This window comes from Pongo pygmaeus, chromosome 9 (genome assembly GCF_028885625.2).
Source record: "Pongo pygmaeus isolate AG05252 chromosome 9, NHGRI_mPonPyg2-v2.0_pri, whole genome shotgun sequence".
NCBI classification, from domain to species: Eukaryota; Metazoa; Chordata; class Mammalia; order Primates; family Hominidae; genus Pongo; species Pongo pygmaeus.
This window is the reverse complement of record NC_072382.2, coordinates 111,876,954-112,012,574: the sequence shown is the minus strand read 5'-3', so window position 1 is coordinate 112,012,574 and position 135,621 is coordinate 111,876,954. Positions and strand designations below refer to the sequence as shown.

General features: G+C 39.3%; 1 protein-coding gene and 1 pseudogene across 3 annotated transcripts; one reads left to right on the top strand and one right to left on the bottom strand.

Annotated features, from left to right (window-relative positions):
- Positions 1-38,668: 38,668 nt before the first annotated feature.
- Positions 38,669-40,319, bottom strand: LOC129008738 (uncharacterized; annotated as a pseudogene).
- An 8,913-nt stretch (positions 40,320-49,232) lies between these two features.
- RDX (radixin) lies at positions 49,233-133,016 on the top strand. 3 transcript variants are annotated; one of them, XM_054437440.2, is made up of 15 exons: positions 49,233-49,304; positions 62,231-62,314; positions 69,945-70,040; positions 70,587-70,861; positions 76,656-76,739; positions 76,932-77,078; positions 79,465-79,561; positions 80,761-80,924; positions 87,053-87,183; positions 96,952-97,112; positions 98,352-98,444; positions 101,075-101,317; positions 102,514-102,674; positions 128,894-128,991; positions 132,409-133,016. In XM_054437440.2, the coding sequence occupies exons 1-14, from the start codon at positions 49,293-49,295 to the stop codon at positions 128,958-128,960; spliced, it is 1,815 nt and encodes a 604-aa protein (XP_054293415.1). In that variant the 5' UTR covers positions 49,233-49,292; the 3' UTR covers positions 128,961-128,991; positions 132,409-133,016. The 3 variants fall into 3 exon arrangements, with proteins under 3 accessions (XP_054293415.1, XP_054293416.2, XP_054293417.1); XM_054437441.2 differs by lacking the exons at positions 128,894-128,991; positions 132,409-133,016 and having other exon boundaries at positions 102,514-105,117; XM_054437442.2 differs by lacking the exons at positions 49,233-49,304; positions 69,945-70,040; positions 70,587-70,861; positions 128,894-128,991; positions 132,409-133,016 and having other exon boundaries at positions 62,256-62,314; positions 102,514-105,117.
- The last annotated feature ends 2,605 nt before the right edge of the window (positions 133,017-135,621 follow it).

The following is a 135,621-nucleotide window of genomic DNA, read 5'->3' as shown; positions in this document are numbered from 1 at the left end:
CTTTTTTTTTTTTTTTTTTTTGAGACGGAGTCTCGCTCTGTTGCCCAGGCTGGAGTGCAGTGGTGCAATCTCAGCTCACTGCAAGCTCCGCCTCCCAGGTTCACACCATTCTCCTGCCTCAGCCTCCCGAGTAGCTGGAACTACAGGCGCCCACCACCACGCCCGGCTAATTTTTTGTATTTTTAGTAGAGACGGGGTTTCACCCTGTTAGCCAGATGGTCTCAATCTCCTGACCTCATGATAGGCCCGCCTTTGCCTCCCAAAGTGCTGGGATTACAGGCGTGAGCCACCGCGCCCAGCCGGGGTAATTTATTTTTATTTTTATTTTTATTTTTAATCATGGTAAATATATATAGATATTTAAAATACAAATTTTTTCATCTTAACCATTTTAAGTGTACCATCCCGTAGTGTTAAGTATATTCACATTGTTGTGAAACCAATTTGCAGAACTTTTTCATCTTGCCAAACTGAAACTGTATGCCTATTAAACAATAACTTCTCATTTCCCCTCTCCCCAGCCCCTGGCAACCACTACTCTCCTTTCTGTCTCCATGAATTTGACTACTCTGAATATCTCATATAAGTGGAATCATACAATATTGGTCATTTTGTTTCTGGCTTATTTCACTTATCATAATGCCCTCAAGTTTCATCTATATTGTAGCATATAATGGGATTTTCTTTTCTAAAGGTGAATAATATTCCATTGTATGTATATATCACATTTCATTTATCCATTCATTCACTGGTGGACATGGGTTTCTTCCACTTTTTGGCTAATATGAATAATGCTGCTATGAATTTTGGTGTACAAATACCTCTTTAAAACTCTGTTTTCAATTCTTCTGAGTATTTATCTAGGAATGAAATTGCTGGATTATGTAGTAATTCTACTTTTAATTTTGAAAAATCACCAGCTGTTACTTTACATTCCCACCAACAGTGCACAAGAGTTCTAATTCCTGGGCTGGGTGTGGTGGCTCACTTTGGGAGGCCAAGGTGAGTGGATCACAAGGTCAGGAGTTTGAGACCAGCCTGGGTAACATAATGAAACCTCATCTCTACTGAAAATACAAAAAATTAGCTGGATGTTGTATGCCTGTAATTTCAGCTACTCGGGAGGTTAGGCAGGAGAATCTCTTGAACCCGGGAGGTGGAGGTCGCAGTGAGCTGAGATCGTGCCATTGCACTCTAACCTGGGTGACAGTGTGAGACTCCGTCTCGAAAAAAAGAACCAAAAAAAATGAGTTCCAATTCCTCCACATCTTTGTCAACACTTTTTTTTTTATAGTAGCTATCCTATTGGGTGTGTGGTAAAGTGTCATTTTTTTGGATTGTGTTAATGTGTAGTTTATTTTATTATTATTTTTATTTTCTTTTATTATTAGTATTTTTTTGAGACGAAGTCTCACTCTCACTTAGGCTGGAGTGTAGTGGCGTGATCTCAGCTCACTGCAACATCTGCCTCCTGGGTTCAAGCGATTCTCCTGCCTCAGCCTCACGAGTAACTGGGATTACAGGCACCCACCACCACACCCAGCTAATTTTTATATATTTTTTAGTAGAGATGGGTTTTCACCATGTCGGCCAGGCTGGTCTCGAACTCCTGACCTCAGGTGATTCACCTGCCTTGACCTCCCAAAGTGCTGGGATTACAGGCATGAGCCGCTGCACCCGGCCAGTTAGGTGTAGTTTAAACATTTATTTATGTAGTGATAGCAAAGTCATTCTGTTCTAAATTCTAAATAAAAGAATCTACTTTTCAGTTTCATGAATATCCAGGCAAAATACCTTTGTTTGTGTGTGATTAAAAAAGTGTTTATTAAAAATAGACACTTTTATTTCATATCTATTTTCATTTCTTATGTGTGATTGTTCTCAAATACGAGATTTCATTTTCTATTTGGTATTTGCTCAATGAGGAGCTGGTCAGTGACACAGAGAAAACAGTATCAAAGCATCAGAGAACATGGAGGTTACCAGCCTCTTCTGAGCTGATTGGCTCTGTCACAGAGTCCTCACTCCCGATCAACAGTCTCTCTCCTTATCTCTATATGCCCACCCCCAAGTGGACAGCAATCCTAGTTACACCCATGGGAATTCAAGATGGGAACTGCCTTCTTGAATAACCAAGAAAGGGAACCCAAAGGCTGGAGCTCTGATGTTTTAATGACATATGGATCTGTGGTTCTTGTTTCTAGCAACCAGTTACTGGTTTCTATTTTCTAGCTTTCCTGGGCCATGAAAGGGGCTGCTCACCTATTAACACCTTGAATTAACGAGCCTCTTTCTCTCGAAGTGTGTGTAGAGCTCAGTCCGCAATTCAGAATGACGATGAATGGCTAATTCTATAGATTGCAGTGGTTTTTCTTTCTACTTGCCACTATGGTCCCCTTGGGATGTGAAGGACGATCTCATTGATTATTGCAGAAAACTCATTTACCTCCCACCTCCAGTTATCCATGGCCACATCAACTTTGTCATCTCCTCCTCACCAGCAGCTGCTGCCTCCCCATCAATAATAAGGCCTGTTGTCCTTGGGCTGCAGCCACTTCACCTGCTGTCACCATTGGATTTGAAATGGGACAGGAGAAGGGCAGGTCCTCGGCTAGGGCTCCACCCCCGGGCCTGTGCCCACGGACCTAGGTGAGGACAGGCATTTCTGTTTTCAGTGCTCAAATGTTGGATTTGGGCCACATCCCCATCCTGTGCCTATAAAAACCCCGAGACCCTAGTGGGCAGAGACACAAGCGGCTGGATGTCAAGAGGAACACACCTGCGGAAGAGCACACCAACAAGTACCTGCAGACGCTGACAGGCCATTGAGTGGCAGAACGATGTGGAGTTTGGCCAGGGTGTTGGGAGGAGAGCCCAGACTCTGGGTGGCCGACTCCAGGGGAAAAGTACCTTCCCACTCTATCCCACTTGTGGCCTCCCCGACCACCTCACTGAGAGCTACCACCACTCAATACAAAACTTTGCACCCATCCTCCAAGCCCACGTGTCATCCGATTTTTCCGGTACACTAAGGCAAGAATCCTGGGATACAGAAAGCCCTCTGTCCTTGCGATAAGACAGGGGTCTAATTGAGCTGAGTAACACAAGCCACCTGCGGATGGCTAAACTGGAAGAACGCACTGTAACACACGCCCACTGGGGCTTCAGGAGCTGTAAATACTCAACCCTAGACGCTGCTGCCTTGAGATGTAAGCCCCACGACCTGCCTGTCTGCATGCTTCCCCTAGAAGTTTGAGGAGTGGGGCACGGAAGAAGTGAGCCACACCCCCATAGCTCGCTCTTCGAGGGAAATGAGGGAAATTTTCCCGTTTCAGATTCACCACAGAGGAGGCACCATGTTAGACCACCCATCATACAGGTTGTCTCTGCTACCTCTGCTTCAGCAGCCATTGGGTCTATTGTGATCACATCTGCCGTCATCTCCTTAGTCATTGTCTGGAGTGCCATCTTCTCAACCTCCGTCTCCTTAGCAGCAGCCACAGACCCCACCAGTGCTGGCCCACCATCATCCTCCACTGTCATCTCCGCAGCCTTCATTTTCTATTGTCTGTTTTTTCCCTGAATAATAGAAGCGCAGGATAACTTCTGTTTCTTTCTTCCAAGAAGATGAGGCTGCTCAAGTTTGAGGATACTTTTTTGCACCAGTTGATTATATTTCTGCATGAGGAATGGATTACTTATTTTAAAAACTAAACTGTATCTTGAAAATTCTTAGATTACAAGTGAGACACCTTGGAGTTGATAAGAAGAGCATGATCTATAATGCGAAGTCAAATTAACTATTAGATTCTTCTGAAGCATTGGCTCTTTTCAGCTAACAAAATCTGTATCAGCCTGTGCAAAGGTGGAGGTGCGGATCTGCCAACATTGGGCTGACCATAGACCCAGTCTTAATAAATGATGTTTCTTCACTAACCCTTTCAATGGATGAGAAAGGCAGAGCAATGCCCCAGAGCCCAGGCTTTAAGTCATCACTAAAATAAATAATATTTTGCAAGAAATTGTTAAGACTTGCTGAAGAATAATTCCTAAAGGAAAGAAATAGCTGATGGAAAGTCCTATGTGCAGAGGGGGTTTTGAATGAAGGGGCCTCACAACAAATTACTTGAGCAGAGATGCAGCTGTTTCTTTGGGCAACCTCCTCTATGTATCAGCATATAAAGGGCCTTTGTTTTGGGCTCATCAGTTTCACAAGCGAGAAATCCTCCAAACTTTGGAGGTCTATAATACAAGCCTGCCTGTAAGACCTCTGGGAGATCCCACTGTTTATTATTAAGACTTTAAGGCCAGGCACAGTGGCTCATGCCTGTAATCCCAGCACTTTGGGAGGCCGAGGCAGGCGGATCGCCTGAAGTTGGGAGTTTGAGACCAGCCTGACCAACATGGAGAAACCCCATCTCTACTAAAAATATGAAAAATTAGCCAGGTGTGGTGGCACATGCCTATAATCCCAGCTACTCAGGAGGCTGAAGCAGAAGAATCGCTTGAACCTGGGAGGCAGAGGTTGCGGTGAGCCGAGATCGTGCCATTGCACTCCAGCCTGGGCAACAAGAGTGAAACTCCATCTCAAAAAAAAAAAAAAAAAAAAAAAGAGTTTAATTTGACACTCCCACTTTTCAGTATGGTGATGGCTATCCCCCAATGTGTCTAGTCTTCCAGAGTTCAAAGCCTCTCTGGTTCAACTTCCCCAGAGAGTAAACTTTGCTCCAGTTTTCTACAGAAGTAAGGGACAGGTCATAGGACGGAAGAGGAGGTCTGACTGGACTAACTGCTCCTTCCAACCAACCCTTCTATTTTCAGCCCAATCTTATGCCCTTATTTTCAAAGGTTACTGGGGACTGACTACATGCCTAAATCTTTCTGGAACTCACAGGTGAAAATAATTTTATTTTCTTGTTTTACCTTCTCCTTGGAGGTGCTTAGGTTCGTTTTTAAGATAGGATTTAAGAAGAAAAGAGAAAATGTACATGTTCAGTTCATCTTAATTACTTCAAATCTCTCTTTTTTTGTACTTTGTAAAATTTCGTTTTTTATGTATCAAATATTTATTTTGGTGTTTGAGGGGAGATGAGGATATAAGCTGAATCTCACTTTCTACCAGAGCTAGCTAAAGCACACACGGAAAATTCTTTTTTTTTTTTGAGACAGAGTCTCGCTCTGTCACCCAGGCTGGAGTGCAGTGGTACGATCTCAGCTCACTGCAAGCTCTGCCTCCCGGGTTCACGCCATTCTCCTGCCTCAGCCTCCCGAGCAGCTGGGACTACAGGCGCCTGCCGCCATGCCCGGCCAATTTTTTGTATTTTTAGTAGAGACGGGGTCTCACCGTGTTAACCAGGATGGTCTCGATCTCCTGACCTCGTGATCTGCCCGCCTCGGCCTCCCAAAGTGCTGGGATTACAGGCGTGAGCCACCGCGCCTGGCGGAACATTCTTTATAGTAGAGATCATATACTAGTATATACAGCAAGTCCTGATAAATTGAAAATGATGGAAATCATTCACCCTATGTTCTCTAACCACAATGAAATCAAATTATAAATCAATAATAGATAGAAGTTTAGGGGATTAAGCAACACACTTCTAAATAATCTTGTCAAAGGATAAATCACAAGGAAAAAATTAAAATATATTAAACTGAGTAAAAATGAATACACAACATGTCAAAATTTATGGGCTGTAGCTAAGGTAGGCTTAGAGGAAAATTTATAGCTTTGTATGCTTCTATTAAAAAGGAAGAAAAATCCAAAATCAACAATGTAAGTTTTCATCTTAAGAAGCTAGAAAAAGAAAAGAAAAGCAAACCCATAGTATATAGAAGGAAGGAAATAATATAGATCAGAGCAGAAACATATGAAATAGAAAACAGGGAAACAACAAAAAAATTAATAAAATGAAGAGTAATTTCTTTGAAAAGATCAATAAAATTGATAAATCTTCAGCTAGACTGACCAAGAATAAAAGAGAAGACACAAATTACCTAAGTCAGGAATGAGAAAGAGGACACACTGTAGACCCAGCAGAAATTAAAATGATGGTCAGGCACAGTGGCTCATGCCTGTAATCCCAGCAGAGTGGGAGGCTAAGGTGGGAGTATCACCTGAGACCAGGAGTTTGAGACCAGCCTGGGCAACACAGCAAGACCTTATCTCTACAAAAATTTTGTTTCGTAAGTCTATGGGATTATTTCAATAGAAAAAACAATCAAGTAAATTCAACACCCTTTCATGATAGAAACTCCCAACAAACTAGGACTAGAAGGGAACTTAAATTGATGAATGGCATTTTATAAAATACGTACAGCTAACATGAGACTTAATGGCAAAAGGTTGAATATTTTCACCCTAAAATCCATGTTAGATAGAATCTAGATACATAGTGAGCTTGGAGAGTTGGACAAGAAAATCAAGAAACAAGAAGAGTTAGTCATAAAAACAAATGACTTTGGTGGATACTTTCCAGAAAGGGTGAACACTGGCACAAATACAAAAGGTTGCAGACCCCTTACATGTTTCCTGAACCCTGCAACAGAAACAATGTTGTTTAACATTTCGATGAACTGTTTCATAGTCCATCTTGTTCATTGTTTTAACTCAACTATTATTGTAGGGAACATTGCAGTTACCCTTAACTAATCTCTAAATTTTAGTTTCAATCCTACTGCTAACACCACTACACCAACCATTACTTTTTAAAATCTAACTGTCCAAGAGACCTGTACCGTGGTAATGACGGTGGCTGACATTTACAGAGTACTTAACAATGTACCAGGCCCTGTTCTATGTTCTTTACATGTATTAATTAAATTGCTACAATAGCCATAAAAGTAGTCACTATAATTTCCCTCCATATTCCAGATGGGAAAACTAAGGCAAGGACTTAATAAGTAATTTGCCAATAGTCAATCAGCTAATAAGCAGCAAAGCTAGGATTCAAATCCAATGATCTACCCCCGGAACCTATGTACTTGACCTCTATGTAATCCTGCCCCTTGAAGCTCAGCTGTTTAATGTAAAATCTATAGCCAGGGCCCCATAATTCTTTTTTTTTTTTGAGACTGACTCTCCCTCTGACGCCCAGGCTGGAATGCAGTGGCACAATATCTGTTCACTGCAAGCTCCGCCTCCTGGGTTCACGCCATTCTCCTGCCTCAGCCTCACGAGTAACTGGGACCACAGACTCCCACCACCACGCCTGGCTAATTTTTTGTATTTTTAGTAGAGATGGGGTTTCACCGCATTAGCCAGGATGGTCTTAATCTCCTGACCTCGTGATCTGCCTGCCTCGGCCTCCCAAAGTGCTGGCATTACAAGCGTGAGCCACCGCGCCCAGCCAGGGCCCCATAATTCTTTGGTCAGGGGTTTTACACCTTTGTAGAAAAGAAGCTTGGGGCTGGGAAATCTAAGAATTGTGGTAAAAACATCCCTCCTGTTTCCTTGGCGGCAAGCAGGGCTGTATATATGTGTGTTTGTTTTTGTGTTTTTAAATTGTGTAATGAAAGTGGTCAGCTCCAGTGAGCCCACTCCCATGAAGGGGGACATCTCCGAGTGATGAGTTGTCTCAGAGAATCTGATACTCAAGAGGATCCATTAGGGCCAGGTGTAGTGACTCATGCCTGTAATCCCAACACTTTGGGAGGCCGAGGCAGGAGGACTGCTTGAGGCCAGGAATTTGAGACTGGCCTGGGCAACATGGCGATACCCTGTCTGTATAAAATACGAAAAAATCAGCTGGGCACAGTGGCTTGTGCCTGTAATCCCAGCAATTTGGGAGGCCGAGGCAGGCAGATCACCTGGAGTCAGGAATTCGAGACCAGCCTGGCCAACATGGCGAAACCCTGTCTCTACTAAAAATACAAAAGTTAGCCAGGTGTGGTGGCAGGCGCTACTCGGGATCCCAGCTACTCAGGAGGCTGAGGCAGGAGAATCGCTTGAACCCCGGGGGGCAGAGGTTGCAGTGAGCGGAGATCACACCATTGCACTCCAGCCTGGGTGACAGAATGAGACCCCATCTCAAAAAAAAAAAAAAAATTCCCACAAAAAGATTATCTGGGAATGGCAGTGCATGCCTGTAGTCCCAGCTACTCAGGAGGCTGAGGTGGGAGGATCAGCTCAGGAGGCGGAGGCTGCAGTAAGCCATGATAGTACCATTGCACTGCAGCCTGGGTGACAGAGTGAGATCCTACCTCAAAAAAAGAAAAGAAAAGGAAAAAAAAAAAAAAAAAGAGTATCCATCAGACTAACTAACCAAATTAGTAAACACAGGATTAGAGCAAGAGCAGTATTTCCAGGGACCGAGGCCACAAAGACTAACTGGACTGCCAGTGCTGAAAATGAAGGCCTTGGGATTGAGGGCAGATTCCTTGCAGAGCAGAGAGGGATTTTTTTTTTTTTTTTTTTTTTTTTTTTTAATTTAGAAAGAAGAAGAAAGCTGGGCCCAGGGAGTCAGGGGTCTATTCGAAGGAAAATCAGTTGAGTCCCAACCTGGGGATGACAGATAATCTAAAGGCTAATCCCAGAGAATAGACACAGAACCGAGTTCCAAAAAGACCCAAACATTTTTCCTGAGATTCCACCAGAGATGATTTGTTTAAAGTAACATTGGACCAGAAATCCAAGGAGCTCAGTCTAGCCTCCATCCTGTCAGCCCAGACAGTGTGGAGGCCAGAAATAATTGGAGCTGTGCACTTTACAAACTGCCAATCCAACCAGGCTATCACTAGACCTCGGGGAGATTAGGATAAAAGAAAAAAAATCTGAGTTTTGTAAACCTATCCATTTCTGTGCTCTGATATTTTCTCTCTTTTCCTTCAGTTTATTTATTTTGGGGTTTGTTTTTCTCTTTCAATTCCAACCAAGTCCCAGATGAACCAAAAGGAAAACTGATTTCCTACACCTACATCGGGATAAATAATGGAAATGCTCCAGAAGCAGATAAGGTGGGTGACAGCCAGAGAATCTGAGGCTGGGAGAAGAGTGAGGAAGTAGGATGGGGCAGAGTTCTGAACATTAGAGCACACTAATACCTTCCTTCCTAGAGATTCTTACCTTATCTTTATGCTTTTCCTTGAAGTTTGCACTTGCACAGTGGCCTTGGGCATAAGGTGAAAGAGGTTTTGTGATTTCCCATTGTCCGGGCAAGAGAAACAAATAAAGGATTGCCTCTATGGAATTGTGGAATGTTTGTTATCCTAAAGAAAAGCATTTGTCTTCTCTCACAGGGGAAATCCTGTCATCTTATCTTAGCACTGCTCCTGAAATAAGTAGTCTCCACTGCCTTTAATATAAGGGGAAACCAGGAGTGCAGGCCCTAACCAAGGTACCTATCCAGGGGCAGTGACTTAAGTTCAAAATCAACCCCTACAACTGCTCAGACCATTAAAATGACCTTAAAATCAAACCCTCTACCTGATCCCTACCTAGCTTCTTGCCTTGTCCTTTCCTCCTTCCTTCACCCTTTCCACAGAACAGAATGGCTACAACCTTGAGTAGAGCAACAGAGGTCAACACAGAGATGAGAAATGAACTCATGGGCTGATTGTGCAGGGAACCCCTAGTACATCTAAGAGCTTTGAGGAAGTTAGAAAAGGCCTGTGCAAGCAATCAGCCTTGTTCTCTAGCTCACTCTATCTTTCTGACAGAAAGTGCCCGGATACCCTTATGGGACACCCAGCTGCTTTCAGAACTCTGAAGGGGCCTAGATTGAGGGATTTTTAAAAATCTATCCCCCCCCAAAAAAACTTTCTATTTTTTTAAATACACTTCCTCCTTTAAGATTTATACACTGTCTTTCCTTAATCTCTTCTACAGAATCTTTGCAAATAAAGTGTAAAATTAACAAACTCTTTTATTATTTTGTGTCCATTAAGTATTTTACAATCCTCCTTCCTATCTTTCCCTTCTTTCTTTTCTGTTTCTGATGCTTACTTTCCAACATAGCTTTCCAAAGTGAATTTAGGAAGTAAATGCATTATTTATGTCTTTGTCTCCCTATTTTCACTGGTCTCCTTTGCAGTCTTGTCTATATGACACTCACACACCTACCAAAAGAGAGCACATTCATAAGTTTGTGAGATAATGTCTGAGTTGATATTAACTTTGTTTCATTAACCTACATTTGGAGAGTTGTAAAAAATGCAGTTTAAAAGGTTTAGAGTCCAAATGACAAAATAGTTCCCAGTGCTACAAAAGATAGAACTGAATGACTATGTAATTAACATGCAAGAAGGATTTTCGGCAAACAAATTTTTTAGCTTCTGTAGCATAGAAGTTAAATAGTGGGGCTGGGTGCAGTGGCTCACGCCTGTAATCCTAGCACTTTGGGAGGCTGAGGCGGGCGGATCAACTGAGGTCAGGAGTTTAAGATCAGCCTGGCCAAGATGATGAAACCCTGTCTCTACTAAAATACAAAAATTAGCCAGTCATAATGGCAGGTGCCTGTAATCCCAGCTATTCGGGAGGCTGAGATGGGAGAATTGCTTGAACCCAGGAGACAGTGGTTGCAGTGAGCCAAGATCACACCAGTGCACTCCAGCCTAGGCAGCTGAGTGAGAATCTGTCTCAAAAAAAAAAAAAAAAAAAAAAAAAAAAAGAAGTTAAATAGTGTGAAGAAGACTGAAAGACACAGCGAAATCTCCAGAGGAACAAAGCTGAAATCTTTATCTCCAGAGGAACAAAGCCAGCACAAGAATTTTTTGAGAATGTATTCTTAGATAAAATCAGGTCTTTAAGGTTGTATAATTTTATAACACTATTACTAACACAGTCTGCTGGAGTTAGCTTATATTTTATCAAATACGACTCCCTTTAAATTACAGAAAATTCTTATCTAGAAGGATTCATTGTTAAACTAGAGAAGATGGCCATCCCAAAGATAACTGTAGCTGATTGCATAATTTTTTCTAAGGCAATAAGGTTTTACACATTTCCTCAATTTACAAATAGTGGAAGTTTACTTTATCACATGGGAACCTTGGAAATTTCATCAAATTCATGTTTAATAAACAAATGAGTTGTTGTTTCAGACAAGCAGAGAGAGACTTTTAAGCTTCAGACTTTTGATAAATGACAGAAGCCCACTAACTGCTGAGGACCAGTCTGACAGGAATTGGCAACGATAACACACAGAACAATGAAGGGCCATTATCTTAGAGTTCACAGAAGAACGGCTTGGCACCTAGCCAGATGAATAATCAGTCTATTTTAGTGTTTATCACACAAACCAATGGATTTTTCCAAGTCATAGTAAATTAGGTGTGGGTCTTTTCTTTCTTTTTTTAAAAAAGGATTTCCTGACAATCTGTGTAGAAGTTATAATAATATCTTTGTATATTTTCATAAAATGGTACATTATGCACCTATGATAAACAATGGGTCTTTGGTATCAGCTTTTTGATTTGGGGATGTTTGGGGAATTTTATTTTTGGTGGTTCTCTTTTGACTTTGTTAGCCTGTGTCAAAGCTGACTTTACCTTAGTCCAAATCTCCTAAAATACATGCTTGTGAGGCTGCACTATATTAAATAAGGAGAGACACATTGCCCATACAGCAGCCTGGCCTCCATTCATTCAAAGAAGAGAGAGGAGCAAAGGTAATCTGATACTCAAACATCATCTACAATGTATAACTCAAGGCTTATACATATATATCTTTGTAACCAAATATCTGTATTCATTAGCACATGTTAGCAATTGCTGCTTCATTAACACACCTCCAATTTTAACTGCCTTGTCATATTATAACTAAAATCTAAATTGTTGGTTGTGAAGAGAAAATAGTCCTCAAACTCAAATCATTAAAGGTTTTATTAGTAAACTGTCATAAAGAAGTCAAACATTTGTGTTTTAAATATTAATAGGGACATTCTTAATTTTTAGTAACTGGAGACATTATATATCCATTAATGCATTTCCAAGCAAAATTAAAACATGACTTGCTCTTGTCTGTATTTGGTGCAAATTTAAAAATTATATCAAAGTAACTGCTGAAATTTCAAATTATGATTAAAATGTTCAAAAATCCAATATCTATTAACAAAAACTCTCAGCAAAATATGAATAGTAGGGAAATCCCTCAATCTGATAAAAGGCACTACTAGGGTTTGAATGTTTTTGTCTCAACCAAAATTCATGTTAAAACTCAATCCCAACACACCAGTATTTGAAGGCGTGGCTTTTGGGAGGTGATTGAGCTATGAGGACTCCACCCTCATCAATGGGATTGGTTGCCCTTACAAAAGGGCTTATCTGAGTTTACCCCTTTTTGCCCTTCCATCTTCTGTCATGTGAGGACACGGCATTCCTCCTGACTAGAGCATGCCAAGTTCACAGTGCCGCCTTAGAAGAAGACAGGAGCCCTCACCAGGTGCCAGAACCTTGATCTTGTACTTCCCAGCCTCTATGACTGTAAGAAAATACATTTCTGGGCTGGGCACAGTGGCTCATGCCTGTAATCCCAGCACTCTGGGAGGCTGAGGTGGATGGATCACCTGAGGTCAGGAGTTCAAGATCAGCCTGGCCAATATGGCAAAACCTGTCTCTACTAAAAATACAAAAACTAGCCTGGCATGGTGGCCCATGCTTGTAATCCCAGCTACTCAGGAGGCTGAGGCAGGACAATTGCTTGAACCTGGGAGGTAGAAGTTGCAGTGAGCCGACATCACACCACTGCACTCCAGCCTGGGTGACAGAGCAAGACTTCATGTCAAAAAAGAAAAAGAAAATACATTTCTGTTTTCTACATATTACCCAGTCTCAGGTATTTTGTTATAGTAGCACAAAATGGACTAAGGCACCTGTGAAAAACCTACAGCTAACTTCACATTTAATGGTAAAGACCTAATGCTTTTCCCTTGGCATTGGGAGTGACCAAAGGATATCCATTCTTACAACCTCTATTGAGATTGTGCTGGATATCTTAGGCTGTACAGAAAAGTGAGAAAAACAAATAAAAGACATACAGATTGGAAAGAAAAAGTAAAACTGTCTTTATTTGCAGATAATATGATCACCTATAGAATATCCTATGGAATTGCCGAAAAAGCTGCTAGGACTAAAAATTGAGTTTAGCAATGTTGTGGAATACAAGGCCAATATACAAAAATAAATTATATTCCTAAAAACTAGTGATGAACAAACCAAACTTGATAATTTTAAAAGCAATACCATTTACAATAGAATAAAAATAGAAAATATTTAAGGATAAACTTTGAAAAGTACAACATTGCTAAGAAAAATTAAAGAAGACATAGTAATGGAGACATGCAGCATGTTGATGAATTAGCGGACTCAATAGTGTTAAAATGTCAGTTCTTCCCAAATTGACCTTTACATTCAATAAAATTCCAATAGAAATTGTAGCATTCTTTTTTTCTGTAGTAATTAAAAAGCTGATTCCAAAATTCATATAAAAATGAAAAGTACCTGGAATAGTCAAAACACATTTGAAAGAACAGTTGATAGACATATACTACCTGGTTTCAAAATTATTATATTCAAAATTATTATAAATCTACAGTATTAAAGGTGTGGGGAATTGGCATAAATGAGACATTTCGAGCAACAGAATGGAAGACAGAGTCCAGAAAGACACTCAACTGGTTTTCCACAAATGTACCAGGTCAATTCAAAGGGGGAAAAATCTTTTCAATAAATGGTCCCAGAAAAATTAGTCATTATCCATACCCCATGATTCTCAACACTTGATTCACATGATATGCAAAATATTAAGGTGAAATGCATTACCGGCCGGGCACGGTGGCTCACGGCTGTAATCCCAACACTTTGGGAGGCAGAGGTGGGTGGATCACGAGGTCAGGAGTTCTAGACCGGCTTGGCCAACATGCTGAAACCCCATCTCTACTAAAAATACAAAAATTAGCCAGGCATGGTGGCATGTGCCTGTAATCCCAGCTACTCAGGAGGCTGAGACAGGAGAGTCACTTGAACGTGGGAGGTAGAGGTTGCAGTGAGCCGAGATCGCACCATTGCACTCCAGTCTGGGTGACAGAGCGAGACTCTGTCCAAAAAAAAAAAAAAAGAAAAGAAATGCATTACAGACCTCACTGTAGAAGTCAAAACTATTAGATCTAGAAGAAATACATAGAAGAAAAAAGATTTATTTATTTTTTTTTTTGTACAAGCTCTCACTCTGTTGTGCAGGCTGGAGTGCAGTGGTGAGATCTGGGCTCACTGAAACCGCCACCTCCTGGACTGAAGTGATTCTCCCACATCAGCCTCCTGAGTAGCTGGGACTACAGGCAAGTGCCACTACTCTGAGCTAATTTTTGTATTTTTTGTAGAGACGAGATTTCTCCATGTTGCCCAGGCTGGTCTCGAACTCCTGGGCTCAAGTCATCTGCCTGCCTTGGCTTTCCAAAATGCTGAGACTACAGGCATGAGCCACCATTGCCTGGTCTTAGAAGAAAATTTTATAGATGTTTAGTTTGTTAAAGAGTTCACAAAAAATCATGAAATAAAAGAGAAAAATAAATTTCACTTCATCAAAATTAAAAATATTTGCTTTTTAAAAGACATTGCTATGAAAATGAAACAGCAAACCATAACTAGGAGAAAATCTTGACAAAACTTTTATCAGACAACGACTTTATCTAGAAAATAAAAATATCTCTTCTAAATTAATAAGAAAACAACTTTTTAATGGACACTTAAACACAGTAATTTGTTGAAATTGGGATTATATTGCATGTAATATTTTGTATCTTTATTTGATTTATTTTTATTTTTTATTATATATATATTTTTTGAGACGGAGTGTCACTCTGTCACCCAGGCTGGAGTGCAGTGGTATGATCTCGGCTCACTGCAACCTCTGCCTCCCAGGTTCAAGCGATTCTCCCACCTCAGCCTCTTTTTTTTGAGTTGGAGTTTCACTCTTGTTGCCCAGGCTGTAGTGCAATGGCACGATCTCGGCTCACCGCAACCTCCACCTCCAGGGTTCAAGTGATTCTCCTGCCTCAGCCTCCCAAGTAGCTGGGATTACAGGCATGCGCCACCACGCCAAGCTAATTTTATATTTTTAGTAGAAATGGGGTTTCTCCATGTTGGTCAGCCTGGTCTCAAACTCCCAACCTCAGGTGACCCACCCATCTTGGTCTCCCAAAATGCTAGGATTACAGGGGTGAGCCACTGCACCTGGCCCACCTCAGCCTCTTGAGTAGCTGGGACTAAGGCACATGCCACCACACCTGGCTAATTTTTGTATGTTTAGTACAGACAGGGTTTCACTATGTTGGCCAGGCTATTCTTGAATTCCTGACCTCAAGTGGTCCAGCCGCCTTGGCCTCCCAAAGTGCTGAGATTACAGGTGTCAGCCACTGCACCTGGCTTGTATTTTGATTTTAATTTAACATTACATTATAAGCATTTTTACCTGTAATGACATACTTTTTAATGCAATTTTTCTTTTGAATAAGAAACATTACATTGTTTATTATATACATTATTATATTATGTTATACATTATATAATAAAATTTATTTAACTTTTTTTGGGGGAGCACTTAGTATGTTCTCAAGTTTTCACTATTTTATATAATGCTGTGTTGAACATCTTTGTATGTTTGTGTTAAGCCATGTTCTTATTTTTTAGCTCAGATTATTAGAAATTGATAAATGACCAAAGAATATAAATATATTTAAGACTTCTGATACATAATGTCAAATTGATTTTTAGGAATTTTGCACCAATTTACACTCCTATTGAAAGTATATAAAAGTATATAAGATAGCCTGTCTTACCATATTCTTCAAAGCATTGAATGGCATGGGGCTCTTACATTTTAACACCATTTTTCCTCTCCGTTTAAAGAAACAAGGAAATTCTTTGAAGGAAATTGTTATTTTGACATATATTTAAAATATATGACTCAGCTTTATGGAAAAGTAAAAACCAGAGCATTACTTTTATGAGATGAGCAGTGTCATATTTATTAACATTGCATTAAACTGCAAGTCACACATTTCTTACTCTAAAAAGCATGTTAATAATTTTATTTTTCTTTTGCTAATATACAAAATCTCTGCCATAAATAGTCTCTGATTCTAATATACAAGCAAGTAAACATTTTGTAAGACTTAAGGCATAGCTTGTGAAATGATGAGTTCACTTTTCTTTTTAGCTTAATGTTTTATTATAGGTTTTTGGTAGAAATTGTCACCTGGTGAAAAACGGTGATTACTTAGCAATCTGGTTTGCTAATGCCATCTTGAATTGTAGTTTCCATAATCCCCACATGTTGTGGAAGAGACTCCATGGGAAATAACTGAATCATGAGGATGGTTACCCCCATACTGCTGTTCTCATGATAATGAGTGAGTCCTCACAAGATCTGATGGTTTTTATAAGGGACTTCCCCCCCTTTTGCTCGGCACTTCTCCTTTCTGCCATCATCTGAAGAAAGATGTTTGTGCTTCCCCTTCTGCCATGATTGTAAGTTTCCTGAGGCCTCCCCAGCCATGTGGAGCTGTAAGTCGATTAAACCTCTTTTCTTTATAAATTACCCAGTCTCAGGTATTTCTTCATAGCAATGTGAGAACCAACTAATACACTTACCTACAAATATCAGGTATAATTTTATAGACTATGAATAATTAAAACTATAAGGAATCACTCTAGGGCCTACAGTCTAAGTAGATTTTCTGGTTTCTAGTTGTTGTGTTATGCCCTGGAAAAAAAATCAAGACACAGATCAAGTGGATTTTCATTTTTGTGCATTCTACAATACGAAATGCTGAGTCATCTGGGTCTTTTGTGTGTGTGTGTGATGATTCTGACCTTTACCCAAGTGATTCAGATGCCCCTCCTGGGCTAGCACAAATGAATTATTTTGTCTCAGACAGTCCATGATGCTGGAGGGCCCTTGGCCCTCAAGAGAATTCAGGCAGGGCCAAGGTCCATAGGCCCAATGTTAGATCAGCTTTCAGTGGGATATTCGGAAAGAAAAATGATTAAAAAGCAGACAAGTTATATTATTTGAAGCCAAAGAGTGAGTAAGTATACTTTGGATTAGGTCTACAAGAACTTGCGCAGAAAGAAGTTATCTAAAATGTGATTTAGAAGTAAAGCATGTGCATATGCATTAACAATTGCAGTATGTTATACAAATGTACTGAAATGATGGACAGTATATTGAAATAATATGTGCAAGTACCTTAACCCTGGTGCTTTCATGGTGCTGGTTCCTTTGCAGGTCTTAACAAAAGTTTGCTAGGTGAACAAATGGTTGATAACATTTGTTTACATAGCAAACTTCTGTTATCCACCAAAGATAACAAATGGTTGTTATCTTGAAATCCAGAAAAAAAGTAGAGAATAAAAGAACTCTAACAAAGGAGAGACACCTTGGATATGGATGCTACAGAATAACCTTAGATGACTATTTGTGTGAAGAATGAAGACATGAATGTGAAGATCAGTAGTTTGAGTTACCTTTCAAATTTAAATAAATCACACTTGAGCCTCTGTCAGCTATTGGGGTCCAGAAAACGATACCCCAAAATATGGTGCTTTGGCATGCTGAACACTTTGAAATAACATAATTTGGAAGGCTTCAGAAGCAGCTTTAGAAGGAAAGTCTCTCTCCGACCTTCCCTTGCCTTCCTGTCTCCCATGCTCTTCTTCCAGTGAGATAAGCCATAGAAATTAAATTCCCTTTTCCTGAGTCTGGTGAGAGAAACTAGAATCCCTCTCTACCAAAGCCAGTCATAAAACCTGGAAAAAGTCCTCTAACCTCCCCACGACTTTCTGTATAAGAGCTGGCCATAAAGACATTATCTGACCTACCTTGTCTGTCCTGTATCCAGGAAGAAGGGTTGCTCCACAGGAATGCCAAGAAGGATCTGAACAGAGAGGCCTTGCTGGTTGCAGAGTATATTGGTCAGCTATATCTAGGCCAGCCTCAGAACTGAACCACCCTTCAAATTCATTTCCATAGTGGGGGAAAAACACCTTTTGAGTTCCAAGGTAGTTTATACCGTATCTTTTTTGTTGTTTTGTTTTGTTTTTGACATGGAGTTTTGCTCTTGTCACCCAGGCAATGCACGATCTCAGCTCACTGCAACTTCTGCCTCCCAGGTTCAAGCCATTCTCCTGCCCCAGCCTCCCAAGTAGCTGGGATTACAGGCACCCACCGCCACGCCCAGTTAACTTTGTATTTTAGTAGAGATGGGGTTTCACCATATTAGCCAGGCTGGTCTTGAACTCCTGGCCTCAGGTGATCCACATACCTTGGCCTCTCAAAGTGCTGGGATTACAGGTGTGAGCCACTGTGCCTGGCTTATACCATATCTTTGGACCAAAAGGCCCTTTACTAGTTGAGAATGTCACTCTTCTGTTTCCCCTGAATAACTTACTATAACACCTGCATGTGTGTCCTGGAAGCCATCAGGTCTACAGTACAACTGTCAGTAAGCCACCAAAGGGGTGCAGAGCATTGGGTGGCTACTATCTCAATGCTTCAGTGCCATCTTGTTCACTCTTTTGGAATGAGATCATTACAAAGACCAGAGAAAGCTTCTTGAGACAGGGAACAGAGGCGTAGCCCAGTGGCTTGAAAAGGACTCCAGAGACTAACAGTTGGACTAGGTCAAGGACCCAAGTAGATTTACAAAAAGCCTAGGCTTGCCACCCTTTTCACCATAGCTCCTAAATACTTACCAGTAACAGCCAACTGTGACTCAGACAGTCCCTCCAAATTTAACTGTAATCATTACATTTACATATTAACTTATTATATTAAAAGGCATTCATATATTTACTGATTTTTTTGTTTTGTTTTTTTGAGTTTTTTTTGTTGTTGTTGTTGTTATAGACAGGTCTTGCTATATTCAGGCTGGACTCAAACTCGTAAGCTCACATGATCCTCGCACCTCAGCCTCCTGAGTAGCAGGGACTACAAGTGCACACCACCTCACCCAGCTCATTCAATTTAGTAATTGAATCTCAACTTGTATGAAGCAATTTATTTTGCAAGAGTAGGCTGATCTTGAATTGTTTTAAGTAATGGTGATATTTTAGGAAATAAGTGGCAAAATCACAAAGTAAACAGGTGATTTTACTGTACTGTACAGTACAACCTTGTCATTTCAATACAGTAACCTTATCTAGATACTGTATTCCACTAGTATTGCCAAATACAATATTTGAGGAATATCAGTGATTTCTTTGCACTTGATAAATGCATTATGTTGATACTCAGAGTACATCAAATTGAGAACAGCAGGTGGGTTGTAAGTAACATTAAATGTGGAGTCAGAAAACCTAGATTTTAGTCCCTCATTAACTTCTTGGATGATTTCATGCATTTATTCATTCATCCAGCCACTTAACAAATAGTTATCAGACATTTTATAATGCCCTGGGCACTGTGCTAAGTGCTAAAGCACACAAATAAAATGTACATTGTCCTTGCATTTAAAGACTTGTATTCTATTAGAGAGGACAGATATCAATTTTTGAAAATCCAACCATTAACAATGTAACTGCAATTTAGTGCTACAAAGAAAAGTTAACCTGGAGATTGTAGCAGGGAAGTTAGTATAGACTTGAACTGTGATTTAGATCTGCAGGATAATTAGGGGTCAACTAGGTGAATGGGGCTGCGGGAACTGCAAATGCAAAGTCCTAGTGGCTTGGATGCAGAATCATCGTATTCTAGGAATTATAGAAGGCCAGAATGACTTGAGCTCAGGACAAGGGCAAACCAATGACCAGTGATTGGAAGTCAAAAAATGAGTCTGGAGAGTGAGGGAGATTGGAGAAGAGGTGGGATCACTGTAATTGTATTTCAACACATTAACTCTGTATGCAGTCTTGAGAACTAATTGTAGGGGCACAAATCGACATGAGACCAGTTAGGAGGTTATTGCTGGAGTCCAGAAAAGATAACAGTGTGTGGCTTGGTGGATTAAAAAACAAAACAAACAAACAAAAAAAGAGGTAGGCAGAGGCAAAAGGATTAATAGCATTAAGCAATTAATAATAGCATCAAGTAATAAGTTGGTTACAGGATTCATGAAAGAGGCAGTGGGTGTTAAGGATGAGACCTGTATCTCTAGCTGAGATGATAGAGAACAATGATAGATGACCAGATTCGAGCAAGATAAACTCTGGAGGTCTTAATTTCTGTTTCTGCAAAATATGAGTAAAACTTTATTTTGAAGTTCTGTCTAGTCCTATAATTGTATGCTTGTATTATATAATTCCATCATTTTTCAAAAATCGAGTGGCCTATCTTGAGTAGGAGTTGCTTATCGGTAAATGTATTGTTTATTTATTGCTACATTTCAAAAATACCCCCAAACGTTAGTGACTTAAAACAACAATCATTCATTATCTCACAATTTCTGTGGGTCAGGAATTTAGGAGCAGCTTGGCTGAGTGGTTCCGGTTCAGTTTCCTAGGGGGAGCATTCAGGATGTTGTCAGGGGCTGCAGGCATTTGAAAGCTTGACTGAGGCCACATCTAGCCGCTTCCACAATGGCTCACTCACAGGCTGTTTGCAGAAGGCCTCAGATCCTTATGGGTGGCAGGAGGTTTCCATTTCTTACCACATGGGCATCTCCACAGGCTCCTTGAATGTCCTCACGACAATGGCATCTGGCTTGCCCCAAAGCAAGTGATCTCAGAAAGAGGTAACAAGGAGGACGTGGCAGTGCCTTTGATGATCTGGTGTCAGAAGTCACAAGTCACATATCTTAGACTGGGTGATTTATAAATAATAGAAATTTACTTCTCACAGTTCTGGAGGCTGGGGATTCCAAGATCCAGGTGCTGGCAGATTTCGTGTCTGGTGAGGGCTGGCTCTCTCTGCTTCAGATATAACACCTTGTTGCTATGTGTCCTTACATGGTAGACCGGTGGAAGAGGGAAAAGGGGGAAATGCAGGGTGAAGGCTGTTTTATAAGGGCATTAATCCCATTCCTGAGTGACTTCATCACCTCCTAAAGCCCCCACTTCTTAATGCTATCACATTGGTGATTAAGTTTTCATATTTGAATTTTGGGGGCACACATTCAGACTATAGCACATACTGTCAATTCCATTTTATTCTATTTGTTAGAAGCAAGTCACTAAATCCAGCCCACACCAAGGAGAGGGGAATCAGGCTCTATCATTTGACAGGAGGAGTATCAAACGATTTGTGGACATATTTTGAAACCACCACGGAGACTGGGTACAGTGCCTCATACCTGTAATCCCAGCACTTTGGGAGGCCGAGGCAGGTGGATCACCTGAGGTCAGGAGTCCGAGACCAGCCTGGCCAACATGGTGAAACCCTGTCTTTACTAAAAATACAAAAATTTAGCTGGGCATGGTGGCGGGCACCTGTAATCCCAGCTACTTGGGAGGCTGAGGCAGGAGAATTGCTTGAACCCAGGAGGTGAAGATTGCAGTGAGCCGAGATTGCACCATTGCACTCCAGCCTGGACAACAAGAGTGAAACTCCATCTCAAAAAAAAAATAAATCTCATACGCTTGACACTGCAGAAAGTGCTGGGCAACTTTTCTTGATAGTAAATAACACTGTTAAATAAAACTAAAGTGTTATGAACTTCTAGAAAACAGCTGCCTAGAATACTTAGTGCCAACATTCTGGATGAATATTTATTCATTTATATATTTACATTTAGATTTCTCTCTATCTCTGTAATGAGATAAGGGCAGTCTACGAATGCACAAAGCTATTGAGTCATAAACTAGTGGATTTTTTTTGTTTTTTTTTTGAGACAAGGTCTTGCTCTGTCACCCACGCTGGAGTGCAGTGGCGTGATCTCATCTCACTGCAACCTCTGCCTCCTGAGTTTAAGGGATTCTCCTGCTTCAGCCTCCTGAGTAGCTGGGACTATAGACATGCATCACCATACCTGCCTAATTTTTGTATTTTTAGTGGAGACAGGGTTTCACCATGTTGTCCAGGCTGGTCTCGAACTCCTGACCTCAAGTGATCCACCTGCCTTGGCCTCCCAAAGTGCTGGGATTACAGGCATGAGCCATCACACCCGGCCGCTAGTGGATGTTTGTATCTAAGATTACAAAATACTATAATAAGTTATTATCTGTGCATATGCTTCCTGCCTATGTTGTAAAATACATAATGAATTCTGTAAATTACATATTGTTTTGTATGAGAATCAAATATTTTTTATGCGAATCAGAGTCAGAACTGAAGAATTTTACAGCTTGAAGAAAGCTTACAGATGGTCAAGTCAACTTTCTCATTTAATAGATGAAAAAACGGCCGGGTGCGGTGGCTCACGCCTGTAATCCCAGCACTCTGGGAGGTTGAGGCAGGTGGATCACCTGAGGTCAGGAGGTTGAGACCAGCCTGGCCAACATGGTGAAACCCCGTCTCTACTAAAAATACAAAAAAATTAGCCAGGCAAGGTGGTGGACGCCTGTAATTCCAGCTACTCAGGAGGCTGAGGCAGGAGAATCTCTTGAACCTGGGAGGCGGAGGTTGCAGTGAGCCAAGATGGCACCATTGCACTCCAGTCTGGGCAACAAGAACGAAGCTCCATCTCAAAAAAAGAAAAAAAAAAAGATGAAAAAACTTGAGTCTGTAATAAACAAACAATTTCCCCCCCTCTAGAGTTCTCATTCAGTTTGTGGCAGAAAACCACAGAGGGTCTTTTGGTAATAATGTTAGAGACGGGATTCAGTGGTCTTTTGAGATCTTTGTTTTTTCCAGTCCTGAAAATCTATGTTGTCTTAAAACAACTTTCAGGAAAGGCATAAAAGGCATAACATTCTCCCTATTTTAACATTGTTTGCAAGTAAGTTACAGAACAGTCCATTGGATCTTTCAAGGTCAGTTAGTAACTTGTTTGTAGGAATTGGGAATGAAGCCAAGGTTACAGATTCCTTTGTTTAGATTCTTTCCACTCATTTATTACTTACCTCTGAAATGTTATTGCCATTTATCACAAACTAAATTGGCTTTATTACATATGCAGAGAGGATTAGGTAATAGCTTTACCTTGTCTTTGTGGAAGACCAATATACTTATATCTGTGAACACATGATGAATTATGTACTTATGTAATTTGATCTTAGATAGGGAGAGAAAAAAGGCAGGAATAGACCTGTGGTTTCCTGACTGTTAGTTTAGGTACATTAGCCATCAAACTTCTATCTACTGCACTGAAATTTTATAGCTTTTATCAGCAATTAAATTTGTATGACTTAACTAGGCACACACAGTAAATGATAAGATAGTTTTATTTACTTTGTCTATTTTTTAACCGAGAGCCATTATATTGGTGAACACATTGAGAATATGTACTTCATTAAATGTGCAAGATAATGTGGATAGTATGAAATATCTTGGTTTATAATTGAAAATTCTCTTGCATTTCTTTCTGTGTAGAGGTTTGTTTGTTTGTTTAAGTGTCAGGGTATCCCTTTATTGCCCAGGCTGAAGTATAGTGGCACAATCATAGCTTACTGTAACCCTGGGCTCAAGCAATCCTCCCACCTCAGCCTCCCAAAGTGCTGGGATTACAGATGTGAGCACTACACCTAGCCTGTATGTATAGGTTTAAAAAAGCAGTTGTAATTTTGCATAATTATAGCTTTTTAAAAATAGTGCTGGATGTGATGGCTCATGCCTGTGATGCCAGCACATTTGGAGGCAGAGGTAGGAGGATCGCTTGAACCCAGGAAGTTGAGGCTGCAGGTGAACTATGTGCCACTGCACTCCAGCCTGGGTTGCAGAGTGAGGCCTTGTCTCAAAATAAAAGAAAAGAGAAAAAAAAAAGTGAATAAAATTTTTGATGGAAAAGCATTTTAGTATATTTTGATGCTTTCAGTTAATTTAATATCTAATACTGTTGTAAAATTCTTGGCTTATACAAAACTGTATTTTCCAAAGAAATAGTTGGAAATGAAAGGTCTGTTTTAGCGTGCTATGTTATTTCACAAGTATTTATTGCATGTCTCATTTGCCATAGTTTTTAATATTAATAGTTCATATATTTCCAGTTACTGAATACACATGTGTTTCTAGATTGTCCGTAGATGTTTCAAATTCAGTATGTTCCCAACCTGCCTAATTATGTTGATCTCTTAGTTCTACTTCTTTTATATTCCTCATTTATCTTAATGGTACTTCTGGAAACCTTGAAGTCATTTTCATATCTCATTTTCTCTTACCCCTCAAAGTCTATTTCCAAATCTTTGAACAGATTCTATTTTCTCTTCTTCATCCTCACAAACTCCCAAGTTCAGACCCTTATCCTGTCTTGCTTGGGCCTTTATAGCAAAAGTCTATCTAAGGTAGACAGTTTTGATTTCACCATCTATTCTCACTGCCACTGAGCCAGGCAATCCATGTGGCTGCCAAGTTACCTTACTAAAATATAAATCAGATCACATTATTCCTCTTCTTAATACCTCTCATGGGTGTATTCCTATTTCCTCAAGGGTGAAGGACAAACTCTGCAGTACCTGAATGGATCTCAACTTACCTTTCTGAAGCCTCCGGTTATACACATCTTCATATCTAAACATCAACCCCATCTTCCTACTCAGTCTCCAAAGCTGGTTGTCTTTCCTCTGCTTCTCCTCTTAGAGCAGCAGTCCCTAAACTTGTCGGCACCAGGGACTGGTTTCGTGGAAGACAATTTTTTCCACAGACTGGCGGGGTGGGGGTGGGTGCAGCAGGAGATGGTTTGGGGATGATTAAAATTATTCAAGCACATATCTTGCACACTTTATTTCTATTATTATTACATTGTAATACATAATTAAATAATTATTCAACTCACCATAATGTAGAATCAGTGGGAGCCCTGAGCTTGTTTTCCTGCAACTAGATGGTCCCATCTAGGGGTGATGGGAGACAGTGGCAGATCATCAGGCATTAGATTCTCATAAGGAGCATGCAACCTTGATCCCTCACATGCACAGCTCACAGTAGGGTTCGCGCTTCTCTTAGAATCTAATGCCACACTGATCTGACAGGAGGAAGAGCTCCGGCAGTAATGCAAGCGACGGGGAGTGGCTGTAAATACAGATGAAGCCTCACTCCCTTGCCCACCTCTCACCTCCTGCTGAGATGAGGCTACAGACAGGATCATAGTCCAGGGGTTGGCAACTCCTGTCTTAGATAACTTCTACTGTCCCTTCCTCCACATGGTGTTCTCTTCTCTAAGCAGAGTGAATTGCCCTCCTCTCTGTCTCCGTTGACACTATGTGTCTATCTTTATTATAGCTCCTATTGCACAGCATTGTTTGCTTTTCCCATTACTAAACCAAAGGGCAGGAACCAGGTTTTATTCAAACTAGCAAGGGGCCTGCAAGTCCATGTTTGTTCTAGGTTTAAAAAAAACCTGTTATATATAACCATTCTCGTAAAAATGATTTTTTTCCACTTTCAAGAAGTACTTTCATATGTGCTAGTGAGACAGATGCTTTGTTAACTATCATCAGAATTCCAGAACTCAGAATTAGACAATATATTGTGATGAAGTAGATTAGGACTGTAGCATAGAACTGTTAGTAACGGATTGGTTTGAGTGGGGTATTTTAATTTTAATTTTTTTTTTTTTTTTAGGCTTAGTCTGGCTCTTGTCCCCCAGGCTGGAGCACGATGGTGCGATCTCAGCTCACTGCAACCTCCGCCTCCCAGGTTCAAGCGATTCTCCTGCCTTGGCCCCCGAGTAGCTGGGATTATAGGCGCCTGCCACCATGCCCAGCTAATTTTTATATTTTTAGTAGAGATGGGGTTTTACCACATTGGCCAGGCTGGTCTAGAACTCCTGACCTCAGGTGATCCACCCACTTTGGCCTCCCAAAGTGCTGGATTATAGGCGTTAGCCACTGCGCCCAGTCTTTTTTTTTTTTTTTTTGAGACAGGGTCTTGCTCTGTCACCCAGTCTTGAGTGCAGTAGCCCCATTATGGCTCACTGCAGCTTCAACCTCCTGGTCTCAAGCAATCCTCCCACATCACCCTCCCAAGTAGCTGGGACTATAGGTGCATGCCCCTGCCCTGCCTGACTTACTTATTTATTTTTGTAGAGACAGGGTTTTGCCATGTTGTCCAGGCTGGTCTCGAACTTCTGACCTTGTGATCCGCCCACCTCAGCCTTTCAAAGTGCTGGGATTACAGGCATGAGAGCCACTGTGCCCAGCCCAGCATTTCTTAAGCATATTATATGTAAGACTAGAAAATTTCTTGTAACTACTGATTAGTATTATTTTTTCTTAAAAAAAGTAGTTTTAGCAAGTGTGCATGGTTTTAACCCTTGAAATCTGAGGTGTTGGGATTAAAAATAAGAAAGAACATTGTTAATTAAATCTCTAACATTTCATTTAAAAGTTCATGTATCTGATGTAAGAAACGAAACATTTCTGCATGTGTGTAGGTACTACACTCAATAGTAAACTTGACCCCTGACCATAAAATTCTGTCAGCTCAGCTTACCACAATTATTCTTAGGAAAGAGTGGCTTTACTGCTTTTGTATAATTGGCAATCCATAGTGGAGTAAAACTCAACTTAGAAGGTTTTGGGCTGGGTGCGCTGGCTCACGCCTGTAATCCCAGCACTTTGGGAGGCCAAGGTGGGCGGATCACAAGGTCAGGAGTTCGAGACCAGCCTGGCCAATACGGTGAAACCCCATCTCTGCTAAAAACAAAAAAAATTAGCCTAGGCATGGTGGCACACGACTGTAATCCCAGCTACTCAGGAGGCTGAGGCTGGAGAATTGCTTGAACCCGGGAGGCGGAGGTTGCAGTGAGCTGAGATCGCACCACTGCACTACAGCCTAGGCAACAGCGAGACTCCGTCTCAAAAAAAAAAAAGGTTTTGTTTCGTTTTGTTTTTGGTCTTTTTGGAGACACGGGTCTTGCTCTGTTGCCCAGGCTGGAGTGCAGTGGCTTGATCATGGCTCACTGCAGCCTTGATTTCTTGGGATTAAATGATCCTCCCACTTCAGCCTCTCAAGTAGCTGGGACAACAGGTGTACGCCACCATGCCCAGACAATTTTTTTTTTTTTTGATAGAGACGGGGTCTCACTATGTTACCCAGGCTGGTCTTGAACTCCTGGGTTTCAGCAATCATCCCACCTCCCTAAGAGCTAGGATTATAGGTGTGAGCCACCACACCCATGGTGTTTTCATGTTTTCAATTTTTGCATTTTATAAATAATATTGTGCATTTATGAATAAAGCTTTGGCTGTATTTCAGATTATTTCCTTCAGAAAGAATCCCAGATATGTGATTATGGGTTCCAAGAGTTATGAACATTCTTTTGTTTGAGACAGGGTCTCACTTTGTTGCCCAGGCTGGAGTGCAGTGGTGCCGTCATGTTGAGAGGTGACAGCCTGCTGCCAGTCCTCACAGCCCTCACTCGCTCTTGGCGCCTCCTCTGCCTGGGCTACCACTTTGGTGGCACTTGAGGAGCCCTTCAGCCCGCGGCTGCACTGTGGGAGCCCCTTTCTGGGCTGGCCAAGGCCAGAGCCGGCTCCTTCAGCTTGCCGGGAGGTGTGGATGGAGAGGCGCGGGAGGGAACCGCGCTGGTGCTTGTGGGCCAGCGCGAGTTCCGGGTAGGCGTAGGCTGAGCTGGCCTGGCATTCGGAGCCGCCGGCCGGCATGCTGGCCCGGGCAGTGAGGGGCTTAGCACCTGGGCCAGCAGCTGCTGTGCTCAATTTCTCGCAGGGCCTTAGCTGCCTTCCCCCGGGGCAGGCCTGGGGACCTGCAGCCCGCCATGCCTGAGCCTCCCCGCCTTCTCCGTGGGCTCCTGCACGCCCAAGCCTCCCTGATGAGCGCTGCCCCCTGCTTCACGCCACTCAGTCCCATCGACCACCCAAGGGCTGAGGAGTGTGGGCGCATGGCCCGGGACTGGTAGGCAGCTCTACCTGCGCCCCGGTGCAGGATCCACTGGGTGAAGCCAGCTGGGCTCCTGAATCTGGTCGGGACTTGGAGAACTTTTATGTCTAGCTAAGGGATTGTAAATACACCAGTCGGCACTCTGTATCTAGCTCAAGGTTTGTAAACACACCAGTCAGCACCCTGTGTCTAGCCCAGGGTTTGTGAATGCACCAATCGACACTCTGTATCTAGCTACTCTGGTGGGGACTTGGGGAACCTTTGTATCCACACTCTGTATCTAGCTAATCTAGTGGGGACCTGGAGAACCTTTGTGTCTAGCTCAGGGATTGGAAACGCACCAATCAGCGCCCTATCAAAACAGACCACTGGGCTCTCTGTAAAATGGACCAATCAGCAGGATGTGGGTGGGGCCAGATAAGAGAATAAAAGCAGGCTGCCCCAGCCAGCAGTGGCAACCCGCTTGGGTTCCCTTCCACACTGTGGAAGCTTTGTTCTTTTGCTCTTTGCAATAAATATTTCTGCTGCTCACTCTTTGGGTCTATACTGCCTTTATGAGCTGTAACACTCACCCCGAAGATCTGCAGCTTCACTCCTGAAGCCAGCGAGACCACGAACCCACCGGGAAGAACGAACTACTCCAGACGCACTGCCTTAAGAGCTGTAACACTCACCGAGAGGGTCTGCAGCTTCACTCCTGAGCCAGTGAGACCATGAACCCACCAGAAGGAAGAAACTCCGAACACATCCGAACATCAGAAGGAACAAACTCCAGACGCGCCACCTTAAAAGCTGTAACACTCACTGCGAGGGTCCGCGGCTTCATTCTTGAAGTCAGTGAGACCAAGAACCCACCAATTCTGGACACAATGTTATTGGAAAAGAGTCCCCATCCAGACCCCAAGAGGGGGTTCTTGGATCTTGTGCAAGAAAGAATTCAAGGTGAATCCATAAAGTGACAGCAAGTTTATTAGAAAAGTAAAGGAACTGGCCAGGCACCATGGCTCACACCTGTAATCCTAGCACTTTGGGAGGCCAAGGTGTGCGGATGACCTGAGGTCGGGAGTTTGAGACCAGCCTGGCCGACAGGTTGAAACCCCGTCTCTATGAAAAGTAAAAAAAAATTAGGTGAGCGTGGTCTCAGCCGCCTATAATCCCAGCTACTTGGGAGGCTGAGGCAGGATAATCCCTTGAGCCCAGGAGGCAGAGGTTGCAGTGAGCCAAGATCGGGCCACTGTACCCCAACCTGGGCAACAGAGTGAGACCCTTGTCTCAAAAAACAAACAAAAAAAGTAAAGGAATAAAAGAATGGCTACTCCATAGGCAGAGCAGCAGCTTGGGCTGCTGGACTAAAACTACCTATAGTTATTTATTGATCATATGCTAAACAAGGGTTGGGTTATTCATGAATTTTCTGGGAAAGGGGTGAGCAATTCCCAGAACTGAGTGTTCCTCCCCCTTTTAAACCATATAGGGTAACTTCCTGATGTTGCCACGGCATCTGTAAACTGTCATGGTGCTGTTGAGAGTGTCTTTTAGCATGCTGCTGTATTATAATTAGCATAAAATGAGCAGTGAGGATGACCAGAGATCACTATCATTGCCATCTTGGTTTTGGTGGATTTTGGTTGGCTTCTTTACTGCAACTTGTTTTATCAGCAAGGTCTTTATGACCTGTATCTTGTGCTGACCTCCTATCTCATCCTGTGACTTACAATGTCAAACCTCCTGGGAATGCAGCCCAGCAGGTCTAAGCCTTATTTTACCCAGCCCCTATTCAAGATAGAGTCGCTCTGTGGTCAACGCCTTTGACAATCATAGCTCACTGCAGCCTCAAATTCCTGGGCTCAAGGGATTCTTCTGACTCTTCAGCCTCCTGAGTAGCTAGGATTATAGATACATGCCACCACGCCTGGCTAATTTTTATAATTTTTTTTGTAGAGATGGGGTTTCACTATTTTGATCAGGCTGGTCTCGAAAATCCTGGGCTCAAGCGACCTTCCAGCCCCAGCCTCCCAAAGTGTTGGGATTACTGGTGTGAGCTTCAGCACTGGCCAGCTATGAACATTCTTTTTGTTTTTTTGCTTTGTTTTTTTTTGAGAGGGAGTCTCGCTCTGACGCCAGGCTGAAGTGCAGTGGCATGATCTTGGCTCACTGCAATCTCTGCCTCCCGGGTTCAAGTCATTCTCCTGCCTCAGCCTCCCAAACTGTTGGGATTACTGGTGTGAGCTTCAGCACTGGCCAGTTATGAACATTCTTTTTGTTTTTTTGCTTTGTTTTTTTTTAGAGGGAGTCTCACTCTGTCGCCAGGCTGAAGTGCAGTGGCATGATCTCGGCTCACTGCAATCTCTGCCTCCCGGGTTCAAGTCATTCTCCTGCCTCAGCCTCCCAAGTAGCTGGGATTACAGGCACGTGCCACCACACCCAGCTGAGTTTTGTATTTTCAGTAGAGACGGGGTTTCACCATGTTGGCCAGGATAGTCTCGATCTCCTGACCTCATGCTCTGCCCGCTTCAGCCTCCCAGGAAGTGCGGGGATTACAGGCATGAGCCACCGTGCCCTGCCATGAAAATTCTTAAGGGTTGAATCACAGTGCCTTTGGCTTTATAAAGAGATTATTTCAGTTTACACTCCCACTCACAATATCTGAGAGTACCCTTTTTATCTCACCAGCCTTGACTGTTATCTTTCACTTAAATATTTACTAATATGATACCCAACTAAAATGTTGCAATTTTTGGTCTGTTTGCTGTTGCAGAACATAGGATAAAATCAAGGCTTTTGGAGTCAAATATATATTTGGGTTTGGTCGCTGCTCTGACACTTCCTAGTTTTGTTACATTGGGGAAATTACTTACCTCTTTTTAAGCTGTCTTTATTCATCGATTGTTTTTTAAAAGAGTCAATAATATTATTTATCCCAGAGAGTTTTTGTAACCATTAAAAGAGACAGTCATGTAAAAGAATTTCACACCAGTGTCTGGCACCTGACCAACAACAGTGAATCCTTCACTTTCAGTTGCAAAAACGTGTTATATAATTTCATTTGATTAGTGTACTAAGTAGGAATTTACATAATACTTTATTTTCTTACCTACTTCATGGGAAGTATTACATAATACTTTGACTATGCCTGCAACCTGATGTGGTAGGCTGAACAATAACCAGGATTCTTGCACCCTAGGGAGAAGGTAAGGAGTGATCTTTTGGTGGTCCCTAAGAACCACAAGAACCTATTTGGTTGCAAAGCACACACCTGGTTCCCATCCTTGAGGAATTTTCTATCTAAAGGCCCTTGAGTTTAATTAACCCTTGAGTCTCTTGGGGGCTTTTAATTGTTCAGAGAGGTCTCAAAGGGCAATAGTGGAAACTCACTGAAGAGGCAGGCTAGTGAAAGTGATTTGCAGGTATTTTCTGGAAAAGCTACTGTCTCACCTAAGGTAAACGCTAAGGCAGGAAGTATAGGAGTTATTTGTCCTATAAAAGTAAGTATACTCAGGAGTTTTGTTATTTGAATCTAAAGTTTGTTCACAAAAGATAAGCTAAAAAAAGTATTGCAAACAGGGCAAGCCAGGCGAATCTGATTTTGTGCGCTTGCTGTTTGTATACTCATAGCAAGTTTTGCTCCCTGAATCATCCCAGCAGACAATACTGAGGGGACTCAGCATGGATTAGATGACAGAAGACTGATCCAGAAGTCAGGAGCTTCCTGTCTCATCCCAGCCACTAACTAAAGTGAGTGGGCTAGACTTAGTCTTAGGATCGAATGCCTAAGTTTCTCTAAATCTAGAATTATGTAGGTTTGGCGGCTCTTTGGGGCCCTACTTCCAACTTTTTCTTGCTAACCCACTCCTTCCAACTGCCAAAGCATGTCGTTGGTAATAAAAAATTATCACACATCCTTGCTTGGATTAAAATTTGCACTCCTGATTTGGGGTCTTATCCATTGAAGTTTTGGTGAAGTTTAAAAATTGTCGCTGAAAAATTAAGTTTTTCTAGTTGGCTAAAACCTGCCAAAATAATGTAAACGTTCTTTGTTGCAAATCTAAATTCCGCTCAGGTAGGCCCTTTTCTCCCTCCCAGTCCAGGATCTTCAAACCTAACAGCCAAGTCTCACGCTTCATTTGGTCCCCGGCTCCCTCTGGGAAGAATTCCTCCTCTGGGGGCGACGGCAACGCCCTCAGTGAGTTTGCTGGCACCAGCGGGAGTTTCAAGTTTCCACTCGTTGGGGAGGCGGCGGGCACACTCCGAGCTTTGGGCTGGGCGGCTCCGCTTCCCTCCACCGCAGGTTTAGCTCGAGCCCAGCGCTCTCTGGAAGGGCTCGACCCTCCGGCGCGTTCGCCCTATTCCCTGGGCGCTCCCGAGCCCGCAGCCTCCCCACTCGCGTTGGCCGGCCCCAGACCGCGACCCCCGGCCAAGCCCGGAGCCAGGCCTGCGGCTACGAGCCTGCGGGAGGGGCGGGGCGCGGGCTGCCCCCGGCGGCGGCGTTGGCGCTCAGGCCGGGGCGCGAAGACGGACGGTCGGCCGGCAGGGGGAGGCGGGGGGCGCCGGGCAGCCCCGCCTTTTCCCCGCGGAGGCGCCGAGCGGCCATATTGCGGAGCTGTCTGCGGTGGCGGCGGCGCCTTTCGTCTCTCGCGGCCCAGCGCTCGCACCACCGCCTCTCCCTCCCTGCCTCAGCCGCGCCGCCGCGCAGCGCCCCAGCCACACGCCCGCGGGCAGAAGCCGCCCGCTCTCCGGGTAAGCCGCGGCGCCCTCCCTTCCCCCACTCCCCGCTCCCGGTTTCTCCGGAGACGCTGAGGTGGCGGCGAGAAGTTGCGGGGCCCGCGCTGCCCGGCCGTGGCGCCGCCGCCAGGGCCTGGCGCGCCTCCGCTCGCGCCCCGCTGGCCGAGGCGCCACTGTGGTAACGGCCCGGCCGGCCAGGCTCCTCCCGGGGCTGGCAGGGGCCGCGAGGCCCAGCCCGAGTCGTGGCTGAGCCGCGGCCCGAACGTGCCTGGCCGGGCCAAAGTCGACCTTCGCCGCCGCGGGATTCTCCTCTCCTCGGGGCGCGGGGTCTGCCTTCAGCGCCGGCCTCGGACTCCCAGCGCCCTGGGGACGGTGGGCTCCCGCTGCCTGGACTGGGCCCCGGGCCCGGGCTGGCATGGTCCCAAGGGTTGTTTGAAAATCCAGATATTCAGCGTAGGTAGAATTCGATTTTGCATTTATTAGAACTTGTTCCCCGGCCTCCAGTTTGAAAGGAGGGGTGTTGAATTACTAGAGAGCGTGCGTTCCGCCCCAGTGGCAAAGGGGATGTTGCATGACAGGCTTTGGGGCGCCAGCCGCTCCCGCCGCTCGCACCCGCCAGGCCAGGGCCGCGGTTCCCGGCCGCAGCTCTACCTGCTGCTGTTGCAGCTCTCGGAGCCCTGTAACTTTCTCGGGCCCTTGAGGCCGCTCAGTTTTAGTGTCTCAGACCCCACCAGACAAGTTCAGTACATGATATCCCTCTTTTCCTTTAAAGGATTCTAAACTCCATTCCCGGACTAACTTTGAAAGGGGGCAGTACATTTTTTTTTTTTTTTTTCAGTTTAAACAGACTACATCACTTCCTAGACAGATGTCATGTTTCTTCAGACATTCCCAATATTTGGTGTTTTTTTTTCCTTAAAGAGTAATTGTTAGGTTGGAAATGTGTTAAAAGTCAACTTCATAAAAATATATTTTAAAATACAGTTGAGATTTTGGTGGAAGACACGTTGTTGAGGAGCTCGATGGCATTCTTGTGGCACTAAGACTGGCAGTATGTAAATATAAAAGCCTAAGATAATAAGGGTTTATTTATTTGATAAACGAGCACTTTGACATAGACATTGTAATCTATTGTTTAAGGAGCATACTTCTTTTTTTTTTTTTTTGTTTAGAACACTAAATACTCTTTTATATGACTGATGGAGCTAAGAAGGAACAATTACCCCGTTCATGTTGCTGGATAAATAATGGCTTGATCCATTTGCCAAAACAGCATCACTGGATTTGAGAAAGGAGACTAATATTCAGGATTGCAGTTTTTTATTTTCAGAATTTCTTTGCTTTCCCCAGTGTGCTTTATCTTGCAGAGACTAATACTTTCCTTCAAATACAGCAACATGTAAAACACTCCTTTTGAAGTTAATCGTATGCTATAAAGGCGATTGCAGTGACTTTCTTTGCTTAATCGCTTTTTTATATATGATGGAATTTAATAAACGGTATATTATTAGCAAGGAATGAATAGACATTGGCATTCTTTACAGTTTTATTTAAATGAGACAGAATTTAATTATGGCATTGAAAAAAGGTTGAGTTCTTGACCTTAGGAATCACATACAATGTTTTGTTCACTCCTGTATCCCCACACATGGAAGAGTATGTAGGAGAGACTCAGAAGTAGCTATAGAATAGATGTAATTAATTTGGGTGTAGGGAAAATACGTTGAGTCTGTCTTTTTGTTTTTTTTTTTTTTGGAAATTGTGATTAATAAACTGACAGTCAAATTGATTACTTTCCTTTTGATGGTAAGAAATGGCAGACTTTGCTGTTCTTTCCCTCCCTTGCTGAGTCTCATTAGTCTCTTGGATGGAGAACGCGTTGTTTTTTGTTTATTGGTTCACTGTTCCCAAGAGCAGAATTGGATTTTTTTTTTAAGTCGATAAATTTTTACTCAAGGATTTTCATGTTGTGATTTCTTCCACTGTCCATCAAGGTCACTTTAGATCCTCTAAAGAGCTAGAGTCAAAAGATTTATCTTCAAGTTAGTCCTTTTTAATGAAACTGATGCTTATTTTAATCCAGTTAGCCTATCTCGCTCTGTCGCCCAGGGTGATATGCAGTGGCATGATCTCGGCTCACTGCACCTCCGCCTCCCGGGTTCAAGTGATTCTTGTACCTCAGCCACCCGAGTAGCTGGGACTACAGGCGTGCACCACCATGCCCGGCTAATTTTTGCATTTTTAGTAGAGACGGGGTTTTGCTATGTTGGCCAGGCTGGTCTGGAACTCCTGGACCTCTGGTGTTCTGCCCGCCTCAGCCTCCCAAAGTGCTGGGATTACAGGCATGAGCCACTGCGCCCGGCCAGAATTGGATTTTATTATTCATTTTTTTATCTTTGGCAGGCTGTTGAAGTGAAAGTATTTATATATTTTTATTTTGCTTTCAGTTCTCAATCTTTTAACCTACTATGTGTGATCTGATATAATAGTCTGAAATGGTGAATGATGGTGAGAGTCTTGTTTTTTCATCCATTTTTAATTTAATGCATTTTAATTTATGCTACTAATGTTTAAAAACGGGGTCAAATTTTAACCAATATTTCCTGTAGGCCAAAGTCTAAAAAAATATGTTTTATTAAGGTTGTGAAGACTGAGCTATATGCTGCTGGAGTTTATCTGTAAGGTGTAGTTAAATATAATTTCATGTTACTTCTGTGCATCAGGGAAGTCAAGCAAGTCACTCTTGGGTGGCAGGAAACTTCCTGCAGACCACGAGCTGGCAGGTGGTACTTAACTGATACTACCCCTGGGGTACGAGATTCAGTGGAGCTGGATTGGGTTGCTATGGACTCTACCCTTAAAAGATTATTTTAAGTCTCATGGCATTACTGATGCAGCTAAAGGCTGTTCTCGTAACTTTCTTGACTGCTGCAGCCAGGGTGTGCGTACCGCTTTGGTGATAGAGGTGTCCAATCTGGCCCCAGAGAGTTCCTCAATTTCTAGCCTATTTTAGAGAAATCCTGCTTTCCTACTTTAAGTTCCTGGTATATATCTTTATATTGAATGTATAGTTTAAGCCATTTAAAAAAAACTGTAAAAGTGATATATTTTATGGCAAAGTTTAAAAACTCAGAAAAATGTCAAGGAAAAGGTCAAAGTCCTCCTTACTGCCTAGAACACCCCAGCCCCTTTCCCAGTCCTGTTTTCCGTAGGTAGCTGCTGTTGGCAATTCCTTGTTTATAGAAAATGCCAGTAGGTATGCAGGGATAAACATATACTTTATATCCCTTATTTGTGATTTTAAAGTCTTGTTAAAATAGGGTTATATTGTAACAGACATTGAAAGGATGCTTATTAACTTGTGTTAAACATTGAGTAAATCATATTTCTCATGTTTTCATCATTTGAATAAAAGCACACAGTAGAATTCCCTACGCTAATGCACAAGTGTGTGTATGTGCAAATTTTTTTGTGTACAGATTTTCTTGATTAATGATTGAAGATAAAGTTTACTTTTTGTTTTCTAGCATATGGCATATAGTTGACAATGAGAAATGGTGTCTTTTAAAAAAGGAGGTTTTTAATTTGGTGTGGGAAATATCCACATCTTGCTCTTTATGAAAAAAGTTTGCCAACTCCTTAGAAAAAACATCCTGTTGAAAGGATATTTTAGATACAGTATTGAAGAAACAGGTACTGCATGGTTTATTTTCTCTAAGATTATGGAATTTATAAAGCTATTAGTAATTGAGATAATGGACTGTTTTCTTCTGAGTTGTAGATAATCTCTATGGCTTTCAGGACCTTAAAGGTTTTTTTTTTTTTTTTTTAATTTATTTGTGAAAAGTTTAAGTCAACTAGGACTGACTGCAGGTAAATTTGTGAAGTGAGCACTCTTCAGTTTTGAGCCCTTAGATCATTTAAGATGCATTGGCATCAAATAACAGAAAATTCTCCAACTGGTTTAAACAATGAGGAAATTTAATGTCATTTTTTTCTTAATTTTTTTTTGAAAAGAGAGTGTTCCTCTGTCACCCAAGCTGGAGTGCAGTGGCACTATTACAGCTCACTGCAGCCTTGACCTCCTGGGCTCGAGTGATCCTTTAAGTTCCTCCCACATCAGGCTCCCTAGTAGCTGCCACCACAGGCGTGTGCCACCATGCCCAGCTAATTTTTTTTTTTTCCGAGACAGGGTCTCGCTCTGTTGCCCAGGCTGGAATGCAGTGGCATGATCTCAGCTCACTACAGCCTCTGCCTCCAGGATTCAAGCGATTCTCCTGCCTCAGCTTCCCTAGTACCTGGGATTTAAGGCACATGCCACCAGGCCCAGCTAATTTTTGTATTTTTAGTAGAGACAGGGTGTTACCATGTTGGCCAGGCTGGTCTCAAACTCCTGACCTCAAGTGATCTGCCTGCCTTGGCCTCCCAATGTGCTGGGATTACAGGTGTGAACCACTGTGCCTGGCCAACAACTAATTTTTTAAAAAGCCTTTTTGTAGATATGGGGTATCCATATGTTGCCCAGGCTGGTCTCAAATGATCATCCTGCCTCAGACTTCCTGCCTCGGACTTTCTGCCTCGGCCTCCTGAAGTACTGGGATTACAGGTGTGAGCCACCATGCCTGGCCAAAATTTAATGTCTTACATACTAGAAGTCCAGAGGCTCAAGAATGATTCAATAATGACATCAAGGACTCCTTCTCTTTCCAACTCTCTTCCCTGTGATTTTCCCCATTAACTTCATACTAAGACAGCCCTTCCCCGTCTCAATTTGGCTGCTGCAAAGGAGCCAGGAGCGGTGGTGTGGACCTGTAGTCCCAGCTACTCAGAATGCTGAGGTTGGGGGATCACCTGAGCCTGGGAGGTCAAGCCTACAGTGAGCCCCTTGTCCCAGTTTGGCTGCTGCATCCCATCCAGACAGGGCAATATCCAAAGGAATAAGAGGAACTGTTTCCAGAAACCCCCAAGCAGATGTCTTTCGAGCCTCATTGGCCAGGATTGGGGCACATTCTATACCTAACCGGTCAACTGGCAAGGGTAATGGAATTGCCCTTTCTTCCAACTCTGTTCCGAATAGATTCTTTACTTCTTTTTCCTTCCTCCCTCTGTCCCTCCCTCTTTCCCTGTCTCCCTCCTTCTCTCCCTCACTGTCACCTCTCTGCTGCTGGAGTGCAATGGCATGATCATAGCTCCATGCCACGAACTCCAGGGCTTTGAACTCCAGGGCTCAGCCTTGAACTCCGGGGCTCAGGCAGTCCTCCCACCTCAGCCTCTGGAGTACCTAAAACTACATGTGCACACCACCATGCTTGGCTGATTTTAATTTTTTTAGAGATACAGTTTCACTATGTTGCCCAGGCTAGTCTCAAACTTCTGGCTTCAAGTGATCCTCCTGCCTCAGCCACCTAAAGTGCAAGCAACTGCACCCAGCCCTGTTATTTTCGTTATTCATCTATATTACATATCTTCGGTTCTTTTTTACCCCCACCCAAAGTCATATCCGAAATTGATCCATTACAGATAGTCATATGTAGTGAGCTCATATCTTTGTAGGTGCCAACTTCAGTTAAATTATGAAAGGAAAAGTGTTGATTCCTGTTAAAATACTTGGCAAATTGTGGTCCATGGGCTAAACCCAGCCTACTGCCTGTTTTTTGTAAATAAAGTTTTATTTGAACACATTGTAGCTTACTTGTTTACATATTATCTATGGCTGCTTTCCTGCTACAACAGTAGGGTGGTTTCAACAGAGACTGTGTGGCTTACAAAGCCTATAATGTTTACTTACCTGGCCCTTTACAGAAAAAGTTTGCCGACCACTGCTTTAAGGTGTCAGTCGTACATTCAGACAGTTATTATATGCCACATACTCTTTGCATTTGAGAATGGAAAGACGAGTAAAATACTGAGGAGTTCTCACTCTAATGGGCAGATAGATGTGCCATATTGTATTCATAAAGTGTGTTAAGTGCTTTTTTTTTTCTTTTTGAGACAGTGTCTCTGTTGCCCAGGCCAGAGTGCGGTGGCTTGATTATAGCTCACTGTGACCTTGACCTCCCAGGCTGAAGTGATCCTTCCACCTCAGTCTCCCAAGTAGCTGGAACTATAGGAGTTTGCCACTGCTCCCGGCTTTTTTATTTTTTGTAGACACGGGGTCTCACCATGTTGCCCAGGCTGTCCTGGGTTCAAGTGATCCTCCCGCCTCAGCCTCCCAAAGTGCTGGGATTACAGGCGTGAGCCATCACACCTGGCCTGTTAAGCATTGTCACAGTAGTGTGTATAAGTTAATTAGTACTCATTGCAGCAGCCTTTTAAGCACAGTCTTCTGTGCTGTGAATTCTGGATGTTTCTTGCTTCCTTTGTTTTTTTTTTTGTTTGTTAAATCTTCCTGTTGTTTTTGTAAATTGACTGATAATCTTTTAATAAGTTAACCAGAGTGGGTATGTTTATAACAAAAAATCCTGGCGAGTACATGGAATAATGTGGATACATTAATGCAGTATAAGGACTCTTGTTTTTTTTTTGAGACAGAGTCTCACTTTGTCACCCAGGCTGGAGTGCAGTGGCATTATCTCAGCTCATTGCAGCCTCTGCCTCCTGGGTTCATGCGATTCAACTGCCTCAGCGTCCCGAGTAGTTGGGACTACAGATGCGCACCACCAAACGGGTCACCACGTCTGACTAATTTTTATATTTTTGGTAGAGACGGGACTATGTTTTATATTTTTAGTAGAGACGGAGTTTCGCCACGTTGGTTAGGCTGGTCTTGAACTCCTGACCTCAAGTGATTCACCCTCCTTGGCTTCCCAAAGTGCTGAGATTTCTAGTGTCAGCCACCGCCCCCAGCCAACATAAGGACTCTGAGTGAAAGGGAGAATGGGAACATAGAAAATCTCAGCTGTGGTTAATTGACTTTAGATCCCTTTGGCTTGGATTAAATTTTCTTAGCCATTGTGAGGACTCCTGATACTTAAGCTGTTTAGAGGTTCTAGACTTAGAAAAACTATAGAAACTTAGTTTGGCTATTTAGCAAAGTTAGTATATATCACCAGAAAGCTTACTACTTATATCTAATCAACAAGCAGCATGGTAATTACAGTTATCATTAAGTGTATCAGATTATCTGGCCTTTAATTTGATTGTCAACTTAATTGAAATTATTAAAACAGTTTTGGATAGAGATGGTTAAGGCTTGAATTTGGGAGGCCTAGTTGTAAAAAGTTTTTTTTTTTTTTTTTTTTTTGAGATAGAGTTTTGCTCATGTTGCCCAGGCTGGAGTGCAATGGCACGATCTTGGCTCACCGCAACCTCAGCCTCCCAGGTTCAAGTGATTCTCCTGCCTCTACTTCTCAAATAGCTGGGATTACAGGCATGCGCCACCACGCTCGGCTAATTTTTTATTTTTAGTAGAGATGGGGTTTCTCCATGTTGGTCAGGCTGGTCTCGAACTCCCAACCTCAGGTGATCTGCTCGCCTCAGCCTCCCAAAGTTCTGGGATTGCAGGCGTGAGCCACCGTGCCTAGCTGTAAAGAGCTTTTTTTGTTTCCCATGTTCATGTTGGTTCTCTCTTCTTAGTGATGCTTATTAGTTTGGTCATTTTACAACATAAAAAAAAGAGGAAACTATTGCCCTTGACACTAATCAACAGAAAAATTAAAATTAGTATTATGTGTAAGATTAATTCACCAACAAAATCAACAGACATTTTGAGGCCCAACTGTGGACCAGGCATGGTATCAGTTTTTCAAAAAAGGGAGTTAATATCTAGAAAATTAGAAGCTTAATTTTTTTTATAGTAATAGAACTGCCATATAGCCTCATTGACTGTGTTAGAGAATATTGTCTAATTATAAAGACATTTAAGAAACATATTGACTTTGTTCTGTTTTGAAAATAAGCTGTAATATCTGATGTTTCAAAGCACATCAAGGGTAGAATTAGTTGTGAGAATATTTTGTGTTTGCTTCTTTCCTGTTATATAAGTGACTTGCATGAACCTATCTTTGTTTTCCCATTTCTAAAGATTTTTATGTGAATGTTTAATGTTTTCTTAAGAGTGAAATGAGGAAGTTGAACTGGATTTAGCTTTCTTACCTTTTAGTATTTAATAATTGCAAATGATAGTGTATTATTTTGTTTTCTGCTCACCTTAGGAACAATACAGATATAATTTTCCTTTTTAAATTTACAAAACTCTTAGAAGAGATCCTAAACTCAGTGTAGAACTTTGGTGTTAATATTGCAGTTCAGCTTTATAAATTTTAGAAATTTGCTTTGCGTTTTCAGTAACATGTATATTACTCAAATGTTGAATATTTCATTTCCTTGAAAATGTCATTAAACCAGAAATCATTTCTGCACGAGCAAGACTTAATATCTTATTTAAAACTGCCTCTCATCCTTGCAGGAAATCCACTTACAGAGATGATCATACCAGTTATTAATGTGCACTTAAAACATCTTTAGAGGTAGTCTCTTGACCTGCTAACAATAGAGGAGAGAGCTTTAATAGCCTACTTCTTGAAAAGCCCTAGTAATTGTTTGGAATGAACTTGTCTAGAATGGTATCTGCGAAAAGTAGAATAAGATAATCAAAAGAGCCCAAGACTAGGATTTAAAAGGACTTCTGTCTTTGTTAAGTAGCCCCCTGACATTGAGCAAGTCATTTATCCGAACCTTAATTTCTTTTTTAGAAGAGTGAGAGATTGTAACACCTGTCTTGGGCAGGAAGGGGGAGGGCAGTTATTGTGAAGATTAGGAAATGTAGGAAGAGTGGAGAGTGAGCATTCTGCAGATGCTCCCTGTATTCACTACCCTTCTTGCTTTTGACCTTATTTCTTTACTTGCAAAATGGAGCTAAAAATTCTTGTCCTCTTTGCTTCACTTCGGAATGACAGGATGACATGGCATTATATAGGTAAAAGTGCATTATTATTGCCATTAAGTTTATTAACACTGAGCTAACAGCATAATATGCATAGTTCTTTGTATATTAAAAGTTTTAAACCTGGGGACCTATGACCTTGAGTGGGGAAAAAGTTACATCTTTATTTTTACATTTTCTTGTTATGAATATAGACAACATTAGCATTAGCAGTACAGTACCAGGGACTGTGTCATCTATTTTTTAATTTAATTTTTATTTTTTATAGAGATGGGATCTCACTCTGTTGCCCAGGCTGGAGTGCAGTGGCACCATCACTCCTGGGTTCAAGTGACCCTTTGGAATAGCTGGGACTACAGGTGCACATCACCACACACAGCTAATTTTTTTATTTTTTGTGGATTGCCCAGACTGGTTTTGAACTCCCGGCCCCAAGCCATCCTCCTGCCTTGGTCTCCCAAAGTGTTGAGATTACAGGCATGAGCCACCATAACCAGCCCAGAGACTGTTTCTAATAGGAACGGCAGATACTTTTGTAATACATTAAAGCTGTCTCGAAATAACTTACTGTTACTTAAAGTATTAAAAAAGAAGCATATATATTACTCAAAGTTTGTGTTTTTTATGTTTTGATAATTATATTCCAGTGTAATTGGTTTCTTTTGTAATTTTCTGTATTTTGTGCATGTATTTTATGCATTTAAAAATACTTTTCTTCGAAAGAGTTCATAGGCTTCACCAGCAGGGCCCATGCAGGAAAAATAAAATGATTAAGAACTTCTTTAGTAGATTCCATTATTGTGTTGATTGGACTGCCAGAGTTGCCTTACTCAGTTTATACTGTTCTTTGTTGTGCTGCTTTCTCCTAGTAAATTGGCAGAGGAGTTCTCTTGGAATATTTTGGTTTCTGGAGAGACCACAATTATGTTCAGAGGTCATTTCTAAGTCCGAAAAGGCAGAAAAAAATTAAAATAATTAAAATTAGGCTTAGGGAAAAGAGTATCTCAAAAGTAAAATCAGGCAATCTGCTATGAATTATTGATGCTTCAGTGCAGGCACTGCATGGACTAGACTTTATAACACCTGTTTTACCACCTGACAGGTGGGAGTCTTGTGCCACTGACTTAACAGAGCTCAATGTGTTGAGCGTGAGGCTATTTTTCCATTGTATTAGACTGAGGGTTACCCTCAGAGTTAAAAGACAAAGGAGAGAATGTTTATTATGGCTGTTTTGTCTCTAATGTGTGGCACTGTGTTTGAGTACATGTTCATATGAGTGGTTTTCTCGAGATGGGAGATGTTTGCTGGCTGGCAGCATCTCTCCAGATGACTTGCTGGGTATGTTGCTGCCATGACTGCTCTTTTATTGCTTTTGGAGGAGTAGGTATGGAAAAGAGGCAGGGCAAGACCACTTTTAAGACATTTAAGAGTGGGAGAAAATTAAGAATTTAGTTGGTTTAATTAAGTTTAAACCAATAAACTTGCAGATTAAAATTAAGAGAATTAAGAGTGGGGAGGAGGGAGTAAATATTTTTATGAGGGAAGAGGGGAAATATACAAATATTTGATATATAAATATGTGTCTTTGATATATAATGGTTTAGGCAACTTATTTTTTATTATTATTTTTATACTTTTTTTAATAGAGGAAAGGAAAGACTTGAAAGACCAGGTTTTGTTTCAAGTTAGAGATGGAACCCCAGGATATGCATCTAGGTTTCTTTGTTTTCCATGTGACATTTTATGAAATTATCTATTCTGCTACTAATAGATGCCAGTTTCAATTAAAAACATACTAATATATTCATAGACTAGCAATGCCTCTCTTTTTTTTTTTTTTGAGACAAAGTCTCACTGTGTCGCCCAGGCTGGAGTGTAGTGGTGTGATCTCAGCTCATTGCAGCCTCTGCCTCCCAGATTCAAGTGATTCTCCTGCCTCAGCCTCCTGAGTTGGAGGGACTAGGCATGTTTGGCTAATTTTTTATTTTTACTGGAGACAGGGTTTCACCATGTTGCCCAGGCTGGTCTCGAACTCCTGACCTCAAGTGATCCACCTGCCTCAGCCTCCCAAAGTGCTGGGATTACAGGCGTGAGCCACCATGCCTAGCCAGAAATGTCTCATTGAGGTTAAATAGTATTCTCTTTTATTTTCTTTTGAGATGAGGTCTCACACTGTCGCCCTGGCTGGAGTGCAGTGGCGTGATCTTGGCTCACTGCAGCCCCCGCCTCCCAGGTTCATGCAATTCTGCTATCTCAGCCTCCCCAGTAGCTGAGATTACAGGCACACACCACACCCAGCTAATTTTTTGTATTTTTAGTAGAGAACGGGTTTCACTATGTTGGCCAGACTGGTCTCCAACTCCTGACCTCGTGATCCGCCCGCCTTGGCCTCCCGAAGTGCTGTGATTACAGGCATGAGCCACCGTGCCTGGCAGCAATATTCTCTTGATGTAAATATTTTCCATTAATCACTAAATTGGTGTAAAAACGTAGGTTTTTATAGCATTTATACATAGCTTTGTCCTGAAAAATTTAAGGTAGAATTTTTATATCTGTGTGTTATAGAAGCTACTGAAAGATATGTATAAGCAATTTCATGAAATATGTTTTTAAAATTCTTATCTCTGATTTTTAAAATTAGAAACTTAACAAAACTCTGTTAAGTACTAAGTTACTGTGTATTCAGACATCCTTTTTAATAATACCTGTGTTGGCCGGGCGCTGTGGCTCATGCCTGTAATCCCAGAACTTTGGGAGGCCGAGGCGGGTGGATCACGAGGTCAGGAGATTGAGACCATCCTGGCTAACACGGTGAAACCCCGTCTCTACTGAAAATACCAAAAAAAAAAAAATTAGCCGGGCGTGGTGGCGGGTGCCTGTAGCCCCAGCTGCTCGGGAGGCTGAGGCAGGAGAATGGTGTAAACCCGGGAGGCAGAGCTTGCAGTGAGCCGAGATCGCGCCACTGCACTCCAGCCTGGGCAACAGAGCGAGACTCCATCTCAAAAATAATAATAATACCTGTGTTTTTCTGTGTTGATGGATGGGTAGTTACATATTCTGCCTTTCCACTTAACTTTACCTGAATGTTGACACAGTTTTAATAATACCAAAAAACAAATAAAAACCCCCCCACAAACCTGGAGTAGTCCATGTTATCACATAGTATCAACACTACTTTGGTGATTGTAATCATTGGCTATTGTAAAGAATGCTGCTGTGAATATCTTGATACAGATTACTTTCTTTTATGTTTAGTCTGGGGGGAGAAATATCTTCTGGGGGATTTATTACAAAAGCAGAATTTCACATTCAAAAAAGCTGTGTAGCTTTTGTTATGTATTCTCTACTTTCTGGAAATGTGGAGCCAATATCTGGTGATACCTACAATACTTACCTACTTGTTTACCAACATTGTTTGTCAACCTTAGCATGCATAATTAATATTTATTTTGCTAGTTTAATGAGTATATCATTGGTAAAACATTTGTAGTTTTAATCAGTAGAACATTTGTGTGCTTTTTTAATGTAATGTTTGTTGGCGAAGTTTCTTACTGAAGTGTTTACTGAGTGGAATCTGAGCAATATCTTTATATATTTAACCATTTGATTACTTTGCATAACAGCTTTATTATACTATTGCAAATTTTTCTACTTTTTTAATTTTACCTATGTAGAGATTTAAAATAAAATATATTTATCTGTTTTTATTATAAACTACATATCTTTCTTAGTCATGTTATTCTTCCAAAACTTTAATTTTTTTCAAGTCTCTCTTTTTTTTTTTTTTTTTTAATTATTAAAAAAAAAAACAGAGAGACGGGGCCTTGCTATGTTTTCCAGGCTGGTCTTGAACTCCTGGGCTCAAGCAGCCCACTGTCTCGGGCTCTCAAAGTGCTGGGTTTACAAGTATGAGCCACTGTTCCTTTGTTTTTGAAAAAAAATTAACTTACTTACATTTTATTAAATGGTATTGTGAAGTTATGAGTCCAACTTTAGTTTACTTATTTAGAATAATTCTGTTTTTTCATTGTAAGAAATTAGTTTTTTAGGTCAGGCGTGGTGGCTCACATCTGTGAGCACTTTGGGAGGCCGAGGCAGGCAGATTACCTGATGTCAAGAGTTCGAGACCAGCCTGGGCAACACAGTGAAACCCCGTCTGTACTAAAAATACAAAAATTAGTCAGACATGGTGGCGCACGCCTGTAATCCCAGCTACTTGGGAGGCTGAGGCAGTAGAATCGCTTGAACCTGGGAGGCAGAGGTTGCAGTGAGCCAAGATCCTGCCACTGCACTCCAGCCTGGGTGACAGAGCGAGACTCCATCTCCTAAAAACAAAACAAAACAAAACAAAAAGAAATTAGTTTATTACAAAACCTCTAAATTTTCATTTTACAAGTTTACAGATTTCATTGTAATTATTCGAGCCTCTTAATATTTTAAAATATAATCATTCTGGTCTTTTCATTCATTCCTTTTTTTTTTTTTTTTGAAGTGATATTCTATGGATTTTTTTTTTAATGTTTTATTTTTTACATTTTAGACAGTCTTGCCCTGTTGCCCAGGCTGGATTGTAGTGGTGTGATCATAACTCACTGCAGCCTCAAACTTCTGGGCTCAAGTGGTCTTCCTGCCTTAGCCTCTTGAGTAGCTAGGACAACATGTGCACTCTACTATACTCTACTATACCTGGTTTATTTTTATTTTTTGTAGAGACATGGTCTCTCTGTGTTGCCCAGGCTGGTCTTGAACTCCTGCCCTCAAGTGATCCTCCTGCCTTGGCCTCCCAAAGTGCTGGAATTACAAGTGTGAGCCACCATGTCTGGCTACTATGGATGGTTTTAATACCTGCCTTTGTACTTAGTGGTTTGTGAATATCTTCCTATGTCATTTAGTATTTTTCTATAACATTTTGATGGGCTGCATTGTGATCTAGTGGATCCTTAGATATACCATGATTGACCTAGCTAAACTCTCAGTTTTACATATACTTTTATAAATTGTACTATAATTAGAGTCTTTGTAGTTGTATCATTATACATATTTGTTAATATTTTCTGCACGTATATTTCCACAAATGAAATTAGTTAGCAGTCTTTTCATATCAAAAAAAAGGAAGACAGGCTGATATGTTGTAGAACTCTGGATGCTGGGTGTCAAAAGACTTGTAGTTTGGCCATTTATTGCCCACATAACTTAGGACAAGCCATTTTGGCTTAGGATAAAACCTTTAGTGATTGTATTACTGATTCAAAAAAATGCTTATGTAATCTAAACAACTATTATGATTCAAAAAATGGCCAAAGTTTTGATGCAGACACACGTCTTGTATATGTGTGAAGAATTTGAATAAAATTGTTCTATGAAATGTGAGATGAAGCAGTTTTCCTGAACCAATAGGTTATAGGTCATTTTTTTTTGTTTGTTTTTTGAGATGGGGTCTTGCTCTGTCACCCAGGCTGGAGGACATTGGTGATCTCAGCTCGCTTCAACCTGCACTTCCCAGGCTCAAGCATTCCTTCCATCACCATGCCTGGCTAGATTTTTGTTTGTTTGTTTTTTTTTGTTTTTTTGATAGAGATGGGGTTTTGCCGTGTTGCCTAGGCTGGTCTCAAACTCCTGGGCTCAAGTGATCCTCCCACTTCTCGAATTGCTGGAATTACACACGTGAGCTATCGCGCCTGGCCTGGAGGCTGTTTTAATCAAGACCTGAGATGATAAGGCCTGAACTAAGGCAGTAATAGTAGTTGGGATGAAAAGAGGGTATAGAATTTAAAAATTGGACTGAAATACATTTAGGTTCATGAAGGTAGGTGAGTGTAGATGGAAATAAGCTAGGAAGTGATAAGAATTAAGAAATGAAGGGTTTATACCTCCAACAGGATTTCATTGCCTAGTGGTTCATGCCTGTAATCCCAGCACTTTCGGAGGCCAAGGCTGGTGGATCACTTGAGCTCAGGAGTTTGAGACCAGCCTGGCCAACATGATGAAACCGTTTCTCTACTAAAAATACAAATATTAGCTGGGTGTGGTGGTGGACGCTTGTAATTCCAGCTACGGAGGCTGAAGCAGGAGAATCGCTGGAACCCAGGAGGTGGAGGTTGCAGTGAGCTAAGATTGCACCACTGCGACCACTGCACTCCAGCCTGGGCAACAGAGTGAGACTCCATCTCAAAAAAAAAAAAAAAAAATCTCAGGAGGAAATTTCCTCTGAAGAGGTTTATTGGTAATCAATTACTTGTCATTGACTAGAATTTAGGGAAATGGCCTTACCTAAATTTCATTTTTATTACAACTTAGAGAATTTCTCTTTTATTAGTTACGGCATCTTTTCTTTTTTTGTTTTTTAGAAACACAGTCTTGCTCTGTCGCCCAGGCTGGAGTGCAGTTGGGACGATGTCGGCTTGCTGCAACCTCTGCTTTCTGGGTTCAAGTGATTCTCCTGCCTCAGCCTCCTGAGTAGCTGGGATTACAGGCACTTGCCACCATGCCCAGCTAATTTTTGTATTTCTGGTATAGATGGGGTTTCACCGTGTTGGCCAGGCTGGTCTCAAACTCCTGACCTCAAATGATCCTCCTGCCCCGGCCTCCCAAAGTGCTGGGATTACAGGCATGAGCCACCATGCCCAGCCTTAGTTATGGCATCTTAAACAGCAATCAACAACATTTTTTTGTTTGTTTGTTTTTGAGACAGGGTCCTGCTCTGTTGCCCAGGCTGGAGTGCAGTGGTATGATCACTGCTCACTGCAGCTTCAGCCACCTGGGCTTAAGCAGTCCTCTCACCTTGGCCTCCCAAAGAGCTGGGATTACAGGTCCTAAAGTGTTGGAATTACAGATGTGAGCCTCTGTGCTAGCTGAATGCAGGTTGTTAGTGTGCAGAGCTTTGCCTGTTTCATACACATTGGGTGAATAAGCTATTCATGTTTTTCTCTATTCATATTTTCAAACTTACAAGAAGAAAAAATAAGCCAGGTGCAGTGGCGCATGCCTGTAATCCTAGCACTTTGGGAGGCACAGTTGGGAGGATTCTTGAGGCCAGGAGTTTGAGACAGCCTGAGCAACATAGGGCAACCCTGCCTCTACAAAAAAATAAAATTAAAAAACTAGCTGGGCATGGTGGCATGTGCTCATGATCCTAGCTACTTGGGAGCCCAAGGCAGGAGGATCACTTGAACCTGGGAGGTTTAGGCTGCAGTGAGCTGTGATGTTACCACTGTACTCCAGCCTGAATGTCAGAATGAGACCCTTTCTTTAAAAAAATAAAAAAATAAAAATTAGTTTCTTCCATTTTTTTGTAGATTACATTAATCAGAATTTCCTTTTGTTTTTGGCAGTACAGAAAAAAAACATTGAAAAAGGATTCTTAAGCTCTTCAGAATCTGAATCCGTCTGTCCTCGCTTTTATTGTTCCTTTCTCTAACATCCTGGATACAGAGATGAACCTGACTCAGAGAACGAGCTTTTGGACTCTAAGCAGTGATGTTTCCTTGTTCTTTGTTGTCTGTAATTAAATTAAAACTTCTGGTAGATCAGTGTGTTTATACCATGTTATTTGAGATGTGTGGTATTTTTAATCTCAGATTTCAATCTTTTTAGGGAATGTGCAATGCTAGTAGAAGATACTGAAAATTAGAATGAAATCACTCCTTGTTACTTTAAATCCACCTTTTCAAATATTTTAATTTATATCTTATACAAATTATAGTTAAAATAGAAACCTTATATAAAAAGATAATAGATTATGCTTTTTTTTTTTTTTAACAGAAAGTGACAATAGAATTCATTGAAGCGAAGAATTTTTAAAGAAGGTAACAAAAAGAGAAAATGCCGAAACCAGTAAGTGTATTTGATTACATTTGACGGTGTCTCAATAATAAGGTATCATTAAATTCGTTTTGGAACAAGGCAAAGAATGTTGGTAGAGTTGTTAGAAGAAAAAGGCACTGATATTACTGTTATTTGTTTTTAGATTAATGTGGCCAGAGCATAGTATTATGTGGTCATGAGTTCTAAGGTCAAACTGTCTTAGTTCTTACCTTGGTTCTGCCACCAATCTGGGTGACCTTTGTTAATTTAGCTCAATCTATCCAATTTTTAATTTTCTCGCATATAAAATGGGATATAATTAGTTACCCAAGGGAGTATGGTAAGGGTTAGAAGAATCTGATATATATTTAGTGCCCAGTAAATGGTAACGTTAAATGGGAGGAAATAATGAGAGGTCAGGAATATCTATGCATTTTAGTTTTCTCATAATTCTAGTTTAGATGCAAGTGTTACCCATACTGATATTATATAGTCTTAGGTTTTTTTATTTAAGGGTACACGTGTGATTATTTTACTTAGTTTTATAGTTATTTGGTTCTTCTTGACTAAGGTTTATTCCTTTATTCTTAAGGTGTAAATGTTCTTTTCTTAATCTAATAAAGTGAGTTGTTTTTTTTTTTTGAATTCTTCTTTTGGCCAGTTATAATTTTAAAGAAAGTCGTTAGTTATCATTTTTGGGATTTTCTAGCCTGGATAACACTTCGGAATGACTTAAAGACTCAGCAGGCCGCAAAGTATGCATTGTTAGAGGGAGAGAAGAATTAAAAAAAGGCGTAAAGATCAAAAAGAAAATTTCCTATTTGCAGATGACATGATTGTTTCTGTAGAAAATCCTCATAAATCTACAAAACAATTACTAGAACCAATAACTGAATTTAGCAAGATTGCCAGATACAAGATTGTATTAAAAAAAATCAATGGCCTTTTTTATATAAAACTAGTTTGGTTATTTAAGTTATTAAAAAGTATGACATAGTAATAAATGTACAAATGCTGTACAAGATCTCTACACTGAAAACTATCTATAAGAAATTAAAGATTTAAATACATAGAGAACTATAAAATATGTGTAGAGATCTTTATAAGATGTCAGTTCTCCATAAAAGTGTTCGTAAATGAAATTCAGTTCCAGTCAGTTGAATCCAGGCAGTCTTCTTTGATTAAAATTGACTAGCTGATTCTAAAATGTATTAATATATGGATATGCCAAAATGTGTACAGAGTAGCTAAAGCAATTAAAAAAAAAAGAAAACTTACACTCCTGGATTTCAAGATTTATTCTTAAGCCGCTAAAATAAGACATTGAGGTATTGGTGAAAGAATAAATAAATTAATAGGATCGGTGAAACGAAAATACACCAACACACATATACACATATGTATTCATTAGATTTTTGACAAGGGTGTCACACAGTTTAATGGAGAACTATAATTATTTTCAACAAATGGTATTGGCACAAAGGGTTATCCATACAGAAAAACATGAATGTTGACTGTTGTCTCACAGTTTACAAACGTAAACTCAATGGATTATAGACCTACATGGAAAAGCTCAAACTATAAAACATCTAGAAGAAAACAGGAAAAAATTTTTGTGACCTTGGAGTAGGCGAAAATTTCTTATATAATACACAGAAAATTTGAACCATTAAGAAAAAGTTGGACTTAATCAAAATTAAAAACTTTTGCTCTTGAAAGACAGCAATAAGAACATGGAGGCAAGACAATGGGAGAAAATAATTGCCATATAAAGTTCTTTTACAGTTCAATAATAACACAAATCAGATTTTTTTTTTTTTAGTGGACAAAATATTTGAGCAGATATTTCACAAAAGAAGCTATATTAAAGACTGGTAGGCCGGGCATGGTAGATCATGCCTGTAATCCCAGCACTTTGGGAGGCTGAGGCGGGAGTATCACTTGAAGTCAGGAGTTCAAGACCAGCCTGGCCAACTGGTGAAACCCCATCTCTACTGAAAGTACAAAAATTAGCCAGGCATTGTGGCACATTCCTGTAATCCCAGCTACTTGGGAGGCTGAGGCAGGAGAATCGCTTGAATCCAGGAGGCGAAGGTTGCAGTGAGCCAAGATCACACCACTGCACTTCAACCTGGGTGACAGAGTGAGACTCTCAAAAAAACAAAACAAAAAACAACAAAAAAAAGACTGGTAATAATCCAGTGTAGATATGGATGTAGAGCAGCTGCGACTTTATTGTATTTTTGTTAGGAATGTGAATGTTTGCAGCTACTTTGGAAAACTTTGCCAGTATAGTTGAGTGGAGAGTGTTTATTTTTCCTTAAAGAGTCAAAATTATACACAGTTGGATATCGATTGTGTGTTGTTGATTCATTAAAGATTCTGGAAGTATAGAACTTGCCTTGTGAAGAAAACAACTGTTGAAGCTAGATAAGTTTCAGAAGGTGGAAGTTTTTGGATTTTAGAAAGGTGAATATACAATATATTATGTGCATATGTCATTATATCATGAAACTCCCATCAAGGTCTATGGAATCACCTCTAAAACGTTAGTATTTCTATAGTTTAATGAGTGAATAGTCACGTGAAGTGGAATAAATTAATTCACTACAAGTGATAGTCTTGTATCACTTCATGTCAGATTTTTCCTCAAAATTAACTCATCTTCAGATTTCCGTGCTTTTAGGATGTCAAAATTATGGAATAGGAGCTGTGGATCCATATTTACAATACCCACAAAGCCATAATGATCTAGGAGAAAATATCTAACAAATGAGTAAAGTGATTTATATGGAGCAAATTATAAGCAAAGTGATTTATAGGAGCAAATTATAAGCACTTCTTTCAAAAGATTTTGAAAGTCATTAAAGGAGATCTAAGTCAGTGTACAGTGAGAAAACCATAGTCATGTATAGAGTCTATATTAATAAAAATGTTAATTCTTACCCAAAGATACCAAAGAATTTCGTGTTGTTCCAATACTAAATCATAAATGGTGTATTTTGTAAAGTTCACAGTTTTATATGGAGCCAGGAGCAAAGATAATGATCCAAGACTAGTCAAAATAGTTCTGAAGAATAATGGAGACTTGCCCTACCAGATATCAAGACTTATTTAAAGAAATACTAATTAAGACAATATGATATTAAGAGTAATTTAATTGACCAGTGGAACAAAATTAGATCCACACTTATGCAGATACTTGATTTGTGACAGCACAGACTTTGGAGAATAAATGAACTAATTAATAAATTATGTCGGGATTAAAAAAAAAAAAAACCGTGTATTATTTTCATTCATATGGAGATTAAAAAATGAAATTGGACCTCTAACATCATAAGCAAAAATCATTGAAAATTGTGAAAAGCAAAATGAGAAATATATGAATATCCTTATGACTCCAGAGTATGGAAGGATTTCTTAAGGATGGCAAAAAATTGGCTGGGTGCAGTGGCTGATGCCTGTAATCTCAGCACTTTGGGAGGCTGAGGCAGGTGGGTCACTTCAGGTCAGGAGTTCGAGACCAGCCTGGCCAACATTTATACTGGCCTGTTTATACTAAAAATACAAAAAATAGTCAGGCGTGGTGGTACATGCCTGTAATCCCAGCTACTTGGGAGGCTGTGGCAGGAGAATCACTTGAACCTGGAAGGCGGAGGTTGCATGAGCTGAGATTGCGTCACTGCACACTAGCCTGGGTGACAGAATGAGATGCTTTCTCAAAAAAAAAAAAAAGGGATGGTAAAAAATTGGTATCTGTGTATAAAATATTTATAAATTCAACATTAAAATTAAGAATGTCAGTTTATCATAAAGGACACTATGGAGAAAGTAAAATGACGAACCACAATATGGGAGGTTCTCTTGTAAGAAGTAACTGAAAATGTTAAGGGCAGCCAGAGAGAAAGGTCGGGTTACCATCAAAGGGAAGCCCATCAGACTAACAGCGGATCTCTCGGCAGAAACCCTACAAGCCAGAAGAGAGTGGGGGCCAATATTCAACATTCTTAAAGAAAAGAATTTTCAACCCAGAATTTCATATCCTGCCAAACTAAGCTTCATAAGTGAAGGAGAAATAAAATACTTTACAGACAAGCAAATGCTGAGAGATTTTGTCACCACCAGGCCTGCCCTAAAAGAGCTCCTGAAGGAAGCGCTAAACATGGAAAGGCACAACCGGTACCAGCCACTGCAAAATCATACCGAAATGTAAAGACCATCGAGACTGGGAAGAGACTGCATCAACTAACGAGCAAAATAACCAGCTAACATCATAATGACAGGATCAGATTCACACATAACAATATTAACTTTAAATGTAAATGGACTAAATGCTCCAATTAAAAGACACAGACTGGCAAACTGGATAAAGACTCAAGACCCATCAGTGTGCTGTATTCAGGAAACCCATCTCACGTGCAGAGACACACATAGGCTCAGAATAAAAGGATGGAGGAAGATCTACCAAGCAAATGGAAAACAAAAAAAGGCAGGGGTTGCAATCCTAGTCTCTGATAAAACAGACTTTAAACCAACAAAGATCAAAAGAGACAAAGAAGGCCACTACATAATGGTAAAGGGATTAATTCAACAAGAAGAGCTAACTATCCTAAATATATATGCACCCAATACAGGAGCACCCAGATTCATAAAGCAAGTCCTGAGTGACCTACAAAGAGACTTAGACTCCCACACATTAATAATGGGAGACTTTAACACCCCACTATCAACATTAGACAGATCAACGAGACAGAAAGTCAACAAGGATACCCAGGAATTGAACTCAGCTCTGCACCAAGCGGACCTAATAGACATCTACAGAACTCTCCACCCCAAATCAACAGAATATACATTTTTTTCAGCACCACACCACACCTATTCCAAAATTGACCATATACTTGGAAGTAAAGCTCTCCTCAATAAATGTAAAAGAACAGAAATTGTAACAAACTGTCTCTCAGATCACAGTGCAATCAAGCTAGAACTCAGGATTAAGAATCTCACTCAAAACCGCTCAACTACGTGGAAACTGAACAACCTGCTCCTGAATGACTACTGGGTACATAACAAAATGAAGGCAGAAATAAAGATGTTCTTTGAAACCAACGAGAACCAAGACACAACATACCAGAATCTCTGGGATGCATTCAAAGCAGTGTGTAGAGGGAAATTTATAGCACTAAATGCCCACAAGAGAAAGCAGGAAAAATCCAAAATTGACACCCTAACATCACAATTAAAAGAACTAGAAAAGCAAGAGCAAACACATTCAAAAGCTAGCAGAAGGCAAGAAATAACTAAAATCAGAGCAGAACTGAAGGAAATAGAGACACAAAAAACCCTTCAAAAAATAAATGAATCCAGGAGCTGGTTTTTTGAAAGGATCAACAAAATTGATAGACCACTAGCAAGATTAATAAAGGAAAAAAGAGAGAAGAATCAAATAGATGCAATAAAAAATGATAAAGGGGATATCACCACCGATCCCACAGAAATACAAACTACCATCAGAGAATATTACAAACACCTCCATGCAAATAAACTAGAAAATCTAGAAGAAATGGATAAATTCCTCAACACATACACCCTCCCAAGACTAAACCAGGAAGAAGTTGAATTTCTGAATAGACCAATAACAGGAGCTGAAATTGTGGCAATAATCAATAGCTTACCAACCAAAAAAAGTCCAGGACCAGATGGGTTCACAGCTGAATTCTACCAGAGGTACAAGGAGGAGCTGGTACCATTCCTTCTGAAACTATTCCAATCAATAGTTTGGATTATTATAGTTTTGGAGGATCCCCAAAAGAGGGAATCCTCCCTAACTCATTTTATGAGGCCAGCATCATCCTGATACCAAAGCCTGGCAGAGACACAACAAAAAAAGAGAATTTTAGACCAATATCCTTGATGAACATTGATGCAAAAATCCTCAATAAAATACTGGCAAACAGAATCCAGCAGCACATCAAAAAGCTTATCCACCATGATCAAGTGGGCTTCATCCCTGGGATGCAAGGCTGGTTCAATATACGCAAATCAATAAATGTAATCCAGCATATAAACAGAACGAAAGACAAAAACCACATGATTATCTCAATAGATGCAGAAAAGGCCTTTGACAAAATTCAACAACCCTTCATGCTAAAAACTCTCAATAAATTAGGAATTGATGGGACGTATCTCAAAATAATAAGAGCTATTTATGACAAACCCACAGCCAATATCATACTGAATGGGCAAAAACTGGAAGCATTCCCTTTGAAAACTGGCACAAGACAGGGATGCCCTCTCTCACCACTTCTATTCAACATAGTGTTGGAAGTTCTGGCCAGAGCAATTAGGCAGGAGAAGGAAATCAAGGGTATTCAATTAGGAAAAGAGGAAGTCAAATTGTCCCTGTTTGCAGATGACATGATAGTATATCTAGAAAACCCCATTGTCTCAGCCCAAAATCTCCTTAAGCTGATAAGCAACTTCAGCAAAGTCTCAGGATACAAAATCAATGTGCAAAAATCACAAGCATTCTTATACATCAATAACAGACAAACAGAGAGCCAAATCATGAGTGAACTCCCATTCACAATTGCTTCAAAGAGAATAAAATACCTAGGAATCCAACTTACAAGGGATGTGAAAGACCTCTTCAAGGAGAACTACAAACCACTGCTCAAGGAAATAAAAGAGGATACAAACAAATGGAAGAACATTCCATGCTCATGGGTAGGAAGAATCAATATCATGAAAATGGCCATCCTTCCCAAGGTAATTTACAGATTCAATGCCATCCCCATCAAGCTACCAATGACTTTCTTCACAGAATTGGAAAAAACTACTTTAAAGTTCATATGGAACCAAAAAAGAGCCCGCATCGCCAAGTCAATCCTAAGCCAAAAGAACAAAGCTGGAGGCATCACACTACCTGACTTCAAACTATATTACAAGGCTACAGTAACCAAAACAGCATGGTACTGGTACCAAAACAGAGATACAGATCAATGGAACAGAACAGAGCCGTCAGAAATAATGCCACATATCTACAAGTATCTGATCTTTGACAAACCTGAGAACAACAAGAAATGGGGAAAGGATTCCCTATTTAATAAATGGTGCTGGGAAAACTGGCTAGCCATATGTAGAAAGCTGAAACTGGATCCCTTCCTTACACCTTATACAAAAATCAATTCAAGATGGATTAAAGACTTAAATGTTAGACCTAAAACCATAAAAACCCTAGAAGAAAACCTAGGCATTACCATTCAGGACATAGGCATGGGCAAGGACTTCTTGTCTAAAACACCAAAAGCAATGGCAACAAAAGCCAAAATTGACAAATGGGATCTAATTAAACTCAAGAGCTTCTGCACAGCAAAAGAAACTACCATCAGAGTGAACAGGCAACCTACAAAATGGGAGAAAATTTTCGCAACCTACTCATCTGACAAAGGGCTAATATCCAGAATCTACAATGAACTCCAACAAATTTACAAGAAAAAAACAAACAACCCCATCAAAAAGTGGGCGAAGGACATGAACAGACACTTCTCAAAAGAAGACATTTATGCAGCCAAAAAACACATGAAAAAATGCTCACCATCACTGGCCATCAGAGAAATGCAAATCAAAACCACAATGAGATACCATCTCACACCAGTTAGAATGGCAATCATTAAAAAGTCAGGAAACAACAGGTGCTGGAGAGGATGTGGAGAAATAGGAACACTTTTACACTGTTGGTGGGACTGTAAACTAGTTCAACCCTTGTGGAAGTCAGTGTGGCGATTCCTCAGGGATCTAGAACTAGAAATTCCATTCGACCCAGCCATCCCATTACTGGGTATATACCCAAAGGACTATAAATCATGCTGCTATAAAGACACATGCACACGTATGTTTATTGCCGCATTATTCACAATAGCAAAGACTTGGAACCAACCCAAATGTCCAACAATGATAGACTGGATTAAGAAAATGTGGCACATATACACCATGGAATACTATGCAGCCATAAAAAATGATGAGTTCACGTCCTTTGTAGGGACATGGATGAAATTGGAAATCATCATTCTCAGTAAACTATCGCAAGAACAAAAAACCAAACACCGCATATTCTCACTCATAGGTGGGAATTGAACAATGAGAACACATGGACACAGGAAGGGGAACATCACACTCTGGGGACTGTTGTGGGGTGGGGGGAGGGGGGAGGGATAGCATTGGGAGATATACCTAATGCTAGATGATGAGTTGGTGGGTGCAGCGCACCAGCATGGCACATGTATACATATGTAACTTACCTGCACATTGCGCACATGTACCATAAAACCTAAAGTATAATAATAATAATAATGATAATAATAATAATAAAAGAAAAAAAAAGACATTAAAGAAGATCTAAATAAAAAAAAAAAAAGAATATATAAAGACTTCCTACATTAAAGTAAGAAAAAAACAACCCATTTTGTAGGTTGCCTGTTCACTCTGATGGTAGTTTCTTTTGCTGTGCAGAAGCTCTTTAGTTTAATTAGATCCCATTTGTCAATTTTGGCTTTTGTTGCCATTGCTTTTGGTGTTTTAGACATGAAGTCCTTGCCCATGCCTATGTCCTGAATGGTAATGCCTAGGTTTTCTTCTAGGGTTTTTATGGTTTTAGGTCTAACGTTTAAGTCTTTAATTCATCTTGAATTAATGTTTGTATAAGGCGTAAGGAAGGGATCCAGTTTCAGCTTTCTACATATGGCTAGCCAGTTTTCCCAGCACCATTTATTAAATAGGGAATCCTTTCCCCATTGCTTGTTTTTCTCAGGTTTGTCAAAGATCAGATAGTTGTAGATATGTGGCGTTATTTCTGAGGGCTCTGTTCTGTTCCATTGATCTATATCTGTTTTGGTACCAGTACCATGCTGTTTTGGTTACTGTAGCCTTGTAGCATAGTTTGAAGTCAGGTAGCGTGATGCCTCCAGCTTTGTTCTTTTGGCTTAGGATTGACTTGGCGATGCGTGCTCTTTTTTGGTTCCATATGAACTTTAAAGTAGTTTTTTCCAATGGGAGAAAATTTTCGCAACCTACTCATCTGACAAAGGGCTAATATCCAGAATCTACAATGAACTCAAAACAAATTTACAAGAAAAAAACAAACAACCCCATCAAAAAGTGGGCAAAGGATATGAACAGACACTTCTCAAAAGAAGACATTTGTGCAGCCAAAAGACACATGAAAAAATGCTCATCATCACTGGCCATCAGAGAAATGCAAATCAAAACCACAACGAGGTACCATCTCACACCAGTTAGAATGGCAGTCATTAAAAAGTCAGGAAACAACAGGTGCTGGAGAGGATGTGGAGAAATAGGAACACTTTTACACTGTTGATGGGACTGTAAACTAGTTCAACCATTGTGGAAGACAGTGTGGCGATTCCTCAGGGATCTAGAACTAGAAATACCATTTGACCCAGCCATCCCATTACTGGGTATATACCCAAAGGACTATAAATCATGCTGCTATAAAGACACATGCACACGTATGTTTATTGCAGCACTATTCACAATAGCAAAGACTTGGAACCAACCCAAATGTCCAACAATGATAGACTGGATTAAGAAAATGTGGCACATATACAGCATGGAATACTATGCAGCCATAAAAAATGATGAGTTCATGTCCTTTGTAGGGACATGGATGAAATTGGAAATCATCATTCTCAGTAAACTATCGCAAGAACAAAAAACCAAACACCGCATGTTCTCACTCATAGATGGGATTGAACAATGAGAACACATGGACACAGGAAGGGGAACATCACACTCTGGGGACTGTTGTGGGGTGAGGGGATGGGGGAGGGATAGCATTTGGAGATATACCTAATGCTAAATGGCGAGTTAATGGGTGCAGCACACCAGCATGGCACATGTATACATATGTAACTAACCTGCACATTGTGCACATGTACCCTAAAACTTAAAGTATAATAATAAAAACAAAAACAAAAAAAACCAATAGAAAAATAAGCCATATGTGTGAACATTCGCAGATGAGAATGAGTGGTCAGTTAAACATATTGTATTAGTTTTCCATTGGTCTATGACAAATTACCACAAATTTAGTGTTATAAAACAGCACCCATGTATTATCCCACAGTTTTATAGGTTAGAAATCTGGGATGATGTGACTGAGTTCCCTGCTTCAAGGTCTTATAAGGCTGAAATCAAGGTGTAACTTATTCTGCAACCAGCCAGATAAATTGATTAGCTTAGGCCCTCCTAGATAATCTTCCTGTTCTAAAGTCAGCTGATGAGTAATCTTAAGTACTTCTGCAAAATCCCTTTAATCATGTAATGCAACATAATCATGAGCATGACACCAGGGGCCATCTTAAAATTCTGTATGCACATGCCATGTACAGAAATGTGGACATCATCAGCAATCGAGGATCCCACTTTAATACCATATTGAGATACCATTTTCTGCTAACTGAATTGTCAGATATTAATAAATCTGATAATGCCCACTGTTCCTGGAAATATAGAACAGCAAGAATTCTTATACAGTGCTGATGGGAGTATACGTTGACACAGTTACATTGTGCAATTCAGCATTATGTGGTAAAAGTAGAAGGTGTGCACACTTCATTACTCAAGAATTCTGAGTATATTCTGGAGAAATTCTGACACTCGGAGACATGTACAAGAATGTTCATAGCAGTATTGTTCTTAATAGCCAAAAAATTGGAAACAGTGTTCATTGACAGGAAAATGGGTGAGTAAATTTTTGTTTGGCCACATGCAGAATGTTGCATAGCAGTGAAAATTCTAATTACAAAAACATCAATGAATCTTAGAAACATATTGGAAAAATTAAACTAGTATAGTGCAATTTTAAAGAATTTATTGAAGTAGAATATACATACCAAACAGAATATATGAGAAGTGTGTAGTACAGTAGTCCCAGCCACTCAAGAGGCTGAGGCGGTAGGATCGCTTGAGCCCGGGAGGTTGAGGCTGCAGTGAGCTGGGATTGTGCCACTGTGCTCCAACCTAGGCAACAGGGAAAAAAAAGTGTGTAGTTGATGAATTTTCATAAAGTGAATATACCCATGTAAGCATTGCCCACATCAAGAAAGAAAACTTGATCAACAAAATTGTGCAGTTATAATACAGCTAAAAATCAAGAAAAATGAAGCTGTTTTACATACAGATACATATATTTATGTTAGAACCATTTTTTTTAAAAGCAAGAGAATAACAAAATTTACGTTAGTGATTACCTGTTGGTATTTACAAAGAACAAATACAGTGGTATATGCAACATTATTTACCATTTCTTGTTACTCAGTTGGATGGTAGATTTATGGGTTTTGTTTTATTATTCTTCGTTGTTTACATATGATAGATGTTTTGTATATATCATTTCTTAATAAGATACAGTTTTAGAAAAGAAAAAAATAAGATTATTTTAAAGAAGGATGAATCTGTAAGATTTGATTACAGAAGTTATTCCAGGTGAAAGCTATAATGTGGTGAGGTTGTGATTGTTAGACATATGGGGAAATAAGAAGTCTGATTTAGAGTTTTTATAGTGTGAGTTAGAAAGATAAAATGGCTCAAGCTGTGTCCTCAGTAAACCTACAGGCTGATGGAAAAAGATACATAAAAACAAATGCAGTAATACATATTAATATAAAATTTTAAATACAGTTGTGACAGAAACAGTGTTAGTAGGAATCGCTACAGGTTTATACTGGTTAAGGGAAAAGTAAAGATTGTTAGAAAATAGATACAGAAACAGCAAATGAAGTGTGGGAAAATTAAAGGAGAAATAAGTTAATAAAAGATAAAATAATTTAAAAAGCTAAAAAGATATATTTGGATCACTTGAAGAATTCTAGGTGAAGATGCTATTCTGTGGTAAAATTATTTTGGTAAGGCATGTTAAGTTGTTGAGATATTAGAAAGGTATTTACACAATAAAATTATTATTTAAAATAGAGTTTGGAGCTAGGCATGGCGGCACACGCCTGTGCTCCTAGCTACTTGGTAGATTGAGGTGGGAGTATAGGCTTGTGTCCAGGAGATCAAGGTTGCAGTGTGCTGTGATTGCACTCATGAATGGCCACTGCTCTCCAGCCTGAGCCCAACATAGTGAGATCCTGTCTCTAAAAACAACAAAAAATAGAATCTAGCAAATAAAGCACTGTAGATAAAATGCTTCCCTAAAGTGAAGAATGTATTTACAGTATGAATAAAATGAAATCTGATTTTCATGTTGAAGGAAATATGGGCTAGTGAATCACATTCAAAGAATTTGGAGTTAGACCTTAATTTAAATACCTGCTTTGCCTTTTTTGTTTTGTTTTGTTTTTGGAGGCAGGGTCTTGCTCTGTTGTGCAGGCTGAAGTTCAGTAGTACAATCATAGCTCACGGCAGCCCTCAAACTCCTAGGCTCAAGTGATCCTCCCAACTCAGCTTCCTGGAGATAACAGGCACATGCCACCATGCCCAACTAATTTTTAAATTTTTCATAGTCTTGCTGTGTTGCCCAGGCTGGTTTCAAACTCCTGGCCTCAAGAGATCCTCCCACCTTGGCCTTCCAAAGTGCTGGGACTAAAGGTGTGAGGCACCATGTCCAGCTCTTGCTCTGCCTTTTAATATCCATGTATCCTTAGGTGAATAATGGAAACTCTTTGCGTTTCTGTAGAAATAATGGTAGTATCTCCTAGTATTATAGCAAGGGCTAAATGAGAGTATGGAAAGCCCATAGCTTAGTGCCTAGTATATGTTAAGTATTCAGTAGATGTTCCTAAATGAGGACTTTATAAGCTCTTTGTTTTTCAAATAGATTTAAGATTTCTTGTGATTAAATTAAAACTTTATCACTTTAATAAAGAAAATCATAAAAGTTTTCTCATGCCTAATAACTTCTCTTCTACTTATTATTACTTTTATTTTTATTACAGATCAATGTAAGAGTAACTACAATGGATGCTGAGCTGGAATTTGCCATTCAGCCCAATACAACTGGCAAACAACTTTTTGACCAGGTATCATTAAACTGCATGAAATATGCAACTTTTGACACCATAGTGTGAATGTTGTTGCATACCTCTTTCTCTGTTTTACTGTACTTTTGCTGATAATCCAACAGTGTACCACTTGGAATTTTTCATAGTAGCTATTCAGATATCCCTAATACAGCAGTAGGGATATTCTTTATTCTTTCACATTCCTACATTTGTGGGAGAGGACTTCTTGAAAATAATTTTCAGCAGGCATTTATTTAACATCTATGAGAAGTCATTGTGATGGTGACTAAAAGGGATTCAAGGATAATCCACAAAGTTGTTGAGTGAAATGAGTAGGAATCCTGGGCAGAAGGAACAGCAGGAGCGAAAGGCATAGGAAGTTACAGGTTGAGAGCATCCCTTATCCAAAATGCTTGGGACCAGAAGATTTTGGAATATTTGCATATGTATAATGAGATATCTTGGGGATGGGACCCAAGTCTAAACACAAAATTCATTTATGTTTTGTATACAACTTATAGGCTGAAGGTAATTTTATAAAATACTTTAAATAATTTTACGCATGAAGTAAAATTTATACTGAGTTTTGACTGCGACCCATCACGTTAGGTTAGGTGTGGAACTTTCCACTTGCAGAGTCATGTTGGTACTGAAGAGGTTTCAGATTTTGCAGCATTTCGGATTTTGGATTTTTGGATTAGGGATGCTCAACCTGTATAGGCTATACGGAAATCACTAACAACAATTTGGTGTCATAGGTTCATAATGTATGAGGCAAAGGTTGGGATATGGAGGTCAGGTATCCGGTATGTTAAGGAACTGGGACTACTGATCTTATCTTTCTTCTCAGTCTTGAGTACGCATTAGTCACCTGTGGAGCTTTAAGAGAAGGGAGAGGAGACAGTGCTTGGAAACCGTTTCCAGAGATGCTGATTTAATTGTCTGGGCCTACTGTAAATCGTCAGTATTTTAAAATTTAAGCTTCCCAGATAATGTTGTATTGCAATGTAAGCAAGTTTTGCTGAGAAAACGAGGTAAGAGATTGGCCCCAGGGATTAAGTAAGAACATGAAGAAACTGTTGCAAAGAGAGAGGAAGGTGGTATATATCATGCATGGCATGAAACTTAAAGGAGGATAACTTTTACATAAACTTTACATACACTCTTTCTTAGGAGCAGGAGAGCAATAGCCTGTAGTCAGAATAATTTGATCTTAAAGAATGAAAGAGTTTCTAGCATTTCAGCAGTAAGTAACACTAGATACCTTGGTTTTGTTAGTTGTCATTCTGTCAAATACAGATTCAAATCTGATGAAATAAAAATTCTAAATTCTGTAAAGTTGTTTATTCTCCTGACAAATAATATACTTAATCTCCTGATTTGGTAATTCATAAATTTAAAAGTCCTGATAAGGTCTTTTTGGATGATGAAAAGCTTTTTGTGTGGATGTGCAAAATTTTAAAGCAATATCATAAAGAGCTGAGTTCACCATACCTTGTGAACCAATCTCCAATTTTTTCTTTTTTCCAAACCACTTTTGTTCTGGTATAATATCCACTTCTGTTGATTCTTCTGTGCCTCCTGTTTGTGAATATATAGTCTATCTTATTTGAAAAAAAAGTGAATAGAGTTAGCATTTATTGTACTTCATAGCAAATTGAAATGTTATTTATAGCAAGTGAAATGTTTGTGGCAGCCAAAAACTAATCAGCAAGTTATCCTTTTTGGTATTGGATACTAAGAAATTTGTTTTTTATTAAGTAGAATTACTTTCACTTGGATACAGGAAAATGAAACCTCATTTATTATAGGGCAGTGATGTATAGTGGTTTAGAAGTGTGGACACTGGAGTCACACTGCCTGCAGTAGTTGTAGTTGTAGCTGTTTGACTTTGGACAAATTAATCTCTTTGCCTTATTTTTCTCGTTTGTACAATTAGGATGATGGTAACGTTACTTCTTCAGAGGTTTATTGTGAGAGTTAAGTGAAAATCTATGTAAAGTGCGTAGAACAGTATTTGATAGTTTTGTGTATATCTCTTTCTATTTATGTAGATAAATACAGTGTCATGTGCCACATAATGACATTTCGATCAATGACGGGCCACTTATGCCACAGTGGTCCCGTAAGAGTGTAATAACCATATTTTTACTATACCTTTTCTATGTTTAGATACGTTTAAATACACAAATACTTAACAGTTGTGTTAGAGTTGCCTACAGTATTCAATATAGTAACATGCTGTACAGATTTGTAGCCTAGGAGCAACAGGCTGTACCGTATAGTCTAGGTGCATAGTAGGCTATACCATTTAGGTTTGTTTAAGTATACTCTATGATGTTCATACGACGATGCAATTGTCTAACGATGCATTTCTCAGAATGTATCCCCATCGTTAATCAACCCTGACTACACACACGCACATACAATTCGTATTGTAAATGGTCCAGGTTATTATTACTTATTTCTTTATTAAAAAAATTTTTTTTTTAGATTGGCTCTCACTCCTGTTGCCCCAGGCTGGAATGCAGTGGTGCGATCTCAGCTCACTGCAACCTCTGCCTCCCAGGCTCAAGCGATCCTCCCACCTCACCCTCTTGAGTAGCTGGGACTACAAGTGTGCTTCACCATGCCGGCTAATTTTTTTTTTGTATTTTTGGTAGAGATGGGGTTTCGTCATGTTTCCCAGGCTGCTCTTGAACTTCTGAGCTCAAGTGATCCGCCTGCCTCGGCCTCCCAAAGGCCTGTAATCCTCAGGATTACAGGCGTGAGCCACCGTCCAGCCTGGTCTAGATGATTGAGTATTGTTATCTGTTATGGACTCTTCTCAGCAGTTCTTTAGTCCCTGTTCTATTTCCTGACTGCTTTCCTTGAACTCAAATGCAATGATGAACTTTCCTTGAACTCAAATGAAAGGATTGAAAAATGCAGGCTTGACTTTTGTATGTAGTGTGTGTGGGATAAGCTGGCAGGTTCAGGTCAAGTCAGGGGTAAACTGGGTCCTCTAAAATGAGAGCACATAGCTACATGAGTCCATGTGTAGTAAAGCCCCACGTCTGATTATGATGTTGGATCGAGGCCAGCTGCTCTGTGTTTGGGGACTCTGAGTGCTTGAAGTCCTTTGGTTTGCTTCTTGCTGACTTTTTTCTTGACTAGCCTCCTCCGTTAGCTGCTTCTTGTGGGATTAGTGTACAGAGTGTTCATACCCCCAAAGAGTGTGCAAGAACATCTGTTAGGGTGAAAGAAGTATTAAAATATATTTTTAGGCTAGACTTGGTGGCCCACGCCTGTAATCCCAGCACTTTGGGAGGCCAAGGTGGGAGGATTACTTGAGGTCAGGAGTTCAAGAGTGTAATACCATATTTTTACTGTGCCTTTTCCTGTCCAATATTGCAAAACTCTGTCTTTACTAAAAATACAAACATTAGCTGGGTGTGGTGGTGCACAGTTGTAATCCCAGCTACTCAGGAGGCTGAGGTGGGAGAACTGCTGAAACCCAGGAGGTGGAGGTTGCAGTCTGCACTTCAGTTTGGGCAAAAAAAATAATAATAGTAAATTAAAAAATATATATATGTACATATATATAATGTGTATTTTTAAAAATTTTTTAAAATATATGCTTTATAGTGTATTAGCATGATAGTATGTAACTTGTAAATAAATATACATATGTTATAGTTATGTGCCCAAGCAGATTCGCTTCTAAAAGTATGTGATCAAAAGTTTATGGGAGCTCAAAGGACAGCCTCACTAAAATATATTAATTAAAAAAAAAACATTCTAGGAGCACCTTCTGAAGAAGTAGAGAACCACTGGGGAGATAGGGCCTTTTAGGGAATTTCACAGCTGAGCTTTCTTGTTCCTTGTATTTGTGTAATAGTCTAAAGTTAGTTAAGCTATTATCCCTTGTGCCCACTGTGGAGCATCTCCCTTTTGCTTAGCATTGTGACTCTCACAGAGTGTGGAGGCAGAAGCTGAGCCCACCTGCTTTGTTATACTTCTCTCTGCTGCTTTTGACCTCTACATTACTACTCCTGCCACTCCAAGCTTGAATGTTTTCTATGGCGTTGCTGGGGCAACCTATCTTTTACCAAAGTTAGATTATTTGGAATCTCGTTTTGTCCACATTGAATTTTTCATTGTTTGACGTTGATCAGCTTTTGCATTATCAGTATGAGACTTTATATTCCACATCTTCTAGAAATTTCTCACTTTTTGCTTTCTTTTTTTTTTTTTTTTTTCCGAGACAGAGTCTTACTCTGTCACCCAGGCTAGAGTACAGTGGCGCCATCTCAGCTCAATGCAATGCAACCTCCGCCTCCCAGGTTCAAGCAGTTCTCGGCCTCAACCTCCTGAGTAGCTGGGATTTTAGGCGCTTGCCACCACGCCCGGCTAATTTTTGTATTTTTAGTAGAGACGGAGTGTCACCATGTTGGCCATGCTGGTTTTGAACCCTTGACCTTGTGATCACCTGCCTCAGCCTCCCAAAGTGCTGAGATTACAGGCGTGAGCCACCGTGCCCGGCCCACTTTTTGCTTTTTTGATGGTAACATTTTCTAAATGCTTTTTTCTTATTTTTAATTCTTTTTTTTTTTTCAGACAGGGTCTTGCTCTGTCACTGAGGCTGGAGTGCAGTGGCATAATCACAGCTCACTGCAGCCTTGACCTCCTGGACTCAAGTGGTCCTACCACCTCAGCCTCCTGATTAGCTAGAACTACAGATTTGCGTGACTACTCAGCTGATTTTTTTTTTTTTTTTTTTTTCAAAGAGACAAGGTCTCCCTACGTTGCCCAGGCTGTTCTGAAACTCCTGAGCTCCTCCTGCCTTCGCCTTCTAACGTGTTGGGATCACAGATGTGAGCCACTGTGCCCAGGAAGTGTTTTTTTCTTTTTTTCTGTCATTTCAGTGAAAATTTTCAAGAGTGGGAAAGTAAATGGAAGGGTTCAGTTTGCTGTCTTGAAACCAAAAGCCTGGAATGTTTTAAGATTATTTGTGTGTGTGTGTGTGTGTGTGTGTGTGTGTGTGTGTGTGTGTTTTGAGACGGAATCTCACTCTGGCACCCAGGCTGGAGTGCAGTGGTATGAACTCGGCTCACTGCAGCCTCCGCCTCCTGGGCTCAAGCGATTCTCCTGTCTCAGCCTCCTGAGTAACTGGGATTATGGGTGTGCACCACCACATCTGGCTAATTTTTGTATTTTTAGTAGAGATGGGGTTTTACCATGTTGACCAGGCTGGTCTTGAACTCTTAGCTTCAAGTGATCTGGCTGCCTTGGCCTCCCAAAGTGCTGGTATAGGCATGAGCCACCCTGCCCCGCCAAATGTTTTAAGATTATTTTTTAAAAAACAGGCTGGGCACGATGGCTCATGCCTATAATCCCAGCACTTTGGGAGGCTGAGGTGGGCAGATCGCTTGAGCTCAGGAGGTCAAGACCAGCCTGGGTAACATAGTGAGACCCTATCTCTACTAAAAATATAAAAAATTAGCTAGGTTTGGTGATGCATGCCTGTGGTCCCAGCTACTCGGGAGGCTGAGGTGGGAGGATCACTTGAGCCCGGGGTGGGGGTGGAGGTTGCAGTAAACTGAGATTGCACCACTGCACTCCAGCCTGGGTGACAGAGTGAGACCCTGTCTCAAAACCAACCAACCAACCAAGGGCCAAGCGCAGTGGCTTGCATCTATAATCCCAGCATTTTGAGAGGCTGAAGTGGGAGGATCACTTGAGGCCAGGAGTTTTAAGATTAGCCTTCGCGACATAGCAAGACCCCTGCCTCTACAGAAAACAAAACAAAACAAAACCAAAAAAACATTAACTAGGTATGGTGGAATGCGCCTGTAGTCCCAGCCATTCAGGAGGCTGAGGCAGGAGGATTGCTTCAGCCCAGGAGGTCAAGGCTCCAGTGAGCCGTGAATCACACCACTGTACTCCCTTGTGGGTACAGAGTGAGACCCTGTCTTTAAAAAAAAAATAAGCAAAAAATCCCACAAAAAACCAAGAATGTTTATTATTTAAGAACTGATAATCTTTCTGTAAAGCTTTTAAAATGTTAATGAACTTTTACCTCCCCTAGATCGTTTTCCTCATTTTATTTTAAATATAGATTTTTTAAAAAAACATATGCTTTTGTTAGGTGTGGGTAAGTCCTAGGTGTGTATCCTAACTCCACCACTTTATTTACTCTTACTTTCTTTTCTTTTTTTTTGAGACGGAGTCTTGCTCTGTCGCCCAGGCTGGAGTGCAGTGGCACGATCTCGGCTCACTGCAAGCTCTGCCTTCTGGGTTCATGCCATTCTCCTGCCTCTGCCTCCCAAGTGGCTGGGACTACAGGCGTGCGCCACCACGCCCGGCTATTTTTTTTTTTTTTTATTTTTAGTAGCGATGAAGTTTCACCGTGTTAGTCAGGATGCTCTTGATCTCCTGACCTTGTGATCCGCCCGCCTCGGCCTCCCAAAGTGCTGGGATTACAGACGTGAGCCACCGCGCCCTGCCTACGTAGTCTTACTTTTGAGTGTCTACCACAGGCTAATCATTCTGTGAGATGCTATGGATTTTAAGACACATAAATCAATAATCTCTGTCCATAAGTATTATGCAGTCAAGGAGGGTAAATAGACACACTGCTAATCATAATTATGATAGAGTAAATTTTCTAATAGCAGGATAGATAAAGTCCTATGGGAATATCAGGGAACAAGTGATTAATTTTATCTAGATGGTAGGAGAGCTTTATTCACAGAAGGCACGTTAGTTGAGCTGGTGCTTAAATAATAAATTGTTCAATAAGTCATAAAAATACAGAAGACCCATTCTAGGCAGAGGAAGAAACATCAGCAAAAATGTAGAAGGGTGGAATTTATGGTATGTTCTAAGAATGGTTTCTTGCTCAGTGAAGGTAGAACATGGAATATATCAGACAGTTTTCTTATCAACAAAATGATACCATTTGCCCTAAATATACCAATAGGGTACTTGTGGGGGTAAATAGAAATTGGAACGTATGATTATGAAAACTATATATATATATTTTCAGGACTTTTGTTATTGTTGAGCTCATGATAAATAAGGAAAAGGAGGTATGAAAAAGTGGATCAAGTAAGAGGATTGAAGTGACACTACAAAATTGAGGATTAGAGGCCAGGTGCAGTGGCTTACGCCTATAATCCCAAGACTTTGGGAGGCAGAGGCAGGCAGATAACCTGAGGTCAGGAGTTTGAGACCAACCTGGCCAACATGGTGAAACCCCATCTCTACTAAAAATACAAAAAATTAGCTAGGCGTGGTGATGCATGCCTGTAATCACAGCTACTTTGGAGGCTGAGGCGGGAGAATCACTTGAATGGAGACGGAAGTTGCAGTGAGCCGAGATCATGCCATTGCACTCCAGCCTGGGTGACAAGAACAAAAAAAAAAAAAAAAAAAAACTTCTTCTCAAAAAAAAAGAAAAGAAAAATCGAGTATAGAAAACTTGAATTTGAGTTTTCAAAAATGTTCCTTTAATATCTTAAATTTAGGAAAAGCCTTTTCTATGGCAAAGGGATATACGTATACTTATGTAGTTTTGTTCTCCTTTTGAAGTGTAGTATCATCTAGACACAATGTGTATGTCGGACTGAAATTGTTTTTTTTTGTTGTTGTTGTTGTGTTTTAGGTGGTGAAAACGGTTGGTTTGCGTGAGGTCTGGTTTTTTGGGCTGCAGTATGTAGACAGCAAAGGTTATTCTACATGGCTTAAACTAAATAAAAAGGTAAAATATGTATGATAACATTAAAATAATAATTAAGTTGAAGTTATCATGAGTTTGTGCTGGAAAAGCTAAGTCTGACTGATTCCAAGCTTCCTTTTGTAGTTATCTGTTAATCATTATGAGGTACCATGTTTTTTTTAATTCAATCAGGCACCATCAGCTTATCATCTCAAAAAAAAAGAAAAAAGAAATGCTTACTTTTCCTATTTGAAAACTTAGCCTATAACAAATATTAAAGCAGGTATTACAAATGGCATACTAACTACTTCAATTTTGATGTAAATACCTGTAGGATAAGCTTCTGAAGAATATGAAAAAAAGTTTTCAATTTGGTTATTAGAATCTGAGTTATAGGTGACATTAAAGAGCATAGAATCTTGTATCACATATATTTGTTTACAGATTTAGAATATTACACACTAAAATCTTCATAGATTTAGAATCTATTTCACTTTTCATTTTCTTCCAAAAAGAATTTGATGTGACTAGGTCTAATTATTGTAAACTTAAGGTTTTTGTTGATTATACTTGAAATTATTTTTCCAGGTGACACAGCAGGATGTTAAAAAAGAGAATCCTTTACAGTTCAAGTTTAGAGCTAAATTCTTTCCTGAAGATGTTTCTGAGGAATTAATTCAAGAAATAACCCAGAGACTCTTCTTCTTGCAAGTTAAAGAAGCCATCTTAAATGATGAGATATATTGCCCGCCAGAAACTGCAGTTCTTTTGGCTTCCTATGCTGTCCAAGCCAAGTATGGAGATTATAATAAAGAGATTCATAAGCCAGGCTACCTGGCTAATGATAGACTCCTACCCCAGCGGTAAGTGAAACATGCGTTTGCATTATATTGTCTGAAAATTATATTCTAGAAGTCTATAAATAAAATGTTTTTCAGGTTTTTGGTTTTTTTTTTTTTTTTTTGGAGACAGGGTCTGGACCTGTCACCCATGCTGGAGTGCAGTGGCGTGATCTCAGCCCACTGCAACCTCTGCCTCCTGGGTTCAAGCCATCCTCCCACCTCAGCCTCCTGAGTAGCTGGGTCTATAGGCACATGCCATTATGCCCGCTAATTTTTTTTTAAATGTATTTTTCATTGAGATAGGGTTTCATCATGTTGCCCAGGCTGGTCTCAAACTCCTGAGCTCAAGTGATCTGCCCACCTCAGCCTCCCAAAATGCTGGGATCACAGGCATGAGCCACCACACTTGGCCTTTTTTTTTTTTTTTTTTTTTTTTTCAGATTTTAAGTTGCCAGCTGGATCACGGGGTGTACTTCTAAAAATCATTACCTAGCACCTCCATAGATTTATATGCTCTATAATTACCTAAGGTTGATCTATCTCTTCTTTCCTCATTCCCATAGGGTAAGCAATAAATGGAGGCAGTGATAATTTGGACTTGAGGAAAGGATGTGACTGTTGCTGCTTGGTACAAATTCTAACACAGGCAGGTGCTTAATAAGTGAGAGTGAGTGGCAGGCTGTGTTTTCTTCATAGAATTCCCTGACTTTTTTTCCCCCCGCTGAGATAGAGCCTCACTCTGTCACCCAGGCTGGAGTGCAGCGGTGCAATCTCAGCTCGCTGAGATTGGAGTCTGCCTCTCAGGTTCAAGTGATTCTCCTGCCTCAGCCTCCTGAGTAGGTGGGATTACAGGCATCTGCCGCCACGCCCAGCTAATTTTTGTATTTTTAGTAGAGACAGGGTATCACTATGTTGGCCAGGCTGGTCTCGAACTCCTGACCTCAAGTGATCCTCCCACCTCGGTCTCCCAAAGTGCTGGGATTACAGATGCGAGCCACTGCTCCTGGCTGAATTTTCTGACTTTCTGAAAAGGCTTTTTAAACTAGGGTTTCAGACTCCTAGGCTGGTGCATTGTTCTTATCTACAGTGTACTGCTGCTTCTATAATGGCTATTTTAAAATAATATGGCATAGGAAAAAATTACCAGAAGACCTAAATTTTGAGTACTGATTACCCTTTGCTATATATGTGACCTTAGTTACGTGACCTAAAACCTCTGAGCTCAGTATCTAAATCTGCCAAGTGGGGATAATAATCCTGCTCTGGCTACCTTCTAGTTTATGATGATAATTAATGAACTATATGATTTACAGTTTTAATTGTCAAGTGGGATACAAGTGTTATTTGGTAGTATTATTGATGGAATCTAGAAGATGGAACATCAAATATTACTTTTTAATTTTTTTTTTTTTTTCTTTGAGACGGAGTCTTGCTCTGTTGCCCAGGCTGGAGTGCAGTGGCACGATCTTGGCTCACTGCAACCTCTGCCTCCCGGATTCAAGCGATTCTCCTGCTTCAGTCTCCTGAGCAGCTGGGATTACAGGCACGCACAACCACACCTGGCTAATTTTTGCATTTTTAGTGGAGATAGGGTTTCACCATGTTGGTCAGGCTGGTCTCGAACTCCTGATCTCAAATGATCCACCCGCCTCGGCCTCCCAAAGTGCTGGGATTATAGGCGTGAGTCACCATGCTCGGCCAAAATTTAATTATTAAATGTCACAGTGTTCCGCCCTTTAATTTTGTAGCAATAGTAGTCACCTTGGAAAAGGATAGAATTATGTAAGTTGTTCACCAAGAGAGTCAGGAATATGAGATATTTGATAGTCTGTTTATATTCTTCTGGTTTTGAATGTTATTCTAACCTAACATTCTTCATCTTAGATTACTGAATTGAGTAATCAGACTATTATGGTGGAATTTCATTTCATATAAGGATTACCTTCTGTTTTATAATCAGAATTACTTTAAAAATTTATTTAAATGTTAAAGAATAGGAATGCTTTATCTAAACAAGTACAGCATTGATCTTTCATTGTTAAGCCAGATTGCTGTTTGGTTGAGCAGCAGATGAAGTAATTGGCTTACATTTCATAACTCATGTGATTAAAAAAAATCTCTTAAACACTACAATAACACACAAGCACAGTTATTTTAAATACATGTGTGCTCTAACCTACTCTGTTTAAAAGGAAGGAAGGTGGCTAAATGCTTTAGATAGGGTTACTTGTGGTTGCTAGTGCAAATGCCCATTTCAAGATTTGTGCCTTAATTTTGTAGGTCAGTTGTTCCTTCAGAGTTGATATTCCCTGGAGGACTAATTCAAGCCATCTAATCTTAAATGAGACTTAGTCATAAAGTTAGAATGCCATTTTTTTTTTTATTTTCTGTTTAGAACAGAGAGGATATTTTCACAGTGATTGGCTTATTCCAGTATGGTATATAGGACACTTTTTCTCAGTATCTAAGTACAGTCTGGGGAGGAAATGAGTAACTAGGTTATTTGGTGATAATAAATAAAATAATTTGGTGATTCTGATACATTCTGATTTCTTGTATTGAAAAACCCAAATGAGCAATCTGTTCTTACTGTAGAAAAGTTTAGCTCTTGTGGTATATATAGATAATTAGCTCCACCAGATAGTATTGCTTCATTGCTTCCCTTTGAAAAGAGCTAGATATACATAAACTTTTACATACCAGGTTTCTGACTTTGGCAGCTGGGTATTTGGTAATACCTTTTGTCAAAATGAGTGGAAGAAAAAATACATTTGAGGGGGAAGTTGAATTCAGTTTTGAACCTATTGAGTTTGAAATATGTGCAGTATAACCAAGAGAGGTATCTAGTATTTATTTGCGTATGTGGGTGCAGACCTTTTAGAACAGTCTTGGACTATAGATACAGTTTTGGGAGTAATCAGTGAATAGATGGTAATTAAGCCATGAGAATGAAAGAGATCAACCTACCAAGTACATAAAAATGAGAAAAAGACCTTGGGCAGATCTTGTTGGACCTCAGCTTTTGTCTTTGGGTTCTGCATTCACAGAGTCAAGCAACCACAGATTGAAAATATTTGGAAAAAGTAACAGCAATGAAAAGGTATAAAATTTAAAAAATACAGGATAACAATACATAGCATTTGTAGTGTATTAGTGTGTTATTACACTACATAGCAGTAATAATATAGTGTATTAGTATTATTAGCCTAGAGATGATTGAAAGTATACAAGAGGATGTGCATAGGTTATATGCAAATATTGCACCATTTTATATCAGGGACTTGAGCATCCACAGATTTGGGTATCCACGGGGAGTCCTGGAACCAATCCTTTATGATGGATATGGAGGGACACCTGTACTGAGACAAAATGGCCAGAGATTCAAGAATAATTCTATACTAGAAGATGGCTGGGCATGGTGGCACATGCTTGTAATCCCAGCTACTCGGGAATCTGAGACATGAGAATCACTGGAACCTGGGAGGCGGAGGTTGCAGTGAGCCTAGATGGCGCCACTGCACTCCAGCCTGGGCGACAGAGCAAGACTCCATCTCAGAAAACAAGAATAATACCAGAAGAGTATTATATCATGGAAGCCAAGGTAAAAGAATACTTTGATGGAGAGAATGGTCAGCACTGCCAAATAGTATCAACAGGTCAAATATGAGGAGAACTAAAGTATCTGTTGGAATAAGGAGATTGGTAGTGACCTTAGAAGAGCAGTTTCCAGCCAAGCCTGGTGGCTCACACCTGTAATCCCAGCACTTTGGGAGGCCGAGGTGGGCGGATCACCTGAGGCTGGGAGTTCGAGACCAGCCTGACCAACATGGAGAAACCCCGTCTCTACTAAAAATACAAAATTAGCCGGGCGTGGTGGTGCATGCCTGTAATCCTAGCTACTCGGGAGGCTCAGACAGGAGAATCGCTTGAACTCGGGAGGTGGAGTTTGCAGTGAGCCGAGATTATGCCATTGCACTCCAACCTAGGCAACAAGGGCGAAACTCTGTCTCAAGAAAAAAAAAAAGCAGTTTCCATAGAGTATTGGGTGTTTGAGCCAGATTATGGTAGACTGGGGGCAGTGGATGTCAGGTACGGAAATTGAGGTTAGTGTATAATGGACAGCCCGTAAAGGAAAGTTGTCTCTGAAAAAGAAAAAAAATAGGGGTTGGGAAAAATTGATTAATTCATTTATTCACTCTACAAATTTTTGAGGCCCTCTTTAGTACTGGCATTGGGCATATAATTATGGTAAGCAATCAACTGCACTGGGTTATGTCTCCAAGGCTGATTGCATGCCTCTCTGTGAGCCCAGAGGCCAGACAGCAAGAAAGACAAGAAACTATGGAAACCTAAGCTCTCTAAGAAGGAAGATAAAACTCTTCTCCCCAAAAGCAAGAGCTTGGAAAAGATGCCTAGAGAAAGGAGCAGAGTATAATAAGAACATAACAGTATGTCTGAGACCCCTTTAAGGAATTTACTCTAAGTAGTAGGTAACTTATCCAGGGGGAGATTTTATCATTCCTTTATAGTGCCAAGAAATCCTTGGGTTTCATGCAAGATTTTTTATACAGTAAAACAGTAATATTTTAACACCACAGCTTCTGCTGTCAGTAAAGTAGGATCTGGTAAATAAAGGTGAATAATTATCATGAGCCACAGAGAATAGAAATCATAAACCGCAGTGTGCACAGTAGGTAACTTATAATCATGTTGACTTTGCTGATTTGGTGTTAAAATAGTAGTAGTAGAATATAATGTTTGTATTTGGCTGGGCGCGGTGGCTCATGCCTGTAATCCCAGCACTTTGGGAGGCCAAGGCAGGTGGACCACTTGAGGTCAGGAGTTCAAGACCAACCTGGCCAAGATGGCGAAACCCCATCTCTACTAAAAATACCAAAAAAACACACAAAAAAGAAAAATTAGCCAGGCATTATGGCGTACACCTGTAATCCCAGCTACGTGGGAGGCCGAGAGCATCGTGGCACACACCTATAATCCCAGCTACTTGGGAGGTTGAGACAGGAGAATCACTTGAACCCAGGAAGCAGAGGTTGCAGTGAGCCGAGATTGTGCCACTGCACTCCAGCCTGGTCAACAGAGCAAGACTCCATCTCAAAAAAAAAAAAAAAGAATGTATTTGCTCACATTTGAATTAAGAACACTGAAAGGATACAAAAACAAGTTATTTGGGGAGTATTGGACTGGAGTGTGACTTTCACTCTACTTTTTAATTGAAAGTATTACCTACATAAAACAACAAAATTAGTAGCAAAAAAGTAAATACATAAAGGAAGAATTAGGGCCCAAGAATTCTGGTTTTCAGTCTGGTCTTTACTTTTTCTATTAACAATGAGCCATTTTTTTATCTAATATTTTATTCCTTTGAACTATTTGGGTTCCTATAAGCTATCTTTATAATCACTTTATGGAGTAAGTATTATTTCAAGGAATTTAAGGATCCTAGACATTTTTAACTTTGAGACAATTACTGATTATTCTGATGCAATTGTAAAAAATAAGAGAGATCCCTGGTATCCTTCTCCCAGCCTTCCTTGATGGTAACATCTTGTGTAACTACAGTACAATATTACAAGATATTGACATTGGTACAATCTAGCCACCTTATTCAGATTGCATCAGTTTTACCTGCACTCATTTCTGTGTGTATGTAATTTAGTTCTACGCAGTTTCATCATGTGTATTAATTTGTCTGACAACTACCACAGTCAAGTTACTGAAATGATTCTCTACTTTTAAAGTGTATGCTTTTGAATCATAAAGGCATTATAATTTTTTTTTTTTTTGGTCCTCTTAGTGTATTGGAACAACACAAACTAACAAAAGAACAGTGGGAAGAAAGAATACAGAACTGGCATGAAGAACATAGAGGAATGTTAAGGTATTTGGGTAGCTATTTTCTATGTTTTCTTTTTTCCCTCAAAGTATTTTCATGTTGTAACATTTATTATTACATTATTTCCAAAAGATTATTTGACTTATGTAAAGTACTAATTTTTAATTCCAGGTATTTTGCAACTTTAGTTTGATATGCTCCTACTTAAATATATTACATTTAGTTTTATTTCAACAGGGAGGATTCTATGATGGAATACCTGAAGATTGCACAAGATCTAGAAATGTATGGAGTCAACTATTTTGAAATAAAAAATAAAAAAGGAACTGAATTGTGGCTAGGTGTTGATGCTTTGGGTCTGAATATTTATGAGCATGATGACAAGTAAGTAAATTAGTTGCATAGTGAACTAGTCATTGTTCAGTGGTCTAAATGACTTTAATCTTATGTCCTGTTTTTCAAAGTAGTTTCTTGTCTTGATTACCCTTACTGTTTTCAAACTAAAAGATTAGTTAATGACATATAGACTTGCAGATGTTTTACCTCCATTTTCTTATCACCTTGCAGTTTCAGAGTTCTACTTTTCAGTGTATTTATCAAATGAGATGATTGACTTTTATTTGAAATGTGCTGCTTCAGCTCTTGTGAGTTATGTCTAGTAACTTAATTAAAATTTGCTCCCTCGATAGGTGAGAAATAATTCTTTAAAATACTATTATGCTTGACAAATAGATTGAAATTGAACATACATAAGAAATCAGCAATAAGAGAATGGATTTAATAAATATGTGTATTATATCTTAGAGGATATTTTTGAACATTTATATATGGGAATTGTTTTGAATATGTTTGGACATTAATACAATAGAATATCCCTGTATTACCCATATTGAACACTGTAATTATATCTTGAAATTGACCAAATATTTTTTTATTATACATATATAATTCATCAATATTTTATTATATGTATAATATATGTATATTTACATATACATATATATGTACTATACAAATACGTGGGTAAATACTATATAGAGACGGTATATTATACACATACACATGCAATATAAAATACATCAGACTCTTACTTTTCAGGATTAATAACTACAATTGTCTTAGACTTTAATTTATTTGCCATACCACATAAGCATGCAAATCTATGCCAGTAATTAATGCCTTTTCCTAAGGCATTATTCTTTATTCTAGGTTGGCTCCAGAATTTTAATTTTTATTACTACAGATATCTAATAAAATATTAATTTCAAAGCATATGTGATTCCAAACAAGAGCATTTTACTATTTTTACCCTAATATCTTCTCATGTGTTTATTACAAAGCAAGTTAGAACATTATATCATTCAGAAGAGAAATTTTTGAAAAGCAAAAATGACTTCAAGACTAATTTTTGTAAACTGAATCTTTTTTTTTTTTGTTTCAGAGAATGGGATCTTGCTATGTTGCCCAGGCTGGTCTCGAACTCCTGGACTCTAGCAATTCTCGCTCCTCTGCCTTCGCCAGTGCTGAGATTACAGGAGCGAGCCACTGTGCCTGGCTTCTTAATTTTTTTGGTTGTTGTTGTTCTGGCAAATATTGGAGCAATTTTTTTAAATGTTAAAAAAGTTATTGTATTAGCTTCCAGGCTTACCTCACAAGAGTGCTGTGAGAATTATATGAGGCAATTGCTTTAGAATTTTTCAAAGTAGCATATAAACGTAGCATAGTGTTCTCTAAAATACTGTTGCATTCCTCCAGTCTCTGTTTTAAGCATGTTACTTTGACTTATATCAGGGGCCATTAGAGGGCCCTCTAATATGCTTATTGAGTAAAGAATGTTTTATGTAGAAAAGACTCTGCTGTGCTGCAGTACCTACTCTGCTTGAGAACTAAAAGGAGTATAAATAGGTAAAAATTCATGCTGTGTTGTCAGAAGCCTGGCTAAAAGATGTCTTCTGGCCAGTATAGGTGTCAAAATCATTTCTCAGTCTTAGTTATTAGGACAATAGGACAATAGTGATGCATTTGATAGGTAGTCTGAAACAGTGAAATACACGAAAAGGCAGAAACAAAATAACTTATTCCAATATGATTCCCTATATCTTTGTGTGTAGGGTGATAAAAAGGAGGCAGCTGCTGTGTATAGTCTCAAGAGTTTGAATTCCATCTCTATCATTTATCTAAATATTTATGTATGTGAGTGTTTAAAATTTTTAAGTTGAGATATAATTCATATACCATAAGATTCTTTCAAAATATACTGAAAACTAAGTATTTTTAGTATATTCATGAATATCCAGAGATTTTCAAATTAAACACAGGAAGGAAGTACTGTTTTTTTATTTGCAGTAACTTGCCCATAATTCACATGAGAAATTATAAAGGCCATTTTTTTTTCTTCCCCCTTCTTACACATATTTAAACTGTAGTTGTAGCTTGAATCCAAACAGAATAAAAACTGAACAGCTAGTTCAAACCCCAGGAGGCTCAGTTCTACACTCGGATCACCAGGTAGTTTTTTTAGATAATTTTAGGAAAATATACTGCTTTTAAGGTTCATGACACATTTATGAAATCTTTGGACAGTTATTTGTTTTATATGATTTATCAGTTTTCCCCTTAAAAGATAAGGTCAACTGTAGTTATGAATAAGTTAATACATTTTGAAAATCTGGAACTCTTAAGATTGGTCATTCAGTCAGTTTAGGTCCTAAACAGGAATTTTATTCAATGTTTCCTGCCTTTAATTAAGGAGATGCTCTCATTTTTTAAGGTTAACACCTAAAATTGGTTTTCCCTGGAGTGAAATCAGAAATATTTCATTTAATGACAAAAAATTTGTTATAAAGCCAATCGACAAAAAGGCACCTGTAAGTAATTTCTTTAATATTTTGTGTATTAACTGTTTAATATCTGCTAGTTTCCCGTGATATCACTTGAAGAATAACAGTGTTCATTTATTAAATTGCTTCTGAGGACCATTCTCTTTCCATAGGTCAGCTTTCCCAGTGATGAAATAATATATGTTAATAAAAATCCAAAGCTTTAATTTTTTAAAGTAAGATGTAAATATTAGAATTTTATTTTATTTGAGATTCAGTTATACACAGGTAATATTTGTTAGGAGGCTAATGAAAACAATCACCATTCCTAAGAAGCAATTTTAAAGTGTTTCTTCATTGGTGGCTAGAATGTAGTAGAGGTAGCCCTATTCTAAATTAACTTCGTTTATACAGTTTTGCTTTATAAACTTTGTATTTTTGTAACTTGAAGCCTTGAACTTAAGAAATCTTTTTATTTAAATAGATTTTTAAAGTTCCTCTAATGTCAAGTATACTCTAGTATCCTAACCCTGTTAGTTATTGAAAAGGTAAAAGTAAGGAGAACAGGCTGGGTGCGATGGTTCAGGACCATAATCCCAGCACTTTGGGAGGCTCGAGAGGAGCAGATCACCTGAGATGAGGAGTTCAAGACCAGCCTGGCCAATGTGGTGAAACTTCATCTCTACTGAAAATACAAATATTAGTCAGATGTGGTGGTGCATGCCTGTAATCCCAGCTACTAGGGAGGCTGAGGCATGAGAATTTCTTGAACCCGGGAGGCAGAGGTTGGAGTGCACTCAGATGGCACCACTGCACTCCAGCCTGGATGACAGTGAGACTCCATCTCGAAAAAAAAAAAAAAAAGAACAATTCTAGGTTAAAAAAAAAAACAAAACTCTACAGCCATGAATGAAGACCCAATTTTGACATTAATGGCAAATGGTGTATAAGGAACAGGTGCTCATAGTTACTTTGGAGAACAAAAAGGAATAAATGACATTTAATGTATTGCAAGGATAAGAATATTAGCCTCTTTACAAAACTGGTAGGATATGAAAAGGTGAGGAACCAGTTATGTGAAAGTATGTCACGCTCACTGGGAGTTATGAAATTGTATGATTTCTTATTTCTAAACTATATGTAATATGACATTAAAATTCATACCTCATGTTAAAATTTAGTACAGATTGTTAATGCGAGACAGTATCCTTCAGGAAGATTTTAAATTCAGAATACTTTATGTTTAGGATTTTGTTTTTTATGCACCTCGTCTGAGAATCAATAAGCGGATTTTGGCCTTATGTATGGGAAACCATGAACTATACATGCGAAGAAGGAAGCCTGATACTATTGAAGTACAACAGATGAAGGCTCAGGCTAGGGAGGAGAAACATCAGAAGCAGTTGGAAAGGTATGGAGTTTATGACCTTTCACTTTTAATTGATAGGAGTAGGCTATCTAAAATTTAAGACTGCTCAGTTTTTTAAATGTACCTTAAATTTGTATTTATTAATATTTTCATTATGTTAAAATTCAAAGACAGTATTATCACTCTATCCTTTAAAACGAGTATGTATAATTTTCAAGTTAGAAATCTTTGACAGATATCTCGAAGAAAATAGCTTTTTATGACTCATTTCTTGCTTTTCACTGATAGACATTGTTTTAGATATAGTAGTTTGAAACTTTCAAAATTGTTTTGCTTGTGACTTATATTTCTTAATTTTTTCAGGGTAAGAATGTGCTGAATATTTAACTTTGAAACAACATCAGTGACATTGTAGAACACAACTGAAACGTCACTGTGCCAAGTAGGGTAACATCAGTCAGCACTCCCTGCCAAAGACCCTAATCTTTTTAACTCTGTTTCTCTTAGACTTAAAAGAGAAACTGTTAAATATATTAAATTGATAATATTTAAAATTGAATGATAGTGAATAAAATTTATATCAACCCTAGAATCAGATTACTGGGTCCAGTGACATTAATTCCCAAATCTGGTTTTAGATTAATTTCAACTTTGTGCTTTACTTGAAAAAATTTAGAGGCCAAACTAAAGTTAACCTTCATTGAATAAATCTTTATGGAACAACGTGATAGTCTAAGAAATAGAGTAAGTCCTTAAAAAAAATTTGAAGAGCCCTAAACATATGTATTTTAAATATTGGATATAAGGTACTTTGTATCTAGAAGGAAGCCATCTGCTAGATACCATTTTGCTACTATAGTTTTAGGTTTTATATTGAATGATTTTTTTTCTTATTCAACAACTGTTCTGTGTAAGAGATTTTATTGATTTTTACCTATTTTGTAATATTAACTCAAATTATCTTCCTTAGAGAAGTTAACCACATAACAAAACATTTTTATATGGGTTTGAAGCTTGTCAGTAATTACTAATCCCATTATTAAAGATACTGAGTTGGTGAGCTGAGCATGGTGGCATGTGCCTGTAGTCTCAGTTACTTGGGAGGCTGAGGCAGGAGGATTGCTTGAGCACAGGAGTTTGAAGACAATCGGGGCAACAGGCAACATGCAACACAGTAAAACCCTTTCTCTTAAAAATAAAAAAAAAAAGAGTAATGAGTTGGATTGTTACTTTGATGGGCTCTGTCCTTTTTTATTGTGGTCATGTGCTTTAGCATTACATTGTGGTTCTAATCTTAAATGCTTTTTAAAAATACTCTTTATTGGGCTTTACTTTCTATGCAGTACATTCTTATCCACATAGCCTTGCATTTGCCTCTGTGGAAGGGAAGACTTCTTTTAGTTTCTACTTAATTTTTTTAAATCGTAATAAAGATTTCACTGTCTCTTAAAGGTCTTCTAGCATGAGATAAATGAGGAATTATTTTATATACAGTTCCTGTATCTCATACTCATCACTCTATAGTATGCCTAACTGTTCTGCTCATTCATAATGTTGATATATTGTTTACATTCTTAACTTACTATATTTATCTATATATCCTTTATTTCATGGCTTATAGAGGAATACTGTATTGCTTCTAGTACAGGTAGTATGTTTACTTAGTATCATTTGGTAATGGTGCTATATTTTAGTTACTCTAAGGCTTAGATGGAAGTGGAAGACTTAAGTTTCTTTTTTGGCACAATAATCCGTAGTTCTCCTGGATAAATGTTAGAGCTCTTCATTAGTAAGCATTTATTGACTGCTTTATACTCAGTTGGAATTCAGTAACTTTTATTCAGTTTGAATGCCTAGGAGATATATTATTCTAGTCACCTAGGAATTGGCAGTCTTTCAGAAATGGCACGCTGAGTCATTTATTCCCTGCTTTACAGGTCAGAGAGAGAGAAATGGCAGCTGTATGTGTGGAAACAATTTTGATTAAGCCCATTGGCAAAGTAGCCAGCAGACATACCTGGGAGAATGCTCAGAGGTATGCTGCCTCTGCTGCTAGGCTCTCCTGGGCAAGAACAGTAGTTGGGAAAGAGTAGCAAAGAGACCTCTTTCCCTACAATACTTTGGTATATTTGGCTATATTTACTCCCTATAATTTTTATAACCTTGGGGTTTTTTGGCAATGAAAATGACCTTATACACTATGAGTGGTTATTTCATGTAGTTTCTGAAGCTCTTAAATTATTGGCATCCAAATTGAATTATGACTCATAATTTTTGCATGTTTTTGTATGGCTAAAATTGTTTCCACATGTGAAAACTGAAAGCCCCAAGTTTACAGTTTAGAGTTACATACCCGTGTACCAATTGTAGGTTAGCTGTGGGAGATTCTGCACCAAGGCTGGCTAGTGTCATACAAAGAACACAGGCTTTGGAACTAGATAAATCTGGGCTTGACTCCGCTTCTAACACTCAAATCGAACAGATAATTTTGAGCCTGTGTTTCCTTGCTCTTACTATGAAAATAATATTCTTACCTTCAAGCGTTTTTGTAAGAAATCACGACAGTGGTATATAGGCATTTAGCAAAGTACCCAGTACTTAATAAAAAATAGCCATTATAATAATTCCTAATATTATTATAAACTAAGTTGGATATGTTTTTAATATTCATGGAAGAAAAATGTAATTGGACCCATTTGATCTTTAAAAAGTAAGATATTCTTGAGTAATTTTTTTGCATATTAATGCAAGGAATAATAGTTTATTAATGTGATTTATGTCCTTGAAATAGAACAACTGCGTTGAAATGAGTGTTTTCAAACCCAAAGTCCAAATAAAAATATCTGCATCTATTGTTACAGTAATCACAAAAGACTTCATGAGGAAAGTGGGACTGAGGCTTGAAGGTTAGAGAGAGCAAGAGATATGTTCAGAAGAAGAAGCCAACATAGATGAATATGTAGAGATAAAAATATGTGTGGTGTGCCTGTGGGCCAGTGAGGTCCTCTAAAATGAACAGCATTTAGGGGAGCAGCAAGATCTGGTTTCATAAAGGAGACAAGACAGGCCTACAAAAACGATATCACTGAGTGATGTAAAGGGCTGAAGGCATTTGTATTATTTGAATGAAGTGTTGGCTGGAGATGGCTATCGTCAGGGTAGGATTCTTGTAAAATTTGAGATAACGAGCCTCACAGTACAGTAAACTACAACGTGTTTTAAATATTATGATCAGGTTAAATATCTGCTGTATACTTATTCCATTTCTCAGTAGGAAGACCATTCCCCACCCCCCTCCCAACTTGCATATGGCCAGATTATCTTGATTCTTTTTTTCTGCTTCCATATCTCCTTCACCTCCATCCCTGAAGAACAAATGAAACATCAGTAGGGAAAAGCTAAATAAAACCAGCACATCCATCTGTAGAAAGGGCCATATATGCCAGAGCTGGGTCAGAAAGGCTCTTAGTTGGTGGAATATGATGGTAGCCTTCTGGTTGAGATCTGGTTTGCAGTGTAAGTCCTCGAGAATTGTCTTGGGACCTTGGGAAAGGAGGGAGGGAGCTAGTTGGCTTGGGAACTGTGGCAGAACTGGATGTGATTGCGTAGAGGCTGGGGAGTGATTGGGTAGTCTAATCAACATCCTAGGGTGGCAGACAACCTGGCATGGAAAAGAATAGCTTTTGGCCTTACTAGCAATTGCTTGAAAAGTACTGCACTTTTGCTTCTTTTGCTTTCACACAAAGCCTGATGTTTTAGCTATCTAAAGAACACAGAAAGGTCAGCAGCCACTGTGGGGGCCACCAGGCCTTTCTTTTGCCCGGAGAGACTGGGAAACACAAACTTTCCCTTAAACTCACGTCTTCCAGAAGTGTGAAAGCTTGTATCTCCTTAAATCTCTTTGCCTGTATATGCTTTATAAATTGAAATAGGATGAAGAGAAAGAGGTGAATGTCCTGCAGAGTGAGCCCAAGTACTGGGGTTAGGAATAGTTATTGGCTCTTCCTCCTTGCTGTTGCAAAAGTACCTCATAGGCATAGGAAACTCCAGAACAGAGATGGAGCTTTCCTTGCATGAATGACCACCAGGCCCTAGTTTTTTTTTTATTTTTTATTTGACAGGGTGTTGCTCAGTTGCCTGCCAGGCGGGAGCACAGTGGCACGATCATAGCTCACTGCAATATTGACCTCCCGGACACAAGTGATCCTCTCATCTTAGCCTCCTGAGTAACCAGGACTATGGGTACACACCACCGTGCCCAGCTAATTTTTTATTCTTATTTTTAGAAGAGATGAGGTCTCGCTATGTTGCCCTGGTCTTGGACTCCTAACCTCAGGCAGTCTTCCCGCCTTTGCCTCCCAATGTGGTGGGATCTCAGGCATGAGCCACCATGCCCAGCCTCTCTAGATTATTAAATGGTGGGAGGATTCATTAAAACAGCAGCGAGGTGTGGTGACCCTTTATGTTTTGGCTTGGTGCATGCACTAGGAGGTCACCGTCAGTGTTTGACCTCTTGCTGACTTGTGACACCTCTACCTGTTTGCCCCAAAGGTAAGCTCTCTTTCTGTTTTAGGGGCAAATGGGTATCTAGGAGCTGCAGGAATTTTAAAATTTAGGTTTATAAATAAGGGCGAAATCTTTGATAGCAAAACTTTGCTGGTAAGTTTATCAGAGACTGCAAGTTGAGAAACTACAGGGTTTTGTGCTTGAAATTCAGAATTGACAGCAGGTGGCAGTGCTCTTTTTGTGGAACATTAAAGCATACTCAGATAAATTTCAGAGATGAAATCGTAACTGATTTTTTAAGTTATTAAAGTAGTGATTTGAATATTGATTCAACTTAAGTAAACAATATTGTCTGATAATGGAGTTTCCCCATGTGACTTTTTCTCCTCTTTATATTTTTGCCCCTAACATAGATTCTGACCCATGGTAGGCTCTTGGTAGATGTTTGGTGAATGAATTTGGCAGTATTTAAAAGAAACACTCTCATCAGGCCCATGGCAGATGCAGCTAAATGATCAAGGCATTTTTTCCCACTGAGCTCTGATGATATTTTTTAAGATCATTAGCCACCTACTATCATTCTAATGGAATTGTGAAAGGAGGTGAAATTGATTTGTCATCTTGTATCTAGGCATGAATGGGTACTACCCAAGAAATTAAACTTGGATTAATTCATTTTTAATGATTTAAAATTGTTGCCCTCCCTGTTTTAAGATACATGGCTTTGTTTGCTCCCTTCAGTCCTTTATTATTTCCCCAGTGGAGGTCTCCGGTTAATCTAAAGAAGATATTTTCTTGGGGCATGGCTACTGTGTGGTTAACTCTTTTGGTGCTGACATTTAATTTGTTGTCAGAGTTCATCCCGTATGCAAATGGTAAATCGGATTTTTCCCCCATTAAAGTGTGCCTTATAAGCATGTTCTGTATGCATGAATATATATTCGACAGTTATACTTTACTAGCAGTTTTGTAAACTCATCCTTTGAGGATGTTCCTAAATGTCTAAGTTTTTAATATTTTTTAAAAATAGTCTCAGTGGTCTTTATTGTGAACCCACAATAAGTAATACATTGGAACCCAGCACATGCATGTACATACATGAGTGTATGTATGTCATAGTCCTGTACTTTTAACTACATATGCTATTTTGAACACAAGTGTAATACAATGAAAACCCTGTTAAAATATTTATGCTGTCGTTTCTTCTTAGTTGATTCAGTTCTTAGGTTTCACATGAATACTATTTCCAATTATTATTATTTTATTTCAATAGTTTTTGGAATATAGGTGGTTTTTAGTTACATGAATGGGTTCTATCATGGTGAATTCTGAGATTTTAGTGCACCTGTCACTCGAGCAATGTACACTATACCCAATGTGTAGTCTTTTGTCTCTCACCTCGTTCCCAACCATTGCTTCTCAAGTCACCAAAGTCGATTATATTACTCTGTCTTTGCATCCTCATAGCTTAGTTCCCACTTATAAGTGAGAACATATGGCATTTGTATGTTCTGAGTTACTTCACTTAGAGTCATGGCCTCCAGCTTCATCCAAGTTGCTGCAAAAGACATTATTTTGTTCCTTTTTATGGCAGAGTAGTATTCCATCACATGAATAATATTTCTGTGTATTAATTTGTAACAGCAATTGCAATTCCTTTTAAGGGCACAATTAGAGAATGAAAAGAAGAAAAGAGAAATAGCAGAAAAGGAAAAGGAAAGAATAGAACGTGAAAAGGAAGAGCTAATGGAACGTCTAAAACAAATTGAAGAGCAGACAATTAAAGCCCAGAAAGGTAAAAGTTTCTTTTTGAAAATGGATTAAAAATTATTATTGCTCTGTTGTTAGATAGTGGTATTTTTTTTTACTACTCTTAAACCTTATTTGTTATATAGGACAATTATATTTTTAATTGCCAAATTAATACTTAGTGGAATCACATCATAAACATGTTTCACTAAGGCACATTCATTTATACAGTGCTGATGTTTCTCTTAAACATACAGATATTTTTCTTTTTTTAGTTTTTTATTTTAAACATGCAAATATTTTTCATATGTATTCTTAAATAATTGTAAATGTATATATGGGCTTTATAAACAAAAAACACATATCCAATACATTATGGTATTTAAACAAAAGTATGCAATGCTTTATGGCTGTATAAGTAAGGCATTTAAGTAATTTAAAGTAATTTAAGCTATTCTGACTATATGAACTTTTTTGGAACTGAATTCCTAAAAATATTTTACTTTATTCTACTAGAAAATACACAACACATAGACGTGTTATAACGTTTTTTGTTTGTTTTTGGTAATATGTTTGGAAGAACTTACTTCTTAGGCAATATATAACCAAAGTGCTACTGTATGTAGAAAGGATACACTAGATTTATAATATGTGGTTTATATTAAGTAACTTTAGGATCTACTACTTTCACTTAGCAAATAGTGGAGAAAGCAAGAAAAAAGTATTGCATGAATAAAATGTTTTTCTCCTCTCTAAGCAGCAGGCTCTCAGGGGTAACATGAAGTCTACACTCTTTATAAAAGCTCTATTTAATAACCTGCTTTCTTACAATTGGTAAAACAAGCTATTCAGTTCTGTTGGAAGTAGCCAACACAGGTTGAATATCCCTTGTGGAAAATGCTTGGGAACAGAAATATTCCGATTTTGGGATGTTTGCATTGTCCTATTGAGCATTTCAAATCTGAAAATCCAAAATCGGAGCTTTTTTTTTTTTTTTTTTGAGACACAGTCTTACTCTGTCATCCGTGCTGGAGTACAGTGGCATGATTTCAGCTCAAGCTATTCTCCTGCCTGAGCCTCCCAAGTAGCTGGGATTACAGGCGTACTCCACCAGGCCCAGCTAATTTTTGTATTTTTAGTAGAGAGAGGGTTTCGCCGTGTTGGCCAGACTGGTCTTGACCTGACTTCGAGTGATCCACCCACCTCGGCCTCCTAAAGTGCTGGGATTACAGGCGTGAGCCACCATGCCTGGCGCTGGGCATTTTCTTTGAATGTCATGTTGGTGCTTAAAAAGTTTTGGATTTTGTAGCATTTCAGATTTCACGTTTTTTGGATTAGGGATACTCAGTCTTATTTAAGATATATTTTGATTTCTTACACCAGCCTGCTGTGGTGGAGACGTACTCTTGAGCAATGAGTAGAATAATTGTAAGGGAGAGTAGCTAGAGGGGAAAGCCACAAAGATTGCTATAAATGCACAAGCTGATTGATCATTTCAATTCCAAGAGGATTAGAAATAATACTTCTAGGAGAATAAATAGCAATAACCTAGGCTGGGTGCGGTGGCTTATGCCTGTAATCCCAGCACTTTAGGAGGTTGAGGCAGGAGGATTGCTAAAATCCAGGAGTTTAAGGCCAGCCTGGGCAACATAGTGAGATCTTATCTCTCCAAAAAATAAAAGTGGGCTAGGTGTGGTGGCATATGCCTGTTGTATCAGCTACTCAGGAGGCTGAGAGGTGGGAGGATCACTCCAGCCTGAGCAACAGAGTGAGACCCTGTCTCAAAAAAAATGAAACATCTATATATATAGCACCAGACCTGCATTGAGTTACTGTCCCAGCAAATATCAAAGTGAATTCCATCTTCAAGAAGACAAACCACAGAAAAGAGTTGGTATAATGATTTCATTCATTTTGGATACTCCTTGTATGTACTAGGCACCTTTCTAGTAATGAGATTATAGTACTGGACAAAAAGAGTTGCTATTCTCCTGGAGTTTACATTTTATTGGGGGAAGACAAAGCAATATATTAAATAATACAATTATTTTACATAGTTTTAAGTGCTACAAGGAAAGGAAACTGATAATGTGATGAAAGCAGTAGTTGTGGGTAGGAGGGGAGTGTCTAATTTAGATATGTATTGTTTACAATTTTAAAAAGCTTTACTTCTGTCATTAACTTAGAATATGACTATAAGCCAGTCATTTTAACATCTTAATTTCCTTAGGATCCTAATTTCTAAAATGGAAATAATTCCTAATTTAGCATTCTGAGATTAAAAAGAAAATTTCTAGTTGGGTTCTTTTGGTGAGACAGGTTCTCATTCTGTTGCACAGGCTGGAGTGCAGTGGGTGTGATCAAGGTTTACTATAGCCTCAAACTCCTGAGCTCAAGTGATTCTCCCACATTTGGCCTCCCAAAGTGCTGGGATTATAGGCATGAGCCATTGCACCCAGCCTTATAGTTGTATTTTTTAAAAAACAAAAAATTTGGCCAGGCATGGTGGCTCATGCCTGTAATCCCAGCACTTTGGGAGGCTGAGGCGGGCAGATCACTTGAAGTCAGGAGTTTAAGACCAGCCTGGCCAACACGATGGGGTGTAAATCTCTACTAAAATTACAAAATTAGTAGGTGCCTGTAATCCCAGCTACTAGGGAGGCCGAGGCAGGAGAATCACTTGAACCCAGGAGGCAGAGTTGGCAATGAGCCAAGACTGCACTACTGCGCTTCTGCCTGGATGACACAGCAAGATTCTGTCTCAAAAAAAAAAAAAAAATCTTTGAAGTACAGATACAGTAATATACGTATTTCTCAAGTATGAGGCTCAATTTTTACAAAGTGAATTTACTCCCATAAGTGCCCTGAACATGATAGACAAAATTTTCTGCCCTCACGCAGTCTCCATTTCTCTTTTTCTTTTAACTTCAAATGTGATTTCTGTCATTCTGACTTATACCATCATATAGAGATTAGTTTTGTTTATTGTTTTCTAATAGCTTTGTTGAGATATAGCTTACCATGTAAGCTATACCCATTTGTAATTACCCATTTGAAGTATACAGTTCAAGGGTTTTTAGTATATTCACAAAGCTGTGCAGCTATCATCATAATCAATTTTAGAACATTTTCATTATCCCAAAAAGAAATCCCATACCCATTAGCGGTCATTCCCATTTCTTCTCAGTACCCCTTCTCTCTGCTGTAGACAACCACGAATCTTTAAAGATTTGTCTGTTCTAAACAATCATATGAATGGAATCATGCAAAATGTGGTCTTTCGTGACTGGCTTCTTTTGTTTAATATAATATTTTAAAGGTTCATTCATATTGTGGCATTTATCGGCACTCCACTCTTATTTTATTTTATTTTATTTTTGAGCCAGAGTCTCACTCTGTTGCCCCAGGTTGGAGTGCAAATGGCGTGATCTTGGCTCACTGCAACCTCCGCCTCCCAGGTTCAGGCAATTCTTCTGTCTCAGCCTCCTGAGTAGCTGGGATTACAGCCGTCCACCACCACACCCAGCTAATTTTTATGTTTTTAGTAGAGTTGGGGTTTCCCCATGTTGGTCAGGCTGGTCTCGAACTCATTTTATGGATATGGTATATTTTATTTATTTGTTTGAAATCTGATGTTTTTTATTGTTTCCACTATGACTAAGGTGACTAATGCTGTTATGAACATTTGTTGTATAGGTTTTTGTTGTTCATATGTCCTCATTTCTTTTGGGTGTAACCTAAGGAGTGGAATTACTGTGTCATGTGGTAACTGTATTTAACTTTTTGAGGAACTGCTACATTGGTTTCTAAAGTGACTGTACCATACTACATTCCCACTGGCAAATTTGATTTCTCCACATTTCACCAATACTTGTTAATGTTTGTCTTTTGGATTATAGTCATCTTAATGGGTATGAAGTGGTATCTTATAGTTTTTATTGCATATCTCTAATACCTGGTGACATTGAGTGTCTTTCTATGTGCTTTTTGGACATGCATATTGCATATATTATTATTTTTTATTTTTATTTTTATTTTATTTTTTCCCTGAGACAAGGTCTAGCTCTGCCAAGCAGGCTGGAGTGCAGTGGCATGATCCCAGTTCACTGCAGCCTCAGTCTCTGAGCTTCAAGCGATTCTCATACCTCAGCCTCCTGAGTTGCTGGGATTACAGATGTGCACCACCATGCTCGGCTAATTTTTATATTTTTAGTAGAGACAGGGTTATACACTTGTTGGCCAGGCTGGTCTCCAACTCCTGGCCTCAAGTGATCTGCCTGCCTTGGCCTCCCAAATTGCTGGATTACAGGCCTGAGCCACTGTGCCCAGCCATGGATCAGTTTTTATTCCTGTTACTAGCGATTGAAAATACATTTGCTCTATGTCCTTACCACTTCTTCCACTAGTTTTTATTGTTAGGGTTTGGTTTTGTTAGCCATTCTGGTGAGTATATAGTGAATATACAGGTTGAGTATCCCTTATCTTAAATACTTGGAGACCAGAGTGTTTTAGATTTCAGGTTTTTGGTTTTTGGTTTTTTTCTTTTTTTTAAATTTTGGAATATTTGCATTATACTTACTGGTTGAGCATCCCTCATTCAAAATTCCAAAATCTGAAATGCTGTCAGTAAGCATTCCCCTTGAGTGTCATGCAAATGCTCAAAAAATTTAGGATTTTGGAGTAATTTGAAGTTCAGATTTTTGGGTTAGGATACTCTGTCTGTAGTTTATTTTCTTGATTACCAGTGATGATAATTTCATGCTTTACAGACCACATGGTCTCTGTCCCAGCTATTCAGCTCTGCTATTGCAGTGTGAAAGCAGCTGTGTAATATAATACCTAAACAAATGAGGGTGGCTATGTTCCAGTAAAACTTAATTTACCAAAAAAAAAAAAAAAAAAAAAAAAAGCATTGGATTGGGTTTGCTCCATGAGCCATAGTTTGCTAACTCCTGTATTAACTCAGTTAATTGGAGAGGAAACAGCAGAAACCATTTGTGGGATATATGACTGTTAAAAACCTTCCTTTTTTAGAATGGACTGGAGTAGACCTGATGTTTTCAGAGTTCATTTTAAACATTTTTTGAAACTTACACTTTTATACAATTCTTAATATATCACAAAATAGCTATTGCCTCATCTGTCATTTTTCAAATTGACCTTTATTACAAAAAGCTGATAAAATGAATATTGGGGAACGTTTCAAAATTTAACTTTGTAACCCAGACTTATTTCTCTTTTTTGTCTCATAATACAGAAACAATTTTTATTATGAGAGAAAATAAAGCATTGAGGTTTTTGGCTTTTTTTTTATTTTTTATTTTTTGAGACAAAGTCTTGCTCCTGTCCCCTAGGCTGGAGTGCGATTGTGCAATCTTGGGTCACTGCAACCTCCGCCTCCCGGGTTCAAGTGATTCTCCTGCCTGATTACAGATGCCTGCCACCACGTCCAGCTAATTTTGGTATTTTTATTATAAACGGAGTTTTACCATGTTGGCCAGCCTGATCTCGAACTCCTGACCTCATGTGATCCGCCCGCCTCGGCTTCCCAAAGTGCTGGGATTATAGGCATGAGCCACCGTGCCCGGCCAGTTTTTTGCCTTTTTAAGTAATGTAGTTCACTGATGCAAAATATTTTGGGAATGTTGTGCAGCCATCACCACTATCCAGCTACATAATTCTTTTCATCTTGTAAAACTAAAACTCTGCACCCATTAAACAATCCCCATTTCCCCCTCCCCACAACCCCTGGCAACCATCATTCTACTTTTTGTCTTTGTGATTTTGAGTATTCTACCTGTATAAGTGGTATCATACAGTATTTGTCTTTTTGTGACTGGCTTATTTCATTTAACATAATGTCCGCAAGGTTCATCCACGTTGTAGCGTATGTCAGAATTTCCTTCCTTTAAGGCTGAATGATACTCTATTTGTATACCACATTTTTGCTTATCTGTTGATGGCCACTCAGGTTGCTTTTGTGTTTTAGTTATTGTGAATTATGCTGTTATGAACATGGATGTTCGGGTATTGCTTTGAGACCCTACTTTCAATTCTTTAGTTATTTGTTTGCTTGTTTAGATGGAAGATAAAACCATGAGCTTTGTGGGTGTTGTTTTATATATCAGTCAATCAGATGAAAAGAATTAATTATTAAAGTTTGAGGCTGGGTGCAGTAGCTCAGAACTGTAATCCCAGCACTTTCGGAGGCCAAGGCGGGTGGATCACCTGAGGTCGGGAGTTCGAGACCAGCCTGGCAAACATTGTGAAACCCATCTCTACTAAAAATACAAAAATTAGCTGGGTGTGGTGACACACGTCTGTAATCCCAGCTACTCCACAGGCTGAGGCAGGAGAATTGCTTGAACCGGGAGGCAGAGGTTGCAGTGAGCTGAGATCGTGCCACTGTACTCCAGCCTGGGCAACAGAGTGAGACTCCATCTCAAATAAAAAAAGAAAAAGAAAGAGAAGTTTGATAGGCCAGCTTGATTATCTAAATTTTAGAAGGCAGATTCTAAAATGAGTAATCGTAGAATATCGCTATGGTAACATCCAGTGCTGTATACATTTTGTCTTTATACCCAAATAGCCACATAGAATTTTTATATTATCTATTTTTTATTGAGGTGAAATATACACATATAATACAGAATGTACACATCTTTACCCTTTTTTTTTTTGTTTTTTTTTTTTGGAGACAGAGTCTCACTCTGTCGCCCAGGCTGGAGTGCAGTGGTGTGATCTCGGCTCACTGCAACCTCTGCCTCCTGGGTTTAAGTGATTCTCCTGCCTCAGCCTCCTGAGTAGCTGGGGTTACAGGCGCCCGCCACCACACCCATCTAATTTTTTGTATTTTTAGTAGATATGTGGTTTTGCCATGTTGGCCAGGCTGGTCTCGAACTCCTGACCTGAGGTGATCTGCCCACCTTGGCCTCCCAAAATGCTGGGAGTACAGGCATGAACCACCGTGCCTGGCCATCTTTACCGTTTTTAAGTATACAGTTCAGTAGTAATAAATACATTTATATTCTTTTTTTCCTCCCTTCAACTCCCCCCACCCACTTCCTGGCCTTTGGTAACCACCAGTTTATTTATCTTTATGAGATTTAGCTCTGACATATGAGTGAGAACATGCAATAGTTGTCTTTCTGTGCTTGGTTTATTTCACTTAACATAATGGCTTCCAGTTCCATCCATATTGCTGCAAATGACAGGATTTCATTTATTTTTATGGCTGAATAATATTCCATAGTGTATATATACCACATTTTCTTTATCCGTTCATTTATTGATGGGCACTTAGGTTGACTTCATGTTTTGGCCGTTGTGAATAGTGCTGCAATAAACATAGGAGTACAACTATCTCCAATATATTGATTTCCTTTGTTTTGGATATTGCTGGATATTGCTATTGCTGGATATTGCTGGATACTATTGCTGGATATTGCTGGATACTATGTTTTGGATATTGCTGGATACTATGGTAATTCCGTAGTTTTAGTTTTTTGAGGACTCTCCATATTGTTCTACATAGCGGCCTTACTAATTTGCATTCCCACCAGCAGTGTATGAGTGTTCCTTTTCTCTACATCCCCGCCAGCGTCTGTTACTGCCTTTTTTTTTTTTTTTTAAACAGAGTCTTCCTCTATCACCCAGGCAACCTCCACCTCCCAGGTTCAAGTGATTCTTAGCCTCTGCCACCCAAGTAACTGGGATTACATGCGCCACCATGCCCAGCTAATTTTTGTAAATCCCAAAGTCCTGGGATTTACAGGTGTGAGCCACCTTGCCCAGCCTTGCCTGTCTTTTTGATACAAGCCATTTTGACTGGGGCGAGATGATATCTCATTGTGGTTTTGATTTATATTTCTGTGATTATAGTGATGAACATTTTTTTCATATAGCTTTTGGCCATTTGTACGTCTTTTGAGAAATGTCAGTTCAGATGTTTGCCCATTTGTAAACGAGATATTTGGTTTTCTGCTATTGAGTTTGAGCTCTTTATATATTCTGGTTGTTCGTCCTTTTTTAGATAGACAGTTTGTAGACACTTTCTTCTGTTCTTTGTTTATCTCTTCACTTTATTGGTTGTTTCTTTTGCTGTACAGAGCTTTTTAGCTTGATATAATACCCATTATCTCTCTTTGCCTGTGCCTTTGAGGTCTTACACAAAAAAATCTTTGCCTAGACCAATGTCCTTCTTTCACTTCTTTGGTTAGATTGATTCCTAGATGTTTTACTTTTTTTTTTTTTTTTGGCTATTGTAAATGGAATTGCTTTCTTGGTTTCTTTTTCAGATTGTTTACTGTTGGTATATATAAATGGCTACTGATTTTTTTTTTTTAATTTTAGTTTTTTAAGAAGAGATGATGTCTCACTCCGTTGACCAGACTGGTCTCAAACTCCTGGCCTCAAGCAGTCTTCCCACCTTTCTCTTCGAAAGTGCTGGGATTACAGGCATGAGCCTAACCAAAGCCTAACCAAAGAGTCATTCTTCTCCAACCTTCCAAGTGTTTTTCTTTTTTTTTTTTTTTGAGACAGAGTCTTGCTCCATAGCCCAGGCTGGAGTGCAGTGGTGCAATCTTGGCTCACTGCAGCCTCCGCCTCCTGGGTTCAAGCGATTCTTCTGCCTCAGCCTCCCCAGGTAGCTAGGATTACAGGCGCCCACCACCACGCCTGGCTAATTTTTGTATTTTTAGTAGAGACGGAATTTCACCAGGTTGGCCAGTCTGGTCTCAAACTCGTGACCTCAAATGATCCACCCACCTCAGTCTACCAAAGTGCTGGGATTACAGGCATGAGCCACAACACCTGGCCTAAAACCTTCCAAGTCTTAGCTGCAATTACTTAACTAGTTCTAATCAAGACCAACAAAATTAAGAACAGTAAGTAAAAGCTTGTAAGTTACAGTTAGCTTTCAAATTTCATGACATATAGATTTTCTTAGTATACAGTAAGGGAGAATAATTCTTTGTAGGACCTTGTACTGTCTTAGTAGGTGGCATTCTGTTGTCTTCTGTCACAGGGCTTAAATAATTGTCAAAATAGTATTTAAAGTTAGTACTGTTAAACTCCCTTAAAAATTTATTTTCCTTTCCTGTTCAACTCATTGGAATAAGAAAAGAGAGTTGATTTAGTGATCTATACACCTAAGGATTAAAATTCATGTTATTTATCTCCCAATATTACTTATCTTCATGCTGTAGGAATGAATATATACCAATAACTTACATTTTTCAATAATTCTTATAATCACATCAGCATTCCTATTTTGGGGTCAGTAAATACTGTTTTCAATCTTAATTTCTTGGATTTACTTATTAGTTTAGATAAGTAAAAGCTTAATGGAAGTTTTAAAATGTATTATAGATTTCTGAAACATGGCAATTTGTTTACTGAGGTCAAAACTTTAGATGGAGAGATTATTTTTTAAAAATAGTTACATGCTTGTAGCCTTTTTACATAACTTGAATTGCAAAAGATTTTCATTTCTCTTTAAAAATTATTAAGCTTTTGCCAAGTTGGAAACGAGGTGTAGCGCCTGTAGTCCTAGCTACTTGGGAGGCTGAGGTGGGAGGATTGCTTGAGCCCATGAGTTCGAGGCTGCAGTGAGCTATGATTGTGCCACTGCACTCCAGCCTGGGCAATAGAGCGAGACCCTGTCTCAAGAAAACAAAGAGGTATATATGTATTTACATGTGTGCTAATTTTTAGAAATTGAACAGATTTGATTTCTTGCTACTATTTTAGCTTCTTTTGATAATGAGAATGATTGGAATTAATCACTGTTGGGGGGAATGCACATATTTCACAGAACTAGAAGAACAGACTCGAAAAGCTCTAGAACTGGATCAGGAACGAAAACGAGCAAAAGAAGAAGCAGAACGGCTTGAAAAGGAGCGTCAAGCTGCTGAAGAGGCGAAGTCTGCCATAGCAAAACAAGCTGCCGACCAGATGAAGAATCAGGAGCAGCTAGTAAGGAACTGTCTTCTTAGAGAAAAAAATTTAAATAAAAGCATAGAGTGAACCCTCTAAAAAGAAAAAACAAAAAGCAACCATTTTGTGCTTTCTGGAGAGCAAGCCAAAGATAACATGTAACTTAATAACAAAGTGTGGACAAAAACCTAAAAAAATTATTTCTGCCTAAACAAAAACCTAAAAATACAAAAGAATAAGATATTTTTCTATAGATTATTTGTAAATGGAGTCTACTGTCAGCAAAAGGTTCTGATTCGCTTTGACATTGGACAGGTTCCGCAATAAGTCAGTTGGCGTCTTTTGCTTTAGATAAATTAATATGTTATAGTTCCTATGAGATAACTATAGGCCATAATTGGTTGGGTTTTTTTGTTTATTCAGTGGACTTGCAAATAATTAGGTGTAAGCATGTCACTTAAAAGATCCTGGATTTAAATATTAGTTCACACATGTACTTGCTATGTATGTGTTTTTGGGTCTTTCTGAGCCTCAGTTCCCTCCCTTTGAAAAGAGGAAGGATGGCCGGGCGCAGTGGCTCACGCCTGTAATCCCAGCATTTTGGGAGGCCGAGGCAGGTGGATCACCTGAGGTCAGGAGTTCAAGACCACCCTGACCAACATGGCGAAACCCTGTCTCTACTAAAAATACAAAATTAGCCAGGCACAGTGGTGCACGCCTGTAATCCCAGCTACTCGGGAGGCTGAGGCAGGAGTATTGCTTGAACCTGGCAGGCGGAGGTTGTGGTGAGCTGAGATCGTGCCACTGGGCTCCAGCCTGGGCGACAGAGCGAGACTCTGAAAAAAAAAGGAGGAATGATACTACCTGTTAATGATACTACCTGTTAGGATTATTGGGGTATTAAATGAGATGATTTGACAAAGTGCCATTTAAAGTATATAGCATTAGATAAATATTTTCTCTTTTGTGGACTTTAACAAATAGTTTATTGATGGAAATTTTTTTAAAAAGCTTTTAAGTTACACATTTTAAGTTCCTGCTACTGAAAGCAGGATTAACTAGTCTGTAGAATAATAGTAATCTTTTAATTTTGTCTCCTTAGCTCATTACCTAAAGGACTTATTGTAAATAAGCTATTTAAGATCTTAAGAAATACTGTATGTTTTTAAATGGAAGGTTAAGAAAAACATAAACAGCCTAAGCATGTGCATTAAAGCTTTGATGACTTATAAGATTATTCAAAATATGTTATTTTAATCTTGGAATTATATTGTTTAGGCAGCAGAACTTGCTGAATTCACTGCCAAGATTGCACTTCTAGAAGAAGCCAAGAAGAAAAAGGAAGAGGAAGCTACTGAGTGGCAACACAAAGTAATCATTTATTAATTTACTAGCTTTTATTGAATAGCTTTTGTACCCAGGATTATGCTGACTTTGTAGAGATAAGTATAAGATACTGTCATAATTTAGAGTGGGAAAGATACTTGGGTTATGTGTATTGTAAATATTTATCTACGGATATAAACCAAGTACTTTGGGAACACAGAAGAGGTGATTAATTTCTGTGGGGACCAGAGAGTTGTCGGGAGACCCATATACATTTAAGCTGGGTCTTGAATAATGAATTAAATTTTGGGGGTACGAAAGATTGGGATGTAAGATTGGGAATAGTTAGAGACTGAAGAAGTGGTCATTCTAGACAGAGGGAACTGAATGAGTATAGGAAGTATGAATGTATGTAATAGATTTGAGGATAACCAGTAAGCAGCCGAGGCTTAGTGTTGTTCAGAAATGTTGGGAGATGTGGCCCTCAAGTTCGATAATAGGGAATTGTGAAAGGCTTTAAATAAATGCTCTGCTATAGCAAGGCAGTGGGAGTATCGATTGATTTGGGGCTTAGAAGATTTCAAAACAGGATTGTAACATGATCAGATATGATTTTATAAAAACCATGTAGTGATCAGTGTGAAGAAAAGTTTGGGATAGTGGATACTTAAGAGATAAAGACCCAAACTGAGGATGTGGAAATGAGAATAAAGAGGAATGGGAAGAGACAAGAGACATTTTGTGGTAGACACAAAAAGGCATGGGAACCAGTGATTGGATATGAAGTTGAATTATTTTTATTTTTTTAGAGACATGGTCTCACTCTGTGTCCCAGGCTGGAGTGCAGTGGCACAATCATAATTCATTGCAGCCTTGAACTCCTGGGCTCAAGGGATCCTCCCACCTCAGCCTCTGCAGTAGCTGAGACTACAGGCATGCACCATCATTTTTATTTTTGTTGAGAATGGAGGTCTTGCTGTGTAACCCAGGTTGGTCTCGAACTGCTGGCCTCAAGCAACGCTCCCATCTCAGCCCCCAAAGTGCTGGGATTATAGGTGTAAGCCACTGTGTGCAGCTGACACCGAGATTTCTAATATGAGTCCTAAGTAGATGAAACCACTGTTGTCTAAAGTAGCACACAATTGTAAAATCAGGCTTTGGTTGGAGGGTGGGGGAATATAAGATGATGAGAGTTTAATTCAAACGACATTAACTCTTAAATGGAAAGATAATTTTTTTACCCCCAAAGATGATATTTAGTTTTAGGAGATGATTTTTCTACAATAATATGTACTTATACAGAAAACAGCTTTCTTTCACTCGTAAGTAAATCTTTGTAGCAGTTTAAATTTCATTGGGTAATTTTAGATGTATTGAAAATTAGTTGTATATAAATAAAACTACAAAAGGAATGCCACTGTTAATTTCCCAGTTACTCTACTTTGTTATTAGAATTTTTTAGATCCCTTTTAGGGATGATTTGTGAAATTTAGAGACACATAAACTTTAAAAAATTAGCATATTACAGATGTCAAGTCTGTGAATTATAGAAAATTAGAAAACGCGCACAAAAGACAATTGTATTCCCATAAACTAGGGGCAATACTGCAAAACCTTAGTACATATCCTTCAAGGATACTTCCTGTTTATATATTCAACATGAAATCTTACTGTATGTACTATTTCATTTTAGTCAATTTTCATCTCAAAATATTAGACTATATTAAGAATTTCCCAAAAAGTCTCATAGCTAATTTGCCAGACAAGTGTTCAGAGGACTTTGCATTGTCTCTATTTGCTGTAAGTCTCTTTTAATGGAGGGCAGTTTCTCTTTTTATTATTTTGATTTATTGAAGGGACCTACAGATGTCTCACCTCCTATATTTGTTTAGTTACTTCCTTGTGTCATTGACCTTATCCTTTAACTCCAGTATTTCCTTTGAACCAGAAGTTAGATCTAGAACCTGGGGAATTCAAATTAAATGTTTTTGACTACAGTGCATCAGAGGTGAGACTTCCATATAATTGAACATCTAAACTGGAGTACTTTTGAGAAAAAGGGGGTATTGTTCATAATTACACTAGGACAACAGTGTAACAGGACTTTTCCAGGTATACCAAGATAATATGATCACCCAAATAGTTGGTGATGTTAGATATTTCAGGTTGTATCATATCAGAAGACACTTAATATCTAGTTAACTCACCATTAGTATTTTTTAGTGGTCATTGGATTTGAGTAACGACAGTCTCATTCCTCCATTATTCGGTTACATTTTCCCCTTGTGGCTCAAATAAAATCTATTGGGTGTGAGATTCTTAGGCATTATATGAATATCCATTTCTCATCAACTATTTGCACAACAGTTTTAGCAAACAATTGATAATCCTTGCCGGAATTAATAGTTCTTTATTTGCATGTATGCTTGTTTTTCTTTTAACCTGTCACTGACTTGAAGCTCACAGAGTTAGTAATTCTAATAGAGTTTGCATAATAATGTTTTTGATTTTCTCTTTTACGTGTTGGCATTCTTTTGTGAAAATAGAGGTTTCATAAATAGGGCTTATTTTCATTACCTTGAAATACAGTTTCTGTTAAAAAGGGAGTATAACTTGATTGTTTTGATTATTAATTTTTGAAGTAAGTTGCTCATACATGTATTTTTAATGTTCAGGCTTTTGCAGCCCAGGAAGACTTGGAAAAGACCAAAGAAGAGTTAAAAACTGTGATGTCTGCCCCCCCTCCACCTCCACCACCACCAGTCATTCCTCCAACAGAAAACGAACATGATGAACACGATGAGAATAATGCTGAAGCTAGTGCTGAATTATCAAATGAGGGGGTAATGAACCATAGAAGCGAGGAAGAACGTGTAACCGAAACACAGAAAAATGAGCGTGTTAAGAAGCAACTTCAGGTATTTAAAATTTGCAGTTGTATGCGCATTTGAAATATAGTTTGCATTTTCCCCATCTTAGACAAACTTAGTTAAAAAGAATATAGAAGTTTTAATACTGGCTGCCCTTGTGATTGGTTTGTGGGTGTTTGGCCTATAATCATGTTATTTCATTTCTTCCGTTGTGTGAACCCATTAGCAAATACCTGTTAGCTTTGTATAATCAGACCTTAACTAGTGAGTTATTTAATTACAGCTTGACCCATTTTAAAAGGTAGAAAGTATTCTAATGTCATGTTGAAAAACATGTGAATTTAGTTTTTGATCAGTAATATGTGCATTGAGGGCCAGGCACAGTGGCTCACACCTGTAATCCCAGCACTCTGGGAGGCCGAGGCAGGTGGATTGCTTGAGGCCAGGAGTTCAAGACCAGCCTGGCCAACATGGTGAAACTCTGCCTCTACCAAAAATACAAAAATTAGCCGGGAATGGCGGTATGAGCCTGTAATCCCAGTTACTTGGGAGGCTGAGGTATTGCTTGAACCTGGGAGGTGGAGGTTGCAGTGAGCCAAGATCATGCCACTGCACTCCAGCCTGGGCAACAGTAAGTGACTCTGTCTCAAAAAAATAAAATGTACATTGGAAAGAATGGTAGTTAATATACTATGTTTAAGACATTGCATAATCTTAATTATTTGCTCAGATTTTATATTGGCAAAAGGTCAGTATATTACATGGACATAACTAGGTCAAAGTAGAGGATTTTAATATTATGAGCTTTCTTTTTTCCCAATAAGTTATCTAATATTTTAATTGTTAAAATCTTTAAATATTAAAAGGAAATGAGGTGATAGTTACAATAAATATATTAAGACTTTTGGAGAAGGCTTCCCTTGAGGTATAGATTTTAAATCTCATAGTAATATTAGTCTTTAATGGCTACATTGAACTTTATAGCTATTTCAAGTATTAGATGAGAAAGTTAAGGAAATTTAGAATAATGTACAAAATACCATGGTTGATAAATGTGGAAAGGCTATGTGTATTCCTCCCTTACCATTGCCACCACTATTACTAAAACAAACTTATACACTAAAGAAAAAGGTTTCACAGTGGAAATGGTTTGGTATATGTATTTTTGCATCTTAAAGCCATTTTCATAAATTTTTTTAAATCTAAGAAAAAAATAATTGTTGTACTTTTTATTTTTTAAATAGGCATTAAGTTCAGAATTAGCCCAAGCCAGAGATGAAACCAAGAAAACACAAAATGATGTTCTTCATGCTGAGAATGTTAAAGCAGGCCGTGATAAGTACAAGACTCTGCGACAGATTCGACAAGGCAATACAAAGCAGCGTATCGATGAGTTTGAAGCAATGTGAGAGCTGTTATTTTGCATATATGTTCTTCATAAGCTGAACCACCAACAGAGAAAAGCAGGCCTTTTCAGATATGATGGAATGCATCCCACCTTGCCAAAGCACTTACACCAGTTTGACTGTGCTAGCTAAAAGACAAATTTAAGGGGAGCTCTTCAACATTAAGGCAGTATGATATCATGCTTGGTTTTCTTTTTTTCTTTTGGTCCAGGGAATGGAGAATGGTGTTCCATTGCCTCCTTTCACATTTTTTTTCTTTTCTTTTTTTTTTCTGTTGAAGATTAACACTAATTATCACGTCTGACAAATGTGTATGTGTGGTTTCAGTTCTGTGTACATTTTAAAGGATAATGGTGAACATTTTAATGGGTTTCCCTTGCCCCTTCCATATTTAACCTGTATGTATTTCCACATTCTCTCTCACTCACATATTCTCAGTGTGCCCTTCTCTTATCTGCCATGTCCATAGCCATAATTCCACCATCATACAGATCAGGCAGTGTTTAAAATGATGGTAGATAGCACAGTGGACAGTCTTTGATCATCATGTAGAATATGGCTATGAATCATGAAAGAGATTAGAACATTTAATAATGTATGTACAGCTGGTGGTTAGTTTTTTTTTAATCTAAATTTAATTACCTTATTGGATATTTGATATTTGGTTATTTAATCACAGTCATCTTTAACAGCTTACATTGATTGGTGTTTTATCTCCTGTAATCCTTTGATGGCTTTTTTTGCCTACCATTTCACAGAGGTTGAGACAGCAGTAGTAGCTCCCTAGGAGAGTTTACTGATGAAACAGCCTCTGCAAGATTTTAAAAGTTTTGTTCTTTTATACACTGATTTAGAAAAACAGATGATTAATAAAGAAAATATGCATTTGTTGGTAACTAATGTTAATTACTTTTTAAAACCTGGACCTTTCTGGAAGGGCAGCATATAAAAACATCAGTCCCGAAGCGGGGACAACAGTACTACCTCACTACTACACCTGTGATGACTGGTTGTTCAAACACAGTGGAGTGTGTAAGCTATATGTTTTATAATTCATAATCATAGCCTCGATCATCAAGAAATTCTTTCGATATTTCATTTTCCTTCAGAATATCTTAAGAGTGCTAAATTTTTAACTGCCTTTTTGTCGAGTCAAACTGTGGGATTCTGATTTGTATTAAAATTGTAAGCTCCTCACTGGTATACTATCATCCTGGAGGGGTGTTGTATGGCTGAGCAAGAGAGAGAATGAGCGAGAGACTGTGTGTGTGTGTGTGTGTGTGTGTGTGTGTGTGTGTGTGTGTGTGTACTCTGTGTGTATGAGAGAGAGAGAGAAATGCTAACCTTGTAGCATATGAAGAATGTCTGTACCTTGATACGATAGTTACATAATCAGTATATTCGGTTTCTAGATCACTGTGCTTATTGTTTTTCAATCTCTGACTAAAAATACTTAAATTTGGTTTGTTAATGCTTATTTTAGAAATTATAATTTTAGTTTATATTAATTTCGGTTATAGCTTACTGAAGAAATCTTTCCAGTTAGAAGGAGGTTCTAATATTCACATGTTCTAATACTTTGTTTATTGTAAAACAGCTAAATTTGGAGATACGTAAAGCCTTGTTTTCTCTGTGTGGTTCAGCTACTTTCCATTTAGTATTACACAGTCAAATTTACATTTATCTATTAAAATTGCCATTTTATTAAACATTTTCACGCACAGTAGATTCAAGTTGTGTCTGAAAATATCTCTTGTGCTTTTTTGATTTTGCTGACTTTAAAAGGATTAATCTGGGCAGACATTATGAAAAGGAAAGGTTGCGTTTAATATATTTTTTGAACTTTGTAGGACAAAACATAGCTGGTTAACCTTGAAGTGACTGTTGTACCATGGTTGTGCACATGCTTCAGAATCCTATGGAAGAGAATGTTCCTACTTGGCAGTACATCAAAGGAATGGATGGTGGACCCTACTATTCATGCTTTGAAACATAAATGTTCACTTTAAAGCAATTGCCATAAGAGATAAAAACCTGAACTTTCATTGGATTTTTGTTAATTTTCCTCATTTTGAATTATGTGCACTACCATAGCTACTTCAGTTTGATACAGTATTGAAAAATTATCAGTTATATTTTGCTGTTTATGATCTATTTGTAGATTAGGATTAAAATGGATTTAATCCATTTTTAAGGCTGTGTGAATTTTTCTAAACAAGAACCATTTGCAATATGGATTTCTTAGAGATTAAACCAATTATAACTTATTAGCAGTCTCAAGCACATGTTCATATAGTCAATGTAAAAATACACTAATGTGTATTTGGTAAATCCCAGTAGGCTTTTACCATTAGCATAATTTTGTGTTGTACAATTAAGTTACAATTACATCTCTAATTTTGGATAATATTCATTGGTTAACAATAAAGTGATAAAAGCTCATGCCTTTAAGGTCCACTGTTGTTATTTAACATGGATTTCTTGTATATTTCTTGAAAATTACAGTCTTTATCACAGCCATGAATCACCACAACTTAAAAGTAAGAAGTAGATAGGAAATAATTTTAAATCCTCATAGATCTACTCTTTCCCCCAAATGATACCTCTTTGGTATGGAAGTAATAGTGATTAATTCTGTGGAAAAGTTAAATTATTAAATTAAATTGACTTTCTTGACAACAAAACGTAATTTAGGGTTTCCAATCATTGCCTTTATTGTATAGTGGTTAGTTTCTTTTTCCTGAGGAAGATACAGTTTCTTGTCATTGATTCATCTCACTATTTAAACATTTCAACATTCTTTAAAGAACTGTATGCTAAGTATATTTATTTAAGTACATGTTCTTATTTTGAAGCTATATTATAGAGCAGTTACTATAAATCTAGAAATTGATTGCCTTTTTCAAGTCTTCTTACTAATTTTTAACTTAAATAAGTGATAAATCTATAAAAATAGTAAAAGCTAGATTTTTTTGTTGATAGTAATATTTAACTGTCACTTTATTATTTCTGTTCTCAAGGACACATAGTGATTTTTTTACTCTGATCCTGTCAGAAAATGGAATTTTAAATAATATTTTGCTTTATGTCTAATTAGAGTTTTTAAGAACTGGAATGGCCCCTTATAAAGTTACGTTAGATTTTATTGGAAGTCACTCTTATCATTAGAAGTGTTTCAATATTACTGTTTTTTTTTTAAATCCCACTGTATTCCGTCCCAGTATTGATCACCTTGTTGATTGTTAATGTTTTTAGAAATGAAAATAATTTTTTTAATTCACAGGCATCCCATTTTACATATGCACAATAAAAACAATTAGTCTTAAAAGTTAAAGCTTGAAACTAAAGTCTAAGGGATTACTAACTTTAGCATTAACATAACTGAACTAATGAGTAAACCAAAGCTTAGATACCATTAGTAAGAGTAAGAGAAAACAGTTCAGTGTGGAGCTGTACTGTTAGGTTCCTCTCTTAAGTCTGTTCTAAATGAACAGAACTTTAGCATTTTCTTAGTTTGTACCACTTCCATTTTTTTAACCTATCAAATATTCTAATGTGGTCTGTCACATGGAATGACAGTATTCTAGCTCATACAAAAGCTCTTTGGATTCTGCAAATGTGTTTGATAACTTTATGAAATATTCAGGCAGCCTGACTCCCCACAGTCTATGGTAGTAACTAGGAAAAACTGGCTCACAATTATGTTCCATATGTTAAAGATTACCACATTCTTATCATTAGCTTTTCCAATTAAATAATTTTAACTCCCAATTTTTCCTTAGTAGACCTACCTCTTACTATGTCCATCAAGATATAAGAACTACCATTTTCCCTGTGGAAAGATCATGGCTGTGTGGTTCAGCTACTTTCCATTTGGGTAGTAGACACTCAGATTTACATTTATCTGTTAAAATTGCCATTTATCTCCTCAATATTTTGACTTCCCTTAACCTCTGTGATACAAGAATTTTCTGATTTGGGGTTATATGGACTACTTTAGGAGTTGAAGTATTTCCTACACAATTTTTACATGAAAGATCTTGACTAAGGTGATACCCCATGACACATCCTTTGCATTCAGGTTTATGTTTTGTCTGTGGAGATCCCTAACTGCTCGGTGGCTCCAGGTTCTTATTTAATGGTTGTCATTTAGCCAATACATTTTTATTAAGAGCTGGCTATATTCAAGGACTTAGAAGCAAGATTAGGATGATTGTGACCCTTTGTTTTGGCCTATATAGGGGACTTCAAATATTAATTTATCTTAGCCTTAGATCATTTGCATTTATCTATTACAATATCATTTCTTTTAAAATGGCAATGCCATATTGTTGATGCCTGTTATTTGTATGCCCAGATTCCTCCATGTTTGTAGCTAGCTGGTTGCTTCTATCAGTGCAACTTGTTATTTTTACCACCCTATTCTAATTGTTCTTCACTTTTATTTAATCATTATTTTAAATATTTGGATTCATTTTTATATTTATGCATGCCATTTAGTTTGCTCCTAAAAATAGTGATAGTGGTTTTAGTTTTTTACTTACTAAATCAATATAGCCAAATGTCCATCTTCCTAGTGAATATGCGATCAGAATTTCTGAGATTATTTATGTGACTATTTTTGGAAAAGTTTCTTTTGATAAAACGTGGATTTATTATATGAAATTCTTCTTGCACTGTGTTACAATATATGCTATGATATCCCTTTTTTTTTCAACTTAAATATGATGTTTTATATGTTTTAGACTTAGGAATCATGTGTTTTTTAGCATCATAAGGGAATATCTATCTCCTCCCTCACTTTCCTTTTATATATATTGAAAAGTCTATGAAATTCAAGTCTAGCATTTGACTTCTCTATGCTATCATTGCATTTACCTATTTACTTTTAAATTTTAGCTATTTTCATAAAAACAGTTTTGAGATGAAGGAAACTTACACAATAAAAGGAAGCTCAATAAGCAGGAAATTAGTAACTGACAGGGAATATGAATGAATACTCAGTATACGTTTCTCAGGTATGCTTGTTTTCTGATAAATTACTCAATTTTCATTTCATAGGCCAAATTTTAAACACCAGTTAATAAAGTTATCCTAAAAGAGTCTCTAATTTGAAAAGTTTTTCTAACCTAGGAAGACTCATTTTAGACCCAACTGACCAGTCAAATATGAGTAATTGATAATATCTGTATTAAATATTGAGAAGATAAAGTTAAAAGTTTTCAGTTGAATCTTTTTTTATCGTGGTAAAATATACATAAAATTGATCATTTTAACCATTTTTTAAGTGTACAGTTCAGTGCCATTAAGTACATTCACATTGTTGTGTAACCGTCACCACCATCCATCTCCAGGACGTTTTCATCTTCCCAGACTGAAGCCTGTACCCATTAAATGGTAATGCCCCATTCCCCCCTCCTCCCCAGTCCTTGGTGACCACTGTTTTACTTTCCGTCTCTATAAATTTGATGTTTCTAAGTACCTCATAAAAGTGAACTCATACAATATTTGTCCTTTCGTGTCTGGTTTATTTCACTTAGCATGTTTTCAAGGTTAATTTATGTTGTGGTATGTATCAGAATTTTATTCCTTTTTAAGGCTAAGCAATATTCCATTGTACGCATATACCATATTTTATCCATTTATCTGTTATCGATGGACACTTAAATTACCTCTATCATTTGACTACTCTGAATATTGCTGCTTTGAACATTGGTGTACAAATATCTTAGAGTCCCTGCTTTCAGTTCTTTGGGGTACATACCCAGAAATGGAATTGTTTGGTCATATGTTAATTCTGTTTAATTTTTTTTTTTTTTTTGAGATGGAGTTTTGCTCTTGTTGCCCAGGCTGGAGTGCAATGACGCGATTTTGGCTCACTGCAACTGTGCCTCCTGGGTTCAAGCAATTCTCCTGCCTCAGCCTTCTGAGTAGCTAGGATTACAGGCATGCACCACCATGCCCTGCTAATTTTGTATTTTTTTCTTTTTTTTTTTTAAGTAGAGACAGGATTTCTCCATGTTGGTTAGACTGGTCTTGAACTCCCAACCTCAGGTGATCTGCCCACCTCGGCCTCCCAAAGTGCTGGGATTACAGGTGTCAGCCACCACACCTGGCCCTGTGTTTAATTTTTTGAGGAATTGTCATAATACTTTCCACAACAGCAGCACCATTTTATATTCACAGAGCAGCACACAAGGTTCTAATTTTGCCACATCCTCACTAACAATTGTTATTTTCTGGGTTTTTTGTTTGTTTGCTTATTTGCTTGCTTGCTTGATTTTGATGATAGCCATCCTAATGGTGAAGCAGTACCTCATTGTGGTTTTGACTTGCATTTTCCTTTGATACATTTCTCAAATCATAAAAGAAGTTAGACGTTTTTTCATATGTTTATTGGCCATGTATACATCATTTTTGGAGAAATGTCTATTCAAGTTTTGCCCATTTTTAAAATTGTTTATTTTTCTGTTGTAGGAATTCTTTATATTCGGGATTCAAAATATTAATCCATTATCCCAGGATTTGGAATATTCCTTTTCGGATATGAGTTCCAAATCTTTTTTCCCATTGTGAATTGCCTTTTCACCCTTGATATAGTGTAGTTTTCTTTGATGCACAAAAGTTTTTAATTTTGATGAAGTCCAATTTTTTTGTTGTTGCCTGTGCTTTTGGTGTTTGTGTTTTTTTGAAGAGGAAAAATAGTTTTTAATGAAGAAGGTGTTACAAAAAGGCACAGCAGAAGAGAGAATACGTATAGTGGTTAGTCTCTAGACTGTAGAAATGAAAGTAAATAGATAGAAAATGTGAGCCAGTGTGCATTGACTGTAGGATGATAAAGCTGGAATGGGTTGGGCCCAGGAATTCATGGAGCCTTGAATCCTGTGTTTAGATGATTTAATTTGATTTGAGGACAACTGGTAGCTTTGGGAAGGCACAGCTACAGAAGGGAACAATAACTAAACCTTGCTTGAAAAAGAAAACTCATGTTGTGATGTACAGTATACTAGAAAGTGCAGAGGAGATAGCATAATAGAAGAGCTATGTCTACTGTAGTTTAAGAAAGGCCGTGGCCATGGGAATGAATTTAAAGGAAATTCTGATAAAGGAAATGTCTAAGTGTAATTTGCTCTCATGTTTGCTATATTGTTCATGTTTGTGGTAATGTATTTTCTTCTGAACTTATTTTCCAGCTGTCCTCTTTTGAGACACTTAAAACCTCAGTTTCTTTTCTTTTATCCATGACTTTTTGGGAGTGGGTTCTTTAGTGGCACAATAGAAGTAGAAATTAAAGACATGCAAGAACAAATGGATTTGGTTCTGGGTTCTAATTCCAAGTCTTATACTCTCATACTTTAGCTTTTATAACTGATTTTATAGTTCTGAATCAGATTGTCCTTTTTCAGAGCATTTATCTGAATTCAGATTATGGACACTTCCATTCTAGATCCATTATCTTCACAAAAATGTACGCCTAACCGAGGCTTAATATCTGTGTGTGTTTGAATTATTAATACTGGTTTATAGTTGAAAACTATTAACCTCAGAGTAATGCTTATAACAATAGTTTATCAAACTTCTTTTTGCTCTCAGATGACCATCATAATGTACTGGCTTTTAAAAGAAATTCGAAGGGTTTTGTTTTTTTTTTAAAACAGTTTGGGGTTAGAAAAATAACTCTTTCAGCTCATTATGAAAGGATTATGTTCACCAAAACACAATTCAGAGATTATCTCAGAATATACAGGCACAATTATTTCCTGGCTTTGACAACTCTAAACAACCCACTTTGGAAACTTCCATAGATTTCTTTCTTTTTTTTTTTTTTTGAGATGGAGTTTCACTCTTGTTGCCCAGGCTGGAGTACAATGGCACGATCTCGGCTCACCGCAACCTCGGCCTCCTGGGTTCAAGTGATTCTCATGCCTCAGCCTCCCAAGTAGCTGGGATTACAGGCATGCACCACCATGCCTGGCTAATTTTTGTATTAGTAGAGACGGGGTTTCTCCATTCTCTATGTTGGTCAGGCTGGTCTCAAACTCCTGACCTCAGGTGATCCGCCCACCTCGGCCTCCAAAAGTGCCGGGATTACAGGCGTGAGTCACTGCTCCCGGCCTAGATTTTTTAAAAGTTGAAAACTGTACTTGATTATTTGATTATGCTCATTAATTTAGCTTTTGCTAGAGGTATGAGTTGATTCATCTGCTTATATCCAAATGACATCTTAGATTTTTTTTCCTTCTTACTTTTGATTGTTTCTCTCAGACAATTCCTAATACAATCTAGTTCTCAATTTTTAGGCCATAAAGATTTTCAAATACAGGTAGATAAAATCTTTTGATAGCATCTAAGTTACAGGTAGATGGTTTCTTCTCAGGAACTTTATTTTATTTATTTTTTTGAGACAGAGTCTCACTCTGTTGCCCAGACTGGAGTGCAGTGGTGCGATTTTGGTGCACTGCAACTTTCACCTCTCGGGTTCAAGCGATTCTCCTGCCTTAGCCTCCCAAGTAGCCGGGGCTAAGGGTGTGTGCCACCATGCCTGGCTAATTTTTTTATTTTTTTTATTATTATTATTTTTTGAGACGGAGTCTCGCTCTGTCGCCCAGGCTGGAGTGCTGTGGCGCGATCTCGGCTCACTGCAAGCTCCGCCTCCTGGGTTCACGCCATACTTCTGCCTCAGCCTCCTGAGCAGCTGGGACCACAGGCGCCCGCCACCACGCCTGGCTAATTTTTTGTATTTTTAGTAGAGATGGGGTTTCACCATGCTGGCCAGGCTGGTTTTGACCTCCTGACCTCAAGTGATCTGTCCCCCTCGGCCTCCCAAAGTGCTGAGATTACAGGTGTGAGCCACCGTGCCTAGCCTAAAATTTGTGTATTTTTAAAGCATTTGCTGTTGAAGGACCTATAATCATTCATTGTATGTAAAAGTAAATAATAGTTTACTTTTTAATTCCATTAATATTTGCAAATGTACTTGATAGTAGCTCACTTGGGTTTCTTAAAACCTTTAGGTTGGTTAAACTGCCTGTCATTTTTCAAGAAGTATTAACATCTTTTAAAAGTAGTCGTTTTTGTTGATAGGTACAACATAAATCCCTGTCCATTCATTCATTCATTCATTCATTCATTTGAGTCGGGAATCTGGCTCTGTCGCCCAGGCTGGATGGAGTGCAGTGGCACGATTTCGGCTCACTGCAAGCTCCACCTCCCGGGTTCATGCCATTCTCCTGCCTCAGCCTCCCAAGTAGCTGGGACTACAGGCGTCCACCACCATGCCCGGCTAAGTTTTTGTATTTTTAGTAGAGATAGGGTTTTACCGTGTTAGCCAGGATGGTCTTGATTTCCTGACCTCGTGATCCACCCGCCTTGGCCTGTCAAAGTGCTAGGATTACAGGTGTGAGCCACCGTGCCCAGTCCATTTAGTAATTTATATGCATTCTTAAAATAAGCTGAGATAATACTTCCATTTTGTAAAAGCTTTGTACCAGACAATATAAGACCTGGAATTAGAATCCAGAACCTAATCCTCTGGATATAGTTTAATGTACTTTTAAGGATATTTAAAATGAATTTGGGGGGCATAAGCTGTATAAAAAGCTTTGTATGAAATGTATCCATTGGAAAAGTAGGTTTGCATCTTTACAGGAAGTTAAGGTACGTAAATTTTTGGAATGTTCTCAAGCATTGGGAAGACTGCAAGTAAGTATGTCTTCTAGATAACTAGTGAGATGTATACAGATAGGAAAACGTCTGCCACCTCTTATTTTTCAACCATTATGCTTTAGCTTTTAAAAATTAGATATTTAAAATATTTTCAGTTTAATAGTACTATTAAAGGAATGCTGAATTAGGAGAAAAGAAGGTGTGATGTTTATTCCCTTTTCCATAAAATAAGACATATATAGACATAATATACATTTGCATTCAGAATCATTCAATCAGTGATTTTCAGAGCAATTGCTGTTTGTGCACTGTTGGAATTATGGGAGATAGATGAATAGATGAGACTTTGCGACTCTGCCAAGAAAATTGTAGTTAATCGGGGAGTTGAGTCCTGGACTCAAATTGAGGTATAGAAAGTATGGTAGTTAAGTGCCAGAAGAAAAACTGAGATAAAATGTGCAGGAGATAGAGAAATGAGAGACCACTTAGTTCAACTTTAAGTCACTTTGATTCAGTATTTATTCATGTGATATTTCTTGATGAAGCTAAGGAAATGTTCTTTGATTTTGGAGCTTAGGTTTTAGATCAGATATTGTTCTTGTGCCTATAAAGTGTGTGTGTGTGTGTGTGTGATTTTGGAGCTTAGGTTTTAGATCAGATATTGTTCTTGTGCCTATAAAGTGTGTGTGTGTGTGTGTGTGTGTGTGTGTGTGTGTGTGTTTTGGAGGTAGGGTCTTTCTCTGTTGCCCAGGCTGGAGAACAGTGGTGCACTCTTGGCTCACTGCAGCTTCCACCTCCTGGGTTCAAGCGATTCTTCTGCTTCAGCCTCCTGAATAGCTGGGACCACAGGCATGTGCCACCACACCTGGCTAATTTTTGTATTTTTAGTAGAGATGGAGTTTCACCATGTTGGCCACTCTGGTCTCAAACTTCTGGCCTCAAGTGATCTGCCCACCTCAGCCTCCCAAAGTGCTGGGATTACAGGCGTGAGCCACCACGCGCAGCCTGATCTTAGTTCTTAAATTATTTTCTTGCACCACAAGTATTTTTGGGGGGTACAGCCTAGGATTTGTTTCAAAAGTGCTAATGATAGTTCATGTTAATAACATAGAAGAAACATCAATCTTAGTAATTTGTGATTTCCCTCTCCCCAGTCCTTTTCCCCAAGAGTCACATTACATTCTTCATTCGTGTACCAGAGAGATTCAGAAGGGCTTAGCCTGTAATGGTCACCATCTTGCCATTGCTCTTTTAGCCAGTCGCTGCCACTGAGGTCTGATCCTGACACCTGTCTCTGCATGGTTTTTCTAGGCATGCTTAGAAACTGTCAGGAGTCAAAATACAGATTCTGTAGCCCATGGTTATCCCCAATTTAGGGGTATAGGGATCCTGTACCAAATTTTCCTGCTTTTTCAACAAATTTTTTTTTTTTTTTTTTTTTTTTTTTTTTTACAGAGGCTGTTTAGATCCAGGTTTTATCAGTTCACAGCACATTAGATACATAGTCTGACAGGCATTAAGAGAATCTCGGGCTGGGCGCAGTGGCTCACGCCTGTAATCCCAGCACTTTGGGAGGCCAAGGTGGGCGGATCACCTGAGGTCAGGAGTTCGAGACCAGCCTGGCCAACATGGTGAAACCCTACTCTACTAAAAATACAAAAATTAGCCAAATGTGGTGGTGGGCGCTTATAATCCCAGCTACTCAGGAGGCTGAGGCAGGAGAATCGCTTGAACCCAGGAGGCGGAGGTTGCAGTGAGCCAAGTGCAGTCTGGGTGACAAGAGCAAAACTCCGTCTCAAAAAAAAATAAGAGAAATCTTTGGGATAGCTGTGAGGCACCATGATGTTGAGGTAATTGCATGGGTTTTAGATTCCCACATTGGGTTTGAATCTTGGCCTGGCCACTTCTCAGACCTTGGGAATCCACTCGGCCATTTGAGCCTGAGTTGTCTCATCAAACAGAAGTAACACTATTAATATTGTGAGTGTTGATTGCAATAATAAACATGAAATACTTTGTTTACAGCCTTGGCATATTGGAAATGTTAATAAATAGTAGCTTCTGTCATTTTGGTTTTCATCTGTCAGTATTATGAATATTTGTATTTGTAGCCAAGTCCTTTGGGTTCCATTTTTTAATGTGTTTTGTTTACCTTTTAAGGATTCTAGTTATGATTCTCTTAGAAGGTATCACTCCCCATGTTTGTTGAGTGTGTTCCAGGCCTATGCAAAGCATGTGGAGATAAGAAAGACATGCTCCTAAGCAGTAAATAGTTTATGGTTTTCTCCCGGTACACGAAATACATAATTTATATGTGTTTGTGTGTTATGAATAAGTGAGGTTCGTTCCTCAACCCCTTAATATTATAGTGTGCCAAGTCTCAGTCCTTCTGTCTACATTTGGATCTCTTAGTGACCTTACCCAGTGTCATTGCTTTACATACCACCTGTAGGCTGAAAAACTTAAATCTCTAACCACATTCTCCCCTGAACTTCAGATGTATATATCTAACTCTCTACATAACATTTCCAGTTTGATATCTAATAAGCATCTCAAACTGATGTTAAACTCAAGATCTTCCCTCCTTAAGCTTGCTCCTGCCTCAGTCTTCCCCTTCTCAGTTGATGAATGGCAAGTCCCTTCCTCCAGCTAATTAGGCCAAAACCTTGACCACATCTATGACTCTCTCATAATCTCCATCCAGTCCAATCACAAATCTGTTGGCCCAGCATTCAAGATATATAATGTATCCAGAATATGACCACTTCATCCTCCACAGCCATCAGTGTTCCACCCACAGGATTGCCTGGATTATTGCAAAAGCCTTCCATTCTGTTTTCTTGATTTCCTCTTTGCCATTTTACAGTCTTTTAAGATCTTACAACAGGTAAGTCAGACCATGTCACTTGTGCTCAAAATCCTTCCGAAGTTTCCCATCTCCAAGTAAAAGCCATGTTCTTTTCAGCGGTCATTTGCAGCCTAACATATTCTGGTCCCTGCCAAAGCTCTTGGGCCTCCTCTGCTGATTTCCTCTTCTCTTGTTAAATTGAAGTCACACTGGCTTCCTTGTTATTCTTTAAAGCAGCCAGCTGGTCCAACTCCTCTTACTCAGCTTGGAAGACATTTTCTCAGATATTATGATTCACTCCCTTGCCACCTCCAGGAATTTGCTTAAATGCCACCTCAATGAGGCCGCCTCTTACAACCCTATTTAAAATTGTACCTTCCCCAAGTATCTCGTACCCATTTCTTGCCTTTATTTTTCTCTGTAGCACTTACCATCTAGCATACTATATATTTACCTATTTGTATTGTATCTGTCTCACCCCACTAGAATGTAAGCTCCATGAGGGCAGGAATTTTACAGTTGTGTACACTGGTATATGCCCAGGGCCTAGAGCAGTGCCTGGAATGCCATAGATGCTCCTATTTAATAAATGAATGGATAGATGAGCTCTGAGAGCTCAGAAGGAAGGCACCTGATCTTACTGCAGAGCTCCAGGGAAGGCTTCCTGTAGGAGATGATCCCAAAGCCAAGTCTTTCAGGACGAGTTACTCTTAATCGAGGAGGCAAAGATAGGAAAGTTTCTGGAAAGAAGGAACTGCATATGCAAATACATCGAGTCACAAAAGGATGTGGAGTGTACTGGGACTGCCCATTTGTATTGAAAGCGTAAAGTTTGAGATTCAGAAGGTAGTGCCGTGAAATACTAGAAAATCATGAGGGATGGCAGGTTTGGGTGTACCTGTGACATTTCTTTTTGGACAATTTGAGTTTGGAATGCTGATGGAATGTCAGATGAAATTTCCCAAGGGGAAAGTGTAAGGAAAGAATTGGTGGGTTTAGTATAGGACCTTGGAGAGTGCCAACATGAAGTACTGCCAAAGCAAGAGAGGACCCCACAGATGTGTAGGACAGAAAGGCGACTGCATATGACCACCAGTGCCACACGGGGAAAAAATCTATTACGATATTTAAAATGTATACTGGTTTCAGCAACAAGAACATCATTGAAAAGAGCAATTTCTTTGAGTTAGAATAGTTGTCACTTAACTGTGTGTCTTCTGCAAAGTGTTTTCCCCAAATCTACACATAATTCTTATGCTCCAAGAATAACAAGAACAAAAAAATCCTGTCTCTAACAGTGTCCTATGTCAGCTCCATATGTCTAAATCTGACACGTTGGCATGAGCCCCACTCCATACCCCTGCTCAAGTTGGTGAGATTATGCCTAGTAAAGTGAAAATCTGTTCCCGTATTTGCCATCTATAGTAAATAGGCTCCACGAAGCACTTGAGTGATGTCATCCATTCAAATAATGTTATTCATTCATTAAACATTTATTAGATGCCTCAAGTTAGGCTTTGAGGATTCATAAATAATTTAATACATCATGATAAATAATTTAAAACATCATGATAAATAATTTAAAACATCATCTAGAGGAAGAAACAGAAGAGTTAAGAAATAATTATGACAATGAGACGAGTAACAAGAGGCACTTAGAGCTAGGTAGTGACCAACCTCTTGCTAACATTGACAAGGTTATAGAGGTTATTGTAATTGTCAGCAGTCGCCTCAGGAACAAGTACCATCTCCTCCCTACCCCTTGCCTTTAGGGCCGAGGGCGTATCTCTGGATGTTCAGTTCAGTAGTGGTCTTGATGCTGATTCACAGAGGGGTTTCAGTATCTATCATGCTTTAGGAGTAATTGCCAGCACTAGAGCCAATGGTATCCGCTGTATGAGTAGAGGGTGAGGAGGTCTGGTAGCACTGCCTTGGGCTGTCGGTTAGGAAAGTCTGTTTATATCTTGGGCTGCTCTCCTCAGGAGAGGTTAATATGGACTTTGTGTACGTTCTGGAGCTGCTAAGGACTTTTGGTGGGAGGAGTCCTTCCATTTATTCATCCAAATATGTTAGCGCTTGACAGGCACTGTGTACTAGGCATTCAGAATATCATAGTAGCCAAGTCCCTGCCCTAATGAACTGACTTCCAGTAGGAAAACACAAACACTGGAAAACAGAATAATGAATACAAATTGTATTACTAGGTTGAATCATGTTCAGTTACTGATATTTAACCATCCCTGACCTATAAAAACAGCAATTTTATATCCACTTAAAACTATGAAAGAAACAAGGGACTGAGAAGAAAATGTAATCAAGGACAGGAGGTAAGAAAAAGTCTCTGAGGAAGTGGCATGTAAGTTGCTACCTGAAGGAGGAAAAGGCTAGCTCCTCTTGTTCCACTGTTTAAATCAAGATGGTAGATGCAAATGCCAGATGAAAAGAGTGCCCTGGGCCTGGTGGGGACTGTGTCTAGTCAGGAGTCTCCTGCCCTGTCCGAAGAGTGAGGAAGAGGGAGGGCATCAGCTCTTTACATATGGGGTAGGTAGGCCCTGTGTTGCTATACCTTGTGATCTTCCAAGATAAGCCAGAAAATGGCTTTTAGAGGAAAAGCATTCAAATATACTATATTTGAGTTGAAATGTAATTTTTATGTGAAGTCTTTCAGATTATACATGTCAGCTCTTTCAATGCAGTGGTTTACACCTGTAATCCCAGCAATTTGGGAGGCTGAGGTGGGAGGATTGCTTGAGTCCAGGAGCTCAAGACCAGCCTGGGCAACATAGCAAGATCTCAACTCTACAAAAATTAAAAATAAAATTAGGGCCCGGTGTGGTGGCTCACACTTGTGATCCCAGCACTTTGGGAGGCTGAGGTGAGAGGATCACTTGACACCAGGAATGTGAGACCAGTCTGGGTGACATAGTGAGACCTCCTGTCTATTTAAAAAAAAAAAAAAGAAAAAAAAATTGGTGTGGTAGCGCACCTGTATTCTCAGCTGCTTGGGAGGCTGAGGTGGGAAGATCACTTGAGCCCAGGAGGTTGAGGCTGCAGTGAGCTGTGTTTGCAGCACTGCACTCCAGCCTGAGCAACAGAGTGAGACCCTGTTTCAAAAAAAAAAAAAAATTAGAAAAAGTTTTGCAAGCCAAACTAGATACACCTGCTTGCCAGAAGTAGCCCACTGGACACCAATTTACAGCCTTGCTTTAAAATTCCAGGTAGAGGGAACAACATATGCAAATACCTTGAGGCAAGAAACAGCTTCACTTGTTCATGGAAAAGACAGAAAGGCGGTATGTCCAGAGCCAAGTGAGCCCAGAGGAGAGTGATGTGTGAGAGGAAGTTGAGGAAAAGCCAGATCACAGGAGCTTCCTAAGCCATGGTGAGAAGCCTACAAGATCTAGGCCGATGTCCACTGAGCAGTTTGGCCCTGTAGGACAAAAACATTGCTACCAGAATCGAGCTAAGCAAAGGTAAATTCAAGAGAAGTTTGAGGAACAGAGGTGCAGGGATGGAAGTGTGAATGTAGTTTGTATTCTTCTCAACAAACTGTACCCTGGGGCTAAATGGCTGCATCTGCCTGAGCAAGGGGCACTGTTTCCTTATCCACACAAAGACATCATAAAGGCTGCAGGTGTCCTTGAAGGTATTCCATTTTACAGCTAGGTAACCTGCCCAAGGACAACCACAGTGGCAGACCCTGCATTTGGATTTTGGTTTTCTTAGAAGCGAAAGCCCTTATCTTTTTTATTACAAAACATGACCTTTCCAGTTTAAAGCCAACTAAGACATGTTTACTTGCTCTTGGAAGGATTATTTTGTCTGCATAACTCAAAGTGAATGTATCGATTGATTTATAGGCCAAAGAAGACTGCTTTAAATCTTAAGTTCGACTTGAATACAGAGTGGTAGTGACCTGATCAAACCCACCAGATTGAAGACCAGCCTCCTTGAACTACTGCATGTGGGCTTGTAAATCTAGTCTCTCCAGTTTAGTGCTCCTGTTTTCAAGATGAAGTAAGATTTAAAGTTGAAATATATGATTTACTCTTGGAGGGAAAGCATTATTATGTTATTTATTTATTTATATATTTTTTGAGATGGAGTCTCGCTCTGTTGCCCAGGCTGGAGTTCAGTGGCACGATCTCGGCTCACTGCAACCTCCGCCTCCCGGGTTCACGCCATTCTCCCGCCTCAGCCTCCCAAGTAGCTGGGACTACAGGCGCCCGCCCACCACGCCTGGCCAATGTTTTGTATTTTTTAAGTAGAGGCAGGGTTTCACCATGTTAGCCAGGATTGTCTCGATCTCCTGCCTTCGTGATCCACCCACCTTGGCCTCCCAAAGTGCTGGGATTACAGGCATAAGCCACTGCGTCTGGCCGAAAGAATTATATTTTTTAAAATTATTACTTTGAGACAGTTTCGCTCTTGTTGCCCAGGCTAGAGTGCAATGACATGATCTCTGCTCACTGCAACCTCTGCCTGCTAGATTCAAATGATTCTTCTGCCTCAGCCTCCGGAGTAGCTGTGATTACAGGTGGCCGCCACCACCCCCAGGTAATTTTTGTATTTTTATAGAGACGGGGTTTCATCATGTTGGCCAGGGTGGTCTTGAACTCCTGGCCTCAAGTGATCCGCCTGACTCGGCCTCCCAAAGTGTTGGGATTATAAGCGTTAGCCTCCACGCCTGGCTGTTTTTTTAAATTAATAATTGACTGTTAAAGCCCTAGAAATCAAAGAAGAGTCTGTGCTCAAGAAATATTCAAAATCTAGAGGAAAGTTGAAATTGGAGAAGTGAAGATGGACGTGGACAGAAGGCTTTTTAAGCCACCCAATAGGTATTGAATAAAATAATTCAGGAACTCAGTGAGCAAGTCTTCAGTGAAAAGAACTGAACTCAGTCTGGAGAAAATTCAAGAGGTTGAGGATCAAAGGGAAGAAGGCTCTCGGTGAGTTTTAGCATGTGGAAGAGAGCCAGCGAGGAGGGTCGCCACTGTGAGAGCTGAAAAATGAAGTTATCAGGCAGCATTTGAGACAGGCTTATAGTTTAAGTTAACCTCTTAAATAAATGCAGGAGGAGAATGCTACATTCGTTTTCAGAACAGAATGTTTCAGAACTGAATGAGTATTTCATTGAAATGTACCAGTCAATTCTTTGTGCAATTCTTTGTCATTTATTAGAAATTTGAAGAGACAAGGCATAACTAGTAACATTTTTCAGATGCTCTGTGTGGGTTATTTGAATGGCTTTGTAGATAAAAATGGATCTCGGCCGGGCATGGTGGCTCATGCCTGTAACCCCAGCAGTTTGGGAGGCCAAGGCGGGAGACCACCTGAGCCCAGGAGTTTGAGACCAGCCTGGGCAACATGGTGCCCCGTCTCTATTAAAAAAAAAAATCTGATTCAGCTTCTTATGATTCTTTATTAGATTTTTGCCTGTGTGTAATTAAAATGAAAATTGCATTTTCAACAGAAAATTACTATAATTATATTTTGCTTTTAGACTAGTAGATTCTATCAAATTAGAGCAAATAGGGCAAATGATCTTTATGAAAAGGCCCAGATACTAAATATTTTGGACTTTGCAGCCAGTTGTCTCTGTCCCAGCTATACAACTCTGCTGTTGTAGTGCATAAGCAGCTATATGTAAATGAATGAGCATGTTTGTGTTCCCATAAAATTTTATTTATGGACACTTAACTCTGAATTTCATATAATTCATGTGTCACAAAATATTCTTCCTCTGATTTGTTAAAAAAAAAAAGGTAAAAAACGTTCTTAAATCACATTCTGTACAAAAACAGATGGGAAGCTGGGTTTGGCCCACGAGCCTCCTGAGTTAAAGGTTTTTAAAAACTAATGTTCTCCTAAGGGCCAGTGCTGTGTCTTTCTGTCTGGCTGACTGTTAATATTTTGATGTGACCCTAGGGAGGTCTTATTTTGTTATAATGAAGGGATTTCTTAGATATTTGAACAACTTTTGGCAGTGGTTCTCACACTAGCGTGCATCAGAATCACCTGGAGGGCTTGTTAAAACACAGATTGCAGGGTGCCCTCTTCAGGTTTCACATTCAGTAGATCTATGCAGCTGCTCAAGAATGTGCATTTATGGCCAGGTACGGTGGCTCAGGCCTGTAATCCCAGCATGTTGGAAGGCTGAGGTGGGCGGATCACTTGAGGCCAGGAGTTCGAGACCACCCTGGCCAACATGGTGAAACACTGTCTCTACTAAAAATACAAAAATTAGTTGGGCATGGTGGTGCACACCTGTAATCCCGGCTACTAGGGAGGCTGAGGCATGAGAATTGGCTGAACCTCAGGAGGTGGAGGTTACAGTGAGCTGAGATCATGCCACTGCACTCCAGCCTGGGCAACAGAACGAGACCATGCCACAAAAAATTAAAATAAAATAAAATAAAATAATTGCATGTTTTAAAGGTGAGTCTGATGCTGCTGTTTTGGGACCACACTTTGAGAATTGCTTGATTGGGTCTCACTCCAACCCAATACTGTGGAAATAACACAGTTGCTTCTTTTACTCAGTGTCCTTAGAGTAACTATTGACTTCTACATAGTTTCTTTGAGACCTTTGAAATTCGAGTGGTTCAAAGACCAAAGATATTTGGAACAAAATTCATAACTTCCCCATCTATTGTAGTATTTTTCCTCCGTTACTTTGTTTTTAAACACTTAAAAACTAGAGATTCATTTATAACAGTATTAGAGAATGAAATGCGTCTAGTAGAAATATAAATGATGGAATATATGTATATATATTAGATACTCATGCATCAGTTTGAAAAATAGTATGTTGCCAGTAACTGGCACTGCATGTTCCTCTCCATCACATCATCCGTTTCTTTGCTTTTACTATCTGTGTTTGTATCTACAACAATATAATGTCTAGTTTTGCGCACACGTGAACTTTGTAAAAATAGTTTTTTTTTGGTAATTCGTGATGAAGTTCTCAAAACATAGTTTTATTACACACACATGCACATCCATTTTGATGAATATAGCTGTGGTTCATTTTCACTGCTGTATTTATTTTATGAGCGCACTACAATTTATCAGTTCCCCTGATGGTGGACATTTGGATTGTTACCAGTATTTTTTTTTTTTTTTTTTTTTTTTTTTTTGAGATGAACTCTCACTCTGTCGTCCAGGCTGGGGTGCAATGGCATGATCTTGGCTCACTGCAACCTCTGCCGCCTGAGTTCAAGCGATTCTCCTGCTGCAGCCTCCCAAGCAGCTGGGATTACAGGGACCCACCACCACACCCGGCTAATTTTTTTTATTTTTAGTAGAGACAGGGTTTCACCATTTTGGCCGGGCTGGTTTTGAACTCCTGACCTCAAGTAATCCACCAGTCTCGGCCTCCCAAAGTGCTGGGATTACAGGCATGAGCCACTGCGTCTGGCCATAGGATTGTTAGCAGTATTTTTTAAAATCTTTAAACAATATAGCCACAGATATTTTTGTCTTCTATTCACATTTTCTAGTGAATAAGTGCAACAGTATTTCTACAGCAGAGACCTAAGGAGGGGAGTTGTCTCTCATTATGGAATATGCACATCTTCAGCTTTACTATGTAACCATCAATTGTTTCCCAATGTAAGGCTATATCCACATCTTCACCACACTTCATATCACTAGACTTTTCAATTTCTGCCAATTTGATAGGTTTAAGATGACATTGTGCTTTTATTAATAATTTGCATTTTCTTAATTACTAATATAGCTGATAATTTTTCTTTAAAGGCCTTTCATGTCTCATTTTCTTTGAAATGACTTTTTTTTGCCTGTTTTTTATTAGATTGTTTATCTTGATCCAGTTAATTGAGAGAATTTCTATTGTGGTTACTAATCTTTTGACATTTAAATGTTTTAGAGATATTTCCTTCCATGGTTTACCTTGTCTCTTTGCCTTTTTATGGCGGGTTTTTTTTTTTTGGATAGGTAAATGTTTTATACTTTCTTGTAGCTTAATTTATAGATTACTCTCCTCATAATTTGTGTGGATTTTTCCTGTGTGTGTCTTGTTTTAAGAAATTATTCTCTCACTTGATGTCATGAAGATATTTTCCTATATTTTCTTCTAAAAGTTTGGTTATTTTTACATTTAAATCTTTAGTCCAGCTATAAATACCTTTTGTGCATGGTATGAAGTATGGATCCAATTTTATTTTATTTTTTTGTCTAGATGACTAGTTGTCTTGATACTTTATTTAACAGTTCATCCTTTTCCTGTTGATCCCATTGCCATTTCTTTCATATTTCTTACTCTATTCTGTTATACTCTCATCTGTTGCATTGGTCAATGTTTCTATCCCTGTGTCAATACTATTCTGTCTTAATTACTACAGTCTTTGCCTTTTAACAAGTCTTGATATCTAGTTGAGCTTTCTTAAAAAGTTGCTACACCTTGTTTGTAAAATAAGCTCCTGAGTAATTTTGGTTCTTTGTTCTTCTGCATAAATTTGTGTAACCTGTATGGGAAAAAATACTTTGGGGACTTTTGCTTGGAAATGTATTAACAGATTAATTTGGCAAGAAATTACAGCTGTATGGCCGGGCACAGTAGCTCACGCCTGTAATCCCAGCACTTTGGGAGGCCAAGGCAGGCAGATCACGAGGTCAGGAGTTCAAGACCAGCCTGACCAACATGGTGAAGCCCCGTCTCTACTACAAATATAAAAATTAGCCAGGCATGGTGGTGTGTGCCTGTAATCGCAGCTACTCGGGAGGCTGAGGCAGGAGAATCGCTTGAACCCAGGAGGCAGAAGTTGCAGTGAGCCGAGTTTGCGCCATTGCACTCCAGACTGGGCAACAAGAGTGAAACTCTGTCTCAAAAAAAAAAAAAGAAAAAGAAAAAAAAACAAAGAAAGAAAAGTAATTACAGCTGTACAATATTAAGTATTCCTAATCATGAATATGCAATGTCTTTCCACCAAGTCTTCCTTGATGCCATTCAGTAAAGTTGTTTAAATTTTTGCATTAAGATCATGTATTTATTTTGTTAGATTTATTATTAAGCATCTTATTTTTTGCTGTTGTTTTCAGAGTTACATTTGAAAACTATTTCTGGCTGGTGCAGAGAATGCAGCTGATTTTTTTTTTTTTTGCTGACCTTAAATTAAGGAACCTTGTTTCATTCTTACTGTTTCTAATAATTTGTGAAGTCTTTTGGGCTTTCTACACAGACTTTCTTCATTTTCTGCAAATAATTATAGTTTTCAGTCTTCTCCATCCATAAAACTTTTATTCTGTTTCTTACTGAGTTGACTGGCTGCAACTTCCAGTCCCATGTGGAACATAAGTGGTGTCTCATTTCTTTTCTTGTTTGAGACAGGGTCTCACTCTGTCACTCAGGCTGGAGTGCAGTGGCGCTATCTCGGCTCATTGCACCCTCCGTCTCCCAGGCTCAAGTGATCCTCCCACCTCAGCCTCCTGAATAGCTGGGACTACAGGCGCATGGCACCAGCCTGACTAATTTTTAGTACATGACTTTTATCAGATTAGTGAAACTTCCCTTTACATACATATACATATTTTTCTATGAGTTTTTTCTTTTTAAATAGAAAGAGGGTTTTAAATTTATTAAACACAATTTCTGAGTATATTGAGGTAACCATGTGTGTGTGTACTTTAATTTTTTAATTTTTAAAACTTTTTTGTAGATGATGCTACTAAAAATTTTATTTAAAAAATTTATTTTTAATTTTTGTGGGCACATAAGTGTATATATTTATGGGGGACATGAGATATTTTGATACAAGCATGCAATGTGTAATAATCACATATGGAAAATGGGGTATCCATCCCCTCAAGCTTTTCTCCTTTGTGTTACAAATAATCTAATTATACCCTTTTAGTTATTTTTAAATGTACAATTAAATTATTATTGATTATAGTCACCTTGTTGTGCTATCAAATACTAGGTCTTATTCATTCTTTCTATTTTTTTTTTTTTTTTTTTTTACCCACTAACAATTCTCACTTCCCAACCTCCTGCTTCCCCACTACCCTTCTTACCCTCTGGTAACCATGCTTTTACTCTCTATCTCCATCAGTTTAATTATTTTGATTTTTAGATCCCACAAATCAGTGAGAACATACAATTTTTGTCCTTCTGTGCCTGGCTTATTTAACTTAACATTAGCGATCTCCAGTTCCATCCATGTTGTTGCAAATGACAGGATCTCATTATTTTTTTAATGGCTGAATAGTATTCCATTGTGTGCAAGTACCACATTTTCTTTATCCATTCCTCTGTTGATCGACACTTATGTTGCTTCCAAATTTTGGCTATTGTGAGTAGTGTTGCAGTTAATATGGGAGTGCAGGTACCTTTTTGATATAATGATTTTCTTTTTGGAGGGTATATACACAGTAGTGGGGTTGCTGGATCATATGGTAGCTCCATTTTTAGTTTTTTGAGGAGACTCCAAACTGTTCTCTGTAGTGGTTGTACTAATTTACAGTCCCACCAACAGTGTACAAAGGTTCCCTTTTCTTCACATCCTCACCAGCATTTGTTATTACCTGTCTTAATAGGATAAAAGCCATCTTAACTGGAGTAAGATGATTATCTTATTGCAGTTTTGGTTTGCATTTCCCTGATGCTCAATGATGTTGAGCACCTTTTCATATGTCTGCTGCCATTTGTATGTGTTTACTTTTAAAAAAAATTGTTGGCTGAGTTTAGCAGCTCATGCTTGTAATCCCAGGAGGATTGCTTGAGCCCAGGAGATCAAGACCAGCCTGGGCAACATAGTGAGACCTCATATCCCCACCTCCGCCAACCAAAAAAAAAAAAAAAAAAAGAAAAAAAAATTAGCCAGGTGCAGTGAAGCACACCTGTGGTCCCAGCTTCTCGAGAGGCTAAGGTGGGAGGATTGCTTGTGGCTGGGAGGTTGAGGCTTCAGTAAACCATGATCATGTCACTGAACTCCAGTTTGGAGGACAGAGCAAAACCCTGTCTAAAAAAAAAATTTGTTAATATACTAAACTAGATAGATTTTATTTTTTTTGAGATGAAGTCTTGCTCTGCTGCCCAGGCTGGAGTGCAAGTGGCATGATCTTGGCTTACTGCAGCCTCTGCCTCCAGGGTTCAAGCGATTTCTGTCTCAGCCTCCAGAGTATCTGGGACTACAGGTACAGGCCACCACGCCCGGGTAATTTTTTGTATGTTTAGTAGAGATGGGGTTTCCCCACACTGGCCAGGCTGGTCTTAAACTCCTGACCTCAGGTGATCCACCCCTGGCCTCAGCCTGCCAAAGTGCTGCGATTACAGGTGTGAGCCATGGCCTGTACTAGTTAAATAGATTCTTTAAAATGTTAAACTAGGCCAGGCGCAGTGGCTCATACCTGTAATCCCAGAACTTTGGGAGTCCAAGGGAGGCAGATCACCTGAAGTCAGGAGTTCGAGAGCAGCCTAGCCAACATGGGAAACCTCAACTCTACTGAAAATAAAAAAAATAAAAAATAAAAATTAGCGGATGTGGTGGCATGTGTCTGTAATCCCAGCTACCTGGGAAGCTGAGACAGGAATCGCTGGAATCCTGGAGGCGGAGGTTGCAGTGAGCCAAGACGGTGCCATTGCACTCCAGCCTGGGTGACAGAGGGAGACAACATCTTAAAAAATAAGTTCAACTAGGTTTGCAATCCTTATTATATATTCTAACACATAATTTAATATATATTCTTGCTATAACTTGATATATATTCTAACCCATGGCTTACCGCTTCACAAATCCTGAGCCTCCTGTGTTGTGAATATCCAGCCCATGTGATTTTTATGTATCTCACCCTCACTACCTTTCAGTTGTTGCCACCTTCAGCTAAAATACTGTCATCTAATCTCATGGCGCCACCTGGTGGCAAAGCTTGGAAATTTCTGACGTCTCTTCACCCTTCTTTCCCTCTTAGGGAAACTCATACATGCAGTTTTCTCCTTCAGTTCTATTCCCTCTCTTGTGCCTTACATCTATTAACTTTACTCCCAAATCCTCCTTTCTCATGCTCTCCTAAATTTTCTCATTATTTTCATGAAAAATAATTCTCTTCCTTTGCTCTCTCTGCTCCTTTATGAGTCTAAATCTACATGAATAGTACTACTAGTTAATCACAGTGAGAATAATACTACTAGTGACTATGGAAAAACTACAGCTATACATTCTGAAATGACATTTCTTTTTCTTTTTTTTTTTTGAGACAGGAGTTTTGCTCTTCTTGCCCAGGCTGTAGTGTAATGGCCCGATCTGGGCTCACTGCAACCTCCATCTCCCAGGTTCAAGCGATTCTCCTACCTCAGCCTCCCGAGTAGCTGTGATTACAGGCATACACCACCATGCCTGGTTAATTTTTTTATTTTTAGTAGCGATGGGGTTTCTCCATGTTGGTCAGGCTGGTCTCGAACTCCCGACCTCAGGTGATCTCCGCCTCGGCCTCTCAAAGTGCTGGAATTACTCAGCCTGAAATGACATTTCATACAATAAAGTGCCAGCCAGACTGACCTTCAAAGTCTTTGAAAATAGTTAAAATTCCATTTAAAATGTTCTTAAATTTCAGGTACTATTGAACCATCGAATTATTTCTGCCCAGGTTAACATCAAGCTCAAGTATTAAAGAAGAATTATAAAACCGTTAATAAATGTCGTTGTTTGTATGTTCCTTTATTACAATCTTTGACAAATTTGGAGTTTCTACTGTATTTTACTGCAAAGACTCAGTTTTTCATTATGGGTTAAACTGCCTAGAAACAAAATCACTCTTCATGACGTGGTTTCCATGGGAAACAGCTCACCACAGCTGCCCTTTTGGTACATAACTCATTCGTAAGATAGAGATTGCTAGTAACTGCATTTCTAATGGTTTTACCCACAAGAATACTGTAACCAGTATTCTCCCCAGTCAGGGAACTGACTCATGGATACGTTTGGCCAGTTTAGCAGTTTCTTTGTTGAGTTAATTCTGGCTTTGTTTTATCTCTAAGGGATATATTGGAGAATGGCAGGTGAGTCAGCTGAGGAAGACAGACCAGAGAGAGTAGGGCTGAAATTGACCTCTTTAATTCCGGCAATGCCAACGTGTCTGCAGAGGAGGTAGTTTTCATGGTTTGTTTGTCTTAACCTATCCAGTCTTTTAGTAGGCAGGTACTGAGAATTTGCTTATTCAAAAACATAGCAACTATTGATTTCAGAGTAGGCACTACAAAGTATTTTGGATCCATTAGTCTGGTTGCTACCTGAAAATAACTTTAACAATGCCTAGGTTAATCAAAAGAGAACTTCAAATAAAATATAAAATCTGGTAGAATGCATTACTGAATGACATGAAGTTCTGATTTTTATGGCTTTAAGACAAGACCTATTATTCTAAATAATAGGTCTTATTATTGAAAGAGACTAGTTAGCTTGTGTAGAGTTGATGCACTATTTGAAGTCTAGCATCTATTTAAAAGGAAGGTTTAAATTTATTCTTATTTCCACATTCTAATCGTGGAGTTTCAAAGGTGGACTGGAAAAAAAAGAGGTTAAAGATTAGGCAGACAGCTTGACAATAACAAGCCCTACATAATCCAGGCTGACAAGGGCGCCCTAATATTGCAATGTGCTGAGCAAGCAGTCAACCTGCCCATTCAGCTTCCTACTGTGTTCTTTTGCTAAATGCTTTCTAACCTCTTAATGTCTCTTTTGAAAGGTGGGGACCCAAACTGTATGCATTGTTCCAGATGCGCTCTTGCCAAAGCAGCATAAAGCAAATGTAACCCTTAGGAAGAAGGCTCCCTCCCTCACTAGGTAAGTACAACTGGCAGCCGTGGCCAAGGCCAGCTCACCTGCCCACTAGACCTGCCACACCTTCAACTGCCAGGATGCTGGTGGGACCTCATAAAATCCGAACCTGTTCATCCACAGGACCTGTGGATTTCAAGTCAAAGGAACTGATCAAGAGCAACCCCTATCTTTACAGTCTCTGATTCCATCCCTTCCAGGTTCTTTCCCAATAGTTTGCATCTCTTGGGCTTTTTGCCAATCAAGAACATCATCCTCCAACTTAATGATTTTGAGGTGAGCTAGAATTTATTAAAATGATGTTTTACCTGTAATCTTGGTGAGCTGATTGGACCTCCTACTTTAGAGGATTCTCTTACCTTTAGAAAGAGCCCTCTCGAGCACTGAGAATGAAAGTATTATGGTGCAAGTTCTCTTATGACACTTGTGTTCTGCTGGGAGGTTTTTCTTCTTTTTAAAAAATCCATATTCAGGCCCGGTGCAGTAGCTCATGCCTATAATCCCAGCACTTTAAGAGGTGGAGGCAGGTGGATCACCTGAGGTCAGGAGTTCGAGACTAGCCTGGCCAACATGGTGAAACCCCGTCTCTACTAAAAATACAAAAAAAATTAGCCAGGAGTGGTGTGGTGCATACCTGTAGTCCCAGCTACTTCGGAGGCTGAGGCAGAAGAATTGCTTGAATCCAGGAGGCACAGGTTGCAGTGAGCCGAGATGACACCACTGCACTCCATCCTGGATGACAGCGAGAATCCGTCTCAAAAAAAAAAAAAAAAAGACAGATTCAAATTTACTTAAAAATGAAGTTTTGTACATGCACATTGAGTAGAACAGTGGCCCCCAACCTTTTTGCACCAAGGACTGGTTTCATGGAAGACAAATTTTCCACGGGCTGGGAGTGGGGTTGGGGGGTGGAGGGGATGGTTTTGGGGTGAAACTGTTCCACCTCAGATCATCAGGCATTAGATTCCCATAAAGGAGCGTGCAACGTGGAACCCTCGCATGCGCAATTCACAATAGGGTTCGCTCCTTTGAACATCTAATGCTGCTGCTGATCTGACAAGAGGCGGAGCTCAGGCCGTAATGCTTGTTCACCGCTCAGCTTCTGCTATGCCACCCAGTTCCTAACAGGCCACACGCTGGTACTGGTCCTCGGCCCAGGGGTTGGGGATTCCTGGAGCAGAAGAATTAAAGAATTGGTTAATAAGCTAGGTTAATATAGTATTATGTACTGACCTGAATTTGGTAATACTTAAAAATCATTTTTCAATATGATTACCATGATAACAGGTTTTTAAATTCTTTTTTTTTTTTTGGCAGAGACTATTTGACTCATCCCATTTCTGAATAAAACCACAACAATGTTGTTTATGTTGTAAATCTTGAGTTCCCCCAACTTGCTGATTAAGCCTCCCAAAGTTCTCTAAACCTCCTTCTAGCTAAATGTCAATATATTTGAGATAATACTTAAAGATGTAGAACCAATGTTCTTTATAGAAATATTATGTTTTAGACTTATTTATGTGACAAAAAAATGGTCACATGTGTTCATTTAAGGTGGGGAACTTTTAGAAGCAATTTGCTTCTTTGGCCTTGAATTTGGCCTGCCCTGAAATGAGTTTAAGGTCGTGCAAGATTCTCTCTGATATTTCATGACACTACCAAAATACTTTCATTGTTTCAAAGTCCACTTGAAACGCTACGACACATCCATCATCATTTGCTCTCACTCTCTTTGAAACGGGTCTAGCTGAGAATCCAGCTGGTCTTATTTCTGATATTTGAGTTAAAATCCTGGGTTAAAGCACATTCTTAATGTGCCATAGATTGCTGCAAACAATACTCTTCTTAGCTATTTATCTTTAGCCATTTCTTCCAGTGCAGAAATTCATTGATGTAACTCTTTCCATTTTGTCAACTAGTAAAACTCCCCAAAGTAAAATCTACCTGATCTTTTATAATTTTTCCTCCTTGATTTTCATCTGTTAATGTTCTTTTTAGAGCAAATCCTTTGAGTGAGTTTGACTCTGAGCTATTGTCGTCAGAAGTAGGAAAAGAAAGTTTCTGCATGAAAAGTCAAGATCAAATGACAGAAAGAGATTCTGAATTATCTAGACATGAATTTATGAAGGGATCCGCAGAGTTGGTGATTGCCACATCCTCCAGCTTGAGGTGTCACATAGTTAGCAGCCTTGGAAGAACTGCTGGGCCTCTCCATAGTTGATTACAAAATTATTGACCCAAGAGAAAGAACAGGGACTCTTGAGTGAGGTTCTGGTCCTTCTCCCACTGCCCCCAGGGCTTCTCCACAGCACTGTCATCCTATCTTCCTCGTGACTAGGGGCTGCAGGATTATGGTGACATTAAGGAATTAAATGTGACATCTAAAGCCATGGACAGGCCAGGCGCTATGGCTCATGCCTCAGCACATTTGGAGGCTGAGACAGGTGGGTTGAATGAACTCAGGAGTTTGAGACCAGCCTGGGCAACGTGGCAAAACCTTGGCTCTCCAAAAAATACAAAAAGTTATCTGAGCATAGTGGCACATGCCTGTGGTCCTAGCTACTCGGGAGGCTGAGGTGAGAGAATTGCTTAAGCCCAGGAGGTCGAGGCTGCAGTGAGCCAAGATCACAACCCTGCACTCCAGCCTGGGTGACAGAGCGTGACCCTGTCTCAAAAATAAAATAAAGCCATGAACAAGATAGAACTGACTGGTTTCCACATGAATAGAACCCCTACAGCCTTGGGACCAGATGGTACCCAAATTACTAATCAGCCCCAAAGGCTGGCACAGTCTGGTGTATTTAGACCATGGGCTTTTTTTCTCAACCTTCAGACCTTTCTCTGAGGCTCTGAGCTGATTTTAGCTGAGGAGGCCAGAGTAAACCCAATCTGCAGGTCCTCCCTCCTGGATTCCTGAGTTGGGAAGGAGCCTGAGGTGGGTCAGACGGAGCTGGTGTAAATAAGGTGAACTCATTCCCTAAGCACACATGCCCCGTGGCTGCTCAACAATTTCTCTTGGGATTCACATCACTAAGGTGTATGTGACTGTGACATGAAAGAGAGAGTGTTTATACCGTGATCTTATATCCACATCATAATTCTGGATGAGAACATTGCAAAATCTGTATGTGTGACTCCTTTTGAGGCCAAAAGTAATTCTAACCAGGCTGAGGTCAGAGTGTAGAGTTTGTGGACGCACCTTTATTTTGATACAACCTGTACATCATTACCTTTCCTCACCGGCATTCCATTCCCCTTCATCACTCAACCATCAACTAACCATGACTAAATGTTAACTTACAAAATGTGCAAAGACATTCAGGGTCATGCCTTTTCAACTGAATGTTGATAATACGAGTGTTCGAGTTGAGTTTTCTTCTTTCTTGCCTGACTTTCCTATTCACTTTCTGTGTCTTCATGCAGGCCCCTGGCTACTGACTTATGGGAAGCTTTAGGATAAGGACATACCTGGTGTTCTGAATGTGTATATCCCCCAGAGTCTGCAATCTCGGCTGGAACTGGATGGACCAGTATTCCCTTACCCAGGGCCCTGGCTCATGGTTCTCTCCTCTTCTCAGTTTACTGTTGGATTTCCCTTTCTTGCTATTCTCTTTCTCTCCAGACCCCTCTCAATTGCCTTTCCTAAAGACAGACCTTAGCAAGATGGGCCAGGACTTGGGACTTCGCACGGCACCCTGCAGTCCCAAGCCAGCATCTACTGCACCCCATCTTCAAGACTCTATCCCCCAAACAGATGCTGGAAGGCATCAGCTTCTGAGAACCCACTTTTTTCTGCATGACTAGCTTGTAAGGAAGAATCTATGGAGAGGATTTCCAATAATTTCCCACTTTTTCAAAAAATGTATGTGACTTATATTTGGCTTCAATCCAAGAGCAAACTCAGTGGTTGAACAGCTCCATTTCTGTGCACATGTTGGTGGAATCTGCAGAAATCAATGCAACATTTCTTTCCTGTCTGGGCTGTTTGTATAATTGTATATAAATGTAGCAATAAATGTATTCTAACATCAGCCTGAGCCTTACTGCGCACTTGATTCTGCATCCTGGTGGTAGGCGGTGAATATCGCTTGCCTGCCCCATCTCAGGTTCCCATCTTCTCTGATTTCAGTTACTTTGGACCTGGCCAGTGTTTGGAGAAAGAGGGTTGAGGAGAGTTCAGTGGCAGAGCTGGGATGTGAAGCAGCATTATTAATTCATAAGATGGCACTAGTCCTGGCACTTTGAGGTGTTTTAAATGTCCAAGGACTGAAGCTTAGAGGATTGGGTGACAGTTTGTGACACGAGTCAGCTGCATTAACAGTCACTCTGGCCGGGCACGGTGGCTCATGCCTGTAATCCCAGCACTTTGGGAGGCTGAGGCGGACGGGTCACGAGGTCAAGAGAGCGAGACCATCCTGGCCAACATGGTGAAACCCCGTCTGTACTAAAAATGCAAAAATTAGCCGGGCATGGTGGTGCGTGCCTGTAGTCCCAGCTACTTGGGAGGCTGAGGCAAGAGAATCGCTTGAACCCGGGAGATGGAGGTTGCAGTGAGCTGAGATCGCACCACTGCGCTCCAGCCTGGGCAACAAAGCGAGACCCTGTCTCAAACAAAACAAAACAAAAAACAACAAAAAAAGTCACTCTTACGGCCTTCAAGAGCATGTTGTGCTGTGATTATTTGACAGGTATTTGCTGGGCACAAAGGTACCCCCTAAAGATTTTCAGAAAAACCCCACAAAATATGCCAGCGTGATACAGAATTTTCCATCTGTCATTGATGTTTTTCAAGGAGATTAAGTCTAGTTATTTTAGAGACAACCTCCTCCTACAGGGGACACATGAACGAAATAACCTTTCACTAGGCAGATACAATATTGTTCGTCTAATATCAAGGAATATTTATTCCCAAAGTGGTCTCTTGTAATTTATGTGAAATCTTTGGTTATCAGGCACTTTTATAACTTAAAGGATAACCACATAGTTGTGGTTTCTTATCAAATTATGGTTTCTCAGGCCTCTCCTTGATTATAAGTGGAAGTTGGCATAAAATCATTCAGTCATAAGACCTGGGAATGCAATGAAACGAAAAGTTATAATATCCGGCTGGGTGCAGTGACTCACCCCTGTAATCCCAGCACTTTGGGAGGCTGAGGTGGGTGGATCAGTTGAGGTCAGGAGTTCCAGACCAGCCTGGCCAACATGGCAAAACCCTGTCTCTACTAAAAATACATAAATTAGCCAGGTGTGGTGGCAGGTGCCTGTAGTCCCACCTACTCAGGAGACCAAGGCAGGAGAATCGCTTGAACCCGGGAGGCGGAGGTTACTGTGCGTCAGGATTGCGCCACTGCACTCCAGCCTATTGTTATCCTATGGCAGGGGCAAACAGCTCTTGCAAGATTACTTTTTGTGTATTAAAAAATATAGTCTAGAAGAGAGTTGAGGAAATCACCTGTCAAGCTCTGTAAAACATTGAACGAGTAACTCTGAACAGTTGTGCCACATCTGTCCTTCCTCTCACTTTTTAATAGATATATCAGGGAACGTGAGGCTCCACGTCAAAAGATAAAGAGGGCACAGTGTGTGCTGCTGCCTTCAACAGCTAATTCCTGTGCAATGCACTGGGCAAAAGCCTTTTCTACATATGGGTTTTTCTAGCCAGGACTGGTGATATGAAGGGACATTATTATAAAATATATGGGACAAATTACCAATTGCTTCGGTTTATAGTGCAGTAAGAGAGAATCCCAATTAGAGATAATGCTGTATAATCAAAAGTTTAGTTTATGAAGCTGTGAAGGATTGAGAGTTTTCAGCCTGTGGGTGTTAAAACCTGGGCATTTGCTGCGGCTCTGCCACTAATTCGTAGTTGGAATTTGGACAAGTCACTCCAACTCTCAGAGCCTCTGATTCCTCTGCTGTAAAATGAGGTGTTTGGACTAAATGATTTCTAAGGTTCTTTTTGTTCTTAGAGTCTCTTCTTTGGAAAAGGGAAAGGAGTAGCATAATTTTCATGTTAAAGAGGAAGGTCATTAGATGGCAAAAATGTGCAGTTGAGAGGAGAAAATAGTTTATTCTATTTTGTTTTATAATTTCAATATTTATGTTAGATGTAGGGTGTACATGTGTAGGTTTGTTACATGAATTTATTGCATGATGCTGAGGTTTGGGGTATGAATGATCCTGTCACCCGGGTAGTGAGCATACTACCCAATACCCCTGCCCCCAACCCTCTCTCCCATCTCTAGTAGTCCCCAGTATCTATTGTTCCCATCTTAATGTCCACGTGTACTCAATGTTTAGCTCCCACTTATAAGTGAAAATATGTGGCATTTGGTTTTCTGTTCCTATATTAATTTGCTTAGGATAATGGCCTCCAGCTGCATTCATGTTGCTGTAAAGGACATGATCTCATTCTTTTTTACGGCTGCATAGTATTCCATGGTGTACATGTACCACATTTTCTTTATCCAGTCCACTGTTGATGGGCACCTAGGTTGATTCCATATCTTTGCTATTGTGCGTACTGCTGTGGTGAACATATAAGTGCGTGTGTCTTTTTGGTAGAGTGATTTCTTTTCTTTTGAATATATACCCAGTGATGGGATTACTGGGTCAAATGATAGTTCTGTTTTA

What these genes read in the sequence shown, in the direction of transcription:
- RDX (XM_054437440.2), top strand. An exon ending in GGCTTAAACTAAATAAAAAG is followed by an intron (nt 70,041 to 70,586) that starts GTAAAATATGTA and finishes TTATTTTTCCAG; the next exon opens with GTGACACAGCAGGATGTTAA. An exon ending in GACAATTAAAGCCCAGAAAG is followed by an intron (nt 87,184 to 96,951) that starts GTAAAAGTTTCT and finishes CATATTTCACAG; the next exon opens with AACTAGAAGAACAGACTCGA.